Genomic DNA, 101,317 nt, shown 5'->3' on the forward strand with positions numbered 1-101,317 from the left:
ACAGAGTGCTTGTGTCATTCCATTACTATTTCAAGTTCGTTTCTCATTCATCGGATAATCTTTCGCTGGTCATGTCCAAAACAGGAAGCCAGACAAACTTAAAACACTGGATATTAATATTTATGTTAAATACGGGAAAAATACCTTTGAATTATTTCAAAGAATATATTGGATCGTAACGTCTTCAATTGACAAACAAGGCAGCAGTGACTTGAATTTCTGCCAGCAAAAATAAAGGGAGCAGAGAACCAGCTCAACTCAGGGAGTTTCTCACATCCTGATCGTGGGCATCATTTCACTAACAGTCGGAAATACCATACTACAGCACTATAGACGTAGGCACACACACAATAATACACACGCGCACACACACGCAGACACACATGTTTGAAGACCAGAAATAACAGTTGAAGGAGAACGTATTAGACGATATCCTAAATAAAAGCTATATGACATAATACAGATGATGACCGTAAAGTATGAACGAGATAGAGAGGCAGGAGCTGGCTCACAAGTCAATATACAATGCAGTGGCGATGAGTGAGTGAGGTCTAGCTTTTCACAATATTTTAGGAATATCACGTCTGGGGGCATTATCAATCGGCTTGATTGTGATGATTTTGTCGTGGACGTTTCTGCATATAGTGAAATCATATTGTGGACATTTTTTGTTGAAAAAATACATTTACAATCAAAGTCCACACAATGTTAAGTACAATATCAATAGTTATTGGGTGATTTATAGCGAAAAAGAAGAGAAATAATTATGGAGATAAATTATATTTGTTAATAGGTCGACTTCCGCTTGACAGCTTGCGAACAAAATTTATCCACCCGTCAATAGAAAACAAAAGAACTCTGAGGAACTAATTAACACGCGAGAGAAAGTGACATAACCCAGCATGTGTGTGCAGACGCTCGTAGTTTGCACCAATTTCCTTTGCATCTGCCTGTTCTTACAATGTCTGAGTGGTCGTATAATTAATATAAGGGCTCATAAAATATCATCTATTGCGAATTGGTGTATATGGTAACGCCGTGTCGGAGAGTGGCATATTTGGTTTGACTGGGTTTGGGACTTATTGGTGTCACATTTTGGTGAATTGCAGATCAGTGTAACTGAGGAGTTAAAGTATATCTAAGGCGTGACAGTTGACACTTTTATGACCATTCAATATTTAGTTTGAACCCTTGGCATTATGTGTAAATAAGTGAAATCGTTAGAATACATTATGTCCTCATCACCACCTCATCTTACAGGGAGGTGGGAAGTGTCTCCAAAACAGCTCTTTGAGCAAATATGAAGGGGCGAATCACTCACTTTATCAATTTCATCTTTATGCACTTTATTATCTAAGTTTATTTCTATCGGACTCGTGCCAATCTCAAACACACACAAAGTTTCTTGCATATTTTGTTTCCTAAAGTTTGTAATGTATCTATTGACGATTTACCATTTGGGGTGTACGAAGGTAAAAGTCAGAATCGACTTGAATTTTTGTGCAACACGAAGTTTTAATGATTTACTGCTACTAGTTTTGGTGACATCGGGACGCTTTCCTTGTCCGCAAAATGGAGCTACACCTAGTCAAACTCATCATTATTTCAATGATAATCATAGTTAAATTCTTATTGGTTTATGATATTTGCATAACAACACGATGTAACGAGCTCAAATGTCAAACCGTTGTCAGATGATAATGTCACTTTCTATTTCAAGATAGAAAGCGAACGACCAATCAAATTCTTCGTTTCATCCACTACCTTGTACTGTAAGACTTTGCCTTTGAATGCACAGATTTCACTGGCTATTTAGATTTATTAATCGGTGCAAAGGGAATTCGAATTTGTATATTGTAGAAAATACAAAAAATGTTTAAAAACCATAATTAACGGCTATGTATGCGTAATAGCATAATTTTACCTGCAAACTCTTAATAATTACAATAAAATCGAAATGGTTGGCATCTCTGTCGTTATCAGACACATGCAATATTAATGAGTTGCGTTAAACAACAAAAGAAGACATATGAAGTGATCAATGACAGGCAACCATTGACCGGGACCACTCGCGCGTTAGTTAAAGTGGTGTTAATCGACACTGATTGTTACGTTCAGTCATTTATGTACTTCGTGATATGTTACTCTCGGTAAGCTCTGATCGCTGCCATGCTTGCTATTAGAGCGAGGCATGGTTCTTACTAAAAACGTGATTGTAAGTCGGAAGACGAATTCCTCTATATAGTTAAAAATAACAGGATTACGTAGTACATGTTCATGATATTACATTTCCCCTGCAGCATGACAACAATAACAACAAAATCATCAGCAATAATAACAATACATAACTGAACAGTTCAGTGACTAAAATGTTTGCAATATTTTTTATACGCTCGGTAATTCAAATAAGGCTGCATCAAAGAAATCAAATGTTTCTCGGGCACATTTTTTTCAAAAGTGACGAGGGCGGTAGAACTTTTTTAAAAAATTTTGATAGAAAAAGGTGATGCGGGAAGATTTGCGGGTGATTTTTTTGCCTCTAAGAAACATAGCTTGGGAGGTTTTGCAACGGTTGATGAGCAGTAGATTAGTCACACTCGTTCCTGCAGACACTCATTTTTATACGCGCACAAATAAAAGTGACGTGCCGATACCCGAGAACATTTCACATTTTTTTTATTTAGCCTAAAGGTTCTGGATGTAAAAATATTCCGGTGAATGTTGTGTACAAGGTAAGATATCTCAACTTAGGAAAGTTTTGTCGTCAGTAGGTATATATCACAGATGTACTCAAATGTACGATACTATTACTAGTAGCCCTTTGCCACCAGAACACTGATGGACAGCATCAATGTGTTCTGCCATCAGTGATTTTTGTACAAGCTACTCATTCTCATCAGCTCCTTTAAATCATTGTGAAATATTCGTAGTTTTTACAGCTACAGTTATTACAAAGGTCTCTGTTTCACACGGAATACAATAGGATCTTCTAATGACGCCAATAGTCTGACCGTCGTTGATTGTCTGACTATATGTTCTTCTGTGTCCAGGCTTATTTCTTAAAGGGATAGAAGGGATGGTCCTTGTATCTGCAACCAAGAAACGTGACAGTTGAAAGGACGAAGATAGATAAATTTGAAATAATGTTTCATATTCTTATCACCTTTTTTATATACTGCAGCCATATAGCTGGAATATTACTGAATGCAGCGTAAAACTACACTCACTTTCTCACTCTATCCAAATTACTAAATAACATGAAAAAAACCACATGAAAATATAATGACACCACAAGGGAATATGTGTAAGAACAGAGGCACATGAAATCAGTTTCAACAAATTTCGCAAAACGAAAGAAGCAGTGAGAGGTAAACCCAAGGGTACAAAACTTAACATCTTACTTCATCTGTTTCCATATACTAGTATACAGAAAACACACGCTAAACATGTCACACAGAGACGACGTAGAAAAGTGATTGTAGTATTTCCTGACGATAGGCGAGATCCAGTATCTATCGCAAAGATGACATACAATGGACGTGACTTTTAACTGCTGTGATGTAAGCAATCCAAAATGCTTCTGCAACATCCAAAATTATGCAGTAATAACAAACTCATGCAGAAAACCAGTTCCTCCTTGCAATATCTGAAACGTGTGCAGATCTTGCATGACAGGTTGCCATTTATAACAGTTCGTTTTGCAATATCGATGGAGGGAACAAAGATCTTTCATTTCCTTTAGTAAGTAAATTGAGAAGACTTCGAACACATGGTTGTGAGTGGAACAACAGTTTGAACCTGGTCAGTTTAAACAAACGGTTCTGTCTGCTCTAGAAACTACCACTTCTATCACTACTACTACTAAGCAAAAATACATGCTTCTGCAGCATCCAAAAGTATGCAATAATAACAACCTTATGCAGAAAACCAGTGACCATAATAGGCTTGACCGTTCGAGAGGTTTCTTGAAGGAACACTTTTCTGAATGTTCGCAAATAAGAGTACCAGAGAGCGATTTGAGTCCTCATCTTCCACAGATCTTACACATTTCCTGTCTATGTATCTATCTATATATGAGGGGTGAATAGATAAATATTTTCATACACGCACTCACACACGCAATATTAGTCATCTTTAAATCTTTAAGCACAGAAAAAATATTACTCCCTCTAGTCCTTTTCTAATGGTAGGGTCATCCGTGTGGTTTACAATACAATCGGGACTATTTTGGCATACCTGAAATATTTCAGTGTTACCAAGAATGTCAGGGTCACCGTGATCTTTTGTAATGGGTTTAGTTTCTCGCCGCTCACGAATGTGTGAGTTTTGTCCTTGACCTGTCACTGGTTGTTGGCTTAGGCAAGTATATGTATGGTACGCTGGCCTGTGCAATTGATGTTATTATGTTATGTGAACGGTAGACGCACATCTACTCCATTAAGGTCCGGTAGTGTTAGAGTGAGTGAATGACTTAATATTTAACGTCACATCCTCAATATTGCAGCCGTATCGTGACGAGAACATTCTTGGAAAAAGGAATTGATGTATATGGCAAAAAAAGTGTCAACGAAAGACAGTAAAACAACTAGAATATCACAATAAGAAATAAGACTAGCGCGAAAAGTTAAAACTAATATCACTATTTAGACAATACAATATAAAAAAGCCTATAGATCGCCAACAACTGAAGGTAGATCACCATACTAGAGGCCATGGGGACTTACAGTACTTCTGCTACCTGCATGGTCCCTAGCTGGATTGACACCATCCCCTCAACTGCTGGTGATTGCCTGCAAGATTAGCCACAAATTAAAATGACAGAAATAGTACGGCTACACAAAATTTAAGATTAAACTTTAAGATTGACTTCAAATGTTTTGGGACTTACATACCCACTCAGGAGGACAATACTTTTACGGCAATTCCACCCCGCTAGAGGATACAGCCACTAACAATCTCAGTAACTATTTCAACTTCCAATCATAAAATACGTATTTATTTACAAGTAAGACAACAAATCTAATTCTTTTTAAAATGCAATAATTAAATGAGAGCTTACGTTACTGAAAAGGTCCTGCATATTTCATGGTTTGAAATAATTGTCCCTTGTGATGGAATATTCAACACTGTCAAGCAAGACATGTTTCACCGTGATTATTTCATCACAAGGGATGCAGAACGGAGGATCCTCGCCTTTCAAAAGATATTCATGCGTATACCTGGAGTGGCCAATACGATACCGTCGTATAATGACCTCTTCATATCTAGACCGACAACCCAAGTAAGTGTAACCGACATATGGTTTTATTACATGAGTTGGAAACAACTTTCAACAGATCGAGTGCTTTCAGATATTTGGTTTTAAGGGATTTAATACGCGGAAATAAAGTTAAATGGGAGTCGAAAACTAGGCCCACAAACTTGGCCTCCTTTACAACTTTAATGGGAGTGCCATTTAAATATAGTTCAGGGTCTTTATGCGGTTTATGTTTCCTACAAAAGAGTAGACAGTTAGTTGTCGACTTTGAGAAAGTGTTAGCGGATGATGCGATCCACTTGAGTGTCATCTTGGTGTATCTGTACGTCAGTGCTGTATGTTGTTTGTTACACCTCATCAACGCACAGGTGACTTCACATGGGCAGATTACCCACGTGTCAACGCGGCAAGTACTTGTTGTTGCTTGCGTTTCATATTTCATATTGTTCCACATTTTCTCCTCACTTCGGGAACACCTGGCATCATCAATACTCCATAGTGATCCATATAAACACGCTCTGCATCGTATCAAATGTAGGCAATCACCAGAGTGTCTGGTTCAGACCCATGATACACTTGTAATACTGCTGAAACAAATATCTGCTCATGACATAGTCACAACCGTACAATCGACTCGGGTTTCGCAATAATTTCTTCTGAATGTGGAAAGGGGTTTGTCGCTTCTATTCTCTTAAATGCAAATGCAGATCTGCACTTAAAAGTACTACTATGTTGCCCAAACTGAGGAGGAGGGGAGGGTGAACTGAGTACATGATGTTTACTGCTGATCAAAAATCATTCCGACTCTATATCATAATTGTCTCATATGGAGAACGTCAGTGTTACCCTACCTCCTTTAACCGCTCCCCACCCCACCCCTTTATACTATACAAAGACACATATCCTGTGTGCAGAGCGTCAGTGCATATGACATGCATGTTAGCGTCGTCTTGGAGATAACATGAAAATGTAGGCCAGTTACGTCAAAAGGTTGGTTCCATATTTGGAAGGACCTTGTCGTGTGTGCGCTTATCGACAAGTCACTGCATCTGTGACCGATCGGCGGTGAGTTAGGCTCACTGTTACTGTTACTGTTTTATACAGTAGCATGTGCCAATAGCCATTGTAGCTGTACAAGTATATTGCTTTAAATGCAATTATGATCATTGGTTGTTCATTAAGTAACTAATTAATGCAATGGTTTAAGGTATGTTTTTGTCAAGGTGCTGAAACGACGGTTTCAAGATGTCGGACAAAGTACCTTCCATACGTCTGAACAGCGGTTATGACATGCCTATGCTGGGCTTAGGGACCTACAACAGTTTCAAGGTTGGTAGTTGGTATATATGCATACAGTGCACGCTGTCCAATTTGAAATCTGTATTTCTCGGATTGCTGTATATACCGCACTGAACTTTTCTGGTCCAGACGTAAGTCTTCGTCATTGTCATAATGACAAAGCATTTTATCTCGAACTCTCATTATTTCGGATTTCGGACCAAACTGACGTCGAGAAAAGATAGTAATACGTCAAAACATTCCTTTATAATCCGGACTGACAAGAAAGTCTTCTTGCTCAATAACCTTTTAATAATCAACACGTTGATCGGTTTGTGTATTTTGTGAACCCTTAAAGCTTAGAATTGCAGTCTAACTCGAAAACAGCCAGGTATACAACAAAGGATGGAGACGACACAGCACAGGTTAATGTGAAAAATAAAAATCTTGAACACATGGCTATCTCTTTCTCTCCACTCCTCCATAGTAACAAACAGTGAACTGAGTCAATCTGTTAATGATGGTTTGTTAAACAACTTTTTTATTTTTAGGACAAAAATTCTCCACCGAGTTGGTATGATGTTTTGATTGTGATCAGCGTCCCATTGAGTCTGCTATGCTTAATAGTTTTCGAGTTGGATTGCAATTCATCAGTCCGATTTTGAGCCATACGAAATATATATGTTCGGTATGCTAACAACGTGGAATAGTATTACACCTGATAACCCTAATCCCAAGTTACCAGCATTGTGTGTAATGATCATACACCCTCCCTAGGCCTATCGTTACAGGTCAGAATACTATTGTTGAGAGGTGAATATAACCGTGATTGCCTATATTGCTTTTTTTCCTGCGTGAATGAAAGACGATGAACGTTCGTGTGTTGGTCGATTTGGTTCGTTGCTTAACGCCGCAATAAGCAATATTAAAGCTATATGGGGCGGTCTGCACCAAACAATCAACACTCTAAGCATCGATCTGGGATGCATGTGTCAACCAAGTCAGCGAGTTGGACCACCCAATCCCGTTAGTCGCCACATACGACAAGCAGGAGTTGCCGAAGACCGATTCTAACCCAGATCTTCACGAGTCAAAGCAATGAGGCTTTGTCCAATATCCAGTTGTCAGGGCATGTCCCCTTTGTTTTGTTGGAAACGATTAAGGTTGCTCCCATTCACCATTTTGATCAAAACCGGTTAAGATTAAGACAAACAATAGATACACAACATAATTTGTGAAATCTGGAACATGAATACACGCATCATGACACAATGAACGGTGGCAACACTGCACAGCTTCAATCATGAAACTTGTATGTAGATTATCAATATATGTTTCCCAACAGCCAAACGAGGTGGGTGATGCCGTGAAGACTGCAATACAGATGGGGTATCGCCATATTGACACAGCCTGGCGCTATACAACGGAACCGGAAATCGGGGCCGCCGTTAAAGAACTGATCCAAGAAGGGAAAATAAAGAGGGAGGAGCTGTTCATTGTGACGAAGGTAGGAAGACCGGCACATGACACTGTGAGACCTCGTCAAATTCGGGGTTAACAAGTCATGGGTGTGAATGCTTACCTACAGCTGATCTGATATTTTCATTACATTCTGCGTTCAAATGAATACTTGATCAAAAACCCTTTTGGATTATTCTCACCCAAACAGACAACAGGGCGAATTAACGTGTGTTGTTTAAGAAACCTCTGTCGATGTCAGTTACCATTCAGTAAATAAATAGACCACTGAAAATCAATGATGACAGCGGGTCTTAAAAAATGGGAGGGCATGTTTGCCTGTCGTGGCGCAGTGGTACTTCTTGTATGCGACGACGGTCTGTAAACAAAACAAAGACAGCAGTATACCGCCATGACTGACGCCCAGAGAACGCGAGCCACCAAAGTAGAAGACGGATTTGAGGACAGGAGATAACACCGTTATTTGTCGTTAACAGACAACTGACAGCTTAGCGATACACAATTGCTTTGTCAGCTGCCTCGTGGTGTCCTCTGATAGCTCGACAACGCAGTCTTGCTGCTTAGAACGTCAACAGTTTGCTATGAACAGCATGCTATATGGACACAATCTGTAGACCACCTCTGGGACATGATGGGTCGATGATCTACAGATGCAATAGACAAGAACTAATAAAAAAAGATTAAAAAAACAGAACAGCATATTGTACGAGACGCTATTCGATAACTGATTTTTTTCTGTGAGCAGGTTTTGTCACACACGCTATTAACGTGGCGTGCCACTGAACAATTTTAGACCTGTATGCCCATATTCATCAAAGCTTGGTTTTGGTACCCAGCTTCAATTCAGGAAAACTGTCATGCCAAAAGCGACCGATCTACGACTGTTGTTTTAAAAGCATCATTGTCGTGTTGATTTTTGCCGTATAGTTTACCTCTGGCGTCTTTTTTTGAATTTTGAAAATAGATTGATTTGAGGGTATGGTAACGTCTTATGCGTAAAACACATTCTGTCATAACGTCAAATCTCTTCCAAGACAACGTTAAATGTATTAGTTACCCATGTTATCATTGCAGCTTTGGGTTCAGTTTCACGAACCAGATCAGGTAGAACCAGCGTGTCGGCAGTCACTGGAAGCCCTAGGCATGGATTATATCGATCTGTATCTAATCCACTTTCCTATCGCTTTCGAAGTGAGTAAAAAATGTCTCTTCCTTCTGTTGCCTTCTGCTGCTATCATCAGCATTAACGTACTGAAATCTCATATCAACTTATTGATTTATAAATGTTGCGAAATAGTTTTGCACTAACGAAAAGAGGAGTTAGTTGAACTTTGTTTCCCGCATAGCGCTGTTTCAAAAATACATAATATATGGTGTGAAGAGTGTACGTACAGGGCCCATATGTCTTAGCGATCTACCTCTAGAATGACTCTAGTCTCTCCCCACGGAGTATACATTACACTCAAGTCAAGTCAAGTGAGTTTTATTGTATCAAAGGCCATCGGCCCATATACAGGTTTACACAAGTACAGTGTTCGAAGTTTGTAGCCTCAGTGGAAATCACACAAAACCTATAACATTCGTTTAACAATTGGTGGTAAGGTAAATGTGACAATCCATTTAACAAGTTATTTCTTAGGTCCATTCCATGTTTTACAAAGAGAGACAATCTATATATTACATCGACATCATTTGGGGATAGAATAGAAACAAACCCTATTTTACTCGTCTTAGATAGGAAGCGCTCTGGTATATATTTAGTTCGTAATTCAGCATAATAGGGACATTCAAAAGTAAAATGTATTTCGTCTTCTATAGCAGAGTTACATAATGGGCAAATTCTTTGCTTTCTTTCAAGTGATATGTTCCGTCCATAATTAATCATTAGTTTTGACAAGCCAAGTCTATATTTGATACATATATTTCTTAGGTTACTATTTGTTAAAACATATAGATATTTTTCTGGCTCTAATAAAGTTTTAAACGTTTTGTACAGATCATAACGTGAACTGTTTTCTAAGTTAGATTGCCATCCTTGGTAGAACATATTTATTGCTACTTTACGAAAATCATTTAGAGATAGGTGTAGATCGCCAACAGATTGATTAAGCCAAACAAACCCCTAACCATGCGAAAATAGTAGTGTCCTTACATGCGAAACCCATGTAACCTTGCCGTTGCTATCTAGATGAATAAGCATGTTATAGGCTATTTTCGGAAGCCGATTTTCTGGCATATGGATGATGCTAAACCAGTATCTTAGACATTTTATTTGCGAATTTATATAAAGTGGGTATCGTCCACATTCTCCATATATCATGTTATTTGGAGTTGCTAATCCAACACAAAGAAACTTTTTACATGCCAGTAGGTGGATTCTTTCTGTGCATTCAAATCTTTGGTAACCCCACACCTCGGATCCATACAATAAAATTGGCTGTATTTGGGTGTCAAATAATTTGAAAAATATAACAGGTGTAATAACTCCAAGTTTACGCGAAATCGGCATCATATTAAGTAACCAAGTCAGAAACGCATTTGTCCATATTTAATGTTGAATTAAACATTATGCCAAGATATCTATAGCCATTAACTACATTAATTCGTTGTCCATTTAAGTACCATCTCTCTTTAGAAGTCAAAGGGCCTCCCTTTCTGAAAACAATAATTTCCGTCTTATCTAAATTTACAGATAAATTCCATTCTTTAGTGTATTTATCTAATACATTCAAATGATTTTGTAGGCCAATAACTGTATCAGAAAGGAAAATAACATCATCAGCTGCTATCATCAGCATTAACGTACTGAAATCTCATATCAAATTATTGATTTATAAATGTTGCGAACTAATTTTGCACTAACTAAAAGAGGAGTTAGTTGAACTTTGTTTCCCGCATAAATACATAATCAAAAATACATAATATATGGTGTTAAGAGTGTATGTACAGGGCCCATATGTCCTAGCAATCTACCTCTAGAGTGACTCTAGTCTCTCCCGACAGAGTATACATTACACTCAATAACTGAGATTATTTGTCATTCTAAAATAGATTGTCTGTTCATGTCTCTGTTTCCCCAGGACATGGAAATGACCAAGCCGACCTCGACGGACTATCTAGACACGTGGAGAGTAAGTAGCTCCCAGTATGACTCCTCTAAGCACTATTCCTTTAAGTGACACGTACATTGCAAAGTTATGGGATGAATAAAAAATGAACATGGTGGTAAATACAACAAAATACATTCAATGAAGAACATTTCATCCAACCGTCACTGATGAACAAAGTACAATTCATATGTTTGAAGTTGTTCTATATATTGGTCTTGTAAAGACTTCACTGATAGAGTGTTATATGAGGACAATGAAAAGGAAGAAGTTTCATTGATGAAGATAATTGAATGTTGAGCATAGGTTTAAACATCGCTATTTTAAGGAAACGAAACAGGTTTAGAACATAATGTCGAGTAAAATAATGAATTCTGTTATGAACATTCATGTTAAAGGATTTCTCTGTATAAGGACGTTCATAACACTCTCCTCCCCAACAGGCCATGGAGAAGCTCGTGGATAAAGGCCTTGTCAGGTCTATCGGTGTCTCCAACTTCAATAAACAACAGCTAGAGAGAATTCTCAAAATGGACGGCCTCAAGTACAAGCCTGCGAATAACCAGGTAGATATTATTTGTTGAATATGACCAATCGGAGTCATCTTTTTATGCTTTTAATATACCCAGATCTCGTGTGGTTCACCAAAATGCTAATCACCTGAGACCATCATCACTTCAGTTTTTCACCGAAGACACCTCTTACTATAAGTAGATTGCTGTTTAAAACATCGTGACAATCCACTTGAGTTGTGTGTTTTAGGTGGAGATGTCTCCATATCTGGCCCAGGAAGACCTTCTCCAGTTCTCCCTCAAGTACGGCATCTCAACTTCTGGCTACGCACCTTTCGGGGCCCCAGGACAGGTCTAGTAAGTTGAGGTATTTTGTCCTATATCAGTGCTACAAAACGCTTCTGGCGAACGTCGGACACACATAAGGGAGCACAGCACCACAACTTCTTGTGAGGACAGTAGGGGTAGCCTAACCTAAACTAACCTAAACTACGTAAAATAGTATTATGACGTATTTTCAAAGTTTGTGGTGTTGTATGATGAGGAGGTCCCATTTATAGGTACAATATAATTTGACCGGGGACAACAATTTGCAAACGGTTACAGAAATGTCGATTTCAGACGATACCACGATTATTTGCTACACCTAGCCCTCACGGGAGTCCCATAGATGAGTCTTTTCTTTGTGTGTTTCAGTATACTCAAGGATGCTCCAAAGAACCTCGAAGACCCGACCATTGTCAAAATCGGAAGGAAATACAACAAATCCTCAGCTCAGGTATACTGTTATATAAAGAATGTGTAAAGAGTCACATATTCTTAGATTTTAATTATATCATAGCTTGGAACTAACTGATGGCTCTAATAGTTTATTTCAGTGACATGCATGTACACTTGCACGCAAAAAAGCCACAAAACGTAAATTAAACAACAAAACAAAAGCAGCAACAGAAAAGGAAAAAGAAAACACGTTACCCTTTTTCCTTAATGATGGAGGTACCTACATGGGTGTCAACTTGTTGAACTGTTTACGGTGACCCCATTCTCTCTTAGGCGATGAATTAAGTCTTGTTACTCTGATACGGTGTAATCCGAGGTAACATCATTGTATGCCGGCCCTGTCTGTATCCCACCAATGGCTCGTTCTCTCTTTCAGCTGTTAGTCGTGGCATATCTCCCGTATTTGTGTATCATATCATGTATTCTGGTCTTTCTTTATGCCCCATAGAATCATTCTATACTTGAAATGGATGCAAATACTGCTGGAATATTGCTGAACAAAACAAGAAACGTTAATTTGTAAGCAAAACTGTTAACAAGTATAATATTAGATGTTCCTAAACACTTTTTTCATAATATCAAAGACACGTTTTACCTGTTTTCGTTAGTGCAGGCACCCGTGGCGAGCCACCTCCTCGTGGTGGGTGCTGGGTAATGCCAAGAGCTCGCCGACACCCCCTTTGTGGACCCGGGGGGATATTTGGTCCACCAACCCGTTTGCCGTGGGTTGCGGCCCTGTGTCGGTGGAGGAAGGGATCCTGATGGTTGAGGGCAACAGGAGCCTGTAATCGTGTTCCTGTTGCCTAACACACCACTTTGGCCCTGACTTCACCTAGACGGGAGGTTGAATGGGCCCGATTCAATCAATCGGCTGGTCACGACAAGACCTGTGCTTAAGTGATTGTCATTATTGCACCTTTTATACTATTGGGTCTTGGTTATTTGAAAATTTCAATACACAAATTATCATTGTCTCGTTGCCTAGAGTCCTATGCCAGAAGGCGGTGGCCCACGGGCCAATCTGGTTATATAGACCGCTGAATTACGTGTTCTGAAGAACTGTGTCATGGATTGAACCAGTCTGACACTTTTTCTTTAAGATATCATGGCTTTTCATGTCTATGTATTCTGGAGTATGACACCTTTGTAACCCTGGTGTTGCAGGCTGGCTTCCCCTGCATCACCGTCCTTGTTGACACTCGATGGCGGGTTGGGAGCAAGGGTGTTGAATCCTATTCTACCACCATGGTAAAACACGCACAATCTGGTTCATCCAAAAATTACAAAAGGCGACATGTAGTTTGTGTTTCATCTGATGATGAAGCAATTACTACCAATAGTACTTCATGGCCTCGGTTTATTGTTATCACTTCTGCTGATGGTAACCCGATGAAATTGAATCCGTTTGCCATTTCCAAAGGTATTGAAAGTATTTGTGGAGTCGTGAAAAATGTTACACACCTTCGAAATGGTTCAGTCTTAGTTGAATGCACACGAAGGCAACAATCCGTTAATCTGCTGGGGTTACAACAATTTGTCAATATCAAGGTAGTTGTCTCAGTACACAAAACTCTCAACTCCTGTCAAGGTATCATTAGAGATTATGGCCGTGTTCTCTCTGACATGGACGAAAGTGAGATTGTTGCCGAACTTAAAGACCAAGGCGTTACAGCTGTCAAGCGTTTCACCAAAAAACAAAATGATAAAATATTCAAAACAAACACATATTTGTTCACCTTTGCTCTTCAAGAAATTCCAAAATCAATCAAGGCGGGATACTTCAACATTGGGGTGGAGGTATACATACCAAACCCGCTCCGATGTTTTCAGTGTCAGAAATTTGGTCATGGTGCAAAATTCTGCACTCGTAATACTGTGTGTGTTCGTTGTGCTGGCGCTCATGAGAGCTCAGATTGCACTAGTGACACCACCAAATGTGCAAACTGTGCTAATGACCATACTGCTTCATCCAAAATCTGCCCTCGATATGTTCATGAATCTAACATTCTCAAAATAAAGTATACTCAAAATATTTCTTACCAAGAAGCAAAAAAATTGGTTCAGCATCCTTCCATACTTACGTCTGCCAAAACATATTCTGCTACTGTTTCATCTGTAGCTCCTGCTCCAGTTAACAAAGTTCTCACTGCTTCGAAAAGTTGTCAAACAACCATATCATGGGTGAAAGACGAGCAGCTTACATTTGGTGATACTACTCACAGTCACTCTGCTTCACAGACCAAGATGACTCAATCTGATATAGAACCAGAAATAGAAAGTGAAATTATTCAGGATAATGTCCAATTTACACAAAAGGAAAAGAAACAGATGAGACGATCCAGGGGCCTACAAAATTGTAGAGGACTTCGGAATAATCTAAATGACTTACAGTTATTAATACAAGACATAAGTCCATCAGCATTTTGTCTCCAAGAAACGTATCTGAAGAGTGCCGATCACTTGGATGTTCGGCAGTATAATTCATATCATTTCTTTTCGCCTCCAGGTGTTAAAACAACTGGAGGCTCATCAGTCTTTGTGAAACAAGGTGTCATCCATAGCCGAGTTCCACTAAATACTCCACTTCAAGCTGTTGCTGTGCGTATAACATTACACATTGTCTTTACTTTGTGTTCTCTTTATATTCCACCATCTTCTAATCTCCATCAAACCGATCTTCAGGCACTGTATGATCAACTTCCTAAGCCGTGTATCATAATGGGCGACCTTAATGGACATAACCCGCTCTGGGGAAGTGCTAATACAAACAATAAAGGGAAGACATTGGAAGAATTCATTTCACAGAATGATTTATGCATTTTCAATGACAATTCTAAAACCTATTTACACCCAGGGACAGGAACCTATTCGTCTCTTGATCTATCTGTTTCTGATTCCACTCTACTTTCCGAATTCGAATGGTCAGTCCATGGTGACCTCTGTGGCAGTGACCATTTCCCCACTATATTACGCTCGGATGTACCAGCTGATAACCCTCCTTCAACACGATGGAATTTTTCGAAGGCAAACTGGTCCTTATTTGAAAAAGAAACATCAAACAAATTAACGCATGCTCTTCTACTTAATGTTTCAGATCCGATAAAACGTTTCTCTGAAGTACTGCATGGCATAGCTGATGCATGTATTCCTAGGTCCTCTGCAAACCCTCACATTCGTAAACCATGGTTTGACGATGATTGCAAACAAGCAAGGAAGGCAAGGAAAAAGGCCGAGCGTTATTTCCGTCGCCATCCTATGGTACATAATTTTAATACCTTTAAAATTGTAAATGCGAAAGCAAGGCGTAGATTTAAACAACACAAACGCCAATCATGGCGCAATTTTGTCTCCAGGATAAATTCACGAACGCCTATATCCAAAGTATGGAATATGATTCAGAAGATAAAGGGCAAAGGGTCTAACTCTAGCGTCCATCACCTTAAAGATGGGGATCACCTTTTAACAGTTACGTCAGATATTGCAAATAAACTTGGGGAAACTCTTGCTAAACATTCTTCCTCGTCTAATTACGATCCTAAATTTATCAGATATCAAAAGGAACAAGAAAAGAAAACTGTCAGCTTTACTTCAGATAATGGAGAAGATTACAATGAGTTGTTTTCCATCCACGAACTTCATACCGCACTCAGTCAAGCTCATGATACTGCTACGGGTGCGGATAATATCCATTATCAGCTCCTGAAGCACTTACCAGAAGCATGTCTGGAAACTCTACTAGCAATCTTTGATGAAATCTGGACGTCTGGCAACTTCCCCCCATCATGGCGTGAAGCAATAGTTGTGCCCATACCTAAACCTGGCCGTGACCATACTGACCCCTCAAATTATAGACCTATTTCATTAACCAGCTGCGTTTGCAAAACCATGGAACGCATGGTCAACAACAGACTGACATGGTTCTTAGAATCTAATAATCTAATAACAAATATTCAGTGTGGATTTCGGAAAAATCGAAGTACTATTGACCATTTAGTTCGATTAGAATCATTCGTAAAAAATGCAATGATTCAAAATCAACATGCAGTGTCTATATTCTTTGACTTAGAAAAGGCATACGACACTACATGGAAACACGGAATTTTAAAAGATTTACATGATTTTGGATTACGTGGCCGTTTGCCTCAGTTCATATCCAGGTTTTTAAATGACAGACAATTTCAAGTCCGAGTGGGATCTACCCTGTCTGATCATTATAATCAGGATCAGGGTGTCCCACAAGGCAGCATTTTGTCTGTCACATTGTTCAGTGTAAAAATCAATAGTCTTTCTAAGGTTTTAAATGATTCCATTGATGGATCTCTTTTTGTGGATGATTTTAACATTTCATGTCGTGGAAAAAATATGAATACTATTGAACGGCAGTTACAATTATGTTTAAATAGAATTCATAAGTGGTCGTTAGAAAATGGATTTAAATTTTCGAAGATTAAAACAAAATGTATACACTTCTGTAGGAAATATAAGCCTCACAGGGATCCAGATTTAGTTCTAGATGGCACTCCTGTAAAAGTGGTTAAAGAAGCTAAGTTCTTAGGTATAATTTTTTATCATCACCTGACGTTTTTACCTCACATAAAGTACTTGAAAAATAAATGCCTGAAGGCTCTAGATTTACTGAAAGTTGTTGCCAGTTCTAAATGGGGAGGGGATCAGAAGACCCTCCTCCAATTATACAGAGCACTGATCCGTTCCAAACTAGATTACGGATCCATCGTCTATGGTGGAGCCTGTAAAAGCAACCTCAAACTACTTGATTCTGTTCACCATCAGGGTCTGAGACTGTGTCTTGGATCTTTCCGAACTTCTCCTATTGACAGTCTTTATGTCGAAGCTGATGAGCCATCCCTAAAACAGCGCCGTATCAAATTATCATTACAATATGTCACAAAACTATATTCTAATGAGGCCAACCCTGCTTATAACTGTGTGTTCACTCCTCTTTATGAGGATCTGTATAACAAAAAGTCTTCTCTTGTTCCACCTCTGGGGCTCAGAATTCAGTCACTCATTTCTGCTGCCGGCATTGAACTGGAAAATATAGCTCCTTTCCGACTTCTTTCTTTACCTCCTTGGCAACTAGTAAGGCCACAAGTTGACTTAACACTGACAACTTTTAAAAAATCGCAAACTAATGAATTACAATATAAACAAGAATACAATCAATTAAAACATAAATACAATGCATACAAATCATTATTTACTGATGGATCCAAGGATGGTGGCGCAGTGGCTTGTGCCACTGTCATTGGATCCAGAACAATATCTTCTAGATTACCGGATAATAGTTCTATATTTACAGCAGAAACAAACGCAATACTCTCAGCCCTTAAATATATTCAAAGACATCCTAAGCATAAACAATATATAATATTTTCTGACTCTCTTTCATGTCTTCAGGCAAATTAAAAATGTATCATGTAAACATCCACTTTTAATTGAAATTATTGAGTTATATAATGATCTCGCTACTGGCCAATATGACATCGCCTTTTGTTGGTTGCCCAGCCATGTTGGCATTTCTGGTAACACAATGGCCGATCTTGCTGCTAAGGCAGCATTAAACAAATCTGTGACACCACTTCATATTCCATACTCTGATTATGGGGCTGTAATTAGATCGTATGTCCGTCATCTGATGCAAAGGAAGTGGGACACCCAAGTGGCAATCAATAAATTACATGCAATAAAACCCTATATTGGTTATACCTACTTGGGTCGTCAGTCCAGGTTTGAAGAGGTCATCTTGCGACGATGTCGCATTGGCCATACGAGATATACTCATGAATACTTATTGAAAGGTGAGGATCCTCCGTTCTGCATCCCTTGTGATGAAATAATCACGGTCAAGCATGTTTTGCTTGACTGTGTTGAATATTCCATCACAAGGGATAACTATTTTAAATCCCGAACTATGAAGGATCTTTTTAACAATAACAGTGGTCATTTAATTATTGCATTTTTAAAAGAATTGAATTTGTTATCAGATTTGTAAATAGATAAATATTTTATGAGTGGTAATTTGGATTAGTAACTGAGATTGTTAGTGGCTGTACCTTCAAGGGGGGTTGAAGTAGTGTAAAATTATTGTCCTCCTGAGAAGGTACATAAGTCCCAGGGCATTCGAAGGTAATTTCAATTTACTGTTTATTTTAATTGTAGTATCACTGTCATTTTAATTTTGGCTAAAATTCACTTCATCGCCTGCAGCTTAAGGGATGATATAAATCCAGCTAGGGTCCATGCAGGTAGGAAATGTACTGTAAGTCCCCATGGTCCCTAGTATGGTGATCTACCTTCAGTTGTTGGCGAACTATAGCCTGTTTTATACATTGTATCGTCCTCTCTAGTTAAATATTTTAGATTTCATGACTAGTTTTAACATCAATATATCTGTGATAATCTAGTTAGTTTTACTGTCCTTTGTCGACGGATATTTTAGATTGCATAGATTGTTTTCATCGCTATATGGCTGTAATACTGCCGATGCGATGTAAAATTTTAACTCACTCACTCACTCACTCGTTAGTGCAAATCAACAGAAAATGTTAGAAATGACAGAAATCATAGAAATGATTCTTTCACATTTTAGAAACTCTACAAGATTTGTTCATTGTCTTAGTAGTTGAACAATGGTGACTTTATATGGTTTTGTCTTTGTATCAAAGCAAAATTGTATTTGAACGTTTCTTTTGGACATCTAAGTCACTCTTATTGACTCATTTCAGCATGGTCGAAAATAGGACAATTTAACTTTTCTTGAAGATCCGGGTTAGAACTGATCTTGTCGTAAATGGCGACTAACAGGATCGAGTGGTCAGGCGAGATAATTTGGCTGACGTATATGATCGATTCCCAGTTGTGGAGATGCCCATGATGCTGATCACTGAATTGTATGGTCCAGACTCGACAGTCCACCGCCATATTGCTGAAATATTGCTGAGTCACTCAACCAAACAAATATGCTTTTTACGATATGATATCTTTAAAGATATGCCATTTACCATATACGAATGTTCCTTGACTTATGTTATTCACTATGTACTTTTCTTGATGCTTATCTTTCTAACCATATATCATTGTCATTTCCTTAACCCAAAGTTTTCTTGTATGCACCAGGTGATCCTCCGATGGGGCATACAGAGAGGTTTTGCTTTGATTCCCAAGAGTACGAATCCATCTCGTTTGACCCAGAACATGGATGTGAGTGTTTGTTCTTTGTAACAATTCAACAAGGAACTTGTGGTTTCGTGTTTTATATCTGTCTTGGTCCAGACGTTTGCATGAAAACACTAGACAGACAACTAAATTGGTTTCTTTCCATCACTGAAGAATGACAAATCAGATTCACTGAAATTTCAGTAAAATGCACCAGTGAAGATCCGGGATCCGGATGTCTCCCTCGGTACATTTGAAATGAACTTATACTTTACATGTTGGTTTAACGTATCAATTGTACTTGTTTCAGATATTTGATTTCAAGCTCAGTGAGGAGGATATAAAGGCAATGCTAGCTCTTGACAGAGGCTACAGATGCAACGCCCATCTCTTCCAGGCGTAAGCACGATTATAGAACTAGACTATGTTGGAATGAGGATTGTCTCGATAATAATAATAATTATAATGAAAGCAAAGAATTCCACAGCTATTTTAAGCGTGCCAAGGTTGTTGGACACAATCTGAAATTTGAAGTTGATTTTGCTCATGGTGATGTACTGCTTAACGGTACAGCGATGGGAGTAAACCAGATGAAGTCCTTCACCAAGTCTGCCCAGAGTCGGTCCTTTGTGGAGAAGCTGTCTGAGAAGCCATTGCATCGTGTTTACATGCAGTGTGTGGAACAGAACAGAAATCCAACCGACTCCTTCGCCTGGATGAAGTCGGCTGGTCTCAAATGTGAAACTGGGAGCTTCCTTTTTGCTGCTCAGGACCAATCACTTCCCACTCGCAATCGCCAGAATGTTATTCTTAAAGAAAATATCAATATGAAATGTCGTCTTTGCAGTGAATTTACAGAGATTGTCCAACACCTTGTCAGTGGATGCCCTTCCTTGGCACAAACAGCGTATCTTAAAAGACATGATGACATGGCTCGCTGCTTTTATTATCGTCTCCGCCATGCCCGTGGCTTTGACTCCGAGGTCCATCCATGGTACGACCCTGAACATGTCCAGGCGTCTTGGAAAATGATGTTTTTAAGCTTCTCTGGAATAGGCCAATATACAGCCTGAGACGAATTCCAGCCAACAAACCTGATCTTGTTCTTTTTTATAAAGCCAATGAAATTATTTATATCATTGAATTTTCTGTCCCTTTTGACAGCAATGTGATTGGCAAGATTCAGGAAAAGCATGATGAATATGCGTACCTCCCCTTTGAAATGTCTCGCTTGCATCCCAAGTACACTGTCGTCAGGCTCCCCATTGTTCTCGGTGCCCTTGGTTTGGTACCTCCTGATCTCTTGGCGCAGATCAGGAGAGTGCCCGTGTTCTCCACCGGGAGCACATCCCTTCTCACAGTCTGGGTAATGCAGAAGGCTGCAGTGTTGGGAAGCCTCCCATTCGCTGTTTGGGCTGCGTGTAGAGGGGGCGGGGGCCCTGAGCTGATGATGAGCCTTACTGGCCTGACTGTGCCAGGATCACCTGAACCCTCTCTGCTGCATTTCAATCTTAATCTGTAAAACAATGATAACGCTAATTTTAGCGCCTATAATCCAACGCGATGCTGCTCTCTGGCGTTACATTATTATCCCAGAGAAATCGTTCTTTCAAAGCTGCTAATGAGCTCTAAGCGCGACTGTATAGGTCGGTACATCCGGTACCCATTGTAAGCATCTGGTTGGAGGGACGGCAATGTGAACAAAGTGCCTTGCCCAAGGACATGACACACTGTTAGATCCAGGTCACAAATGTGTGTTGTATCCCCCGATAATCGAACACGGGCATTTAACATTAGAGGCCAGTATGCTAACCATTACACCGTTGTGTATTTATCGATAAGATGGACATTAAGTGTTTGTGATGGTATAACGTGTGAAGCCCATTTCCGATGTGCCTAATCGTGGTAATTCTGGAATAATGCTAATGATCCGCATCATTTGATTTGGAGTGACGCTACGTGAAACAATTTTATCGTGTTTCCAAGATATTTTTGGAAGGGGTCATTGACATTATTGGATTTATATGCACAATGTTCTCGACTTCACAATGATAACTCAGAAGCTGCATGGATAAGTTGTGAAAGTAGTAATGTTAAATTCATATTAGATCTATACCTGCGTTGGAAGCCAGAAATATTTAGGATTTGGGGTATTATCATTTTGGTCGATGTTAACAAAATTATTAAACTGTGAAAGTAAGATTTATGAAATTAAAGTAATAATTAAACGATGGATGAAAAGAACCATAACTCCAATGGGAAAAGTTGCTATTATGAAACCATTACTTATTTTCAAACTACATTTCCTTTTTCTTACTTTGCCGAACCCACCCGGTGAGTTTCTTAAAAAGTTAATAGTATGGTATTTGGTTTTCTTGCGGATAACAAACCAGATGAAACTAAAAGAACAGTTGTCTGAAGAGCAGTTGCAGAGGGAGAGTTGGGAATGATTGATACATATGCATATGTTGATGCATTGAAAGTAACATGGATTAGAAAATTACTTCAATTCGTTTATGAAAGAAAGTGCAAACACCTGTTAATAGTAATTAGTTCATAATTTTTAAGCCTCTTATTATTTTGAGAATATCCACTTACGTTTTCATAATATATGGAAAGTGAGTTTGGGAAAATTACTCAAAAGGCATTTGCCAAATACAGTTAAGACATATAGGGAATGGTGGTGGTTCTGGACCGCAGAGCAAAATCGCCTGCAAATTTGCAGGGAAAAACCAAAAGTACACCACATCTGAGTTTTATTATACAGCCACTTTCCATCTGCAAAAACCGTTCACATACAAAATTACAGAGGTGAGTGACTTATTCAAATTTATAGGGGTACCACAATAAAGGCACCTTAATCTTCAGTTGAATGTTTTATAACTATTAAACCACTTCAAAGTATCCCACATTTTCTGTGTGGGGTGTCCACCAACAACAGGCGAATGGGATAATGTTTACTTCAGAAAGTTGCATCACACCCAGATACTATTGGGTGGTTATTAGAAAAAATCGAGAACGTTACACTAATAAAGGCTCTGGCTGGGCTGTTGACAAGATTAACATGGATATAGCAAATTATGTACCGTTGACTCCCTGAATATTTTAATGCTATGGTTAATCCCCGGCACAAACTGTACCTCCAGTTAAGATTATATTAGGTACATGGTATAAAAAATGCCCGGAACCAAACTATCACGTGAAGCTTATTCTGAGATCAGATCACGTGACTTGTCTGTTCGGGAGGCAAAGAAAAAATATCATATATCACAATTAAGATACATGAAAATCCGAGACAGTCATAAACCTCAGATACTTCTGAATTAGAAAAAATAATAGGTGTCCAATTTGTATTTCTTTCTTACAGAGAGAGAAAAAATCCTGAAGCAATCGGGCTACACCTAATACCAGATTCTTAAACAATTTCTAGAACTCTATTTGTTACTCTTCAGTGAGTTTGTGAAAAATGGGGAAATAATTGATTTCGTTTATCTCTACCAACCACACCAATTTCGTCCAGCTGAAGGAAAACTACGAATTATACTCTCAGAGTCCCCAGGGAGGGTCCCCCTATGATAGATATAACCAATGCACTGACTGCCTCAATATCCCAAAAACACCATCCAATCTTTGATGGTGATAACTCATCTTGTAAGAGTGGTACAATTGGCCACTGCACCAGAAGCAAGAAATGTGTTTTATGGAAAAATAAAGACATAGACTACACACCTCAGGAACGCCTCCCACTTGAGGTTCCAAAAGAAACAGTGATAAACGATTGTTTAACAAATATAGAGAATATGTATGATAATTCCTGTTTTATGTGGTATGTACGATATGCATTACTCGTTAAGAATTTAGCAAGTATTTGCCCATGTAAGAAAGATCAATGTATTTTCCGGTTAAAAGCAGGGGAAACGGAACCAGCAGGGGGATGTAAGAAAATTATTTTATGAACCAATTACCGAACTACGGCGGACCAAAAGGGCTAGAAGTAGCAGCACCACCATGTAGTAAACATGAAAAAGATTATTCTTGGTATTGTGTTGGTATAGTATTGGGATTCCTGGTATAGTACTGGTATAGTACTGGGATTCCTGGTATAGTATTGGTATAGTATTGGGATTACTGGCATAGTATTGGGATTTCTATATGGACATTTGTTTTTATAAGTATAGCATATACCCAGAAAACTATGCCACCCAAAAGATACTTGTCTGCAGAGGACATCCAAGAAATATGCTCCCTTTGCGGTGTGGTCACTCCAAGCGAGGTCAAAAAGTATTGCCTGCTACAGAACCTTCAACCCTCTTGCCCGTGGGTGTGGGGGAAACCCCCCCACGGCACCTCAAAATCCAACCATCCAGGACTTCTACGATCGTCTGTGGAAGATTGAGACTCATTCGGAGCAAAGCACGAAGATTGTGGAGCAAAACGCGTCGATGTTGTCAGCTCGGGCAGAGCAAACAACGAATATGTTGGTCGACATCTTGTCTAAGCTGGACAAGGAAGAACTCCAAGAGTGTATGGAAGACGAGGAGAACATAGAAGACGAGGAGGAACAGTTTGATATACAGAAGCTTTGGTGGAAGGTAGAATCAACCCAGAATTTGGTGTATATTTCGATGACAGCCGTTGCTCTGTGGAGTGTTTTTGCATGACCTGGAAGCACTGCACATCAGTTAAACAAGAAGACGAGCAGCATGGGGTGAAGTCCAGGGACCCCTTCCACATGAACTAAAGTGTATGCATCTTGAACTACAAACGATATATGTTTTTCGTCTGCAACTATTTCAAACTATAAACAATGCCTGCATGTATCTCGAACTATAAACTATAAACTTCTCTGTCACCTGGCCTTTTTTAAACAGGGGACCGGCATATTTCCCCAAGTTTACATGGAAATGGCTCATTCACAAGCCATAAACGTTCTATGCCCCCATTATCTCGAACTGTATCTTGTATCTGATAGCCATAGATTGGGAATATTTCCCCACTTGATGAATTAAGAAACAATAATAGTCTGTTCTTACCTTCATATTTAGCCACAGCAAAATTGGTGCATGTATAGTCTCCTTCTGGAATTTAAGGAGCTTTTTTATGTTTACTACATGGTGGTGCTGCTACTTCCAGTGCTTCTGGCCTCCTGTACTTTGGTAATTGGTTCTTAATAATTTTTTTCTTAAATCAACCTGTTGGTTCTGTTTCCCCTGCTATTAGCCATAAAATACATTGATCTTTCTCACACATACAAAGACTTGCTAATTTCTTAGTGAGTAATATATATCGTAAAGCCCACCTAAGACGGTCATTATCACATATATTCTCCATATTTGTGAAATAACCTTCTATTATTATCTGTTCGGGGACCTCAAGTGGGAGACGTTCCTGAGGTGTGTAGTCTTTGTCTTTATTTTCCCATAAAACATATTTCTGGCTTCTGACGCAGTGGCCAATTGTACCACGCTTACAAGACGAATTGTCACCATCAAACATTGGAAGGAGTTTTAGGTTATTGAGGCAATCAGTGCATTGGTTATGCCTGTCATAGGGGGATCCTCTTGGGGAGTCTGAGAGCATAATTCGTAGTTTCCCTCCAGCTGGGTGAAATTGGTTTGGTTGGTAGAGGTGAGCGAAATCAATTGTTTTCCCGTTTTTTACAAACTCACTGAAGAGTAACAAATACATGACTAACATGTCTAACAGATCCTGTTAAAACAGTTATATTCACCATACTCATAATATACGTCAAAGTAATCGTTTGAAAATGGTCGAATCATGATATAATCGTTGCACACACTTTTGTCCAAAGAACCCTCATTGTTCCTGTGTTACTTGGTTGCAGATGCAAGGACCATCCCTTCTATCCCTTCGAGAAGTGAACGGGAACAGCACAGATCAAACAGCCAGACAATCGGCGACAATCTGAGTATTGCCGGCAACAATATTGTTCCTGATATCTGTGTGATCTTCATCAGTGTAGAATAGACACGTGTTGAACATAATAATAGTTGTGTCAAAAACGACCATGTCGTTATCATATTACATAATTATAACGAATAATGAATGTAAGGTACGAACAGATTCATGTTATAATGTAGCACTTTTTGGATGCTTTAATGTTTGGATTTGACATATTGCAAAAATAAAACATTCGAAGATGCAGTTGGGCAAAGTGGTTCCATGTCCTTTCGGGCTCAAACCTATTATCTATCATCACAACTATCTGCATTGTAATCACACTGAGCCTCAACCTCCACATATAGACTCAAATTTCGTTCATTTATGTATCTTAATGTTGTGTATAGCTTGCTTGATAACGGTGTTAGCGTTTACAGAGACACATTGCCGCATCTATTGTAAGTAGTCATTTCATTTTTTTCGCCTAAAATCTAACCCTGATATTATTGACAGAATGTTTGTGTCATCCCACTTTCGCCTCTTCCTATTCTTGCATCTGCATCTGAAGCTGGAGAAATGTCTTGATATGTAAGCTGAGGCCTCAACAAATGCTTCGTTTTCAAAACGCTAATTATGTTTTACGTTGACTTATGACCAGAATGAAGACTCTGATCACTGCATTTCGGTTATATTATGCAGACGTAAATGTATTAATTTGTAACGTATTCAGCATGCATTTCAAGTTCGTTTGTCGTTCATCGGATAATCTGTCGCTAGTAATGTCCAAAACAGGCAAAACTTACAACACTGGATATTAATATGTATTTTAAATACAGGAAAAATAACTTTGAATTAGCTCAAAGAATAAGTTGGGTCGTAACGTCCTCAACGCACAAAGAACAAGGCAACAGTGAGCTGTTCAAAAATGAAGGGAGTAGAGAACCAGCTCAACTCAGGGAGTTTCTCTTGTCCTAAACAGAAGCTATATGACATAATGCAGATAACAGTAAAGATTGAAAGAGACAGGGGCTGGCCGTGGCTATAAATGAGTGAGGTCTACCTTTTCACAGCTTTCTAGGAATATCACGGCTGGGGGCATTCTGAGGCGGTTTGATTGTGATTTTGTCATGGACGTTCCTGTATATAGTGAAATCATATTGTGCACATCTTGTTGGGATTCTAGTATACTCCCTTCGTTACAATCAAAGTTCACACAATGGTAAGTACAAAATCGGTAGTTACTGGGTGATTCATAGCAATATTGCGGCAGTATTCAATCAATTTGAAGCATATAATCCGGCAGTCTAAGTAAACTTAGTCTCAGTGCATTTCGTTGCACCCCACCACTGAGTCTAACAAAACCTAGTAGAAGGTCGCGTCAGGTAACCTTTGAGCAACCTATGACTTTGAGCGACCAGTGATCGTCCAATCAAATGCGAGACGGTTAAATAGATTTAACCAATCAGACAACCGCTACTATTTAGGGAGCGGAGGGACTTTCAAAATATTCAAGTCACTGACACAGATCTCTCCACAAACCAAAATCCGCATGTAACACAATTATTTGACCTGCAATATATACGCTTTGGGGTTTCTGTTGACATGGTTACCATTAGCTAATAGCATCACCCGCAAGCGAGCGTACGCTAAATAGCATTCGGAATCGTTCGGGTACGAACCTTTTTGAGATAAAATGTTCAAAAGGTAAGCGCGAATGTCCACTTTCGCTACTTGGTAAGCTGTGTTCTGATTGGTCAATCTCAAAAGTTACCTGACGCGACCTCCCATAAGGTTTCGTTAGACTCAGTAGTGGAGTGTAACGAAAAGTACTGAGGATACGTTTACTTAGATTGTATAATCCGATTATCAGCAACGACCTACACAGGTAAGTTTCTACACACACACACACGCACGCACGCACGCACGCACGCACGCACGCACGCACACGCCAGCATGCGCCCGTACGTATGGATGAATGTAAATAAAGGCCCTACCTGCTTGGGGGTGTGCTGCCTCTGCAGTTGTTTCGTTGCTGGATTTCACTTTAACATCAAGGAAATATGACGAAGAAAAAAAACAAACCTGTATTACTGAAATAGTCTTATAAGTTGTTCCACTGAAAAAAAGTATAACTTTTTCATAACTGAAATAATTGCTAACGAAAATCTACTGATTCTGACAGTGAACGTCTGTAAAAGGTCAGATTAGTGTTGCTTTCAACCAAGACATTTAAAACTCACGAAGAGATAGGCCATTCAGGAGTTCAACAACCCGTACATATTCACTTTAGGCACTAGAAACGTCGCTGTGGCATCACCAGTTCGCCAAGTAAAGATGACTTTATGACTGTGACAAAACCATTTACAGGAAGTTCTGCAGAATGTGGGATCCAATAAACGATCCTACATCACAGACACGTAGGTATAAAACTCTCTCAAAGGTGATGATTTCAGGTGTTCATGAAAAGAAACCGCATCCCAAGTCAAGTCGCCATTCTACGGAAGCGTTTTAGGACCACGGTGAAGCATATCTATAATCTCTTTCTCTCCTTCGTAGGAGGTAGGATCTCCTACGGACTTAATAGGACTTAATACTAGTATCTCCTACGTAGGACGTACTATCACGTGCGTAGGACTTAGTATTACCTACGTAGGAGTTCGTATCTCCTACGCAGGACTTCGTATCTCCTGTAGATTATGTTCGATATATGTTATTATACATTAATCTAAAATGGTGAAGTTTACGGTAGCGTATTAGGGCCACGGTGAAAATTTGTTTTGGTGTCACTATCTCCTACGTAGGACTTACTATCTCCTACGTAGGCCTTACTATCACCTACGTAGGACTTAGTATCTCCTGCGTAGGAGATACTGTCTCCTACGTAGGACTTAGTGTCTCCTACGTAGGAGATAGTAAGTCCTACGTAGGTGATAGTAAGTAAACAGCTTGGTTTTCTGTTGTCAAGCCATCCCCGTTACATGCGTACAGACGCACGTAGTTTGGACAATCAAGTTTCCTTTCCATCTGTCTGTTCTGACAATTTCTGACTGGTCGGGTAATGCCTATCAATATAAGGGCTCATAAAATATCATCTATTACGATCTGGTGTATGTGGTGACGCCGTGTCGGAGAGTGGGATATTTGTTTTGACTGGGTTTGGGACTTGGTTCACATTTTGGTGCATTGCAGATCCATGTAACTGAGGAAGTAACGTATGTCTCACTCGTTTTCAGCCGAAAATTATCTGCAACAGTGGGCAAGTCCTGAGATGAGATATCGTTCCAATGTTCAAACTGAATATGCTTGACAGCTGACACTTTTATGACCATTCAGTATTTAGTTTGAAACCTTGGCATTATATGTGAAAACAAGCTCACTCACTTTAGCAATTTCATTTTTATGCTCTTGAATATCTAAGTTAGATTCTAGCGGACTCGTGCCAATTTCAAGGCCACACAGTGTTTCTTGCACATCTTGTTTCCTGCAGTTTGAGATGCACTTATTGACGATTGTGGCATTTTGGGTGTACCGAGATGAAAAGGCAAACAAAATGGGGATCGTGAGGCAGTCATAGCAAAACGAATTTGCTAGAGGTTGAGAGATAATGTGTATCAAACAAAGAAACAGTTGTATTTGTATTATTTCTAGAGGAAGCTCACTGAATATAAACACCCCTCGTACCTTTGCATCATTTGTGTACCTGTGTAAATACTTGCATCCTCCCTTTTAGCTATATACACTGCTGCATGTCCTGTGAACTGATGTACACCCCTGAATCCCCTGTGTACCTATTTACAGTCTTCTCTTGCTCTGCGTGTGATCAACCTGTGAAGGTCCCGCTTGCCATAAAAGGTGACTGTGCTTGTCGTAAGAGGCGACTAACGGGATCAGGTGGTCAGACTCGCTGACTTGGTTGACACATTTCATCGGTTCCCAATTGCGCAGATCTATGTTCATGTTGTTGATCACTGGAGTGTCCGGTCTAGACTCGATTATTTACAGACCACCGCCATATAGCTGGAATATTGCTGAGTGAGGCGTAAAACTAAACCCACTCACTGCTTTAGCTTTCGTCACACTGGTTACAAGATCGTTATGATCAGGTTTGAAAATCTTGATAATGATTTATTTAATTGCGAATATTTAATCCACATAGTTTCTGGTCGACACGTGTTTTAATGGCGTGATTTACCTGGAAAATCGTAATAATTACGATAAAACCGAAATGGTTGGCATTTCTGTCGCTACCACACACCTGCAATATTGCTGAGTTGCGTTAAACAACAAACAAAGACATATGAAGTGATCAATGACAGGTGACCAGTGACCAGGGCAACCCGCGGGTTATTTAAAGTGGTGTTAATCGACACTGATTGTTACGTTCAATCATTTATGTACATCGTGATATGTTACTCTCTGCAGGCTCTGATCGCTGCCATGCTTGCTATTAGAGCAAGGCTTGGTTCTTACTAAAGACGTGAGTATACGTCGGAATACGGATTCCTCTATGTAGTTAAAAATAACAGGACTCCATAGTACTTGTTCAGGATATTATTACATTTCCCCTGCACGCAGCATGATTACAATAACAACAAAATCAACAGCACTAATAACAATACATAACTGAACAGTTCAGCGACTTAATGTTTGTAATATTTTTATACAGTCGCTTATTCAAATAAGGCTGCACCAAAGAAATTAAATGTTTCTCGGGCACATTTCTATCAATAGAGACGAGGGCGGTAGAACTTTTTTAAAATTTTAAAATTCATTTTCAATTGTTTTTCTCTCTCTCAAAAATACTGTTTGGGATGTTTAGCAAAAGTTGATGAGCAGTAGATCCAGTCACACTCGTTCCTACAGAAACTAATTTTGATAGAGGACAAATGAAAAATCGGGATGCTGGCAAGTCCAAATTATATTTTTCTAAATGAAAAAAAGTTACGCGCACAAATAAAAGTGACCCCCCGATGCCCGAGAAACATTTCACTTTTTTATTTAGCCTAAGGGTTCTGGTTGTAAAAATATTCTGGTGAATGTTGCGTAAAAGGTAAGATATCTCAACTAAGGAACGTAAGTGTAGTCATCAGTATGTATATATCATAGATGTACTCAAATGTACGGTACTGTTACTAGTAGCCCTTTGCTACCAGGACATCTTGGTTAGTCTTGATCTACAGGAATTTCAACCGTCAGTGATTATCTGTCTCTCTAATTTTGCCGTACAAGCTACTTACTCCCATCAGCTGCTTTAAATCATTGTGAAATATTTTTACAACTACAGTTATTACAAAGGTGTCTGTTTCACGTGGAAGACAACCATGCGAATAACAGGAACTTCTAATGAAGCCAATACTCTGACCGTCGTTGAATGTCTGACTAAGTGTTCTTCTGTGGCGCCCAGGCCTACTTCTCAAAGGGATAGAAGGGATGGTCTTTGTATCTGCAACCAAGAAAATTGACAGTTGAAAGGACGAAAGCCCGATGTTCACGAAAGCTTATTCTTCATGACTAACAAAAGTGCATAACACATTGGATAGTCGTATCGAAACGACTGGTGAGGGAAAGAGGATAGTGCATACCACTACTACTCGAGGGCGTGCCCTAGTCGTCATGTGAGCGGCAATTCACTTGCCAGAGTTGCGTCCCTTGGACAAGGCGTTGGTTCCCTCAAACTGAGACACGTATTAACGAGACCTGTATTCCTCAAACATGACACCATGTGGCTCGAATACTGCTAAAAGCATCGTTAAACTAAACTACAGATGAAACCTCGTGCACATGCAATACATGAAGATGAAATTGACTCCGTGCATAACTGCACACGCCTTGCTCACAAGACGCGCATTTGGTAGTAGGCAACCTGAGGTCACTTCGCTCACAAAGGCAAGCGTCAGTGGGCACTCATACATGCAAATGCGTGTCAATTGGCAGGTTGGAGCTCCACTTATCCCTGTTTGCCAGTAGATCCAATGAAATTTATACCGATCCCCATATATTCTACCCTTTTTACATATTACCAAAAGACACATATACATAAGCACATTATTTTGTATCAGTAAATATCAGTATGTGTATTATATTTTCTGGGAAATGCGGTGAATAATTATGCTTACGCGATGAAATTTTGAAGATTGACTCTAAGGCCTCTGTCCAAAGCTCGCATTGTTTTCATATCCTCCTCACTGAGCTTGAAGTCAAAGATCTGAAACAAGTAGATTTGGTATATTAAACCAACATACAACTATCCTGCACATACAGTTTAAATGTAGGGAACTAGGCATTTTATTCTTGGTTGAATACATGAAAGAAACCATTTCTGTCTATTATTTGTGTTTTCACTCACATTCAGGTTCTGGGCCAGGCGTGTTGGATTCGTACTCTTGGGAACCAAAGCATAGCCTCTCTGTATGCCATATCTGAGGATCACCTGATGCACACGAGGAAACTCTGGGTCAGAAGTCCATCGCAAAACGCATAATACATCCGTGGATAGATTAGACTCAAAAGTACATTGTTAATATCTTTTCAGGTTGGTGCACCAGTGCATAAAATAAACATATCTGTGAGGACAAAAAGTGCGTTGCAAATAACATCATCTGCACCATCTGTTATGACAAGACAGCAATTTATCATTAGAAATCGTTTCACTCGTACCTTTATGCATAATGAATACATTATGAAAATGTATAATAAAAAATATTACACTCGAGCAAAAGTGTCATACTTGTACGAAACAAAAAATAATATATGTATATATATAATATATGTATGTGTGTGTGTGTTTGTGTTGAGAGAGAAAGAGTGTGTGTGTGTATGTATGACTGATACAAAATAACAGACTCGACTCGTACAAATTGTATGACTCACTTATTAAGTGACACATGACTCACATGAGTTTTTGACGTTTGTTTTTAAATCAGCATACCTGAGCTGAAGTTTTGCCGTACTTCTTTCCGACTTTGACAATGGTCGGGTCGTCGAGGAACATTGGAGCATCCTTGGATCTACTATAAAATACGACATAAGACTCATCAATTGGCTCTTCAGTGTATACCTAACGGAACACAGTTCATAATGTCCTCCTGAAACTGCCGTTTTGTTTGACTGGTGTGTAGACGAATGGTTGAAAAACATATCGAATTTTTGTTCAAGCAACAAACTGAGACGCTCGAAAAATATAGAATAACCGTGAACTAGCGAGATGGGGTAGTCAGACAACTACTGTGGTCGTGAGTGTCTTATCAACTTCGCAAGTGTAGATGACATTCCAAGCATCGACCTGTTGCCTTGATTCACGCACGGAGCCAGTGCCTAACTTCAAGACTTTTGATTGTTGATACTGAAGCATAACTTATGGGGCCTATCAAATGCTTATGTACATGCAGATGTTTTGCTGTCGCTGCTGCTACATGCATGCATACATTTAATTCATATTTTGGAATGGTGCTACAAATGTAATGCGTTTGAATATAATCTGTTAACCTTTCTTTCATCCCCTATAATATTGTTTACACAACTTTGTTTAGCACGCTTCGACTCTCGAAGTAAGTGAGTTTGGTTTTATGTCGCACTCAGCATTATTCCAGCGGCGTCTGTAAATAATTCAGTGATCAACAGCATAAGCAACTGGGAGCTGATGACATGTATCAGCCTAGTCATTTAGCCTGACCCCCTGATCTCTTTGGTCGCCTCTTACTACAAGCACAGTTGTTTTTTGTGGCAAACATGAGTTTCTGAAGACCTATCCCGGATCTTTTCGGTTCCTCTCGAAGTAAACTACTCAAAGTACTGATCCTGGTGTAGTACGCTTAGTGTTTCTGAAGTTTGCATGGAGGGTAACATTAAGACATGAGACTAAAACGCAACTTACTAGATCTGTCCCGGTGCCCCGAACGGACCATAGGCAGTTGTTGAGATGCCATGCTTGAGGGAGAACTGGAGAAGGTCTTCCTGGGCCAGATACGGAGTTATCTCCACCTGAATGCAAACAAAGTTACCAACACTATGTCAGGTCTGTTATCTCAGATGTTTACCAGTTTGGTGAAACTCAAACAAGAAGCATGATTAAGGCTAATCTGTGGTGTCATATTTCACTAATACCTACCTGGTTGTTCGCAGGCTTGTACTTGAGACCGTCCAGTTTGAGAATCCTCTCCAGCTGTTGTTTATTGAAGTTGGAGACGCCGATAGACCTGACAAGACCTTTGTCCACGAGCTTCTCCATGGCCTGTTGGGGAGGAGAGTGTTATTAAGTAGTTTTTATACTGAGATTCTTTAAAGACGATCCCTAACAACAATGTGATATCTTGTAAAATACAGGTGATCATGAGACCATGAACATGCATTCGTGACAGGCAGATAAAACATCATTATTATACTTATTACACATTGGGATTTTTTAAAGCTATGTATGTTTCTTAAATATAAAGGTATTTTGCATTCCAAACAATGATCTACATCTCACCATTGAATAATTTTATTGGACCCGTAATGGAAAAAGACCCCCAAGGCCGAAGCTGAGAGTTCGATCTCCTTCATGCACTGACAAAACCTCGTCGAAGTAATTCACTGACGTTTCGTTATTTTAATGATATCATTTTCTCCTGCGTACTATTTTTGAATGAATATCTTTCAATGTCAGGAATTGACTTTTCCACATAGTTCGTTTTGTGGATCCGCGGGTTGTGGATCCGCGGACGAAGGTTTTACGTACCCCCTAATACGCTCTAGTGTTTCCTCCTTAGACAATATGGAACTGGAAACTGTATAGCTACCTACCCTCCATGTGTCCACGTAGTCTGTCATAGTCGTTTTGGACCTGTCCTTGTCCTGGGAAAACAAAACATGCAGACACATAAACGAACAGATTATGGAGCTTAAAATGAAACGTCACGATATTACTAATATCAGCCAACCGTTTGATAACGTTCATATACTTTGTTTGTTTTCAAATTATCAATCGCATAGTTAGGTTTGCTTTGCTGTTCACAAGACAAGCCATGTACTGCTGATGAAGTACAACATTTAATAGAAAGCAAACTAACTAATCCTGTCATACTCTTTCTTCTGTGTCTGTTGTATTGGTTCTGGCACAATCATTGACCAATATCTGTTTATTATATACCTTCACGTACGTACTAATGTGTCTTCGAATCTTTATCAATATTTCTTCACATATATAAACTAATAGTGTGATAGCCTGGGTGTTTAAATAACAGAAGACAGCGCCGTTTTCACTCACAACGTACGCCACAGGGAAGTGAATCATATACAGGTCAATATAATCCATGCCTAGGGCCTCCAGTGACACCCGGCATGCTGGTTCCACCTTATGTGGTTCATGACAGTGGCCCCAAATCTGTAATGAAAACATACCCATGACATACATACATTTAAAGCTGTTTTAAAGGGTATTGTCGTAATGGCGTGAAGGGCTGCTTGTTATGTATTGACTGGTCAAAACATCGTAGGTTTAGTTTCACAACAGTCTAGTTTAAAAGCATACAAACTATTGAAGAATTATAAATGTCAACGATGTATCTGAGGTGTTAGTCATACAGCCAACAATACTGGTATGACAGTTGATCGAATTAATTGATGTGGGGTAGCAAAACCTAAAGCAAGCCCCCATTTATCATCTCACGTCAAAATACGACTCCCCCGTTACAAGACAGGTGGGGATATGTTGCAGTTCCTCATGCAGGGCTTGGGGGAGTTCTTGTTGACTTGCTGGAGGAACTGAAAATTGAAGAAGTGTCCTGTTTGGAGAGCGTGTGCCACCCGTTCAGTCCTTGTCCGAATTTTCATGTGTCCTCATCTTCCCTCCACCATAATATCCACTCTGTTAGACGGCACGAAGCCCTTAACCTAGCATGCCGGCATTCGTTTTTCCCCTGCTGCATCATCTCTGAACAGACAGAACCAGTGAAGACGAACGTCTGCCAGTCACTGCCTACGACGTTCAGTCCGGGACCAGCTCAGATACTTACGACGACGTTGCTATGGCAATAACTGTCACCTGTATGGTCTGTAACCCAAGTTCCTTTAACCTTCCATCGCCTGGAAACACTTTATTGACAAACCATTTTTCGCAAGGCATTCGTTGCTTGGCGGGAAGCATAGGACCAGTCTTTCAGGGCATAATCACACTAGGTCAGCCTGTTTTTGGCCTGTCTTATGGCCGTCTGTTATGTTGGTTAGTTGACAACTACCAAAATTTTAGGCAACCAAGATTTGCAATGTTGAAATAGGGGGATGGGCCCACTCGCCCACTTCCTGCAGTGTTGCTTTGTTCTTTATTAGCATCAGCGTTTCACATGCGTCAGTATTTCTATACACCTTGATAGTACGTTCAAGGTGTGTAAGACTGATTTTATGTAAGCATGTCTTTTCATGTGTGTGCAATTTCTTTAACAAGAGGTAATATTTCTTTCACTAAGTTAAAACAAACAGATCTACACAGAAAGTGGACGTTACCAAAATTGCCGTGCGACTAATACTCCGTGGTATGTCAAAATCCAGTTTGAACTTATGTAATATGCCATTAAATTGAAGACATACTTATGGAATATGGGGACCTTAAAGTTGGACCTATTTAGACAGGATGTTGTTATTCCGGAGACCATAAGTGTTTGTGATCGCAAATATGAACTCAAAGAAATCCTCTAAACCCATGATTGTGACAATGATAATGATAACCCTGGGTTCTTCACAGTTCTCATGAACGAGGTTTAACAGTGGTATGTGGGGCGATTTGTCTAAACATATTAAAATAACAATACTGCTAGCCAGTCATCCTACCTTTGTCACGATGAAAAGTTCTGACCTCTTTATTTTCCCTTCTTTGATCAGTTCTTTAATGGCGGCGCCGATTTCCGGTTCCGTTTGATAACGCCATGCGGTGTCAATATGGCGGTATCCCATCTGTATTGCAGCCTTCACGGCATCGCCAACATCGTTTGGCTGTTGGGGAAAATAGATTGATAATCTACATACATGTTACATCTTGACTGTCACACAGAGCTGCGACCCTTTGTCGTGGCATAATCCGCGTTTACCATTATCCAGTTATGATCATTGATCTGTCAGAAACCTTAACTGGGTTCGTGGGATTTGGCCGAAGTGGTAATTAATACCAGAATAAGTGTTATCCTTCCCAAAAACCCAACCTGACGTATCTGACAACTGAATAATCCGCGGAGACTCAAGTCACACATGAACATTAATGTGACCCATATCTTTCCAGATTAAAGTGCATCCTGCGAATACAAAGTCCCTACACGTTTTACAAGGTTTTACATGGATAACGACAAACCGAAGCCTTTCTGGGCTAATAGAGTTCCAAACTATTTGTTGTAGGGTGGTTCCTATGAAAGGTTGAGGAGTATACATGCATACAGCCAAAACCAACTCGGAGGTCTGCTTCAAGCATCTACCCGGAAGTTTGCATTGTACATATAATCTCAAGTTTATAATCCACATATACGCGTGTGTCCCAAACATCAATGCTGAAATCGAGGACAATAACCATCGTCTACTTCTACCTCTTCAATCAACATCTGCCCGGAGATCTACTTATTACCACTGGTATAGTTTACAGTAAACAATAGATATATAGATCTATAGATATATCAGGATGTCTAGTGTCAACATCTATCCAAAGATCTACTGTCTACATCTACCCGGGTGTCTACTGTTCACATCTTTCTGAAGGTCTACTCTACAGTCAACATCTGTCAGAGTGTCTACAGTTCACATCTACCTGGGTGTCTACAGTTCACATCTTTCTGACGGCCTACTCTACAGTCAACATTCTTCTGAAGGCCTACGTATACAGTCCACATCTACCCGGGTGTCTACAGTTCACATCTTTCTGAAGGTCTGCTCTACAGTCAACATCTGTCAGAGTGTCTACAGTTCACATCTACCTGGGTGTCTACAGTTCACATCTTTCTGACGGCCTACTCTACAGTTAACATTCTTCTGAAGGCCTACGTATACAGTCCACATCTACCCGGGTGTCTACTGTTCACATCTTTCTGAAGGTCTACTCTACAGTCAACATCTGTCAGAGTGTCTACAGTTCACATCTACCTGGGTGTCTACAGTTCACATCTTTCTGACGGCCTACTCTACAGTCAACATTCTTCTGAAGGCCTACGTATACAGTCCACATCTACCCGGGTGTCTACAGTTCACATCTTTCTGAAGGTCTACTCTACAGTCAACATTCTTCTGAAGGCCTACGTATACAGTCCACATCTACCCGGGTGTCTATTGTTCACATCTTTCTGAAGGTCTACTCTATAGTTAACATCTACCCAGATGTCTAAAGTCCACATCTTTCTAAAGGTCTGTAGAAAACATCTACCCAGGTGTCTATATTCCACATTTTTCTGAAGGCCTGCACTCCACATCTACCCGGGTATCTACAGTCAACATTTTTCTGAATGTTTACCGTCTATACCTGCCTTTATGTATACAGTCAGCGTGTGGTTGTCAGATTAAACAGCCCAACCACAATCACTGCAGTACGAACTACTGCTATAAAATTTATTTCTACGGTTAATATTCGGACGTAAAAGATTCAGCTACCAACCTTGAAATTGTTGTAGGTTCCTAAGCCCAGCATAGGCATGTCATAACCGCTGTTCAGACGTATGGAAGGTACTTTGCCTGCCATTTTGGAAACTCCTCTCTCACCACCTTAACAAAGAAAATAAAGAATCTTACTAAATCATATAATAAAAACTCAATGAATGATATCTCAACAATACATCAGTACAACCACAATGGCCATTTGCACATGTTATTGAAACAAGCAGCAACTGGTGTTTAGGAGCACTAAGACAGAACAACTCACCTGTCGGACGATCGCAGATGCAATGGCTTTCAACAGTGCAAACCCGACAATACCATCTCGATAACACGGGTACTCAAAAAATAAAAAAACTGTGTATATATCTAACATAGGTGAGAATCCCCATGACATTTTCATTCGTAGTCACAATGACTTGTATATTTTCTGTTATCTCCAAACCGATGCAAGCATGCATATCACACTTTCAAAGCAGAACACGAAGGAGATGCCAGCATTTTAGCAATGTCAACTGTAGTTCGTAACTAGATATTCATGATGACACAGAGATTTTTCAAACACGCATAATCAAGAATAATCCCATATATAAATTATGTCAGTTTGGTCATCCTACAATGAGACAAGGAGTTGCAATGTGTGAGAGAGAGAAAGACAGAGGGAGAGAGGGGGAACGGTATGTGTGTGAGTGAGAGAGAGAGAACTTGTTGGCTATCACCTGACAAAGGCGCACCCCGTCACAATGATAGACCCAACCATTTGTGACACGGTCACGCAATGCAGCAGTATTCACTTGATCAGGTCAGGCTGAACATGCTGTAGTTCATCACAAAGTTCTGCACCACACGGCCCAGTTATTATTGACCATGCCGTAGAAACATATCCCAAATACTGAACACTTCCATCGATTTCTTTTAAAATGTTTTTCATGACCATGGTCATAAACCAATGGCCAGTTCCAATGGCCATATAATACACTTTCAGGACAAAAGAGGCGTGTGGGGTGCGCTGATTTGATTGACAGTAACTTGACAGTCATCATGTCTCATTTGCGTAGATCGATGGTCATGATATTGATCACTGGATTGCCTGGTCCAGACATACGACACATTTTTATGGATACTAATTTTATCCAGAAAAAAATATCATGTGTTCATCTTCGTCCAACATCTAACAAGAACTGGTCATGACTCGATTATTATGACAGATCGCCACTCTATATATGGCTGAGTGCGGCGTTAATAAACAAACCAATCTACCATACACACACTAGTACAGTAAAACACCTTGATGTTATTGCTGTTCCATGGCTTCAAAAATTTCAAAATAATGTCGCACACTTCCCATGACATTAAAAACTCTGGACCAACTGCTTTTCTGGTATATCAATATAAACTCAATATAAACTCAAAGCAAAATTGAAACAGAGAAACACCTGTAGCCATAGTAACTGATGAAGAAGTTACAAAACATGGTATTTAAACAGAACCGTACTTATGATACTATTAGACAGTGTATTTTATTGCATTGGCTTCCACACACTCAGGACATGCTGTAGCATTATTACATTGGCCAAAAGATCAGCCTGCACATGATATTCATTCTGACCTCCTTTCAGTCGCTTGAAGGTTAGCAGTTTACAATATTTTCACTTAAGGAAGGTTAGCAGTCGTGTTACCATCTCATCCTTCCGGGTACCCATTTATAGAAATGAATCCGTACCAACCGATGAGAAAAGTAGTTTGTGACTTCTCCGTGTACTTGCATCAGTATTCACAAAATCTATCTTTGTTGCAATTCGTTTACAGCGAAATATCAGCATCGGAATATATGCTTACTGACAGTTGGTTTCTTGTCACCATCCATCGTATTCAACTCTAAGTTTTGGAGGTCGAGGTTGTTGTTAGCTACTGGTACTTCCACCGCCAATATATATCACAGTTGATACTGCCACATAGAATATGACATTATAGAATGTCTTGTAACAAACATGATTTAATGTCGGTGAAGAACATGACAAACAACGTGGGTGATTACTAAAAGTCTTTTCTTTCACAAAATCTGCATCCATCTAGACAAACAATGTGGGTGATTACTAAAAGCCTTCTCTTTCACAAAATCTGCATCTACCTGGATGTCGACGGCCAATACCTACCCACAGTCTACAGTCAACATCTACCCAGTCTACAGTCAACATCTTCTACTTAGAGGTCAAAAGTCAACGTCTACCCATATGTTCACTGTCAAATTATGCTTTTGAAATGATTTATTTGAACGGATAATATTTGGACATTGAACTTCCAACCCGGAAATTGTTGAAGGTCCCTAAATCCAGCATAATCATGTCCAAAGCTATGTTCGGACGTAAGGAAGGCACTTGTCCGCTATCTTGAAAAAAGATCTCTCAGCACTTTGAGAGACGATGGGTAACTGTCCACATAATTAACATAGTCTCGGTGACTTGCATTTTCTCAGCTAGACGATGGAAACATGCGGATCAAACTTTCACACGGGCTACGAATAAATCGCAAGGAGGCGGGGTAGTAAAGTGAGTTTAAAGTCTATTTCCATGAGAGGGGACAGTTGAGGGTTCAGTGGAACTTTATTCACTGCCATTTGCGATCATTATGATCCAAGCTCGAGCGGGATCCATCAAGGCGGTAATAATCTTGTACTAGCCACCAATTTAGCCAATATTTTCTAACGTGTTTTCCAAGTATTTTCTAACGCAATGTAAACTGAGAACCGCACAGACAGGACGTAAGGGTGATAAGAAGATAACACAACAACAAACGTTTGTTGCGTGAACATGCTTGTGCCTCTACTACATACCTATTTTATGTTACAATAGCATCGTACAATACAGCGAGCATAGGCGAATTCTGTTACTGCGTCAGTCCCATGAACCTGGCCCTTAAACTATAACTTCAGGCGGGGGAATGTGATCCCATACAGTCATGTCTGATACGTCCCTTGCACGGATGATGTGGTCATGGTAATCTCAGTGTCAACAATGACATTTAGAGTTACAGGGAAACAATGTCACGAAAAAGACATGTAATAGATATAGACCACTACACAGGTGCAGCATTGTCAGTGTAAATGCTACAACATACTAGTCACCCAATCACAGTCTTTTACCTTCTGCAGTTACCCAGCACTCGCATGTACCACCCGGCACCCGGCACTCACAGGTATTTGTCAGGCGTTCACCCGATCAATGACATGCTGATGACGGTTATTTTAATACTGTGTCAACAGGGCCCGCACATACAAGTCTGAGGAGAAAAAACTACTCAAGTGTATGTATCTAGGTAACTCTGGCATCCATGATGAGGTATAGATATTTCAGGCTTGTAAATTCAAGAATAATCCGAGATATATTTTGTGTTATTTAGGGCAGCAAGATATGTGACAAGGAGTAAGGTTGGGTAAAGCTTTTCTCTCCGTCAGTGCATCAAAACGCTGCTCATCCCTGTAATAGACAATCGGTAATATGAATATACAGGTAAATATTACCGAAATATCCCAATTACTGAAGTTTGTTTAAGGATGAACATAGCTTGTACGTAATAATCATGGAGGAGTTATACACGCAAGGTGATGTTTCACAACTGTACATGGCGGAAACTTAACGAGGGGCTTACCAGATTGAAATCAGACGTTAACCCAGAAATCGGAATTTAAATCCAAAACCGTAAATGATCGCACAAAATGACTTTGTCATCGATAATTTAGGATCCAGACAAAAATATGTTTTGTAGTTTTGGGTACCAGTCTTTGATGAGCACCCAAGAGAACATAAAGCACAGACGAAAATTAATGGAGTCGTCCCTGCCTTTCTATCAGTATTATGGACCTCTGTGGTCGAACCCAGAAAGGTCCATGGTAGCGGTCACTTTTAAATGTCACCTTCTGAAAACACACTGAAATTTACCAAGTGGTCAAATGGACCAAATGTTATATCTGGAATTATACTGTCTCAGGAAAGTAATGAATCTAGTACGTTTACTATGTTGAGTCCCATCAGGGATTCGAACCCACACCCTCAGAGTCAGGCGCCTAATCGCCAGTAAACAAGGTCATCAGACTGGCCATGTTCGTGATCTCCTGGGGATGTTTAGTTTACGCGACAATGTATTTGTGTTTGAGTGACTTGCGCCATGTGACAGGTGAAATAATATCAGAGACTTGTATAACTGGGATAACCTTATAGGTGTTACACGAGAAATTACAGCCTTTGTGCTGTGGAGAGATTGCTTAAAGGTCACATGCAACCAAAAAATCAAACATAATTAAAACACGTTTATCACTTATTCATGACATATAATATACACTGCTGCTTTTAAAAAAAAAACAAATAAACACAATTATAAGCGTACAATCGCGATTCAAAAGTGCAATATTTTGTACCTGGGCTTACTTCCCCCGAAACGAAGCCCTCGGGAGACCGAACCCAGCCATAGCGGGTGGATATGCACTCAAGTGAAACGACGGCTTCCGATTGGCTGTTTCATTTGCTGATATGCTAGGTTTCATTGTGTGTACAGAAAGATGATCTGTCTGATGGGCATTTTAGAAGTATAGCCAGTCACCAGAAAGTAAAATTCTTTATGGATAACAACTTCTTTTAGTGTACTTGATCCGTCGTTTCAGTATGGATTCATATACTGTTGTCAAACAAAATCATATACACTAAAACAGGTTGTTATCCATGAAGAATGTATATAGAGATGTTGGGTTTGGAAAATACATATTCTCTGAATTTGCGCTCGATCCAATAAAAAAATCATGTCAGTAGAGATAGTAAAGTACTGCGCGGCTGGAATCTGTCATTCGTCCAAGTACAAAGCAGGACTTGAAACTGACAAGAGTTTGCACCAGTTTCCGTCAGATCCAGTCATCCGAAAAAAATGGATGTAGTTTGTTTGCAACCCACAGACATAAAAACATGTCATGTGTACCACACGTGCCTAATTACATAATGTGGCAGACACGGGACTCGGGTGCACGAGTAATAAATCAGCTTATTTTCTTTATGTCGTATAGTCTGATAGGTGTTAAGTTCAAATCGCACGTGGTCAATGATTGAAGCTGTGTATTGCATGTTGTCTTTAGCAGACAGGCAGGCAGACATATAGGTGTGAATAAACCAGACACTGAGCTTTCTCTGTGACAGAGACTGCTCACCACAATCAACATGGTTTTTTACGTAACGAGCAGATTATTTACTTGTTTGTGTACACAACCAAGATTAGACTACTGCTCACGACCTCAGTATGCATACTGTTTCAAGGTCCGCGAATCTATTCACTGCGCATGTGTTATGGACGCAGCGCAGCACAGCTGTTGAAACCAGTTTTCCCCCCAGCGCTTTGGGGAATTTAGTGAAACGTTTGAACTCCGATTTCGCGGGCTTTTTTTCCATCGCGTTTTTTTCAACTTTATAGATTGAATTGGCATTTTTATGATTTGTTTCGGTAATTGCATACCAAAAGGTACCAGAATCTGCAAAGTTGTGTTTTACGTTGCATGTGACCTTTAACGTAAAGCCCCAATGGACGTGGGGGAAAGTATCAGCCACTTTAAAACATATACCTACGGCGACCTTTTTTCAATAAAAACAAAGTACAGTTTGTTGGATTAATTATATTTGTTACTATTTCGATTGCCCTCTTAAAAGTTAATAAATAATATACCAGTAGGTATTAAAAATGTCTTTCAGCAAGTAAAACAGTAGAAAATGTGCTCCATTTTGTGTCTGTGTATGGTCGTTGTTTGGTCAATTAAATTTCCTGTATATTTGTCAGTGATTGCAAAAGGTTTCCAAGCGATCAGTTTATAAACCACAACTACGGGCTCTTGAAATATCCTTTATTGTGAATCAATAGATGTAGTCAGAGAAAGGGGAGAGATTTCCCAACCCCGATGGTTTACACTGTGTACCAAAACCGAGGAGAAGTGTTTTCTGTAACATACGATATATACCGTTAACGATAGGTAATTACAATGTAGATGATCATTTAATGCAGTCTAAGTAAACTTAGTCTCAGTACTTTTCGTTACACTCAACCACTGAGTCACAACAAAACAGGTAACTTTTGAGATTGACCAATCAGAACGCAGCTTACCAAATCGCGAAAGTGGACAGTCGCACACACCTTTTGAACTTTTTATCTCGAAAAGGTTCATACCCGAACGATGTCTGATTGGTTAAATCTATTTAACCGTCTCCCGTTTGCTTGGACAGTCATTGGTTGCTCAAAGGTTACCTGACGCGACCTCCTACTAGGTTTTGTTAGACTCAGTGGTGGAGTGTAACGAAATACACTGTAAGTTTACTTAGACTGTCATTTAATGAAGCCATATAACAATAACTGAAGCGTGCGTAAAATCAATTTAATGACAGTAACAATAAGTAGATAATTTAACACCACCACCTCCGTCGGCCCGGTGGTAGTGCGGTAGAGCACCTGCCAACGGATCTGAAAAATGCAGTTCCAGTATCGCTAGGAAAACATTTGTAGGTTCAGCTTAGTCATGAACGATACGTTTCAATTGATTTCAAACACTCATGTATCATTTGAGTGTTGCCGTTCATGTAAAGTTAGGAAAATTAAACCTGAGAAATGGTCTTACTAAAAAAAGTAAAACCTGAGAAGAGGTCTTTCCAGCGAAAAGTAAAACCAAAACAAAAGCCTCCACAACAAAAACCTCAAATGCGGTTATTCTGGGAAAACGAGAGATGACCTAATATATGGTGAGAAGAACACTTCAGGTTTGTATTACTGGTGAAAAAACAGCGAAAAGAAAATTTGAAAGAAAGACCAGTGGCTGAAGTATTTGATGAACTTGGCGACGAAGCAGTAAGATATACTTTTGGGACCGCTTGACGAGTTACATGATGGAATAGCGTTGGCTTATCTAACAGCAGCTGTTTTCCTTGACAGTACAAGCCATGCCACTGTGTCCAAGAGTGTTGTTAGTGTATTGCATAATTATGGAATCAAGTTTGATGACGTTTTGGTGTTTGGCATGGATAATGCTCAGTACATAGTGGACTGTGTAGTAATTCATTTCATATTACCTGTCTGGCGCACATAGTGAGTCCTATTGGTCAGGCAATCGGGAAAGCAGTGAAGCTTGTGACTGTGTAGTAATTCATTTCATATTACCTGTCTGGCGCACATAGTGAGTCCTATTGGTCAGGCAATCGGGAAACCAGTGAAGCTTGTGAACAAGTGAACAAGTTTGTGAAAAGGTTCAGCAAGATATTCTTTGATGCAGGAAGCAGAAAAACGCGTTATCTGTCTTCTTTGACAGGATGCATTCCAATGATAACTGTGCCGTGGCCCCTGCATTACCAGGTGGAATTCGTAGTTTTACTGTGTTGTGTATCATCAAAAATACTTTCAGTTTTATCGTGAGTTTATTGTGTCCCAAAAGGATATTTGTGGAAACGGTGTGCCAGATTCAGTGAAGGATTTGAAGGATTGGCTAACTGATTCAGATCAGAGTGGTCTCATAAATTGTCACCATTGAGTTAATTTAAAAAAAGTACACAAACAGCATGCATCTTACTGAACTGTTGTAGTCTCGTGTACCATGTACATTGTCTATATTTGACAGCTTGAAAGAACTCTAATGTGTGTCAGATTCTTACCTCAGACTGGACAGCACACAACACATTTTTCTCAGTGTTGTTGATATGGTCCTAAACGTGAAAGTGGAGTGTCTGAATGCATTCAAGACTGCTTTTGATAATATCACAAAATTAGAGAAATTATTAAGTGATGGTAAGTCTGATTTAATGTTAATGAAAGTTTCAATCTGTGACCATCAGGTATATTACTACCAGGTGCCCGCGATCAGGTTCAAACGCTCTGCATGAATCCATGGACGTTTGATACATGTCATGGTATCCATGGTAACCTTATCCCGTAGATCGATCCTCATGGTCTCAATCATTTGATTGTCTGCCCCAGACTTCGTTATTTACAGACCGCTTGAGTAATGACACATTCACTAGTTCCCATTTTACGCCAACTGGGACCTGTTTGTAAAATGATAAAAGCATTTTACCTCTGCGTTTGCAACTGTTTCAAATTACATTCAACAGAAGAGTAGAGTCACCATTCAAGACAAACTAGAATGTAATATATAGTGCCATTCCAGGTCTTACGGGTGTACCCACAGCGGAATGTGATGTGTATGTTTCTGTACTTACACCAAAAACAATGGCAACAGCTGATGATGTCAAAATAGATGTGATCATTTTCTAATTTTCCGTACTGGACATATCTCTACGCTTAGCAAAACGTGCTATGCGCTACACGGACGCTGTTACAAATATACTTAATGCACTGTAATCAGGTATATAATACCTCTATAATCTTGCACTGACAGGACGCCAAAGATCCCTGAACACATACTCAATAAATGCATTGGTATTTCTTTACTACAATCATAGACTCCAGAATGACAAGTTCATTGAGGAGACAATGGTAGATGCTCCCAGTATCCCTGAAGCTCCAAACCGCCCCATTGTTGCACCTCCACCTGCTCTCCCAGAACTCCCATGGTTGTCTCAGTTGGCTTAGTCTTTTCTTTGTATTCAGTTTGAAGTCAAGTTACAAAGTTTTAGCAAGGATTTTGTGCAGAATTTGTACAATTCAAATGCAGAATTTACTTTACATTTCCTTTATTGCCGTGGGATCCAGAGGGACTGATTGGTAGTTGAAGACTTGTAGTTCCTCATGAGTGATAATTTCAGGGTAGGAGGTAATCATAAAATTTCAAACTGAAGGATTTACGCACGTGCGTCTTGGAAAGTCAGAAACGAATCAATAGTATCTGCAAAGTTTTTTGAGCAAACAGGACGACCGTTTATTCTTTATTCTTAACTTGCTAATCACGAGAAATGCAAGATCTCACTTTTGCCTTGTTTTTGTGCATTGCATAACCTTCTAAAAACTTTACGACCCAACGTATTCTATGAACTAATTCAAAGCTATTTTCTTCTTTTATAAAATACACATTAACATCCCGTGTTTTATGTTTGACTGGGTACCCGGTTTGGACATGACTAGCGAAAGATTATCCGATGAACGACAAACGAACTTGAAATCATAATCCGTGCTGAATATGTTAAAAATCAACATGTTAACGTCTACCTATTATAACACATGCACATTAATAATATGTTAAAAATCAACATGTTAACGTCTACCTATTATAACACATGCACATTAATAATATGTTAAAAATCAACATGTTAACGTCTACCTATTATAACACATGCACATTAATAATATGTTAAAAATCAACATGTTAACGTCTACCTATTATAACACATGCACATTGATCGAAGTCTGAATCATGGTCATAAGTCAACGTGAATCTATAATTAGCTCTGTAGCATCAGCTTACATTGTAACACAGAACAAATTTCTCTACCTTCAGATGTAAATGAGTAGAAAGCGACGCATGTGGGAAGCTATTTTCTTCTTTTATAAAATACACATTAACATCCCGTGTTTTATGTTTGACTGGGTACCCGGTTTGGACATGACTAGCGAAAGATTATCCGATGAACGACAAACGAACTTGAAATCATAATCCGTGCTGAATATGTTAAAAATCAACATGTTAACGTCTACCTATTATAACACATGCACATTAATAATATGTTAAAAATCAACATGTTAACGTCTACCTATTATAACACATGCACATTAATAATATGTTAAAAATCAACATGTTAACGTCTACCTATTATAACACATGCACATTAATAATATGTTAAAAATCAACATGTTAACGTCTACCTATTATAACACATGCACATTAATAATATGTTAAAAATCAACATGTTAACGTCTACCTATTATAACACATGCACATTAATAATATGTTAAAAATCAACATGTTAACGTCTACCTATTATAACACATGCACATTGAAAAATGCACATTGATCGAAGTCTGAATCATGGTCATAAGTCAACGTGAATCTATAATTAGCTCTGTAGCATCAGCTTACATTGTAACACAGAACAAATTTCTCTACCTTCAGATGTAAATGAGTAGAAAGCGACGCATGTGGGATGACACACGCACTCTGTCAGTAATAACAGGATTAGACTTCGGGGGAGAAAAAATTACTACTCCTGGCAATAGATGCGAAGAGGTTTTTTCTGTAAACACACACCGTTATCAAGCAAACAATACGCAAAATTAAACACAGTGAAAATACATAAATGAACGATATTTGAGTTTATGCAATTGCGGAGATTGGTGTACAGTATGATTACATTGCTGAAAGCTGTGATGATGGAAAATAGGTTTGATGCCGGAAGGACACGGCACCATTTTCCAACTTTGTCCAATTGTACCTTAGAATGTTTTCACTTTGCAATACGTCAAATCCAAGCATTAAAGCAAAATGCTACATTATTACATGTGTATGTAAGTGCCTTACATTCATTATTCGTTTCAATATCATAATGATACAGCTATTATTATTACTATATTCAACACGTGTTTATTCTATATTGATGAAGATCACACAAATATCAGGAACAACTGTTGCAGGCAATACTCTGATCGCCGTCGATTGTCTGGATGTTTGATCTGTGTTGTGCAAGTTCACTTCTCAAAGGGATAGAAAGGATGGTCTTTCCACCTGAAACACAGGAACAATGACCCGGTTCCTTGGACGAAAGTAAGTGCAACGTTCAAGACGGATTATATCATGATATGACTACCATACGCTCATTTTTCAAATGACTGCTTTGCGTATACTGAGGAAAACAAATAAGTTATCACATGAAAGCATAAGCCTTCCCTTATTTGTCTCCAGATTTCTTCACAAGTTATTTGATTCACAGCTGGTGACGAAACCTTGGAAGAATAATAAAGGAACACTTGTCCTTGCATATGATCTTCCCTCAGTATAGTAAGGTATGGTGCATGTCACTGTTTTAAGAGCATCTGGTAGAAATGTCTTCTGACGTGCCGGAAATCCTCCGTCAGATTTACGTCCCTTGGGTAAGACCTGGGTTTCAACAAAATGGCGAGAGTTGCACCACCAAGACGTATTAATCTTAACCGGATACACCGTTACATATTGTTCCAAGCAGCGTTAATCCAAGCTAAACGATGCGGGTTTTTAGCAATATTCCAGAAATATCGCGGCGTGGTACACATATGACGCCATCTCGAACGAGCATCGACTATTTCTATAATAGTGCTTACATGGTGAAGAAGTGAACGTTGCTTCTGTAGCCTCTGTCCAGAGCTTGCATTGCCTTCATATCATCCTCACTGAGCGTGAAATCAAATATCTGAAACAAGTACAATAAACATGTTAAAACAACATGTAAAGTCTGGAGTGAGTGAGTTAGATTCCAGCAATATTCCAGCTACATGACGGTGGGCTGTAAATAATCGAGTCTGGACCATACAATCCAGTGGTCAACAACATGAGCATCAATCTGCGCAATGGGGAACCGATGACATGTCTCAATCAAGTCGTCAACCCTAACCACCCGATCCCGTTAGTTGCTTCTTGCCGCATACTCGCCTTTGTGGCAAGCATGGGTTGCTGACGACCTGTTCTATCCCGGATCTTCAGGGGCACATTTCGATGGAATTTCAGTGAATCTGATTCGCCATTTGTGTCAGTGTCGGAAAGAAACCACTTTAGTTGTCTGTCTTATGTTTCCGTGCGGGCCACAACAGACATAAAACACAAAATCACATCTTCCTTGTTGAATTGTTATATAATTACATAGAACAAGCACTCACATCCATGTTCTGGGCCAAACGAGATGGATTCGTACTCTTGGGAATCAAAACCAACCCTCTCTGTATGCCCCATCTTAGGATCACCTGATGCAAACGAAAACACTTTGGGTTAAAGAAAGAGACCTCTACTTCTTAAATACATATGTCATCACTCTGTTAGCACCTGCAGGCCTAATTCAAATGATACCAATCGGTTTGAAATACCTTCCTTTAAAGCATGCATATATGAAACAATGTCTTTTGTGTCTGGTCCTTACATACTGCATTCCATTACACTCCAAATGATAGTTACCCTTCTACCTTTAGGAATTACTGATTTTTTCAACATGTCAGGCGAGGATAAACACTTTTATGGATAGACAACTTCTTTCTTGCAGTTGGTGCAACGTTTCTGTGCAGAGACCATATCCGCATACTACGTAGGACGGAAGCCAACACAGACGTTGTGTTCCAGAGAGGCACAGCAATTCAGCATATCCTACAAGCCAACGGTAAACCAGCTACAAGTAACAAAGCACCTTCAGGCGTTGTCTACCACATTCAATGCGCATGTGGTGGCTCGTACATAGCAGAAACGTCCCAGCCCCTCAACGTGCCAATCAAGGAACATCAGCCCACCCAAACCATGCCATACTTTGGAACAACATCAGCATCCTACAAGCCAACCGATCAGATTAGAAGACAAGGACAAGAGACAATCAACATCAAACGACTCACGGTTATTACATCCCTACGGCTTACGATCGACTAATCAAACCTAGTCAAGAATAGCCCACCCTATCTCCACGGCTTCGTCAACAACAAGCCTCACGTCAACAGCTTCGAATGAAATGTCTGAATATATATAGGTGGCATGACCACCCGAACATCGACAGGACGTGTTATGACATGCCATGAACTTCCACAGTTTATTTCCCTGAGGGATTATCGTATATTAGGTGTTATCCCAAAGCCCGACAAAAACATCGTCTGCTACACCAGTCCTGATGCTGCTTTTGACCTCCCAACCTACTTCTTTTTATAGCAATAGTAAGAAGCCAACACAGACGTTGTGTTCCAGAGAGGCACAGCAATTCAGCATATCCTACAAGCCAACGGTAAACCAGCTACAAGTAACAAAGCACCTTCAGGCGTTGTCTACCACATTCAATGCGCATGTGGTGGCTCGTACATAGCAGAAACGTCCCAGCCCCTCAACGTGCCAATCAAGGAACATCAGCCCACCCAAACCATGCCATACTTTGGAACAACATCAGCATCCTACAAGCCAACCGATCAGATTAGAAGACAAGGACAAGAGACAATCAACATCAAACGACTCACGGTTATTACATCCCTACGGCTTACGATCGACTAATCAAACCTAGTCAAGAATAGCCCACCCTATCTCCACGGCTTCGTCAACAACAAGCCTCACGTCAACAGCTTCGAATGAAATGTCTGAATATATATAGGTGGCATGACCACCCGAACATCGACAGGACGTGTTATGACATGCCATGAACTTCCACAGTTTATTCCCCTGAGGGATTATCGTATATTAGGTGTTATCCCAAAGCCCGACAAAAACATCGTCTGCTACACCAGTCCTGATGCTGCTTTTGACCTCCCAACCTACTTCTTTTTATAGCAATAGTAAGAAACCATGGCATTTACATCCATAATAGCTTCAGCATGAAAGTTGTTCTTTTTGACGTAAGGTATCGTTTATATTGAAGCCAATTCGAATTTCAAAATGGATATTTGACAAGTGTCTTTTGTAATACAATATCATCGCACACTAGTTTTCATAAAGCTATGGTCTATTCCTGTATAAATCCTCATCGCTCAGTTCTGCATCACTCTCTCTCTCCAGATATATCCTTTTTCTACGTTTAATCTCCATACCACTGGAACTATAGCTAGGCCAAACGGATATTTCACACTCTCACATATTAACTACATACATGTGATAAAACAGATTATTTTTCTCTTTTCCGACAGCACATAGAATGAATGACATGATGCACAAGTAAGGGCATATGCCACGATTGGTTTTCTTTTTGTCCGTTTAGTGAACGTGTATGTCACTTAATTAAACTATTAGAATCATCAGTTAGTTCTTGTCAAAAACTGACAATAATGTGATGTGTAATCTCTGACTGACCAATCAGAAGTAGTTTCCTTCCAATGTTATTGTATAATTAGGATTTATGTGTGACTCCTTGACATATCACTTCTGTGACAGACTGCATATACATGTACCTGAGCTGAGGACTTCTTGTATTTCCTTCCCATTTCGACAATGGTCGGGTCTTCAAGGATCTTAGGAGCATCGTTTCTTTCACTGAAATGTATAAAGATAAGGCTTATCCATGCAAGCTCGCTGTAGCAAACACTCGTCTTGTCGTCTGAATTCGTCATTTCTTTAACCGATGCAGTGGTACAATATACTGTACTTCCTAATCAAGTTTGCCCATCGGGGAGGATTGCCCGCCTCTAAACACAAACGTGTTGCCAACAGTTTCACACACGGTTCACATGCCTAACAGTGTGACGTGTTAACTACTGACTTCTACCTTAACCATCATTTCAAATTTGGGCTCAACACGTAAAATCTCGCTGGTCCATGTGCTGTAGTCAGTGTGTTTTCAATGTTCGCCAGACGTGTTTTCATAACATTGATATAGGATACTATAACTCAACCTACTAGTTCTGTCCCGGGGCCCCAAAAGGAGAGTAGCCAGTAGTTGAGATGCCGTTCTTGAAGGAGTACTGGACAAGGTTTTCCTGATGCAGATATGGAGATATCTCCACCTGAAACAAACAACACTTTCATTACTTTACCAGTCCTTAAATCAAGTGACTCAACTGGGTTGTGAGGATGCTTTAAACAGTACTCCACCTTCAGTACCGTGTGTCACGGGTGAAATCCTGAAATGATGACAGTCTCAGATGATAAGCATTTTGGGGAACCAAAATATCTATAAAAAGCATAAGAGGAGATTCCACTAAGTCATATTCAACAAATAATATCTACCTGGTTATTTGCAGGCTTGTACTTGATGCCATCCAGTTTGAGAATCCTCTCCAGCTGTTGTTGATTGAAGTTGGAGACGCCGATAGACCTGACAAGGCCTTTGTCCACGAGCTTCTCCATGGCCTGGTGGGAAGGAGAATGTCATTAACATCCTTATATAGAAATCCTATAACATGAATGTTCATAACAGAATTAATTATGTTACTCGACACTTTTTTCTGAAGTAGTTTCGTTTTTTTAAAATAGCGATTTTTTAAAGCCTATGCTCAACATCCAATACAATTATCTTCAACAATCAAACCTCTTCCTTTTCATTGTGCTCATGTAACACTCTATCAGTGAAGTCTTTACAAGGTCAATATATAGTTAAACCTACAGAACAGCTTTAAACAACGAAATTGTACTGTGTTCATCAGTGACGCTTGGATAAATATCGTTCAGTGAATGTTTTGCGGTTTTTTTAACTAGGATATTATGTTCATTTTTATTCAGCTCATAACTTTGTAATGTACGTGTCACTTAATGGAATAGTGCTTAGAGGAGTTATACTGGGAGCTACTTACTCTCCACGTGTCCACATAGTCTGTCGAGGTCGGCTTGGTTATTTCCAGGTCCTGAAGAAACACAGACATGAACAGATGACGTAATTTTAAATTATGAACAGTATCAATTATTTAGTATAGTATATACTCTGTGGAGAGAGACTAGAGACAGTCTGGAGGTAGATTGTTGAGGCATATGGACACTGTACAGATATGATCACATAACACTTAACACCATATATGAAGTACTTTTGAAGTAATCAGTGCTAAATTATTTCGCAACATTTAAAACTCAATAATTTAATATGAGATTTCAGTACGTTAGTAATGATGATTGCTACAGTATGGATGGCTAACAGCAGAGAGCGGAGAGTTTCTTACTCACTTCACAAGCAACAGGAAAGTGGATTAGATACAGATCTATATAATCCATGCCCAGGGCCTCCAGTGACTTCTGACACGCTGGTTCTACCTGATCTGGTTCGTGAAACTGAACCCAAAGCTGCAAGGATAAGAAGGGTCACTGATCCATTTAAAGTATTCGTGGACGAGATATATCGTTATGGCACAATGTGTTTTACAGCCTGACGGCCTAAGATTTTACCATACCCTTAAAACAATTTATTTTTATAATTCAAAAGAAAGACACATGAGGTAAACTATACGGCAACGATCAAAATGACAATGATGCTTTTAAAACGGCAGTCGTACATCACTGGCATAACAGTAGTCTGAATTGAAGCTGGGTACCAAAAAGCAAGAGTTAATGAATATGGGCACACTCGTCTAAAAGTGTTCAGTGGCACGTCACGTTAATGGCGTATGTGACCAACCTGCTCACAGGAAAGGTCGTTATCTAATAACGTCACGTACAATACGCAGTTCTGTTTGTTGTGGGGTTTTGATCAGTTCTTGTCTGTTGCTTCTGTAGATCATCGATCTAACCCACGAACTCCACTGTTCGCGTTTTTCGCTGCTACATCATTTCTGAACAAGCAGAACCGGAGTTAATCAGTTAGGACTAGGCCTGGCTCGTTTGCGTTGTTTGGGCATTCAGTCATGGCAGTTTACTGGTGACTTTGTCTTTTTCACAGACCGCCGTCGCATTGGAGTATCACTGCTCCACGACAGGCAACAAATGAACAAATATTTTCCTATTTTCTGGCAAATTTTGTGAATAGCAGGTCCTAACGATAGGGAAGTGTATACTTACACTTCGCTTTCCGCATTTGTTTTCTTTTCAGTGGCCCATTTATATACTGAACAGCAAAAGAAACCCCATATCGACAAACGTTTCTTTAACCGCACTTTCATTCGCCCTCTTGTCTGTTTTGGTCAAAATGATCCAAACATGTAAGAATCCAGAATGTAAAATAATCAAAACATCAGACCAACTCTGGGAAAAAATGCATACCCATGACTTGTTAACCTCGAACCTGACGAGGTCTCACAGTGTCATATGCCGGTCTTCCTACCTTCGTCACAATGAACAGCTCCTCCCTCTTTATTTTCCCTTCTTGGATCAGTTCTTTAACGGCGGCCCCGATTTCCGGTTCCGTTGTATAGCGCCAGGCTGTGTCAAAATGACGATATCCCATCTGTACTGCAGCTTTCACGGCATCACCCATCTCGTTTGGCTGTTGGGGAAAAGAGATTGATATTCTACATACATGTTTTACGATCGGAACTGTGCAGTATTCCCACCTTGTTTCGTGTGATAATGCGTGGATTCAAATTCCAGATTTCCCAAATAATGATCCTTGGTTTGTCAGAATCATACCCGGTTTTGATCAAAATGGTGAATGAGAGCAACCTTAATCGTCTCCAACAAAACAAAGGGGACATGCCCTGACAACTGGATACTGGACAAAGCCTTATTGCTTTGACTTGTGAAGATCCGGGCTAGAATTAGTCTTCAACAACGCATGCTTGTCGTATGAGGCGACTAACGAGATTGGGTGGTCAGGCTCACTGTCGTAGTTGACACATGCATCCTAGATCGATGCTTAGAGGGTTGATTGTTTGGTTCTGAGTATTTACAAACCCCATATAGCTGGAAGAATGGGGCGTTAACGCAACCAACCGACACATCTGGCTTGGATAACAATAGAATCTTTCTGGGTGAATATGTCCCAAATCATATGCAAACTATATGTTGTGTCCTAGCCTGTTATGAAGATACATTAAAATCAATACAGAGATATCACTATGGCAATGCAGAGTGACTGGTAAAACAATTCCAGAGACATTTAATAAAAGCAAGAAAGACAGTGGTAACATTGACCACTCAGGAACAGTATTCTGACCTGAAACGATAGGCCTCGGCAGGGTTTATGATCATTCACACAATGCTAGTGACTTGAGATTAAATGTAAGATTCGAAGCAACTGGTAGCTGCCCTTCCTTTGTTTATTGAACATTCTGTGGGCGAGAGCATGGCGGAAGCCTCTAAAAGTAAAATGTATAAGACAATTCTAATTACAGTATCCTACACCCCCTTACTGAATGCACGGGAACAACATATAACAATGCACAATGTATAACACTGTCTCACAATATACATGTTACCTTTCATATGCGATACAGACCTTCTGTGGAGCCAGGATAGGTGTACGTGTATTCGAATGTCAGATTCACCCCGATAATAAACCTTGGTTTGTTACAACCATCACAGGCCTCGCAAGTTTTAAAATGACAACACCAAATTAAATCGCCACCAACAGAAGAAAGTTCTCATCTCAGGTCTGAAGTCAACATCTACCCGTGGCCCTCATTCCGAGGATCTATAGTCAATATCAAAATTATGGTTTTAAGTCAACAGCTTTTGGGGACTCTACAGACCTCATTTTTTCAGATGTCCACAGTCAACACCTGCCCGATATCTTCATTCATCATCTACTTGGAAGGCATTCGATCTTCTTCTACTTTTAGATTTAGCATCTACCCCGAGGTCTATATTCAAAAACTGTCCTGAAGTTTACAATCATCACTTACTTGGAGGTCTTCAGTCAACACATCTACCTACGTGTCTGTAGTAAAGGCATCTACATGCACCTGCGAGTCTACACTAGAACATTTGCTCAAAGGTTAAGATCGTGAAGGTATGTGGTTCTGTGCATGGAGCGCAGGTCACAAATCAGTTGAAATTGACCAACGTTTGACGTGGTGAATCCTTAGGTTAGGTGACCGTGTTTGACAGCTTGACTCTTAAGGGTTTATAAGACTTCAGTTCTGTCCCACAATGAAACACATATGAAACATGTGGTCTTACCGTAGGCAAGTGAGTTTGTTCAAAATTGCATCAGAAAGTGGGTACACGGTGTGATAAACCATGTGACTATTAACCTTCTAGCGCCTCACAGGCAGCTTGGTTTATCCGGGGTAGTGCTAGTCAACCTTGTTAGTGCTTTGAACATGTGCCTTGTACATGAAAAATGCTCATTACTTTTGTAGTGGTGTTTGGTTCTGTGCATAGAACTCAGGTCCCAATTCAGCTGAAGTTAAGCAACCAACATTTCAAAGCAACCAACATTCTCTTCAGCCAGCAGAAAACGGGTACCCATTGTGATAAGCCATATTGTTACGGTGAATAATCTGACGTGATTAAAGGAAATTCCCCCAGAACCAACACTGACACATCTAAAATATTCAATATTTTGTATTGAGTAGAAAACAAGATTCAAAGATTCACAATAAAGGTTTCATGTACAATGCAACTCAAATCTAAAGTAATGCCAACTCACCAAAGTCTTGGTTTGAGAGTGAGAAACAGTTATACTGAATGTAACACGGCGACCAGTCAGGCAGCGGTCATATAGGTCGAGTGTCGACAAAGGCAGGCAGTTTGATGTACTCCAGGTATCCGTGTGCATATCCGCACAACCAGCCTTTGTATACACAGTCACTGATTCTTGAATATTCGAGCACATGTACCACCATCGCCATTAACGTAGATTTTTCGTGACTCTCGGAAGTAAACATACCACATATTCAAAGGGAGGTAACTCTAAAGCGCTACCTTAAAGCCTGCTGTCATAGTCCATATAGCACTGAACATTTATGAACACGAAATGTGACCCATAATAACTATCACTCAAAACTCAAACCAGTGTGACTCAATAATAATTATCACTTAATCAATAATACAATTTACAGAAAAAACACTCTCATAACAATATGACTATTCTTCTACAGCCTCACATTCAGCATGGGGTATCCGGGTTAATGATGTTTTAGCCCTTTGAGAATTCGCAAGTGTGTGGAAACCAGCACTATAGATGACCATTACTATAAGTCAACATATGCCAGGAGGTATACAGTAAATGCACACCTGGAATTTGACAGTAAACACATCTACCCGAGAGTATATAGTAGACTTCGTTCGGCCTCGAGGTTCACACTTAACATATATTCAGAAGTCACCACCCACCAGGGCCTAGATTTTCGAAGTACTCTTAGCGCTAAAGCAGTAGTAAGTCAATGTTAATGTATGACACTTCCGACTCCCTCAGCGCTAAGAGAGCTTAAAAACTCTACGTCTACGGTCAGTATCCGCTCAGACTATTACGTCATGTCTTCCATCAACGTAATATGTAAACCGCAATACACATTGTAACAATTATGTATAGCGACACGTTTGTGGCAACTAGTCCACTTTAAAGATGTCAGTGAGCAGAGTGTCGAGTATCGTCAAAAAGAGGAGGTAAACTTTCTAAAGAAGAAGGGTATACACCTAGACTGTGTTAGGTATTATAAATATTTGGGATTGTATTTTACCAATGGTTTGTCGTGGACCATGCATGTCAAATATGCTTCCCTCAAAGCGCAAAAGGTACTTATCGGTGTTATGAAGCACAGGCAACCTGTAGCGCAACTGGAGCTGCTCAGCATAGATAATATGACAAGTCTTCTTATATGCGAGCAAAGGTTGGAAACGTACTTTTATCGCTTCTGTTCGAAAAATATGTTTGTCTTCACTGGGTTGTGTTCTCGCATTTCCAACTCCATGCCGAACAATTACTTTCGTGAAATATTTCTTATTCGACATTTTAAGCACAACTAGTGGTATATCAGGCCGTTCTTTGCCTCTATTCCCCCTTCCAGCTTCCGGTTCAACGGAGTGAAGGAACAAGAGGGTATTATTCCATATGGAATACTTACAGTTACCTCCCCTGCTTCATTCGCCCAATGCGCCAGAAGTGTTTTATGTAGAATAAATGTTACGAAAATTCTAACAATAGCGAAGACAAATAAACTCCAACAGGTTCATGATAAAATTAGGCATTGTGGTATTTCTTTTTAATTTCTGCTTATTCTTGTTACGTCACTAAGATCAACCAGAAGCTGGCTGGGGTAATGGAGACGGTGTGTTCCCTAAGGCCTTTCTTTGCTCGAACGCCCAAGTGTGAGGGTGTTATCCAACTTGTATACCGAAAAAATCACATAATACTCATTTTCGAAGATTTGTTTCGCGTTCTAAGTGTCTGTACTGGTGCCTCGTTGAATACGGCAGTTTTCGGGAGTATTCGGAAAAATACGATTCGTTACAACTTTCGGCGCACATGCTGTGATCGCACCTGCTGCACGCGCCAGTTTCATTCGTAATCACAATTAATGTCTGACTGTGAGGAGTTGTTTTTGACACAGTCGAAAAATACTGTGAAAAAACTCACACTGACGACGATATGATATCATATTCCGCTTCGGTGAGCCTTTGTCAGATGAAATGATACAAGCTAAATTGGATGACAATCTGCCAAAAAGTCCGAAAAAGAAAAAAACGAATGGGCCTTGTGGTTATTTAGGGGGTGGCAAGCGGAGAGAAAATGTCTTGACTGCGTTATGAAAGAAAGCTCAACATTATGGAATAGGGGAAAGCATACGGAAGTAGTAAGTTTCGCCGAAGAAGTAAGAAATTGTGGTAAACACAGGTATTGGGAGACGATTCCCCTCAAAAACGTCTAGACACAGTGCTATAGTTAACCGGTAATTCATTTTAGTTCAACAAAATTATCACAATAAAATCCTTTTTTAGTCAGTGAGGACGACAAAAATACATTTACAATATCTTGTAACTTCTCACGCATAAAGCACTCGTATAATATTAAGAATAGATGTTTGATGTAACAGGTACTGTATACTTTCGCTTTCGTTCTTCAGGACTTTGCACTACGTGCTGGAAGAGAGCATTGTAACCACCGGACGCACAACAACACTCAAATTAGTGGGCCACACACTGATGACACTGATGACAAAAGTACCTAAGATATGTTGACAACGCCTCAAAAACGAACAACGTGGCTGTATCAAGCCAACGTCGACGAACAAACAATCTGCAAACACACAGGTCACAGAAGCGAAGTGGTTCGTATCGTCTTTGTTTTCAATTAGAAATAAGTAAAATGAAAATAATGTGGTTGGTTTTTATTCAGTTTTATTTGGCGGAAGCGATAACAAGTCCTCATAGACAATATAACATTCTTCTATCAGGGCATTATTCTTGATAACGTCTTCTTAGGAGCGTGTTATCTAGAACAATGTCCTGATAGGAGGGTGTTATCTGGATCTGCAAGGCCCTGCTATCTCTTCCCGTGATGTTCCTCCGAGAAAACAACTCTGCTGAAATAACGTTACATGAGCATTGAGATATATAATTACATATACTGTGGTTCAATTTGAAGGTAAATTAATAATATAAAGTGGACATATCTCAATAACTTTTTTCACAATGTATCGCAGTACGCATCGCAATACAGAAGAGTGTATTGCAATATATCACAATACGAAATTTGGAGCAATACACTGCCATAATATACACACCAACTACCAACCTTGAAACTGTTGTAGGTCCCTAAGCCCAACATAGGCATGTCATATCCACTGTTCAGACGTGTGGAAGGTACTTTGTCCGCCATCTTGAAACCGTCTTTTCAGTACCTTGACGCAAACATAATTTAAAGCACTTCATCTACATTATTTAATGAAATAACTAATGATCATTATCAAATTTAAAGCCATGTATTTGTACAGCTACAATGGTTAATGGTACATGCTACTGCATAAAACAGAAAGTAGAGCATAGCTCACCGCCGATCGGTCACAGGTGCAGTGACTTGTCGATAAGCGCACACACGACAAGACATCCTAAATATCCAACGACCTTCATGTCATAATTGACCTACATTTTCATGTGATCTCCAAGACGATGCTATATTATATGCACTGATGCTCTGAACACAGGATATATGTGTTGTCTAGTATGACATTCTCCGAACTGATTTTAGATCAGCGGTAAATATCATATACTCAGCTCACGCTCCCCTCCTTGTGTGTGAGGTCACTGTCACGCCAAACGTCAATAGTAGTTTTAATTGCAAATTAAACGTGAGAATTGTGCACATTGCCATTCGCATTTAAGAGAATAGAAGTGCCAAAACGTTTTAGAAGAGGACACAAATCGGTCTCCTGTATTCTTACTCAGGTCACGTTCAGCGTTTAAGTAAGTGTTCCTTCAAGAAACCCCTCGAACGGTCGAACCTATCATGGTCATGTGAACAACCAGGGGCAGATAACTTTTATAAATATATCTTATTTCTTTATACCGAAAGATCTTTACATCCTTGCGTCTCGATCTGCACATAGCACATGCGCATTCCGAACATTATGATTGTCATAAGTATCATGTTAAGTACCATGTTAAGTACCATGTTAAGTACCATGTTAAGTAATTTCCGGAGCAGACAAACTGTCTGACAAAGTGTTCAAAACTGAACAGGTTCTCAGAGAGGTTGTTCCACCTTCAACCAGATTTGCAATGTTTTCTCAGTCTACTTACCACAGGAAATGGAAGCTCTTTGTTGACAGTAAATCTCTGTAACTGTCGATATTGCAAAACGAGCTGTTTAACTGCCATCCGATCATGCAAGATACGGATGCATTTCAAATATTATAAGGAATAACTTCTTTTTCAGATGATTCTTTACTGTGTCATTTCTGCATAATTTTGAATGTTGCAGAAGCACGTGGAATTATTTACATCACAGAAGTGTCACGCCCATTATAAGTGATCTTTGCGAGACGAACTGGATCACGCCTATTGTCGGGGAAATACTGCCGCCACTTTTTCACGTCTTCTCTATGTGACATGTGTAACATGTGTTTCTATATACTGGCGTGTGGAAAGTTGTCAAATAAGATGTTAAGACTGGGAACACAGTCTTTGTGTAGTGAAATCAACAGAAATTGTTCTCATGTGCCTGTTTTCAGAGCGGAATTACTCATGAACATTTCGCAGAACTTACGCATATTCCCGCGTGGTTTCACTGCATTTTCATGATTAGTTTAATGCTGTTTGGAAATTTCGATAAGAGAAGGTGTACAAGAATCTAAAACATTATTTAGGTTTCAATTACAGAAGAATGACATTGAGGTGGGTTTTTTATTATCACTCCATGAAAATCAAGTTTTGGATTTATATCACTTTTCACAGGGATGACATGATGCCAGTTGTCATCTCATGTGGAAGCCTGATATATCTGACGCAAAAGCCTGAGGATCCCTATTCTCGAAAAGTATCCTAACGCTAGGATATCCTAACTAAGATAGGTTCTGACTTGTCCTAAGTAAATCCTAGACGAAAACAACATGGCGTCGTACTTATTTGTTCATTCGATGTTTGGGAGTAGTAAGAATGTCGAAATTTTAAGGATATATCGTAACAGGACCCCGCACCTAGATTGATACGACGATGCCGAGTTGATGAATCGATACCGCATGTCACTTTTAAGGCGAGCGATTCATGAGGTGTTAGAGCTGTGTCGGCCCGAGCTAGCGAGAACCACGCAAAGTTCAAGAACCCTAAACCCCGATCTTCAGGTACTAATTAGGAGATAAACATCATGTGTTGGCCAATTTCCGGGTGTTATTGAGTATTTGAAGCGCGGGAGTATTTCATTTGAAACCTCCGGCGTCAGCCAGCCGGAGGTTTCAAATGAAATATTCCCGTGCTTCAAATAATCAATAACACCCGGAAATTGGCCAACACATGATGTTTGTCGACATTGTAAACACAAAAGTAAACCAAAGGGTTTTACTGTCTGCACTCGTTTACATCGAGAACGAGTACAGCAGTGAAGTGTCATCAGCTAGCCGTTTCAGCTGGTTCCCATGGTAGCATCTGGAGTTGCTTATTTGTGACGTCATTCTAACTTTACGTCACAATATGATTTGAATGACGTCCCCACTGTTGATGACGCAACAAAACAATTGTTTGCGGTGTTTCTACGTGTCAGTACGCAGTAAATAGTCTTGCAGTTTCCGGGAATCTAATACCATTTGATCACGTTTTTCAACCAATCAGATTACAGAACACAGTGACTTTTGGTTTACAATAACCCTTAGATACCTTAGCAAGGGTGCTTCCCAGTCGGAGTTTGCTGATTTGAACGGGGTTCGCAGCCTACCGTATCCCCTCCGATTGGTATCACTGTTGACATCTTGTCGCCAATACTAGACCTTATTAGTTTCCTTAGAGATGAAACCTCACAGTGAGAGGCCAAGCAAGTCTTTCAAGCATTTGCTGGCTTTCAAATTTGTGCTCTGCTGCATCGACGGAAATCTAATTGCAATCGTCCGTCTACAAGCATGCAAGGAAGCAGCATATGTTTCTCTGAAGGGATTTCATGCTGTTAACATTCAAGCCGTATGCGACTGAGATACCTTCGAACGTTAGAACTGTCTCTACTGTACCCACTTCACGCAGAACATGCTGACATTTCAATGGAAGTGATTCTCGCAATGTGTAACCTTGACACTGAGCTATTAGTTTAAATGTCTATTTTTAGAATCCATAGCTGCGAGGCCTTTTTGAAGGTGTCCTAGCTGTGACGTTACATGGAAATTTCCATAGCTTTTCTATCTCGCCGGCTGAAGAGCTCGCTATCCTAGTTATGATCGGTATCTCAAGTTTGGACAAGGGTAGAATCGTTTCGAGAATATCTCTTATCTTAACGGTAGGATGTACTAACTCCTGTCCAAACTAGTTAGGATCTGTCTTAGCTGGGACACTTTCGAGAATATTCAGAGAGCCACGGCACTGAGCGCTCCTACATAAGCTGTCAACAGATCATAATGCACACATACGGACACCTTACAATGTTTCCTCCGCACTGATATTCACATATGTACTGAATATAATATCAGAGATACCCAACCCTGTTTCTACCAAAGTAAAAGGTGTCATATGACACCATGCACCATACTCGGGAAAGTATTATGCACAGACTGGTTCCAGACTATATTCAAGAAAGCCACCATAGCAACGGGCCTCGTAACTTCTAATTAATCAAGGACTAACGGCAGTCAAAGGGGCACGATATGGGGACTCAGATGCCCAGGCTTTGTGGTCTTAGACGAAAGCAAAAAGAACATTTTCTGTTTTCGTGTGGTTTATTCTCAAAAATAATTTCCACCAACATTGTACAGAGGAAGAAAAATAAAACGTAAAGCGTACCACAGATGTTATAAAAATAATATGTTAACAATTATATATGAAAATGAAAATGCGTAATGGATTTAAAACCACGGTCATCAATGACTCAAGGACAAAAGAAATGTATCACCTGGTGTTGTGGTTCATAAAGAAGACAGCAAGATATATATGACAGAAATATTGGCAATGTATATTACGCACCAATATCCAATCGATAATAATCTGGTCACGGAATCAAGCACAAGAGACTTGGGGACAAAATAAAATATTATCACAGATTAATCACAAGATGTGTCTCAAGTCACATTATGGTACTGTCCAAACCTTCAGTAGTGTGTTTGACGTCTCCTCTTGGATGACGTCAACAGGGATTCTTTGTCACAGATCCAAGAGAACTTGCCCGATCTGCTGTTGATTTGCTGGTGGAGGTTGTTCTTGTTACAGAGGTGTCAAGATGTTGCCAGACATGATCTATCGGATTCACATCCGAGGATCGTGCTGGCCAGAGAAATCCGTTGTAATCCTTGGCCTATGAGTTCTTGAACGGGTTTGGGTCTGAAAGGTCCTGGACGGCCAGCTGCTTTCGAGGAACGGGGGTCCCACGACCTCGACCATCCAACAGTAAGCCCGCCAGCCCGCCAGCCAACCTGAGGAAACAGAGGTAAGGTCTTTGGCTCCTACACCCGTGAGAGTAGATAAATTAACTCTCTGGTTGCATCTTTATGGTCAGTCCAGTGCAACAGATGCACAATATCTACAATATCTACTGAACATTATCATTAACTCCATATATTACTAAATTGGTTGATATAAAAAGAATTGCAAAAATTTTATGTTCGTAATATACATAATGTTTTCAGCAACACTACGACAACAACACCCATAACAGGTAGTTTCAGTAACTGAAACATTGTATTAAGTGAGATACACTCCGTTATTCAAACCATTGTTTTAGTTTTCATATCATTTCTTGCAAACACATACATGTAGTTGTGTGAAGGGCTGGTATCCTGGTTACACAAGGTTACCTTGTAAGAGGTGTTGTTTGATGGCCATTATACTCCAGTTGCTCAGGGCGACAATCACTGGATGGTATGGTTCACAAGCTACTTTTAAAGGTCACATGCAACCAAAAAATCAAGCATAATTAAAACACAATTATCACTTATTCATGACATATAATATACATTGCTGCTTGTAAAATAACAAATAAACAAAATGACAGCGTACAATCGGGATTCAAAAGTGCAATATTTTGTACTTGGTCTTACTTCCCTCAAAACGAAGCCATTTGGAGACCGAACCCAGTCATAGCCGGTGGGTGTGCACTCAAGTGTAACGACGGTTTCCGACTGGCTGGTTCATTTGCTGATATGCTGAGGGCTTATTGTGTGTACAGAAAGATGATCTCTTTGATCATCAAAAATATATACACTAGAAGAAGTTGTTACCCATGAAGATTGTATATAGAGAGGTTGGGTTTCGTAAATACATGTTCTCTGAATTTCCGCTCGATCCATGAACTGCGTGGCTGGAAACTGTCATTCGTCCAAGTACAAAGCAGGACTTGAAACTGACACGAGTTTGCACCAGTTTCCGTCAGATCCAGTCATCCGAGAAAAATGGATGTAGTTTGTTTGTGTTCGTTTTTCGTTGCATCTCATACATCATATAAGTGTGTTCGGGTGATAACTCAAAAAAAAGAAACTATGGATTTTGTTCAAATTTGGTACCAAGGTGTCGTGGCGAGATTCACCCACACTAGTTGAATTTGAGTGACCATGAGATACCTTTTGAGGTAACAGCAAAACTGTGTGGGTTTTCCAATTTAAAGACTGGTAGCGTTAAAAAAGAATTGACAGATTTTGATCCAATGTTATATCAAGATGTATTGGCGTGATTCACCATACACCAGTTGATTGAGGAAATTGTGATCATTTTGTGCTTACAGCGAAAATTGAATTCTCTTGCACGTGTCTAATTTTTTAGTGCGAAAACAAAAGAAAGAATATGCCAATTCATTGCTTACGTCACAGTTTCTGTGCACACACTCGTCACGTGATGCACAGTAATATTTCAAGGGACAAACATTGCAGTTTTCGCTCAGTTTAACAGCTGTCTTCACGTTACTTATATACTGATCTCGCCGTGGCCTCTACCTCTACTTTGTATAACGTGTCTCTCGTGCCTCATCACGTCCCTGGGCCGACTTTTATTTATTCCGGTATCAATCGTCATTCTGTTGTTCAACTAAAACGGTGGTTGCAGTGTCGTGGCCTGCCCACAACTGGAACCAAGGTTGAACTCGTTGAAAGTTTAGTCGAAGATGTTGAAAGAATTTTGTCAAACCTACTGAATCTGTCGGCTAGGAATGCATATAAAATAAACATATATTTAAGTTATACTGTAATGAGTAATACCTGTTGTTCTACAATGGTACGATAACGACTAAATCCATGTGCATGTTTCATTTCAGACGGCTTGGCATAACCCGGAAGTGATGTTTGCTTCTCTCGCTATTATTTCTTTACGGAAACAACCATAACAAACAAATATACTCGTGTACCCCCATATATGCAGGCGACAATCGCAAAGGAAAATGTGTTGTATATCACACTCTAGTGCTGGCCATATGTGCAATTGTTCCGGAAAATGTATTATCAAGGGTAATTCTATGTTGTTTGGCCGAAATTTACATAAACATTCATGTATTAATGCATCATGCTATGGTGACTTGTATTACCGAAGGTGGTTATTTAAATTTAATGCTTGCTGACATTACCAATATATGGAAAGGAATAGTGCAGACAATCTGAATGTTTACGCACTAAATTACACCACTCACTGACCAAATCATAACTATCACAGCTGTCAGGGATAGAGCAAGTGGAGCATTACTATACGCGGTTAAAAATAGACAATACATAAATAAGCAAATATGTAAAAGCTTCAGTCTAACTCTGACTGATATTTACTTATCTATTTCTTTGACACATATGCCAAGATTTCATAGCTGCGCATCAGGACACCAGCATTGCCATTTCCTTTGATAATAGGAAATGGTACCAGATGAAGGTTCAAGATGTTTTAACTTCACCCAGCAGGTAAATACACAGCATTGATTCCTGTCATATTTTTGGCCAAATGGAAACATTGCATGAGAATAGGTTGAACTATTATGAGTTTCCTTTACAGGATTAAAGTTCCTCTGAATTCTGTGACATTGTGTTAATTGAATTTAGTAGTCTGTACGTTTCTTACTCAACATTACTTCAAGCATCATAAAATGGATGGAAATTGCTAAAGCGCTTCGTGGCACATTGCATTGGGACTAAAGTATGTTAATTGTTGATTTCATCAAGGTATTTTAAAAGAAATGTTTGTACATTCTCTGGAGTGAGAGGAAGGTTTTATGCAAAGTTATTTTAAAAATACTTTTTTATTTCACTTTCAAAAAGGGACTATCTTGATATTCTAGAATTGTCATATGTCATATAATTCCAAGACCCGGTAAACCAACATATCTGATAATAAATAGTAGGTACCTTGTGATTGTGATTACATTAAAACATCAGAGATATTTGTTTGCACTAATTTATCTTTGCATTCCAGTATAAGTCAGGGTTTGACTGTGAAACAACCCCACACACCACCTATCACTGGATGGAAGAACTTCAATTTTGGTAATATCCCCTGGACCTCTGCATATGGTAATGTAAACCAGTATATAATTGCACAGCCAGACTACAGCCTCCACCAGAAGATACTCCTACCAACACTAGCGATGATGATGACAATCAGGACAACACCTTCAGCGTTGCCCAGCCAATGAAGAAGGGAAGAGCTTTTTCTAAGAGTGGCCATATACAAAATGTGAAAACTTGTTCTAAAAACGTAACAGTATCTTAAATGTGAATGTCTTCCGCCATACAGACTAGGTATAATGTACCATGCACATATTACTCATGATAAGTTTGCTGTAGTTCACGATGCATCATGTGATTGCGTAGGTTCAGCCACTGGCCGTTGTGGTCACATTGCAGGATTGTTGTTTGCCTTAGAGGGTGACACTGCTAACTTTGGTTATACTGCACGCTCGTGTACTTCAATGGCTTGCTCCTTGAATACACCGTGAAGCAAAAACAGAATCCACAACCTGCTCACACTTTGCAGGACAGAAAAAAGCGAACTCTACAACGTGTCACTAATCATGACCCACGTCCCGTTGTAGATCGGTCCAGCAAAGCTGATAGCAGTTTTACTATCGCTTTCATTTCCACAGCACTAGCCTTGGACACAAACACATAGTGGCAGAGCATAAGGAAAATAACCTATGATGATTATGTATTGGTCGATGACTTAAACTTTATCTCTTGGACAGGTGTGATGTTTATATTGAAAGGTATCTCATCAGAATATGGGGTTTGGCCCATGTGAAGTGTCTGGTACTAAAGTTCAAGTACTTTCTGATCAGTGGCACAATGCCAGGTGGTGCAGAGTGACAGCATCTTTTTGTAAAGATTATGCCATTGCATCCACAGATTGAGGTAGATATCGTTTGTTATCATCACACGTATGGGGTACTGACTGATACCGCTGACATGATGTATGGCTCACGTAATGAAAAACTGCCCTACAAGGCTATTCACTATCACATGTTGAAACATTTACTTGCCATGCAAGTGGTTTCTGGATAAATTCCAAGTATTCTAAACTAGGATGTTGCCCTGATGGCATATTACAGTCCCCCAGTTCTGATGTAGTGAGATTTGTTTTGGAAATAAAGTGTCACCAGTGCTAGAAAACTGATAAGAGAAACTCACAAAGAAGCATAGGAGAAACTAACAAACAAGCAACACCATTCATTTTTTAACACTTTAGAAAATGGGAGACTTAAATTGAAAAGAAATCATAAATATTATTTTCAATATCAAATGCAAATAAACAATAAACAATGAACTAGTAAACTGGTAAATGACTGATACCTTTCTTGCTCAGAATTGTATTAAAGTATATGTCATGACTGATGCTAATGAAATTATACTTCATTAGACTGAAGAACTAATTTGATCTGTTTGACATTGCTAACGTTATGATGACATGGCAGCAATGTCCTTAATGCAGGCATAACTCGATGTATAACTGGATGATCAAAGTCACATATTCATTATGTAATATTTTCCTGCATTCTATGATAGAAATAAATTGTTTTAAGGCATAGAGGAACACACGCACACACGCACACACACACACACACACACACACACACACACACACACACACGTAAGAACTATAGTCTGGTTCATAATTATTGAGAATTTTTCTTCTTACTTTCAGCTATCCTAACACCTCAACTGATTCACTGATACTTAAAACTAAGTAATGGTATAAGGGAGGTAACTCATCTTGGCCTACTGAGCATAGTACAATTAGAGTTACCTCCCCTGAATTTGTAGCAGACGTCATCTTCCTCAGCACTGTCAACAATGTCTGCTGAAGATAAAAGAAGGTTGATTTTTGTGTTGTGTAATCAAGGAATTGATGATGTAAATACATTGGCAGAGAGAACAAGAACTCCTCTTTCTACTGTGTATAGGATTAGGAAGACTTTTAAAGAGGGAAAGGATTTTGGGCACCAGAAAGGAGCAGGGAGACCCAGAAAATTGGACTTCTCAGATCTCGTCCGGCTGGGAATTTTAGCGTCTAAAAAGCAAAGGGCAAGCATCTCCAACATCAGGTATGAAATGATAGAAAGGGGATCAACAGTTGTATCAAAATCTACAGTTAGAAGAAATTTGATTGATCTTGGATGGGAGACAAAGACTGGAATTCCTTCTCCTCTCATGAAACAAGAACATAAAGACAGGCGTGTTGAGTGGTGTTTGGCACATGAAAACTTTGACTGGGAAAATGTGATTTTGGAAGTATGCCTACCCGTCTTAGACTGTGCCGTGAAGCTCAAGGAGACTTGATAAAATATTAAATTGTTACCTACACAACATGAAAAGGTCAGTTCACTTTCACAATACATTCAATTTTATCTGATTTGTTCTCGTTTAATAGTATGAAATGCTTTAGCTATTCTCAATAATTTTGAACCATACTGTATAGGAGAGAATATATATACCTGCAATATGGCAGTGGTTCCCAGGTGACATTTGTTGCCGACTATTCAATTCACTATTTGACAGTCGGCTGTCCGTGTCCCCTGTTTGCATTTTTCAGATATGTCAGTAAATCTTCTTGGCATTTGAATTATGTTATGGCACATCAATTCCTGAATACAGAGTACATTTACGCTACAGTGGGCCCAAGATGTCAATGGTCTTACTTTCAGCATACACTGACGTCTGTCAAGATGGAATCTCAGTCCCATGGTGTCAATATATAGCTGTCCTTATTCTTGTTTTATGTTCAATCGTTTCGGACACTTTGTATCACATAAATACCAAATGATAAAGGACAGTGATTCTTTTCTATGTTTCGTTTGTGACAGAGCTAACCACCAACCATGACATTTACGAAAGGAGTGACTGGCGTCTTCCAGAGCAAAAGCACCACTGTGGCAAGCTCTATTTTCAGATAAACTGAAACGAAAGGAAATCAGCATTTAAGGAACCAAACGAATTATTACCTTACCTATATGTAAAATACTTTAATTCTATTGGTCAATGATGCTTTAACATGTTTCCGTGTCACCCCTCCCGGGAGGGACAACTGAAAAAATGTTACCAGCTGCCATAACAAAGCGTATTTGGCTAATGCTGACCTTAAGGTCCATACAGCGACATCGGCTTCGGTTAGCTTAAATGCGAAAACAACTGAGGATGTAAGTGATGCACTGAGTTTGTATGTGAACATAACGTGCATTATCTCACGTCACACATAAATGTCGTTCTCTGATTGGCTGAGCGCTCTTCTATTATTTTCAGTGTAAGTCATGCAAGCGAGCTGCACGGCAATACAACCCGCTGCCAATAGCAGTTCATTCGGTACTTCGTGGTAGTTACTTTTTTATCTCTAGTAACATTAAATGGTGCATAATGCACGGAAATTACCGATGTTTTGCCAGTGGAAATTAATGGGAGGGAGATAACTCTAAATCTGTTTTTCTCGTGTCGTCCGCAAAATGTAGCGATAGCTACGAAAACATTTGACTCTCTTTCTGATAAATAAATTTTGACACAACCTGCAAATGTAGTCTCTGCACTAAGAAGGTAAATTATATTACACATTGCTAAGGTAATACCTACGGTATTCATATGAACACTAACACTCCCTATGGCCTCGCAAACAAGGTACAAAAAGATATAAGATTCTACTTTGTCCGTCGTGGTATGGAAACGTGGACAAATGGACAAATCTACCTTTGTGATCATAACTGATCATGACCTAAATTTGTGCAGAAATATGATGGTGAAGTCACCGTGACGACAAAGAATCCTGTGGTGATACCATGATACAGCATTCAGGCTCAGCCTGTGACATCCTGTGCTACCTAATCAACAAGCTTCATCCTGACAGGGATAGACTGTGTCGGTATAGAAGAGAGAGTTTCTCAAACCCATCAGGGGAAAAAGATCTGGCGTTTTTCATTAAAATTGAGTAGGCGTTGTGGATTTTCCCAAACACACGCTGCATCAAGGCGACAGGGGCAACTATTCTCACTCGGGGCATGTTTACAAGTGCACAGATAATGAGCGTCACTCCAAGCCACTGTAAATTTGTTATTGTTTTCTCTTAAAATACTGAATATATACGAATGTTCCCATCCTTTTACTGAAAGATGCTTTCATATTAGCCAGTGTTACTATTAGCTGCGTTTTAAAAACTGTAACTTCTGCATCAACTTACATCTATCAATATACATTGTATCAGCTTTCTGTGTTGTTTTTGCAGTTTATGAAGCGAAAAATGCAAGAAAACCTGACTCAATTCTGATGTACAACGACACTTCACTTTAATCTATAATCTATAGTCAACGTTTCCCTCGTTTCAAATCTCGGAGTTCGGCAAATTTCTCGACCTGTCGGTAAGGGAACATATCTCGGGACCGAATTTAAAACACAAGTGAAAAGTGAAATGTTAAGATAAATACACTTTATGCTTCGCCCTCGGGTAATACGTTCTGATGTACATAGCAGTGGCATCTCTCACCTAACGTCCGAATCGTTAGAAGGGGGATGACACTGCTACGAATCAGTGAGAGAGAGAAGCATACGACCTCTGTTATTTAGGCCTAGCAGATTATGTAAGTCGGAGTCATTTCACTGCAGCATCCCATCTGATTATATACAATATAGACACATAATATGAATTATAGTTGATATATTTTCAGATTATCCTGCGTCTCTCATAAAGACTGTGTGGAACAACATACTACATTTTGGACACAGGGGAACAAACAGACATGAAATAAGGACACGTGGAGCTATTGCAGACTTCCATTGGAGTAGAATTTCTTTAAAATACGGACAGGTCAACGAGAACCGCAACTAGGATAACCGGGCCCGTGCGTCCATTTCAACCGATATCTGCAATTCCGGGTAATGCACCGCAAGTAAGCGTTGAATTAGAGCAGACGTAAGCGCCCTTTGAAATGAATCAATCGTATTAAACGATCCTTTTGATAGTGGGGATGAAACAGACTTGAACAGACCAATATAAAAAAATCTAATCTAAAACCTAAAATATGAATTATAACCGAATAGAATAATAGCATTCTGTTACTTTTAACCACCTTTGAAGTATCTATAAATGTGTATTTTCCGATGACAAACGCTGTCCAGTCGTGGCATAGAAGGTTTACGTGAAGAGACGTCCGTCAGATGTGGTATCACTTGCTGGAAAGACAAGGGTGACGTCCCTTTGGAATTGGACCAGCCCAAATCATGTAGGTGGCAGTTCACACTGTCACATACACAAGCAGCCATGGCTCAGCATCTTTAGGATATGTCCAATATATGGTCAACAATATGCGGTGAGTGTATTTGATAGAGGAATGAATAATGATGTCGGTGAATTAGCGGCAACAGCTGCCGAAGTGGAAGATAATCTAGGCAGTATACTCACTTATGAAACCTCTGACATTAATTTACCTTTACCAAACGTAGAAGAGTGAGTAAGTATTGTTTTACGTCGCTTTTAGCAATATACCATCAATATCACGGCGGGGTATGCCAGAAATGGGCTACACACATTGTACCCATGTGAGGAATCAAACCAGAGTCTTCTGCGTGAGGATCCACGCTGTAACTACTAGGCTACCCCACCGCCCCACAAAACACCGGAGATGCGCCACCTGCTATTTAACTTCCTTTAAAGGTGGACACATCCAGCTCGACACGACTCGTGAGGGTCGAACCTGATCTTGTCCTTTTTGATAAAGCCAATGAATTTCTTGTATATCATTGAATTTTCTATCCCTTGTGACAGCAGTTTGATTGGCAAGATTCGGCATAAGCATGATAAATATGCAGACCTCGCTTTTTGAAATGGCTCGCTTGCATCCCAAGTACACTGTCGTCAGGTTCCCCATTGTTCTTGGTGTCCTGATCTCTTGGCGCAGATCAGGGGAGTTTACAGGTTCTCCACCGGGAGCACAGCCCTTCTGACAATCTGAGTAATGTAGAAAGCTGCAGTGTTGGGGAGCCTCCATATTCTCCGGAAAGTCATTAGAGAGTTCGACTAGGTAGCGTTTCCTGGGAGAAGTCCCAGTTGTTGTCTGGGCTGCTTGTAGAGGGGGCAAGGGCTGGATATAGAAAACTATGAAACGACGAGTGTAAGGTGACAATAACACTATCTCACTCTCAATAATGACAGGACTAGTTTGACGAGATAGTATTTTAAAGCAGGTATGTTAACAATATCACTGCTTTTCATATGAATTCATGAGCAAAAGAAAGTGAACACTTTTTGTTTTGCACTTTTGGCAAAGTTGTTCAAGTTAGTAACATCCTTTGGGCCGAAAGGGTTTGCCCACACACTGGGGAGAAAGACTTGTGCCGAACTGCGTCGAAGAAGTGCATCTTTTGGGAGGAGACGGTGTGATTGGTGTGGGTAGGAATATGTGGGCATGAACATACACGACTGGTCGTAATACGTGGAAACTTGAACGCTCAGAGATACAGAGGTGACATTCTTCACCCATGGCAATACCCCTTTGCACCAACAACAACATGAAACACTTCTGCAGTACCACAACGCCAGACCTCACACAGCGCAGATTGTCCAGAACGTCTTGAATGGAGTGGAATAGCTTTCCAAATGACGTCATTCGTCGACTGATCTTAGTATGATTTAAGAGGTGTTGTATAATGGTAATCGTCGTCTAGTAATGTTCATAATATCAACCACTAGATAGTCTGGTTGGTATACTGATACTGGAATATGGCTGTGTGGTAATGTAAGCGACAACAGACAACTACTACCACTGCTACAACAAGTTCTACTATGCATTCTTATATACAACGACAAAAGTACCCTTTAAAGAAGGTACAAATCGCTACATCATTAGCCATATAAATGAATCAGTGTACACATGATTATCACTCATGTTTCGTAAACAAAAATATTATTATGGCACATTCGTATTCGACACATCTGTTTGTTTCACACTGAAGACGATCACACAGATATCAGGAACAACTGCTAGAGACAACACTGTGACCGTCGGCGATTGTCTGGCCTTGTGATCTTCTGTGTCGTGTAGTCTCAGTCCTTATAGGGAAAGAAAGGATGGTCTTTCCACCTGTAACACAGGAATCATGACAGATAAGTGTTGGATAAACGAGAGTGTGGCGTTCTCGAAAACGTCTAATAACATTTCCCAAACATGTTTATCCCCACCCTCTTGCAAGTAACGCGGAGGATACAGGCGACACCTCGTCCACCCGTCCAGAACCTAAACAGAACCTAAAATTTCCCCTACAGATTTGGGGCGTTGATATTTTCTCGAGTTCCACTAAAACAGAATGTAATCTCAAGAAGTAGTTTGTTCAATATTTTGTACTTCCCAACTCCTGAAATGCCGCTAAAGAACAATCCTCAGGTGTGTATTATGACTCCCTGAAGAGACTGCCATAGAAAATTGTGATTACTTGAATGTTTGAAAGTTGTTTCTCAGGCCCCTGTCCAGAGCCAGCATTGTCTTCATGTCCTCTTCACTGAGCTTAAAATCAAATATCTGAAACAAGTATTTTTGAATTGTGAAACAGCATATAAAATAGGCTTTACGTGCCATTTTAAATTTACTCCATTTAACTAGAATCTCTTAATCTTATTTCATTTTCATACAATGTCGAAAAGAAACATTTCCGTTGCCTGTACCTTGTGTCATCTCTAGAATGTCTGATACATGACAGTGAACTAAATCGCATGTTCCTGTAATCTAGCAGTCAGTTGAGTAAAAGGACAAGCACTCACATCCATATTCTGGGCCAGACGAGCTGGATTCGTACTTTTGGGAATTACAGCATAGCCTCTCTGTATGCCCCATCTGAGGATCACCTGATGCACACGAGAAACAATTTGGGTCAGGAGCACATCGCAAAACCCAAACTAGGGACTGGGATCATAAATACCCTTTCTACAGGTGCTCCCCTTTGAGAAATTTAGGACCAGAAATATATCGGTTATACTATATATCTTAGGGCCAGTATTACATGGCAAATACCTGTTATACACATCGTATCACAAAGGATGTTGTGGGGTTGCCTGGTGGTCAAAGCGTTGACTCGTCATGCTGAAGTTCGATTCCCCACATGGGTACAATGTGTGAAACCCATTTCCGATGTCAACCGCCATTATATTGCTGGAATATTGCTAAAAGCGGCGTACAAACATATTTACTCACTCACTTCTATGACATATAACACCTTACTAAGAAAGTGAAATCCGAAATATGACATATGTGACAGATTACGTGATTAATTGGCGGTTGTAAAATGCATATTAAGAACCGGTTAGAGGATAATAAGGGTGCCGGACACATGTGGAAACTTGGCCCACAATATATCTTATTTATAACATCGTCGTAATGCCTCCTGCTTCAATCAATCATGACATATAACACCTGTCTGTTGTACATTGTCTTACTTAAAGCGAGTCACAGCATGCGTGACAACATAAGCCACTACGAAACTAAATTAAGCAGAATTAAACCACTAATAGTGCCTCTCAACATCTCTCATGGCTGTGAGTTATAATCTCTGGTTGACCAATCAGAAGTGGTTTAAGATACGGCATTCTAATAACTTAGACTTATACATTGACATATTACATATGTAATAGAGGAAGTATACCTGAGCTGGAGATTTGTTGTATTTACTTCCGATTCCGACGATGGTCGGGTCTTCGAGAAGCTTTGGTGCATCCTTTGATACACTGAAATATATGAAAGTAAGAGTCATCAGTGAGTTCTTCGCTGCAGGCTAGATGTTGCAAATACTGAAATCGAATATTGAAATTTATGTAACAGTTATGCGAAATGAAGTATGTAACGGATTATCCTTCTTATATATTGCATGTTCATGTCGCATTTGGTTATGAACCAGTTGTTCATAAAATATTTTGTACCTATAAATTAGCCATATGGGGGCTTCAGTCAACCGTATCTTATCAACTTGGCCAGTGTGTACCGGATTCTCATCTCAAAACATAGACTTGCTATCAACACTGCCTCCTGTATTGAAAACGGAACAGGTGCTTCAGTTCAAGACATTCGACTGTGAAAAATACCAGACATTGACGAGAATCATCTTCAGGGGCCTTTGGTATATATGTATACAAATGCACATATACATGCATGTTACTGCTGAGGCATATCTAACCCATATTAAGGGAATTGTAATTGCAAGCAAACAGCTTCTGCTTATCAATAAAACTTGTTAACTATTTATCTTGAAAACGGTTTACTTCTGGACGTTCCAACTTCGTTAGGACCCGTGAAGGTCCCGGGGTAGAATAGGCCTTCAGCAACCCATGATTGCCATAAAAGGTGACTATGCTTGTCGTAAGAGGCGACTAACGGGATCGGGTGGTCAGGATCACTGAGCTGGTTGACACATGTCATCGGTTCCCAATTGCGCAGGTCGATGCTCCTGTTGTTGATCACTGGATTGTCTGGTCCAGACTCGATTATTTACAGACCGCCGCCATATAGCTGGAACATTGCTGAGTGCGGCGTAAAACTAAACTCACTCACTCACTCCAACTTCGTTAAAGTTCATTGTACTCGACGTTGAAGGTACTTTTCCATGTGACTTCATACGCCCAGTAAACATTCGTCACCATTAGCCTCGGTCATTTCAAGAGGACTCGCCCCCTACTCGATGCTTCTTATGTGCAAAGATACGACAAACTAATCAGAACTCGCATAATGGATGCGAAACTTTGATAAAAGTAACTCCGACTACTTAAATCCTTTGTGGTACTGTGTTGTTTTAAAAAGTCATGCAAAAAAACATAATGTCACATTGATAGTAGAAAAAAACGTATCTAACCGACTTGTGCTGCCTAATGTGAAGATCTGGATTAAAATCATGCGATTGACGGTGGGAGATTCAAATACCGGGAAAGGGAGGAACGTAAGAAGGGCACGAGTCGCTATTCGGCTTGTCCCGGAATCACACGAGTTGGTGACAAATGGACAGATAAAGTTGGTCCTGGAATCGCATGGAGACCTGACTGATTCTGGGGATGGATAAATCCATTCCGTGAACTTTCGATGTCAGTTTGCGTTAAAGGAGGGCTGAAGTGCTGAAGAGGGGGTTACCACTTCCTCGATGCCACATACGACAGTGTCAAGGTGTTTCATTTCTTTTGGTAAGTAAACAACCTTTATAACTACAAACAAACGTTGCGTTAAAGTCATATTTCATACATACCCGATCTACCTCAGATGTCGCATGGTGATACCATCCCAGTGGGACGCTAATTAGACAGTGTTGCGTTCCCCAAATGTAGTTCTGTAATCCTGCCCTTGAAAATGAACATCTGACTTGGTAATCTTCATCTAGGCGAGGACGCCCACAAATGGCAATATAATAGTACATAACTCAACTTACTAGTTCTGTCCCGGGGCCCCAAATGGAGCGTACGCAGTAGTTGAGATGTCGTTCTTGAGGGAAAACTGGAGAAGGTCTTCCTCTGCCAGATATGGAGTTATCTCCACCTGAAAGAAAACAACGTTGCCACCGCGTATACTGCCATGTATTACGAAGACGATTCTGTAGCGATGCAAGTTTCTTATGTTTACATGTTTGCTAAAATCCGCGAGTACAAGGCTCTTGTTATAAGTTTAACAAGAGCTAATCAGCAATATCATTTGTACCTGGTTATTCGAAGGTTTGTACTTGAGACCATCCATTTTGAGAATCCTCTCCAGCTGTTGTTTATTGAAGTTGCAGACACCGAGGGACCTGACAAGACCTTTGTCCACGAGCTTCTCCATGGCCTGTTGGGTAGGAGAGTGATATTGATTAGCTTATGTAAAGAGGCCTTTTTTCAAAGTAGACCCCTGATCCCTATCTTACCATGTATGACGAGTCCCTACCACAGATTATTGTCAGTGATCATTAGGTCGCGGACATATCCAAGTTATTTGGATGGGGCGGTGGAGTAGCCTAATGGTTAAAGCTTTAGCTCGTCACGCCGAAGGCGCGGGTTCGATTCCCCACATGGTGAAGTCTATTTCTGGTGATTTTGTTAGAATCTTGCTTAAAGAGCCGTACAATCCAACTCACTCACTTTGGCAAACAGATACAAAACGTTAAACATTACTCAACACCAGGATGTTCTACAGCTATTTTTCGAAGCCATCGATTGACAATGCTATGTATCTATAATGATACTAATTTGTAATTGTAGTACTCTGCAGCTTTGATTGAATGTGTATTTTTAAGATGTTCCGATTCTACAATTCACTCATGTTTCATTCTCTAGTGGCGGTGGATCACGTTTGTGAATATAGACTAATACGGTTCAGTGTTAAAGCTGAACTTGAGACTACCTACTCTCCACGTGTCCAGGTAGTCCGTCATGGTCGGCTTGGTTCGCTCCTTGTCCTGCGGAAAAGTAATATGCAGATACATACATACAATACAGTGTGTGCAATACCTTAATTTGCCACTTTGCCATCAGAGCCAGCTGTCGCCTACATGCTTTAAAACTTACAGGCCCTGAATAAAATTTGTTAAATTCAAACTAACAAAAACAAAATAGACTACACTGTATACAGTTTCACACTGTTTCTACAAGATCACATCGCGAAGCCTATGATTCAGAAAGACGTTCTTGTTTGTTAAAGACTGGTGTTGACATTACTACGCGCAAAGAGCATAAATAGCCTGAAGTGAAACAAGTTTACATCAAACAAACCTTGATAACGTTCATAATTTGTTTCTTTTCAAATCTTATGTTCTCGTTTTTACTTCTGTTACTCCATTACAATATTATAATATATAGCACTAAGATATGTGTAATAATGAGGGCATGTTACCGTTGGCAGAAAATGGCATCTGAAGTTTAACAGCTGTCTAACAATTACGCCTTGAGGTTAAAGACTAACTTCACCTTAACACCTGTGAAGCAATAACGTGATAACAGACTTGAACATGGATGGTTAAACAGCAAAGGTCAGAAACGTCTAAACTCACAACGAAAGGCACGGGGAAGTGTATCTGAAACATATCTATATAATCCATATCTAGGGCCTCCAGTGACATCCGACACGCTGGCTCCACCTGATCTGGTTCGTGACAGTGGACCCACATCTGCAATGATAACAATACGCTGTTATGAAAGGACATGGCCTCTTTAGCAAGGCGTGTTTGTTATAAAAGTCACTACCATAGTTTCAAATTAATCTGGTTTCAATATTACCTTAGTCACCATGAAAAGCTCTTCCCTCTTCACTTTCCCTTCTTTTATGAGTTCTTTAACGGCGACGCCGATTTCCGGTTCCGTTTTATAGAGCCAGGCGGTGTCAATATGGCGGTACCCCATCTGTATTGCAGCCTTCACGGCATCACCAACCTCGTTTGGCTGGGAAAACAGGGTGAAAATCTATTGTTACGTATCTGTCCATAAAAAACTCAGTGTGAAGCCAATAAACAACCAAAAACAATGTGTTCTGATTAGCAATTGTATTCTAAAGTTGACGAAGTTCACAAATCAATACCACGTTATCATTATGGCAGAAAAAATAGAGAACAAAATACATTAGTACAAATTCAGAGGCAGTTTAATACACGAACAGTAATTATGGCAATAAAGATTGTAATTTCCACCTTTCAGCATTAGTGAGAACCTGTGATATAATGTGAGATGTGATGCAATAGCAAGCTCCCCTTATATGCATAAAACAGGTTACTAGAAACTTTATGTGTGCTTCAACTTTGCCCTTCTCTGACTCCATAGGTACAATGTATAACTGTTGAAACAGCATTGCACGATGTCACCTCCAGTATGTGATATGTTATTGGCTATACAGAGTTGTCACCCTTTGAGGTACCAGCATCAGTGTATTCGAATTCTACATTTGCCCCAATTCTGTTTGTTTGAACCATAATAGGGTTTTGAAATGATAAATGGCAACTTTAACCACCTCCAAACAGATAGAATTCTCATCGCCGTATTGCAGTCTACCTGTCAACATCAAGAATCAAGTCTAATGTCAACATTTCCTCGGGGGTCTACAGTCCGTATCTTCTCAGGTGTCCACAGCCAATATCCGTAGTCGTCCATATTTATTTGAAGGAGTCACGCCACGCCTAATCGTCAACACCAACAGTCAGGTCTAATGGGAACAACTTTCTCGGGGGTTGGGGATGTCTATATTCAACACATCTAAAAGGGAGTCTACAGTCAACACATCTACCTGGGAATCTACCGTTAACACGCCTACCTGGGAGTCTACAGTCAACACGTCTACCTAGGAGTCAACAGTCAACACATCTACCTGGGAGTCTACAGTCAACACATCTACCTGGGTGTCTACAGTCAACACACCTAGCAAGAGGTCTGCTGTCAACACATCTATCTGGACATCTACAGTCAAAACATCTGCCTGGGAGTCTACAGACACCATATCTACCTGGGAGTCTACAGTCAACACATCTATCTGGAGATCTAAATTCAACTTCCGATGTTCAGGTGTTTACATACATACCATTTAATTCAACGTGTAATATTGCGACATGATAGGTTCAACTACCAACCTTGAAACTGTTGTAGGTCCCTAAGCCCAGCACAGGCATGTCATATCCACTGTTCAGGCGTATGGATGGTACCTTTTCGGTCATCTTGAAAATACCTCTTAGCATCTTGACAAAAGAATAACAAAAAGCACTTTTACTATTTAAGGAAAATCTAAAGACAGTAAACGAATGCCAGCAAGATATATGTGCAACTACAACAGTTATTGGTACATGCTATTGCATGAATCAGAAAATGGAACACAACTCACCCGTGGGTCGATCACAGAAGAAGTGCAGTGCCAACAAGCGTTCTGTCGATCAGCGCGCGGTCGACAAGGTAAATAAAAACGCCAGGGTAAATACCCAGTGTCATTTTCAACGTAGTCACAGTGACTTGCATTTTGATGTCATCTCCTAGACGACGTACGTTAACACGGATATCGTACTTAGAAAACATAACACCATGGAGATGGGCCCATCTCCTATTGTTTTAGCAGAAAAAACACTGGGGTGTGATAATTCGCTTTAAACCATTATTTTGTTCCCCGTGAAATAGTATCCGGGACCAAATGAGATTAACTACTACTACTACTACTTTTGACTCAATGTTTGTATTTATTAATTACGAGTGTACATACAAGTATCAAGTTCTACAAGTATTCCATCTATACAACTTAGTACATCATCATCATCATCATCATCATCATCATCATCAGTTAACACACTACATCAGATTTCGCAAGACGCCTTTCGCACTTAATCAAGTTACGTCACAGTCAAAGCATGGGTAACAAATTCACCCTGCACAATCACTGATCCGTAACTGCTAATCCTTTTTAATCCCCCCAGCAAGTTGGGTAAGTGGGAATGTACAGGTTAGCGTTTGCATTTAAAAGAAATGAAGAGACGCCAGTACGTAGACGGAGTGTAGCATAAAGACACACATGGTAATATAGGTCACAGACATACAAATGCGTTATGTGATCACAGAATCCCCTGCAATGCATTCTGTAGATTTCCTTGTATCGTGTATAATACGATAACACGTACCACTAACACGGGCGCCAGCGTAACAGGCATTTGGCTCCCATGTGTTTGTCAAGCGTACACGCAGTCGGTAGGAGGCCGACGGTTGTTTTAACCTGTGTCTGCAATACTGGATCATTCATGATTAAGGCGAGAGGCTGGAATGCGGGTCGTTTGCACAGGTCGCGGTGACCCTGACATTCTCGATAACACAGTGTAGTGTAGGGAGCTTAAATTCAACAACAATCCTGCATATATTATACATCATTTGGGTCATCCAACATGCGACAACGAATAGGCAAGAGGAATAGAGTAATATTTCCCTTGTGTGTCACAAACCAACCCAACCAACGAACATAATACACATTAAAGATGTACTATAATGAATCATAATTATTTATAAATAGTTCGAGATATATGCGAAAGGAGACATATCTCCGGAGAAAGGAAGTAGAGCAGACCCTTAAAGATCCGGGGTAGAATAGGCTTTCAGCAACCCATGCTTGCCAGAAAAGTTGCCTATGCTTATGGAAAGAGGCGACTAACCGGATCGAGTCGTCACACTCGCTGACTTGGTTGACATGTCATCGGTTCCCAATTGCGAGGTCGATGCTTATGTTGTTGCTGGGTCGATTAATTACAGACCGCAGCCATATAGCTGGAATATTGCGACGTAAAACGAAACTCACTTATTGACAATTTTCTGTATACTTCGTGCATTTAAAAACGTCTTAAAACCCTTATCATATATAGCTAGTCATTGATGTAGACATTACTGGCACATGCAAAATGCTGATGACTTCGATCAGTATGCTTTAAATAATTAAATTATATGTTCCTTTTTTTTCTTTTTTTTTTTTTGTTTGTTTTTGTGTGTGTGTTTTCTTTTTATTTCTGTTCGTATTTTGATTTGTTTTGTTTGTGTGTGTGTGTGTGTGTGTGTGTGTGTGTGTGTGTGTATGTGAGTTTTGGTGGGGTCTTTTTTAGTTTCTTTTTAAATATTTTTTTATTAAATCTATTATGACAGGATTATTAGTCCATTCACTTGTTACATAATTCACAACATAATTGTTGTGGGGTGATTTCCAAACTGAAACGAAGAGGTTAACCCAGAAATATGGAAGACCCAAATAGACAATACTAACAGTGAATGATGACACAACATCAATGAATGATCAATAATTTATTTCAGAGAGACACTTGTTTTTATTATTATGATAACTATGTAAAACAATGGGTGAAATAAGTGACCCCAAAAGTGATCTCAAGGATATCAAGAATAATGCCTCTATTTAACCCCTTAGGTTTCTAATCCAGATTCAATTTTTTAAATGTCTACCCGTGAAGATCCAGGATAGAATAGGTCTTCAGCTTGTCGTAAGAGGTGACTAGTGGGATTGGGTGGTCAAGCTCGCTGACTTGATTGACAATGTCGTATCTCATTTGCGTAGACTGATGCTCATGATGTTGATCACTGGGTTGAGTCACAGACTCGATTTCTTATATGACTCGATTACCATATGGCGTTAAACAAACACAAAGGAGTATCCCTGCAGGTTTCGTAATCATTGACTGTCTATTATAATTAATATAAAGTAATTACATTCAGTTCTGGTTAGTCGACAGGCGTTCTTTCACGCCCAATGTTTGTCAAATGGGAAGATCGTTTTTTATCGTTGTTGATTGTGAGGTATTCCATGTGGTGCCCGCTCTCTTCCTAATGGGGATAGAAGGGATGATCTTTGAACCTGAAACACATAAATAATGACACAATCGACAAGACAAAAGGAACGACGTTCACTAAACAACATTCTAAACATATCCCTAAGTTTCTGTTTTCCGCTTTGCATAACGTATGTTTGTTGTTTGGAAACTGATAGCAGCAAGGTATTTTGTGTGAACCGTAACTTTGTGGGGGTTAGGGTCTGTCTAAAGCGTCGCGATTCGATGTACTACTGGCAAACAAGGAGAAGTTGGACCGTTTACGAGAAGCAGGCGTGCATGGCAATGAGCTAACCCATTTGGTTTGAAAAAGGTAGAGGAGATGGAACCTAGTACACGTGCAGTATATGGCGATGAAATTGATTCCGCGCGTAGCTGCTGAGGCAGGTTATGCGCTTCACCCATCTCTCTGCAAGTGATCGTGGACAACCTGGGGCCCTTTCGCTCACAATTACAAACGCCAGTGGGCGGCACTTACACATGCTAGTACGTGCTCAACTTATCCTTGTTTGCCAGTACATCCATTAGACAACTGTGATCACCGGTTTGATCCCGGTACACTACAGTTATATTTCTGTGACCCGTGAAGGTCCCGGGGTAGAATTGGCCTTCAGCAACCCATGCTTGCCATAAAAGGCGCTTATGCTTGTCGTAAGAGGCGACTAACGGGATCGGGTGGTCAGGATCGCTGATTTGGCTGACACATCTCATCGGTTCCCAGTTGCGCAGATCGATGCTCCTGTTGTTGGTCACTGGATTGTCTGGTCCAGACTCGATTATTTACAGACCGCCGCCATATAGCTGAAATAAAACTAAACTCACTCACTCACTCACTCACTCACTATATTTCTGTTTCAGTACCTAAATAGTTCCTGATGGTTTCATCAAATGGCAAACCTTCAGTCGCTTCTTCCATAACCCAAAGCACTGTATGACTGTCGTTTCATCACCCACCTCAGGTTTGTGTATTGTTATGAATGCACAATCAGATTTAGAGAGTATTCAAAGGTAACTTATGCTATCTTCGGGATTCATCTTGCAGTAAAGTACCGACTCTACCATGTTAGGCTACGTGGCAGGCATGGTGGCTGAGTGGGTCAGCTCTTGACTTTGTGTGCTGACGATCAGGCGCCGGTCTCTGAGAGTATAGGCTCGTATCGCGGATTGGACTCGACCGACCAAAAGTAGTAGAAACGGTACTTTACTGTAAAAGTTTATCCCAAACATAACATGTGCATCGTTTTCCATTGACCCTCCTCTGTGACAGGAGCGGATACAGTTTTTTTAGAAAGGGGGGTGCACAATATTGAGAAAAGGGGGTGCACAATGAAATTTCACCCTAGTTTCAATGGTCATTTAAAACAATTTCAGAACAAAAGGATTTGGATCCACCTATGGATCTGTCTATGTATGTGTGTTTACTTGAGTATAGTAGGGTTGACTCTTTGGCCACGGTCCAGGTCGAGCATTGTTTTCATATCCTCCTCACTGAGTTCAAAGTCAAATATCTGAAACAAGAAGACACGTAAAGCCATTACCAACAAAGCCATATTCCACATTCTATTTACATATATGTGAAGGGTTTTGCATCACTTCATCTTCTTTCAGTTTGCAGCTATATAACTACATTCATATCAAATATGGCATAGCTAATTACTCTCTCTCTCTGTCTCTCTCTCTCTCTCCATCCATTGAATTTTTACAAAGTTATATATGAAAATATTCTCTCACATCAAAGTTCTCGGCCAAACGAGCTGGATTCGTACTCTTGGGAACAATAGCATAACCTCTCTGAATGCCCCATCTGAGTATCACCTGGTGCAAAGGAGAAAACACAGGGTCAGCATCAAGAATACATCTTTAAAAACATATATAAAGACAATTCATACATTGTACAACAATATCTCAGACCTCGGAGCTCCTGTTTCAAAACAATGGCAACACTTTTGTGTGATATAATTCTAATTTCAATAATTTGCTCAAATTTTCTGGTTATCATCAATTGACATATCTTTGTATGCATTTAGCAGGACCTATCAGCTGAACAAACAATACATTTGTTTATGTAGGCAAAATATTTAATGGTATTCAGAAAATGATAACCAAGAACACCAAATGAAAACCAATATATCCTGAAAGAAGTATTGCATGTTTCTGGCAACATCTCTTTTGTGCTTAATGTGATTTGTTTGATAGACAGTAAGTTTTCAAAGTTAAGGTATGTTAAAATTTATCTCATTTGCTTGTTTGTTTTTTAACGCCGCACTCCGCAATATTCTAGTTATATGGCTGCGGGCTGTAAGTATTCGTCTCTGGACCAGCGTGATAATCCAGTGATCAACAGCATGAGCATGGATCTACTCAGTTGGGATACGATGACATGTGTCAACCAGGTCAGCGAGCCTCACAACTTGATCCTTAGTCGCCTTTCACGACAAGCATGGGTTCCTGAAGACCAGTCCTAACCCGCACCTTCACTGATCGATTTAGATTACCTACGTGACGGCATACCTGAGCTGAAGATTTGCCGTATTTCTTTCCAATTTCGACAATGGTTGGAATTTCAAGGATCTTTGGTGCATCCTCTTGTATACTGAAATATACCAAGATAAACGGCATCATTGAACTCCTGTGCCCTCAAAAGTTTACATTCACTTAAAGCAATCACTATATCTTACGTACATATATGTGGTTACATGGATGATGGATTTCTTGACTGACTTTATGCAGGTGAATTGCACGAGGATCATACATCAAACAGCTGAGCCGCATTTGCAAATATCGTATAACAGCTGTGTTTTGGTGTGAAATGTTGTTGAGAATTCTCAGATGTCCAAATAGTTTCATCATTTATTGAACTCATGACAATAATCTCGTCAACGTTACGAATTTGTTTACAATACATCAGTTTATGTGTAAACAGTATCTTTAATCAGTATGAATATTTTATACTGCACTAAGTGGCTACATTTACGCTATTGCGTCTAAACTATTGATGGGTAGTACATTAGATAATGTTTGAGGAAGCAAATTTACGAGGAAGCGTTCGTAAAGTATAATAGATCTATCAGCGAGGGCTATTCGACGCATCCTATGACCTGAGTTACTTCTTGAAACTTGTTCAGTTTGGATGGGATAACATCCTAAAATGACGACCTGTTTCCTTTTCCCATCACTGTTTCCTTTTCCCATCACTGTTTCCTAACGGAGAACCTGTCTCATTTAAGACGTGCGAGTGTGTGCGTCCGTGCGTGCAAACTTTGTGTGATTTTTTTTCATTTATCTTGAATGGCATTTTACACAATTTAGTTCAAGACTGACAGGGGTGACTTTCAGGTTTACCTTCATTTCCAAGTGGAAATGAACAATTTTCAATGTGCTTTTAACACACAATGCGCCACGTGTTATGGGTGAGAGTGTGTCGGAAGATCGCAGAATGGTTTGATAAAGCCATCATAAGAGAACTAACTAGTTCTGTCCCGGGGCCCCGAACGGTCCATAGGCAGTAGTTGAGATACCGTTCTTAAGGGAGAACTGCAGAAGGTCTTCCTCTGCCAGATATGGAGTTATCTCCACCTGGAAGCAAACAAAGTCATGAACACTGTCAAGTCTTTGAAGAGAGTGTGTTATCTGGATGTGCAAAGTATGCAACTTATACGTAAGTGTTGGGGGTCTAAGATGTAGGTTGGTGAAACCACTAGCACACCATGATAACTCATAGTCTTGATAGGCCTAAAATGGGGCCAAACTGGCATTCATACCTATGATCAAAGGCGTTTCTTTAGCCATTGGGACGCAAATCTGCGAATCGCAGAACAACATGTTAAAGTGAGAGAGGTATATGTACATACACAATACGTCAGTTATAGCAGATATATACGGCATCTTACATCACGGCGTGTCCGTTTGATGCCAGATGAATCTTTCTAGTACTGATATGAAATACTATGAAACATATTTACGGCGAATTCGTGGTATCATTTTACATCAAATAAACCCTACCTGGTTGTTCGCTGGCTTGTACTTAAGACCGTCCATGTTGAGAATCCTCTCCAGCTGTTGTTTATTGAAGTTGGAGACGCCAATAGACCTGACAAGGCCTTTGTCCACGAGCTTCTCCATGGCCTGTTGACGTTAGTGATATCAGCTGTCTTTATACAGAGATTCTTTGAAAACAGATGCATTATACCAAAGCGATAGTACCTCTTGAGTCAACGACATCTGGCACTCTTAACTGAGTGCTCTTGACAGATTGGAATTTTCTAAGGCTAATTCTTTCTCATATCAATGTATTATCATCATCACATGCAAAGCAATAATCTACGACTGGGCATTAAATCCTGTTCTTCTTTATCATCTTTACTGGCCACGTTATCAGTGGAGAGCAAACATCTTCAAGGCTAATATATATAACATGTATACTCACTTCCAAAAAAGTAGGGTACCTTCATTTTTTTTATTTACGATTAAATACATTTAGGATATTTATCGGAGTCAATCAAAGTTGATATGATATCATTGAATGTTTTGAGAGTGCATCATCATTTGCACTTCCTTACAATCATAGTTATTTGGAATGTAGTCGCTTTTGAAAGATAACTGGTGTATGTCATGTAATTTGCATGTATGCGATTTTCATTTGAAAACAAGCGACTAGAAACAAACACTAACAAATGTGTGATGCAAGATGAGTGTCAAAATTAATGTTATAAGTGATTTCTCGACTTTCTTGAAAAAACGTCAAAATTAAGAATGGGACCCCATGCACGTGTATGGAGCTACGGTGTTGCCCACGTGCATATCATGCGTTGTGATTTGGGGTGATAATAGAGGGAAATGGTGGTGTGTTCACGTGGTGTGAAACGTTTGTTAACGTTTACACTTCCTATCCAAATTGAAAGTTCATTATCCCCTACTTTTTAAGAGTATATTTACATAGGAAAACATTTTTAACAAATCAGTTACACTTGTGAAATGGGTCCTTTTCATGTATGGGTTGCACAAAACTGGACAAGGCCCTTGTCCACAAGCTTCAGCATGACCTGATAAGTGACCAGCTGAAACTGAATTCTCTGAAGAGGGATCCCAAACACCATGGCCTGTACTTCTTTCCACATTTAATGTTCGCCTAATGTGATGGGTTGTTCCTGTTGTTCCCAGTTACAAGTTATAACTTCTACATGGCCAACGCTACTGTGAATAGTTAACATAAATGAGAATTCCAAGCTACTGTATGTCGAAGACATTTCATGCATAACAAATCCAATTTTTCGCCCACGAGAAATCTGAGTGTGCACTTGGACTTAACAGCGATCATAAACAGGGACAATGTAATGTTCTTCACGGACGCATAATGTATTCTGAAACGTGATAGGGGCTGAAACATGACTATAAAACTAGGTCAAATATGGGTTCGGGACTAGTTAGTCATTTCCGTTTATCCATAACCTTTAAGCTAGTTTCAGTCTCCATCGCAGGAAAGATATCAATCCAGGTTACGACAATTACTTTCCCCGTGGAACTTTGAACGTTTTTTTTCTTGCGATGTTTCTATCTGAACCAAACCTTCACACTGAAAATATCAATCACATTTACCAGGAATCGCATGTCGCCCTTCATGGAGGCTAGACTTCTTCCCAGTCTACTAGGTATGATTATATGTACCAAATTTGGTGAAGAAACAGAGAACGGTTTTACAGGTCCGGAAAAGACACGACCAACAATTTCATTCGAAATCAAACTTGTTGCCATGGAAACGCAACATATATTTACTTCAGAATTCCAAAACTACCAAAAGCCACCAGTTCACCACTAGACCTATCGATGTGCAAAGTTAATGAAGAAACATTGAACTGTTTTAGGGTTCTGCTTGGGAAAAGAACACTACCGCCCATTTCACTCACATTAAAACATGTTGCCATGGAAACGCCAAAAATATTAAATTGAGAATTCCAAACTACCAAAAGACACCAATACACTATCAACCAATTTTAAGGGACGACGTTAGAGCCGTTTCAGGATTGAGTGAAATTGCATGTATTTGCAGTGATATTAAGTTGCAATTTGTTCTGCTCGGTGCTTGTCTTTGCTACCGAGTGACGCTTGTTATTCTTCATTTTCTGGAGGCGTACCAAGTTTGTACGCATAACGTAACAGTTTTCTGTTTACACGATGATGGAGTTAAGTGGAAGCTACCTACTCTCCATGTGTCCAAGTAGTCAGCCACGGTCGGCACGGTCCGCTCAAAGTCCTAGGGAAATAATGATATATAAAAACACACAGATGATTTGTTATGAAATCAGAATCAGGTCACGGCACTAAACATAATCACTGTCAAGAATATATATTCTACTACAATATGGAGCAATGTTAATAAATTCCTTCGTCTTCGTAGATGGTACCTTCATCTGTGAAGATGATGCCAGTCAAATCTACGTTGCCCCCATTCCGCAATCACTAACACATTTCTGTGAAGGAAAAGTGTTCACAATACATGACTGGGGACTTTGGATTGGATGATGGGGACATGTGATATTTAGTACAAGGTGGTTTCACCTTTAGATGTTAGTACTGTGTCGTGTTTGTACGGCGACATACATTAAAGCAAAGTTAACAGGAAACAAACCAATCATTTCTGCTTTCGTGTTTCTTCTATCTCTCTGATGCACCAGTTATGTGTTTTAGATAAACACAAGGAAGCATCGAATTGCCTGGCTACTGACTGCCAGAACATGGATAGTTAAACAAGGCAGGGAACAAGCCAATTATGAAATATCAAACACGGTTGCCTCACTACTGACTGCCAGAACATGGATGGTTAAATAAGGCAAGGAACCAACCAATCATGTAATATCAGACACGGTTGCCTCACTACTGATTGCCAGAACATGGATGGTTAAACAAAGCATGAAACCAACCAAGCATGTAATATCAGACATGGTTGCCACACTTGTGACTGCCAGAACATGGATGGTCAAAGAGAGAAGGTAGTCTTGACTCACAGCAAAAGACAGAGGGAAGTGTATCAGGTACATATCTACGTAATCCATGCCCAGGGCCTCCAATGACGCTCGGCACGCTGGCTCCACTTTCTCCGGTTCATGACAGTTGTCCCATAACTGCAACGATAGCATGCCAGAATGATAACATATGATAACATACATGGTGGTAATTACACATCTGAATGGTGATATACGCTTACCCCGATGGGAAACGCTTGTGAGGTAATGGCAAGGTGTGTTTCTCGTATCTTATTTATGTGGAAGGACAAACTGACACACAGACAGTAGCCTTTTATATATATATATCGGACTCAAATTCACGACCTCAAGCAGGTTGTTATTTAATACATAGTTACTGAGCGTTCGTGATTTCTTAATTTCTTAATTAAACATTTGATAATAAGGACGATGATTCCGTGATCAATAACATCCGCATTAATGAGGTGTCATAGAACAAAAAGAAAGCGGTGCGATGTGTCTACAATACAATGCTAAAAACAACACCGTTACCGTACCTTCGTCACAATGAACAGCTCTTCCCTCTTCACCTTTCCGTCTTTAATGAGTTCTTTAATGGCGGCTCCTATTTCCGGTTCCGTTTTATAGAGCCAGGCTGTGTCAATATGACGGTATCCAGTTGGTATTGCGACCTTCAAGGCATCACCAACCTCGTTTGGCTGTTGGGGAAAACAGATTGATATTGTCTGTACATGTTTCACTTTAAAGGCGCAACACCTTCGAGCCAATTTCTGTGCGAGGATCCTCGTATTCGAATTCTGGGTTCGCCATCACAGTCAGGTTCATGTTTGTTTACAGGAATGGTAAATAAGAGAAATTGTACAGGAAAAGGTATGATAGAGGCCCTTATTGGCCCACAACATGTCATGATTATCAAAATTTTACAAGATGATAATTTTAGCTTAAAAGGGGCTAAATTAATCGTTGAAGGTACCTCCAATTGTTTCTTTATGCTTTTCGTGTTGTTATTTTTCCTCTTTGAAGACCACAAAGTTAACATATTTTACAAGATCGTCTAGAAACCTACATTTTCTGATTTTCAGAGTGATAGGAAAGTGTCAGCAAAAGCATGACCCATCCCAATTTTTCACCATATATGAAGACAGTAAATTAGAATGTACATTTTTCGGTTTCTGAAATTGCCCCATGCAACATCTCAAAAAATAAACATTGACATTAAATAACATCTTTAAAAACTATCCATCACATTTATACATCTATACCATCATACATTATATTTTGAATGGTTTTGTGCTCCAAAATACACATATGAAACATCTTTACTAAAAAATTTAATATCACAAGTCGCTCGCAAGGCAGATTTATGTGAGGTAAACATTGCTTTTTGGTAGTTGGTTTCTGTTAGAAAAGTAAGGACATGTCTGAAGATTTTCAAAATGTGATCAAGCAGCACTGTAAAGGTGAGAAGCTTTGTTATTATGTCAGAATGTGATCATAGATGTTCTATCATCAGTTTATCAAACACATTTAAGTCACTTGTCACTGTCAAAATAACACTGTGCATTCAACAGGATTGCCATGTTTGAACATATACATTTTCCAAGGACTTATATACCTTGATGTTTCCAATGACATATTAGATTTCATTTAACCAAAATGACTACAATTAACTGCATGAAAAGGTTTTTTAAGCTAGAATAGGAACATTGTATCAAGGTCTAGCAGATAATGAACACAAGCAGACGTTAACTGATACATTGTTGTAAAGTGTAATATATAAGCTTAAATTTACATTGTAGACAGTGAAAATGTGTAGCGTATTGGTTCCAACAGTGGACTGTTGCTGTTTTGTGTGTTATCAGACATGCAGGTTCAAATCCATGTAACTTTTCTCCTTTTTTCAAAGTTTGTTTATCAAGTCTACAATGTTTAGCGCAACTGATTCACATCAAATCCAAATATGGTATTTTTTCTTAAGTTTGGTAATCTATCTTACAACACTGTTGAAACAAGCTTTATTAAACGTCATGTAAATCTTTTCATAGGCCTGTAGACACTGACCATTCACTTTTTCAAGTCGGTCTCGTTGCCTTTGTTCCCAATGTTTTAAAATTCATATTTTATATATTTTGATCTACTTTAGGACTATACACTCTTGACATGTTTGTTTACAGGAACACATGTGGCAAGTAATTCAATTAACAATGTTTTCCAACCCTAATTGGGCCCCTTGAGGTTAAAACATTGTGATTGAAATTGACATGTTTTCAGCATGACTGATGTAATTTGTATGTAAATAAAATGACAGTTGTAAATAAGCCATTATGGCACACTAATATCTCAGACTTCTTATTATTTTTCTTGGGAACTGATAAAACCCATTTCGGGCCCCTCTGTGGTAAAATTACACCTCAGATCATATAAAATATAGCATTTTTATGCAAAGCTAACTTGTCTCTAAACAAATAACATGTTTTTAGCCAATTCTGTTAGTGGGCCAAAAACCACCCTTATCATACCTTGTCCTTTCATCACCTTTTACCAACTAAAGGGAACATGCCGTGGCCACTGAATCTACGCGTACTATCAATATCTGCCCCAAGGCCTCCAGTCAATGTCAATCCAGAAGCCTAGCCAACATACACCCAAAGATCTACATTCAACATCTACTCTGTGATTTGCAGTCAGCATCTACCCAGAGGTCTCCAGTCAACATCTGCCCGAACGTTTTCCATCAAAATCTACCCTGTGATCTGCACCAAGCCTCTGCCAAGAGTAAACATTTACCCGAGGATCTACATGCTACATCTACCCAGAGGTCAACTCTCAACATTTATCCGGAGGTCTACACGCAATATTTACATGGAGGTCTATAGGAGACATTTACCCGGGTGCCTACAGGCAACATCTCCCCCGAGGTCTACAGTCAACATTTACCCGGAGATCTATAGTCATACATCTACCCAAACGTCTACAGATTCATCGAAACTAAAGTTTACGATCAACATCCACCTGGAAGTCTACAGTCAACTTCTCAACGGAACTCAACAGTCAACATGTATCAACGAAGCTCTACAGTCAACTTCTCAACGGAACTCAACAATCAACATGTATCAACGAAGCTCTGCAGTCAACTTCTCAACGGAACCCAACAGTCAACATGTATCAACGCAGCTCTGCAGTCAACTTCTCAACGGAACTCAACAGTCAACATGTATCAACGCAGCTCTGCAGTCAACTTCTCAACGGAACCCAACAATCAACATGTATCAACGCAGCTCTGCAGTCAACTTCTCAACGGAACCCAACAGTCAACATGTATCAACGCAGCTCTGCAGTCAACTTCTCAACGGAACCCAACAGTCAACATGTATCAACGCAGCTCTGCAGTCAACTTCTCAACGGAACCCAACAATTCACATGTATCCACGAAGCTCTACAGTCAACATCTAGAAAGCGGTTTACAAAGAAAGAAGTTTACAGGCAACATCTATGAAGTGGTGAACATCAACAATCAACATCAGATCATATTGGCAGGTCCTGCACGACCCTCATATTATCAGGCTCTTTTGAAACATAGCTACACGTTTCTATAGAGATGGTAATAGTATGTAAGTAAATGTTCAACAACCAACCCGGAAACTGTTGTAGGTTCCTAAGCCCAGCATAGGCATGTCGTATCCGCTGTTCAGGCGTATGAAAGGTACTTTGTCCGCCATCTTGAAAAACCGAGTTCTCAGCACTTGACAAGGACGTCTCCAAAAACACCACCACTGAAATATATATGAAAATATAAGACGTGAGCAACATACAGTTGCAATGGTTATTAACACGTGAAGCAGAAAGTCGTACTGAGTACACTCATCAGGACATTCGCCTTGCCATTGAGTGTTCTGCAGAAAAGAATCTCTCAGTCAACAAGGTGATATCGTCAACACTTATAAATAAAAATAAGTAAAACGTTATCGCGTCGAGGCTAATAACATCGTGTATATTGTTACCTCACACACGATGCAAACACGACTGCTGAATGGTGCAGAAAGCGCGGGTTGTGAAGAGAAAATATACAGCAACAACTTCCTTTAAATGAAACAACAACGTGAAGTAAAACACATCAAGCAGTAACATACCAGCCAGACGAGCGCTTGCGTAACAGCCACTCAACACGCCTATCTCACAACTCTCTCTTCAACGTCGACTCAGCGGTCCATGGCAGCACTGTTCTGTCAGCTGCACTCGCACAGCCCAGGCTGTGTGGAGAAACTAGGACACGTAGTATATTCAATACAACTTGGCATTCGTGTGAACACATAGGTTCTCAGAAACACAATTCAAGCATCATACTGAGTATAGTTTATGGGTTATCTGGTTGTATGACTTGCACTAAGGGAAAGTACATGAAATAAGTATGACAGCATCAAAAGTCTCTGACCCGGCCTGGACCGATGGGGTAGGTCAGTGGTTAAGCGTCCACTGGTAGCAATGAGGGACCGGGTCAGATTCCACGATTGGGTACAATGTGTGAAGACCATTTCAGGGGATATAGCTTTTTAGAAAGGAGTGGGAGTTAGACCACTGCAAACTAAAACAATCAAACGACTGTACATATGTAAAATCATTGAATCATTGAAATGAACTGGAGCATACAATGTCTCCCATATGCATGAATGATTCCCATTGTGAATTTTGTACTGAACATAAAGGTTTGAGGAGAAACCATTGTCCATTGTTGAATCGTTGCCTGTCCATTATTGATGAAATAGTGATATATATATGTGTGTGTGTGTGTGTGTGTGTGTGTGTGTGTGTGTGTGTGTGTGTGCGTGTGCGTGTGCGTGTGCGTGTGTGTGTGTGTGTGTGTGTGTGCTCTCACATCTATGTGAGATGTGAGTGTGGAGTCCGGCATTCCGACTGTCTTGGTAGGGACGATGGCCCTGGGGTTGAGCTGGAATTCTCCAGTCATCCTATCCATGAGCCGAACCCCAGTCGACGCACCAACGATACATGAATGCGCTGACATAGTTATAGGTGTCCTTGGTCTGTCAGCGGGTCGGTCAACTGATAAACATCTCATCACGGAGTGTCATTGTATCGCATGCGAACTGATAAACTTCTATATCTACTACTGGGTGAAGGAAAGATCTAGCTAAAAGGCTAAGGAGACTCCCTTCTGTTGTATATGTGCATGAGTGACCGACATTCAGTGCTGTTTGTTATCCCAACGCGGACAAGGAGGCAGCTGTCTGGTAAAGAAGGATGTCAACGGGGTCGTCCCACTTGTCTGGTCAGGTAATCCGAAGAATTCGGATTATGTCTTGGGTTGAGTTGGTGGCTCGTTATAGTCAGTTTCTGTGAGCTCAGTTCAGACGTCAGTTAATTACTGAGTGAACACATTTCAGGTGGTATTCACTAGATGGGATATAAATCAGAGATGGATAGATATGCTTTATGTCAATGCAGTTATGGCCAATGCACAAGTTCTTGCAACTTCACGCTTTTGACACACGTCAGATGAAAAAACGAAAATATCGCCAAATGGATAGGCACTGGACATATATGAGACAATTTTTAGGCGGACACTGATCTTCTGTGCAGTACCCCAATGCTGTGTCACATCTTACTGGATATTGATGTGTATTAATATGTATCCCCATAGTGTATATTGTTATGAAAGTTAGAATGAATGTCTTGTTATGCTAATTAAATGGAGTATTAAAATGTTGTTATCGTTATCGTTATCGTTATCGTTTTAACTTGTTACCCCTTATAAACTTCATATATATTGCTCCTATTTGCCCGGTAACCTTCCAATACAGACTATAGACGGTACATCAAAGATAAACCTTTAATACCCCATCCGGGATTATCCGTCGGCACATCAAACAAACCGGACAAGTGGGACTAACCCGATGTCAACGACATGTTTCAATCATTTACCTCATCATTCATCTCACTTAATCCATTCTGGAAACAAGAGACAATCGCAGAAACGACAGTTTAATGTGCGTAGACAATAGCCTGGACATGTGACCTGTTCATGTGATGATAAATATGGCTTGGAGACAATCAGTTTTGGAAGTAATTGTCATAAGAATTCACGGCCCGTTGGAAGCCCGATTACTTTTGGTACTTGAGAGTCATACCACCTCACCACAGCCAAGAAACCCACACCTCAGTTAATGACACAATTATTGAGGGCACCGCATATGATACACCTGATGATATATTATTACAACAACCACCAATAAAAAAAAAGAATCTAGGGCAATGACATACACTACCCACAACCCAATAATCTGAAAGCATGTTGTGCAATAGCTAATGGTGACACATTTTATGGCTGTACAGCATGTTTTCTTCTGTGAAAGGCAAAGATTCGACATAGATTAACAACGCCATTAGAAACAGATGCTACATTCAGTGTCGACATCTTTGACGACGGTTACCTTGTTATATGTCAGTACATACGAATGTATAGCAGGTGCTACATTTAATGATAATTAACGAAGAAAAGACTTGATTAGAAAAACGACTGCATTCAATCACCATGACGCCAAAATATTGACAAAATATATATTAAGTATGTTTCATGATGTCAGTTTCACCCCCAATTTCTAGACTGTCAACTGAATCTAATAATACAGTTATTGTATATTAATGCTTAAATTAAACAAACAAGTTGCTTTGCATAAATATACATCCAGATATGTCTAAACATACTTATGAAGTTTGGTTAAAATTATTATGTAAAGATGATACATGTCTGAACAAAATTTAAAAAACAAAGAAAACATTGGGCAAACGTAGCAGAAAAAAATTGGAGATTACATAAATGGAGTAATTCTTCCTACGGAAAGCAGGAAAGCATCAAGGACCATCTAATCCTAAAAAAATGCCCTGGTTAGCATGCTCCCCTAGATCCTCGGATGCTTTGCAGCCTCTAACGTCGACACGGGTACATACAGATTATAGCATGTGAAGCAGTGTAGAGTTCCGTACGGACAATTAACTCCATGCTGACTTAGTCCAGATGTTTTGATAATTAAAAGTAAACCTCAACGTCATCAACGCCACCATCAACACAACCTCCCACCGCGTCTCCTTCCTGATTCTTCCTGTTCGAGAATGGGATAAGTAGAGCTCCTCCTTTTGCTAAAACAGCCATCCACCACCACCACCACCACAGACTTTCAACATCACCACACCACACCACACCACCACGACAGCACCACCATCACACCACATCACAAGTGCAACAGCACCACCACTACCACATCACACCATACTACCACTATCATGGAACACACCACCCCCACTTTCATCGCCATAACACCTCCGCCTCCACCACTGATACCATCACACCACACACCACACACCACACAACACAGCCACATCACCAACTACTGCTAGACACATATTAGATGTTCCTGCGCAGTAAACGCATTTGTGACAAGAGAGGCGGTACAACGAGTTGGGCAAGTACACTTGGCTGCTACAGGTAGCTTGACGATTATGCACGTGCAATACATGCTAACCGTGACATGAAAGCAACACCGCTACACCTGTCTCGCTGCTGTTTTACACCTGTCTCAATACTGTTTTACACCTGTCTCAATACTGTTAAACAGATTTCAGTTGTAGTAAAAAATGTCCAAGTTAGGAAACCATGGGCAAATAGTTCATTCTCAGACAAGGGAGATAGAATACAATGTTATCATGTTTATGGACAAAAATTGGGCAAACCAAAGCTGATTCTCTTTTAACAAAGTAGCCTTGCGACTGGACTCTCAACGCCAACTTTAAAGCGCATTAAGGCAGAAGGTGGTAGGAGCGCGAGTGGACCTACATTTATCAGTCCAACCAAGTTGCGCAAACCCAGAACTTGCAGTTACAAACTTGATGATTTCGACCAGTGTGCAGTCCGTCAATTTGTACAAAGTTTATATGGCGTAAAAAAAACAACTACCAACTCTGGATACGATGTATGATATGGCAAAGTGCCAGTTGAACTACAAGGGTTCTAAGGAAAGTTTTCGAAAAAATCTCAAAGACATGGGGTTTAGGTGGCGAAAAACACAGTCAAACCGTAAACTTTTAATGGAAGGTAAAGACATTGTTTCCAATCAGCAGACTATCATGACGAGATGAACTTTGATAATTTTTCCAAATGGCTCCAGGAAAAGTTGATCCCAAACCTTCCACTGCACTCTGTCATCGTTCTGGATAATGCACCATATCATAGCAAGCAAGTGGAAATGTCCGACAACCGCCAACAGAAAAGATGACATAAAAGCGTGGCTACAAAGGCACAATATCTCATTTGATGAGAAAATGCTTAAAGCCGCACTATTGTTTCTTGCAAAATCCAACAAATCGGGCCCTGTCTACAGAGTAGACACGATGTTGAAGTAACATGGTCATGATGTACTACGTCTCACTCCATACCACGCAAAACTAAACCCGATTGAGTTAATTTGGGCAAAGGTGAAAAATCATGTCGCTTCACAAAACTTGCAGTTCACAAAAAGTTCCTTAAAAGTTGCCATAAATGAAAGGGTGTCTGCAATCGGTGGAAAAGAATGGTCGGAATGTTGTAAACATGTTAAAACAATTGAAGATGGTTACAGGCAACGCGAATTCGCAGTAGAGAGGGAAACTGACAGACTAGTGATTGACTTAGGACTTGCAAGTGATTCAGACACCGAGACTGATTCAGAGAGTGATAATTAAAGTATAAATCAGTAAGTCCGCCTAATTTTCCAGCATTGTTGTGTCTTGTATAATAATTGGCACATACTATATCAGGTTTTTACTGTTCCCATACTTTGTCATGAAAAAAGAGTAATCTTTGGTGAGTTGTCTGTATTTTATATTTTTTTAGTCACTGATAAATCTACTGAGTCTGGTACTGAGTAATCCCCAAACCGACAAATTTGTGTACAAAGATATTTCTCACTGACTTATCAATGTCAAAAGGTATTTTCAGTTTTCTGTACACAATTTTGGTGACCATAATAGAAATATGACAGAAATTTGGAAACATTGTTTGAATACTAACCATTTCTCTGGAACCGGTTATATAAATTTCCAAGACATGTATTCCCGGTCGATCACCAGCGGAAGTATGGACGAAAACCAGCCCGTACAGAGAAATAGGAACAAAATTATGGGATAAAAATATTTCCCCCTTGCTACTCTGATTTAGCCACCACCATTCAGTAACAGAAAACCTTTAACATATTAAAAAGTTAAATGAAACACAATTAACTATATGTAGTTATTATCTATTTAATATTTAGCAGACGAAAAGTCAACTTTACCAATTAAAACAACACCGCATATTCCTTGAATGATAAGACTGCAATTTCAGGCATAAGATACTGATATTCCACGCTAACCTTTAGTTAAGACGAAGACAAATAGATGATTGGGGCATTGACAAGCATTTTAGATATTCAACAATTTTGTAAAAAAAACCCAGGAAAATGTCATTTGCTTCGTGAAATGGATCGGTGGTCCTAAACATATTTGCTCAGTATATTGTGTTGATTCCATTCGTTGGGATTGTACCTGTTCCCAAATCGAGAGTGCTATAACAATTCATACGTGAAACGCACGGGGAAAATGAACTTCTCGATATTTATCTTTATATGTCTCCCTCTTGTTTCAAGTGGATCGTTCTGTGGGGCGTTCCCAAGTATGCAAACTGGGGTCATTTGTCAGGTCGTGGATCATCTTGTATGTGTTTACCACTACCACCACATATCGCCACGCCACACACAGCCACAGAAACATAAACAAACATCGAGGGTACAACAAGCCATGCCCCTACACCCCCTACCCCCTCCCTCCACACGCCTACCAACCCAACCCTCGTGAAAAGTGAACAACATATAATTTCACATTTCATTTCATGAATTGCAAAACTACATAAATAAGGTGGTGACTTCAGGTCTGATCCTGTAGTCGTCATGTCAAAAAATAACACAAAAACAGTGTGTATACTAACAGAGACATCCTTTTCCATTGTGTGGTTAGATAAACATCAAAGAATACTGTCCTCGCGGTCATTTCATTGTCCATCTGAACTTAGAAAACAAATATTTAGGGTCCAAAGAAATAGGGTCCAAAAATAATCAATGTCAAATATCCATGGAGAAAATCAGTGTCAAATCATTTTCTTAGATAACAACTCACTGGTACTTCAAAATAATCAATAAAGTAATCAATGTCATTGGTACTACCAGTTTTTCTTATGTTTGAGTTCTTACTGCTCTCGAATTCGATGTTTTAACCTTACCACCACCCTTATCCGTTATTATTATCAATCCCCTATTACAACATGCCGTGCACTTCAATGAAAATCTTAATGACATCACAAACGTCGACTTCCTGGGAAGACACACTAGGATTCCATACGATACTGAGTTTTCGTCTGTTTCAAGT

At 39.8% G+C, this 101,317-nt stretch overlaps 5 protein-coding genes and 1 pseudogene across 10 annotated transcripts; 2 read left to right on the forward strand and 4 right to left on the reverse strand.

Moving 5' to 3' along the window:
- The first annotated feature begins 6,256 nt into the window (after positions 1–6,256).
- LOC137265707 (aldo-keto reductase family 1 member B1-like) lies at positions 6,257–25,754 on the forward strand. The gene is made up of 11 exons (XM_067801148.1): positions 6,257–6,322; positions 6,481–6,586; positions 7,881–8,042; positions 9,089–9,205; positions 11,095–11,145; positions 11,565–11,687; positions 11,884–11,990; positions 12,330–12,411; positions 19,551–19,634; positions 19,900–19,988; positions 25,435–25,754. Exons 2-11 carry the CDS (start codon positions 6,503–6,505, stop codon positions 25,469–25,471), a joined length of 936 nt encoding a protein of 311 aa, XP_067657249.1. The 5' UTR covers positions 6,257–6,322; positions 6,481–6,502; the 3' UTR covers positions 25,472–25,754.
- A 4,272-nt stretch (positions 25,755–30,026) lies between these two features.
- LOC137265698 (aldo-keto reductase family 1 member B1-like) lies at positions 30,027–41,291 on the reverse strand. The gene is made up of 13 exons (XM_067801128.1): positions 41,230–41,291; positions 39,927–40,035; positions 38,356–38,427; positions 38,092–38,198; positions 36,294–36,455; positions 34,735–34,851; positions 34,272–34,322; positions 33,598–33,720; positions 33,364–33,470; positions 32,419–32,500; positions 31,837–31,920; positions 31,607–31,695; positions 30,027–30,933 (listed from the first exon to the last, which is right to left on the reverse strand). The coding sequence occupies exons 2-13, from the start codon at positions 39,952–39,954 to the stop codon at positions 30,897–30,899; spliced, it is 1,059 nt and encodes a 352-aa protein (XP_067657229.1). The 5' UTR covers positions 39,955–40,035; positions 41,230–41,291; the 3' UTR covers positions 30,027–30,896.
- Positions 41,292–43,948: 2,657 nt separating this feature from the next.
- LOC137265706 (aldo-keto reductase family 1 member B1-like) lies at positions 43,949–60,601 on the reverse strand. 4 transcript variants are annotated; one of them, XR_010954936.1, is made up of 12 exons: positions 60,543–60,598; positions 60,287–60,392; positions 54,932–55,093; positions 53,842–53,958; positions 53,478–53,528; positions 52,915–53,037; positions 52,585–52,691; positions 52,140–52,221; positions 49,896–49,979; positions 49,344–49,432; positions 47,934–48,771; positions 46,773–47,226 (listed from the first exon to the last, which is right to left on the reverse strand). XR_010954936.1 is itself a non-coding variant. In XM_067801147.1 (11 exons), the coding sequence occupies exons 2-11, from the start codon at positions 60,368–60,370 to the stop codon at positions 46,126–46,128; spliced, it is 915 nt and encodes a 304-aa protein (XP_067657248.1). In that variant the 5' UTR covers positions 60,371–60,381; positions 60,543–60,587; the 3' UTR covers positions 43,949–46,125. The 4 variants fall into 4 exon arrangements, 3 of the variants coding, with proteins under 3 accessions (XP_067657248.1, XP_067657247.1, XP_067657246.1); XM_067801147.1 differs by lacking the exons at positions 46,773–47,226; positions 47,934–48,771 and adding an exon at positions 43,949–46,141 and having other exon boundaries at positions 60,287–60,381; positions 60,543–60,587; XM_067801146.1 differs by having other exon boundaries at positions 46,529–48,771; positions 60,287–60,381; positions 60,543–60,601.
- A 2,387-nt stretch (positions 60,602–62,988) lies between these two features.
- LOC137266286 (uncharacterized) lies at positions 62,989–68,903 on the forward strand (annotated as a pseudogene).
- Positions 68,904–72,260: 3,357 nt separating this feature from the next.
- LOC137265699 (aldo-keto reductase family 1 member B1-like) lies at positions 72,261–82,298 on the reverse strand. Of its 2 annotated transcripts, none has more exons than XM_067801129.1 (11): positions 82,194–82,298; positions 81,165–81,269; positions 79,828–79,989; positions 79,602–79,718; positions 78,960–79,010; positions 78,278–78,400; positions 78,012–78,118; positions 76,248–76,329; positions 75,370–75,453; positions 75,045–75,130; positions 72,261–74,695 (listed from the first exon to the last, which is right to left on the reverse strand). In XM_067801129.1, exons 1-11 carry the CDS (start codon positions 82,221–82,223, stop codon positions 74,659–74,661), a joined length of 984 nt encoding a protein of 327 aa, XP_067657230.1. In that variant the 5' UTR covers positions 82,224–82,298; the 3' UTR covers positions 72,261–74,658. The 2 variants fall into 2 exon arrangements, with proteins under 2 accessions (XP_067657230.1, XP_067657231.1); XM_067801130.1 differs by lacking the exon at positions 82,194–82,298 and adding an exon at positions 81,413–81,737 and having other exon boundaries at positions 72,267–74,695.
- A 1,041-nt stretch (positions 82,299–83,339) lies between these two features.
- Positions 83,340–95,127, reverse strand: LOC137265708 (aldo-keto reductase family 1 member B1-like). 2 transcript variants are annotated; one of them, XM_067801149.1, is made up of 11 exons: positions 95,002–95,127; positions 94,507–94,644; positions 91,408–91,569; positions 90,893–91,009; positions 90,091–90,141; positions 87,894–88,016; positions 87,361–87,467; positions 86,403–86,484; positions 85,623–85,706; positions 85,314–85,399; positions 83,340–83,917 (listed from the first exon to the last, which is right to left on the reverse strand). In XM_067801149.1, exons 2-11 carry the CDS (start codon positions 94,588–94,590, stop codon positions 83,887–83,889), a joined length of 927 nt encoding a protein of 308 aa, XP_067657250.1. In that variant the 5' UTR covers positions 94,591–94,644; positions 95,002–95,127; the 3' UTR covers positions 83,340–83,886. The 2 variants fall into 2 exon arrangements, with proteins under 2 accessions (XP_067657250.1, XP_067657251.1); XM_067801150.1 differs by having other exon boundaries at positions 94,873–95,096.
- Positions 95,128–101,317: the final 6,190 nt, after the last annotated feature.

The sequence above is a fragment of the Haliotis asinina genome, chromosome 15, assembly GCF_037392515.1.
Source record: "Haliotis asinina isolate JCU_RB_2024 chromosome 15, JCU_Hal_asi_v2, whole genome shotgun sequence".
Classification (NCBI taxonomy): Eukaryota; Metazoa; Mollusca; class Gastropoda; order Lepetellida; family Haliotidae; genus Haliotis; species Haliotis asinina.

Bases quoted from the DNA above. Each gene is read 5' to 3' on its own strand.
- LOC137265707 (XM_067801148.1), top strand. From the start codon at position 6,503: ATGTCGGACAAAGTACCTTCCATACGTCTGAACAGCGGTTATGACATG. The intron at 11,688-11,883 runs GTAGATATTATT...TGTGTGTTTTAG, and splicing joins ACAAGCCTGCGAATAACCAG to GTGGAGATGTCTCCATATCT. The intron at 19,989-25,434 runs GTAAGCACGATT...ACTTGGTTGCAG, and splicing joins AACGCCCATCTCTTCCAGGC to ATGCAAGGACCATCCCTTCT.
- LOC137265698 (XM_067801128.1), bottom strand. From the start codon at position 39,954: ATGGATGGTGACAAGAAACCAACTGTCA. The intron at 31,921-32,418 runs GTATGCTGATTT...CGTGTGCATCAG, and splicing joins ACGGCAAAACTTCAGCTCAG to GTGATCCTCAGATATGGCAT. The intron at 31,696-31,836 runs GTGAGTGAAAAC...TACTTGTTTCAG, and splicing joins GCCTGGCCCAGAACCTGAAT to ATCTTTGACTTCAAGCTCAG.
- LOC137265706 (XM_067801146.1), bottom strand. From the start codon at position 60,370: ATGGCGGACAAAGTACCTTCCACACGTCTGAACAGTGGATATGACATG. The intron at 55,094-60,286 runs GTTGGTAGTTGG...TTTCCCCAACAG, and splicing joins GGACCTACAACAGTTTCAAG to CCAAACGAGATGGGTGATGC. The intron at 49,980-52,139 runs GTACATGTATAT...CGTTTGCATCAG, and splicing joins ACAAGAAGTCCTCAGCTCAG to GTGATCCTAAGATGGGGCAT.
- LOC137265699 (XM_067801129.1), bottom strand. From the start codon at position 82,223: ATGCCTGTTACGCTGGCGCCCGTGTTAGTG. The intron at 79,011-79,601 runs GTGAGTTTAGAC...ACTTTTCCGCAG, and splicing joins ACTTCCCCGTGCCTTTCGTT to GACAAGGAGCGAACCAAGCC. The intron at 78,119-78,277 runs GTACAAATGATA...GTTTTCTTTCAG, and splicing joins ACAAACCTTCGAATAACCAG to GTGGAGATAACTCCATATCT.
- LOC137265708 (XM_067801149.1), bottom strand. From the start codon at position 94,590: ATGGCGGACAAAGTACCTTTCATACGCCTGAACAGCGGATACGACATG. The intron at 90,142-90,892 runs GTGAGTCAAGAC...TTATTTCCCTAG, and splicing joins ACTTCCCTCTGTCTTTTGCT to GACTTTGAGCGGACCGTGCC. The intron at 83,918-85,313 runs GTAAACACACAT...TATGTGTTTCAG, and splicing joins GTCAACCCTACTATACTCAA to GTTCAAAGATCATCCCTTCT.